The 121,896-nt window shown below is 41.1% G+C and overlaps 1 protein-coding gene across 1 annotated transcript; it reads right to left on the minus strand.

The window, feature by feature from the left end:
* Positions 1-71,569: 71,569 nt before the first annotated feature.
* On the minus strand, positions 71,570-121,478 carry EPSTI1 (epithelial stromal interaction 1; the record flags this gene model as incomplete). Its single annotated transcript, XM_084225564.1, has 12 exons — positions 71,570-72,170; positions 73,645-73,681; positions 78,714-78,811; positions 80,755-80,828; positions 83,570-83,653; positions 86,863-86,956; positions 98,008-98,081; positions 103,653-103,736; positions 104,367-104,440; positions 108,293-108,376; positions 110,326-110,384; positions 121,285-121,478. The coding sequence occupies 10 exons, from the start codon at positions 121,476-121,478 to the stop codon at positions 78,724-78,726; spliced, it is 909 nt and encodes a 302-aa protein (XP_084081690.1). The 3' UTR covers positions 71,570-72,170; positions 73,645-73,681; positions 78,714-78,723.
* Positions 121,479-121,896: the final 418 nt, after the last annotated feature.

A 121,896-nucleotide genomic window follows, 5' to 3' on the forward strand; every position in this document is an offset into this window, starting at 1 on the left:
TGGTCAGTGAAGGGATTCTAATTCCTTTTCAGTTTTTCAAGATGCTTTGAAATCAAAGGGTAAATTTGTATTTGTGCATTTTTACTCTGAGCAAAACATGTTTTTTTCAAATCCCAATAATCTGAGGACCTAATCCAATAATCCCATCATAGTAGAGGGCTATTGAAGGAAAGCATGCTCTTCCCTTCTGTTTAGAGCAAAATAGAGAGCAATAATAAATGCAAAAGGCCAAAGCAAAAGTAAGTATTCAGTAAGTTACCTCTTGGCCTAAGACTCTGCACTGAACTTCTAATATGTTCCAAAAAGAAGTTAGGCTATAGCAGTGTTTGGATCAATACCTTTCCCATAAAGCAAGTAAAACACTTTTGACCCAGCAATGAAATAACTTTGTACATTTAAATTTGTTCATCCTTAGAGAGCAAATTATTTCATTGTATCTGGCTGTACGTTTCTGTCATCTCTCCTCCAGACTTTACAGCTAGGGTAGGCTACCATTTCAGTTGGGTTATGTCATGGGACAAGATGCCTTTCCAAACATTTTCCTCAGCTGATAGTTTAGATTTTCAGTTTATTCACCTGAGATAACAACGCATTCTTGTGTTAGCAGAGCTGTCACACTTAATTTGATAATTTAGAATTTCTTATTTGGTTTAGTGGATGAGGTGGTTCTGCAAGGCAATGTAATGCAATGAGTTTATCTGCCTGAAAGGTGTCCCCCAGAATCTCAGAGAGATCTATCTTTGTATATTACCAGGTCAGCCTTGACTCTGGAAGCACATTCAGGTCACAGTGCATTCAATCCACTCCAGGGCTGGGCAGGTAAACAGGGAGCAGGAAGGCAGCTCCCAATCCAGCGTTCACAGAGGCATGCCAGAGGAATTAATCACAGGGATAACTGTGCTTATTGCCTCCCAGCCATGAAACACCACCACAAGGACCCCTTGTGAGACCGTAAATGCTGCGTCTTCCGTCAGCAATGAGGGTGACACCGCCCAAAACAGAATGTCTGCCTCCTGCTCTCTGTGCAGGACACTGAAGGGATGCTTTGTTGTGCTGCTCTTGTTTTCTAGGGGTCTGTCTTCAACCTCAGCTCTGATTTGTGAGGGAGCTGAGCGTTCACAGCTGCCAGTGAATATCAGGGGCTGCACTTGGAAGGTAGGAAAGTGCCAGGCCACAGGATGTTACAAATGAGAAATCTCCAGGTTAATGGATTTCTTTTTCTTGCTTAATTCCCTCTCTACCCCCTTTCTTGGTCTAGAGCTGTGGGAACACTAAATGTTCTAGAGGAATTGACTGCAACACAGTGAAAGCTACCCCTAATCTAAGAGGATTTATGATTTGGAAAAAAAAAAAGGACACATTAATTTTCAATCTTGTTTAGATTCCAAAAAAAAAAAAAAAAGTTTTAAGAAAAAAATTATTTTGGAAAACATGGGAATGGGCCTGTGGAAGTATTTTCATTTTACTTCCCAGAAACCTTTTTGTTTGTATCTACTCCTAACTTTCCTTCTGTAATCTATTTTTAGACGAACTGATGTCTCTCTTTGTCTTCCCCAATTTTTCTCTTCCAAGTAGTATTCCAGGTTCTTTTCCTTCAGGCTGGACCCAGATTAGTGCTGGCATTTTCCCCCTCCAATACCTGGGCATCAAAGGTAGGAAGGATGCAAGGGAATGCCTCCCCCTAATTTCACTCCAGTTTCTGGCTATGGCTGAAATGATAGGAAAAGTCTCTCTGAGCCCTGGACTGGGGCACAGCAGGGCACATAAAGCACTGGCAAGCCTCTATTAAGCCTGCACACATGGTAGTTTATCAAACCCTCATAACCTAGCCCCATGTAGACATGATTTTTTGTTTTCTTAACAGCACTGGGCAAGTCCTTGAGCAAGATGAAGCCTTGCTGTCAAATCTGAACACCTATAGTCTAGTGACACAAAAGGGGTCTTGGAGAGCCACACAGAGAAATTAGTGTTTGCCTTACCCCACTCTCAGAAACTGGTGATATTTTTCCAAATAAATAATGTATGTGTATCTATAGCCAGGTAGCCAGATAAAACAAACAAAAAATGTTGGCCCAAAGCAGACACATAGAAAGGAAGATTTCAGTCTAAATGAAAAAAAATGGCAAAGGGCAATTAAATCCTATGGCAGGTTGGGCTGAACTATATCTACTCTGTGCTTCTGTTGTTTTTATTCAATTTAACTGTCTAGACTATCCTTTCCTTCTGTACTGAGCAGCTCTTTAAAGGAATACTGAAGTCTTCTGAACATGTAGTACAAAAATGGAACATTAAAGAAAAGGGCATTTTCAGGTGACTGTTTAAATAGGGTGTCTCTCTGGATTGTCCTGTTACCTTTATTGCAACTACTTCCTTTCTCTGTTTCCTCACTATGAAATAGATTGAAAGGGTGCTGATGGGTCACATGATCCCTGCCCAATCAATTAGCAGCTTTAAAGATGACTCATTATTTTTTTCTGTAACATAAAACAAAATTACACAGTGAAAGGCCTAACACAGCCTTTTAGAAAAACTCCAGAGATCCATTTTTTCCATTTGTGGTTTCCCTTTTTTATCTTTCTCCAAAGCCCCAAGCACAGATCTTGATGAGATGATGCAGTGTGTGGATGCAGCAGGCTTTTCCTCACATTACTCCTCACCTCATCTGCATGTAGGATTCTAGGCCATGATCTGATTCCTACTCCTTGTCCTGAAACAGCTGGGCTGACCAACACACCTCACCTTTTGAACAGACAGTGAAAACAAATCTATGTCAGTGACAGGACTTTTGTAAGGAGCAATCATTCTTTGCATGAATCTGCAGAATCCCAAGTGTTTGTTTCCATTATGTATTTTGGGATATATTAATTCATGTCAAATCTGCATCTGACTTATGCTTTCAGATGCAAAGAATCTGCAGAAAAGCTGCACTGAAATAAGCTCTTCCCATTTCATGTTATGTTGATAACATCCCATTTGAATTCAAAAGACTTGAAAAGAGGCTTTCTTGATTGTCACTTTGTGTTAGTTTAACTTCAAGTCTTGTAACATATGTTACATGATATTTTCAGCCCTGGAACCATGCTGCAAAGTAATGTGAAAGAAAAGCCTCCAAAAAGCCCCAAAGCAAAACAAAGAAAAGAAACCAAAAATCTCCTCTCTCAATAAACCAAAGAATGGACTATAATAAAAAGGAGCAAGTTGGCTCTTTCCAGTGGGACCAGCTGCCTTCTAGATCACTAAACACAGGAAAAAGTATTCCTTTCCCACACCTCCTCCCAGACCTCTATAATTCTTGTTCACTAGCTTACCTTTTTTTTGTAGACGCATTAAAATCCATTGAATACAATGGGTGGAATAGAGAAAGCTTTGTAAGTAGTGGTAGGCTTCAGACATATTTTCCCTTGTGAAGAAGGGAAAAAGTAGCCTTGAGAGCAGAAGAGCTTATAGAGCTTACTTTGTACAGGATAAGGGAGCACTCTGCTTGCTGAAGGTGTCTGGCCTGAAATCCACACAGAATCACAGAATGATAGAATGGCCTGGGTTAGAGAGGACCTTAAAGATCATCTCGTTTCCACCCTCCTGCCATGGGTGGGGAACATCTCCCACTAGACCAGGTTGCTCAGAGCTTTGTCCAACCTGGCCTTGAACCCTTCCAGGGATGGGGCATCCACAACTTCTCTGGGCAGCATGAGTGGAGGAAAATGCTGTCTGAGCCTTCCCTCATCCTTTCTCTTTCCCCATACATTTTTTGCAGGGCCCAGTGTGTTGCCCTGCCTGAATGGCCCATTATAGTCCCACATGCTTTGAGTGTCTGCTTCAATCTAATGAAGAAAGTTTCTCCCTGAGCTGCACCATCAATCACATCCTCCTGGAAATTATATATACTTTATATTCTGCATGAGAAGCAGGAATTAATAACTCCTTGGTTCATTTATTAAAATATTTATTCTCAAATTCTTTCTACGATCTCTTTTTCTTAGCTATGGCAGTGAGTGATGAAAATATCTGTCCTGCACTGAGGACTTTTGCAAATAATACAGAAGTCTACATTATAATAAAGTATTGTTTCCTGTGGTGAAGGCTCCTGAAGCTCAAAGCAGCACACACCTTTTCAGCTGCCATTAGTGTGCATACAGAGCTGACTAATTATACACTAACAAGAATATTTTTTCCTGAGACTGTAAGCACACAGTCTGAACCTGAGTATTTCTGCTATCTGATGCTGCTTTCCCTCATCTGGAGTGTGAGCTGCTGATTACAGACACATAGGTCTGAATAATGAGAACATCTTTTCTCTCAAAAGTTGATCTTGGTGATCACCTTCCTTTGCTCCATAGATGAACAAAGTCTTCCATTCAATATGGGGAGACTTTACACAGAGGAAGAAAAACTGCTGTGTCCTCAAGGTGATTTGTATTACTTGCTAAACATGCAAGTGATGAGCTTGGAGGAAAATAGGCATCAAAGAGAAAACACAAGTAGTGATTCAGGCTGAGATGGGGGTGTTGGATGGCAGGTATACTCTGTGCTGTTTGGAGTGAAAATGGAAAACATCTTGTCTCTGCAAAAACCTCAGGCTCATTAAGCTGCTCAGGAGAGATCAAAAAGCTGCCTTTGTTCACAGCAAGGGCCTCGTGGCTTTATGAAAGGGGTCAGTTTGGTGTTTTCCAAGGCACGGATCTGTAAGGACAAAGTATTTGACTCCTGCCTCATGCAAAAGCCTTGTGCCTTGCTGGTGATACTCAGGGCTCAGCTGTTCCCATGACTTCTTCACAGTCTATCCACCAGGCTGAAATGCACTTTGCCCAGCACTGCAGTGTCTCAGCCAGAGCAGGATGACTGATTAACCTCCACAACTCTCTTCCTGTTGGTCTGAGCAGTGGATTTTTTATATTATCCAATCACCTAAAGGGGTGAAAGAGGCTGTCCTTTTCCTCAGAGTGTCTGACTTTGTTTCTTTACCTGGCTCTTTAGCCTTAGCTCAGCAGGATTACTTGATAATGATAGATTTAATGGACACTTTAAAGAGGAATCCCTGGAAAATATCTTGTGGGCAGTATTTGTGCCAGTAAATTGTTTCCCTTTTGAACATAAGCTCTTAAGAACGGAGATGATGATGCTATTTCCCTACGTTCAGGTTGTTAGATGTCTGTTGGTATCTAAGCTGTCTGCCCTCTACTCTCTTCATGGCCTTTGCAGCAAAATGGGAATTTCTGGGTGTGATTCACTTTACCCTAGCATAGCTGTCTGTGGTTAGAGAAATTGCTCCCTAAACATGCTGATTGTTTTCCAGAGTTTAGAGAAGCAGGGTAGGATGAGTCTCCCTGGATGACTGCACAGGCAGATATCTAGGGTTGAGTGAAACCCACGCAGGCTGTCCTTTTATTTGTACTGAATTTGGCACATCAGAGCTGTGTTTTGCCAGCTGGACTCCAAGACACTGCCATCCTGGAGCTCATCAACTCTGAAAATGATGCTGGGAGAAGCAGACACAGGGAAAAGGAGGTCTTCTACAACTCTGGATTTGTGAGATATGCTTTTGACCGAGTGACCAATCTCTCACTTGTAATAGCTCTTAGTGTTGCTAACATTGTAGATACTGCTAAAGCTGGCTCAGCTGCTGGGGTGCTGAGGAGATCACCCTCTGATGGCTAATGCTGTCCATGACCTGCAGGGACTGGCACTCACTGACAGTGACCATAGATGGTTCTTTATTAGCAGGTGAAGATGGGCTTGGGACACCAAGCTCCCAGAATGGTTCGTAAAGCTGATTAGTTAAAGAAGGTTTGGCAAGAGTGGGAGATGCCTCTATGATAACTTAGTGTAACAATGGCCTAGAGAGGTGGCTCAAAAGATACCCACCCTTCTCACCCTTTTACCCTCGGGCAGCTCATCTGCTTCCTTGCAGTAAAAGAAAAGAGATGCGAGGTCCTGATGGTTCAGTTCCCAGGTGCATGAGGTCAGGCCTCTCTTGTGGGCAGCTATCAGCAGTTATTGCTTCTCCTTTCACTGTTTCCTTTTCCACTTTGAAGAGATGTTTCTCTGTGATAACACAGGGCCTGTCCAGAGAAAATGAGTACCATCTTTCAGTAAGTATTTTATTTCTGGGGTTTTAAACATCTATTGAAATTGTCTAACGGTGTTTCCTTTTAGGTTTTTTACTTTTTTAAAAGGTGTCCCTTCATAATCAGAACATATCATTTCAGAAAGTGAAGGGCTGTTCCCCAGGAAGACCTGCCAGCAGGACTTTCAACACCTTCAAGAAATAATGAATTCAATCCAATATGTGTTCATGGCATAGGGTGTTTTATTACCCCTTTGTGTATTTGGAGACTGTGTATTAATCATCACCTAGAAGCAAGAAGAAAATTGTTAGAGTCTCTTGAGGTGAAGGCTGTGTGGAAAGTAGTTGAGGGCTTTGTGGTATATTGTAGTGGTTTGGAAGCTGAATTAACGTGCATTCTTTTTTTTTTTTTTTCTTTTTTTTTTTCCCTGCAGCACAACCAGCCCTGGTTATAGAAATGGATTTCTTGCTGTAGAAAAAGAATTTATATATTTCCTACCAGATCAAAGTGAAGAGAGCTGTAATTTTTCATCCTTTTGGCATGGTGATACAGGATTAAGTGCATTTCATCTATGTAATTTGTGGATTCTGGTGGGCTTTTTATTCAAATTCTAAGGCATTTATCTTAACACTGATATGCACTTTTAATAGTGGAAGGCACAGCTCTGACCTGGCAAATTTTTTTCCCCCCTGTGGTCCAAGGATGATCTTTAATCTCATCCATGTACCTGCAAGAAGATATCTAGCCTGCATGTGAGACAGTGTGGAAATTCTGACACCTACCTACTCACATGAAGAGCTATGCTTTTGCCTCCTGGGTTGCCAAAGGGAGAAAACAAAAAGCAAAAAAACGGCAAAAGAAAAAAAGCCAACTAAACTTGGTATGTTATTTCAGAACATGAAATGTAATACAAAAATGGCAGGTCAAATAAAATGTTCTTCTAGCCCTGCATACTGATTCCAATGCTGATTAGAACTGGAGATTTAGAGAGGACTGTTAGAAAAGAAGAGCAATAATAGTGCTTTCCTGTGATACTTTCTCATTGTTTTAAGTTTTCTGGGCCAGACCAAGTTTTATTAACCATCAATAGATTTCTCTAATCTCTTCAGTCTTCCTTGAAACCTATATACAGTTTCTGTCAACAACACCCCGTGTCAAGGAATTCTGTTTGTGAAGAACTACTTTCTTTTGTTTATTTTGAGTTTTCTTCCAGTTATTTGATGCCTCCTGGTTCTACTTTAAATCTTGGCATAAGTGTGAAGGTACAGGCCTGACATGGTTAGTTTTGCCTGAAAGGAGGATTCAGAATGCCAATCCAAGGGCATTTTCACCAATCACATTCCAGGAGAATTGAAATTTTCGTTTATTCCCAGAATATGTTTTGGTGTGCCGCTTTGGCCCGTTCCATCACGGAGCAAACCCAGTGCAAGCCTAATTACTCACATTTACCCCTTTTGCTGGCATGTTGTGGTAGCCACTCACACCAATCAGCCCTAAACTCTTGTTTGCTTAGCTCAGAAAGCTGTGTTAACATGACATCAATCTAATGCCATTGACTGCCTGAGGGAAAAGAACCCACAAGTCAAGCCAAACACGCTGCTTGATGGACTGATGGCAATAAAACCCTGGCGTGGGGCTACCACAAAGCTGGGATGGTTTGGCGAGGCGCTCTCGGCTGCATTGTCTCACATTTCCCTCCAGTTGTCTGAGAGCAGACAACTTAATGAACACCCAGCCAAAAGTGCCTTCTGCAGAGAGTGGCCCTTCCCTCGCCGTGCTTCCACGCTGGGTTTTGCCACACAAGAACAGCCCAGACATTTCCTCACAGGGTGATCATCGTGGCAAGAGAGCATGGGAAACCAGAACAGCAAATTAGGTCACAGCTTCTTCAGAACCTCTCTCTTTCATCAGCCCTAATGCTCTTTTTCATAACTTAAGTTGTAAACTGGAAGAGAAAGAAAATGTGTCCTCCTGGCAGCCTGGATAGCACTTAGGATAATGAAGCTTCCTTTCTTCTTGTGGCCTATAGACATCACCATAATTTAAATTATTGGTAAAGTAATTCTAGTTCATGGTCACAAGCATACAGACAGATTCATTCATGCAAGTTAGGAATGCAGTAATTAGTTTTTGTAAAGGAGTTAATGACCAGCATTCCTAAACACATAAAGCTCAGGGAGGATATTTGATTTATTGTCTGAAAACAGAAGGCCTTTGGTCATTAAAAGGATGCGAGAAAGTCATCAAATCGAGTCTTGGCTGCCTGTGGGTCGCCTTTCCAAAAGTATTTGGATGGCTAAAGGTGCTGGCAAAAAAAATTCCACCTCAAGGTTTTTTCTCTGTTTTTGACACTCAGAGGTACGGTACAATTGGAGCTGTCATGCTCTGGAAGGAGGCAGACTGGCTGAAAGGCTGCAGGGCTGGAAGCTGAGCTGTGGTTTCTCCTTCCAGCCACTGATGCTGTCCTGCAGTGTTAGAATAGCCATAAGCTAATCACACCCCATCCTGCACCTCATTGCTGCCCATTTGTAAACAAGGTGCAGTTTTGTGCACCTGCAGAGAGGCCTTTAGGATCAGTGAATGATAAAAAGAGACCATTTTCATCCCAGGGAAGACTCAGGTTCATTGCCCAAGTCTTGCTATTTCTGCTGACCTTGCCCAAGATATGCTAAATTGTGAGTTACTGCTAACTGTGATAAGGCTTCTCTGGTGTGAACAAATATTCATTAGGAGCTTAACTGAAGCAATTGCTTCAGTTTAAACATCTTAACAGTGATCCACTGAATGCAGATTAGGCTACAGATCCTATAGTATGGCTCATACTGATACTGGAGATATGCACATTATGAACCCCCTAATCTGTAGTTCTTCTCCCCTATCTGTGGAAAGTCTTTTTAATTTGAAAAATAACGATCATAGCACCTGGGTTTTCTTAGGATGGGTCCATTCCTCAGGATCACTTAGGAGCTCTTGCAAAGAAATTCCTTCTGTGGCAGAAAACTTGTGTTGCAGGTATGCCAAGTGAACGAGCATATATGGTGTGGGAATTAGGGGTTGCCATCGTGGAGGTGTTCAGATGTCTGACAGACCAGGGAAGTTTTACTCTTTTACCTTTACTATCCATTCCTTAAGGACAGCCTTTGTGCTCACAGCTGATCATTTCAACATCACCCCTGTGTTTAGCAGCCACACTGTGAGCCAGCTGTGGGCACTCTGTGCTGCAGGGGTTGCTGCCTCACAGTTGGCACTGATGGTTGTGGTCTTCAGTGGTCCCTGTTTGCCAAGGTTTGGTGATCAGGACCAAAAGCTCATTTATGAGAGAAGCCAGAACCGGGCTTGTCATCTTTCTTTTCTCTGTTTATTTTTTTTTTATTTGCTTATGCCTGATGGTTTTATGCTGTTTCCTGCCTTCAGTAAGGAAGAACTCACCTCCTTCCAGTATCACTTGCTGTTCTCTTTGCTTTGCAAGTCATCCTTCTCACGTGGTATTCAGCTTGTCCTGGCTATTTGCAGTCCCATGTGCTTATCTTACTCTCTGTCTGGCAATTTTTGTTAGCTCAATGCCATCTACTTGCAACTTCACCCATCTCTGATAGTCATGTTGCTCACATACTTATGCAAAACGCTTATAGATGACATCTTGCTGTGCCTTGAGTGTTGCAAAATACTTATATTCTGTTTTGAGTTACAACATTCTTGCACATATTTAAAATGAAGGCAGGCATATTAATTATATTCTGACTAACACAACTGTGATTTCTAAGTGTTGCAGACCTATGTTTCGCTGCACCTGCATATTTGCAATGTCATCCATCCTTCTGACCTTTCTGTGGAATAGCATGGTTGTAGCCTTTAATCTCTAGCTGTAGGAAGCTGGTAGCCACACTGTGTTGTGCCTTTGTAAACAGATATTTTGTTGGCTTCTCCATGGCTATTTCTGCCAAGATATTGAATCTTAATAGCCTGCTGGGGAAGAAAAGAAACTATATTCAATTACTAATAAGGCTCTTCACAACTCTACCTCAAGGATACAGAATGCTTTTTACTCTCCTGAGAAAGCAATTGTGCCAAAAATAAGGTCAAGGAGTGGGCCTCATCTCTGTCAGTATGATATGGTATCATTTGTAGAAATAATGCTTGGATTAACTGGTAAGTTTGCTGCTTTGCCTTTGAACTCATCCTGTCACTTTGATTTGGGAAGCTGCATTCCTTGGTGAACAGAAAGAATGAGAATGAGATTTTCCAGAGCTTTGTCCCCAGGTCTACCACCATCCCTCCTTGTAACCCTGAACAAACCCCTGTGGATCTTTTTAAAATACTGGAATAGCAGCCAGACAGGAAAAAAAATGTTTTGTAGAAAACATAATTTTATTTTGTTATGGTTAGTGGTCCTTGAGATAATTGCAGGGAAAGTACTTGATCCCGAGTGAACACAGCTATGCCAGTGCTCAGGAGAAGGAGTCTCTGGAGTGGCCATTTCTCTGGTGTCCTCTTCTCCTGTGCAGGTCTCCCTGGCAGGACCACAACCCGGGGGATTTTGGGGTGTGAAAAGGTGTGCTGCCCATGCCAGGTGTTTGTTCTCCTAACAGCAGGTGAGCCTGGTCTTCCTGCAGCCCTTGAACCACTCTTACTCTTGGCTTGCTCATACCCTCAATTTATTCCTGAAAGGGGAAATGTGACATCTGCCCCACAGAAAATGCTGAGGCTAAAAAGGCAGCTCCTCTTGATATTGGTGTAATCATTCTCTGAGGTCAGGCTGGATGATGGGATGGCTGAAATGGGATTCACCAGTTGCTAGTGTCCTCATCCCTCCTAACTGATGAGGTGTTTTGTCATCATCTGGAGGAGTCAAGCAAGGATTCCTCACCCAAGATTTTCCATTTATCTTCTTGGAAAGTGAGGTGAAGCACCTTGGAATAGGAGCTGGCAAGTAACTGATGGAGTCAAAAGCAATAAGGCTACTTTGACCTAAAGAAAGCAAAATGACAATGTTACCTCATGGGTCCTATGGAGAACTTGGACAAACCTAATGTGGTAGCAAGGGTATTTTTCCAATTTAACAAAGTGTCATCCTATGCATTTCACCAAGTGGTGCACTGCCTGCTGAGCCTGTGAAACACTCACGAGCTGTCCCTGTGATTTGGGCCTCATCTGATGACTCTACTGCAGTTTAGTGAACTAGCCATTTAACTACATAAATATTAAAAATATTCAATTAACTTTGTTTGGATCTGTCTGGCACTAAGAAAGGAAAAATTCTAGGGTTTGAAATATATGACTTGGCATGATTATGTGGTGAAATGAATAATGATTTAATGAGTGATTTGTAATTATTTAATAATTAAAGAGCTCTTATGAATATTCTTGAACACCCTGTGGGAAAAAATAAATTGTATGCTGATTTCATCAAGCATTCAAATCTAATCAGAATTTATTTTTATAGCATCATTTTAAACACAGTCTACAAGAACATTGCTACAATAATGCAGACGGAACAGAAAAGTGTCACGCTGTAACAGCTCTGCTTTTTTAAGTATAAGCTCCTGGTTTTTCCACACAAAGAATTTTTCTGCACTAATGAATTGCAGCTGGACTCTATTCCAAGACCTGCAGCAGCCAGTCAGGTTTCATCAGCGGTTCAGTGACAGGTTGAGGGTGCATCAGTTTTGGTTTGGAAACACAGATGAATGGTAGCCACTTGCTGCAAGGGAGATTGGTCCCATTCCTCCCTGCCTGGAAACCAAGATGAAGAGAGACCAAAAAGGAAAACAAGAAGATGCAAAAAGGGAACTCTTTCACTCCTGACATGAAATCATTCAGTCTCAGCTTAGTCTCTGGAAATCCAATTTCCTTTAATTTCTCTTTCCATGGTATGTGTATTGCAGCTTTGGGCAAATTTTAATAAGATTATGTTTTCTCTCTCTAATCCTGGAAATAGTTTCCCCACAGGTATAGCAGAGGTTCAAGAACAAGGTAAATTATATGAACCATAAATCATCCCAGATTTTTCTTAACTCGAATATTAAGGATCAGAATATTAAACAAATTTTTATGTGAAACAGTTTTATGTTAACCAGTCATCCAACAGATCTGAAGGGAATAACAGAGGCCTTTGGATGAAGATTGTCAGAGATTCATCACTGCATTTTTGAAAGAATGACTCCTACAAGCCAAGAAATCAATCCAGAATCTTACAACAATTTGCTATTAATTTCTGAAAGCACTTTGGTACACTCATATATGATGGGATGGAAGAAGGACCAGATGGGGGCTCTCTTCCACATGGATGTCAATACAGTTATTACTTGTGAGGATATAATTGTCCTATAGCGTTGCATGAATAATTCATTTTTAATTCCATATTAGATTAATTTCATCTCATCCTCTCTTTGTGAATTGTCCGCCAATAAGATGTAATTTTCTTCAATATATTTATTATTCAGAATAGAATTCATGAGTCATTCATTTCAGGTAGGTGACATTCAAAATTTGAGACTTTCAGGATGGACCTACAGGTCATTTTTGTGCCCTGTTACACAGGTAAAATATACAGAACCAAGGTTCTACTTCCAGCATGTATTTACAAATCTGGAATTCACTTGCTTTTACTATTATGCAAGGCTAATTCTGAATTCACCATCTCAGCAATACCTCTAGCAGGTTCATTGGCTGGAATATTTGAAAGTAGGAAGAAGCTCTGAACAAATTAATTAAAAGAATCTTAAAGAAAATATCCATACAGCTTTTTATAACACTAAGTGACCTGTCATTTTGCTGGAGATTAAATACTGATTAAATTACCCATCATTCAGCTTCTCATTTGAATTTTTTCCTCAACTTTTTTTCCTTATATAAATCAAATGTTGTTGATCAGAACTTACCACTTCAGCTATTTTTCCCCTAAAACTCCTACCTTCTCCCATTTTCAACTCACAAAAGCACAGAAAGATTAAAACCCACAGTTTTTTGATAACTCCTTAATTTTGCTGAGACTGAAAAGAATTTCCATGTTTACAGAGGGAAACTGTTCACTTGGAAAAAAACCTCTATTTTTTATACTAGATTTTTTTTTTATCAGTTGAATCATAGAGTTCTTTCAGCTGATGTTTGCATTTTTAGTCATGAAACGCTTGCCTTTTGGAAAGTTGCCCCATCCAGACCTGAGTTTCCTTCTGTTGCTCAGAAAAAAGAGCAAAATCCTGAACAATGGGATCCTACCAGCTATTGGGTGATTGTAAATTGGGCCTGTAGTAATTAATTTTCTGCACAGCCAGAAGAGAATGGGAGGAATATCCAGAGTGTCATATACCCACTGTAATAAAGACATTGAGGGGACATAGGAGGAAACTGCTGTCATTTAAGGGCCCTACCCAACAGCAAAGCCTAGGTCTCATCACCTTGTTGGCAGGTAAATTTGGGCCAAGTGAAGGTTACAGTGAAAAGAAATATAAAAAGACAGGTGAGCAGAAATTGATAGATCAGAAGAACTTGTCTGGAAAGTGCTTCTTTCTAATGTCCCCATGGAATAGAATGGAATAGAATAGAGAATGGAATAGAGAGGGGACAATTCTCCCCTCTGACTCTCTCCAAACAAACTCAGGAGTCCTCAGGAATCTGTTTTTGTATTTAGTACACTTTCATCCATGCCTTGAAGCAAGAGCATGCATCATGTTGATGTTTAGGCTCAGAGGAGAACCCTTCACCATCCTGAGGTATCCTATTGTAGACGTGGCTCGAGAGAGCTACAGCACCTCAAGGCAAACATTCATGGAAGCATTTGTGTTTGGCTTCTGAAAGGTAGAGCAAGTAGTTTTGGTACAGGGTTTCAAGTTACAGAGCTTGTATGATATAGTCTGAGCAGAGAGCAAGGTGAAGTCAGAGTGTCTTTAGCAATTGTGTCCTGTGAGGATGAAACCGGCTTCACTGTTCCCGAGAGGATTGATAAATCACAGAAAAGGCTGTAGGCAGGTGGCTGGTGGACATCATGCTGTGTGTCATGGGGGAAGTAAAGAGAGAAACCCCTCAACTATAACCCATTCTTTCTGTGTCCCGTTACAGTAAAGGATCCCCAGGAAGATCCTTGACTTCCCTTCACTGATGCATTATATGTGCCCTATTTTACTGCATGGGGAAGTCAGACCCCATGCTCAAAACCCTTGACATAATGAGGTTGACTGAATGATAGGAGAGAAGAATAAAAGTTTCAGAAGTTAGAAGTTCCAGACAGGCATTGGTTTGTTAATACCTGAGTGTGTCCTACTGCTGCATAGAGTGCAACTAACCTCACCAGCAGTATTGAGCTCAATATCAAGATTTTTGGTCAATACTGATACACAAAACGAGAAGTAGAAAAGAAGGGAAAAAAGAGACAGATACAAGAAAAACAACTGAGTGAAGTAGAGAATAAATGATGAAAAAATTTTTTTGAAGTTTTGAAGGAGCCTGTGCTTCAGCCTATATTCATGTTATTCTCTTTTGGGTGAGCAGCAGTGGCCTTTGTAACTAGTCAAGTCTTTCTGACACATATTTTGTCATTCTGTTTTGTGGAAGGGTCCTGATGAGTTGGGTTAGAAATTACACTGTGTGCAGGACTAAGTCTGTCAAAGATTAAGAACCAAGCACTGCAATTTTTGACTGTGGAGTTCTCAACACCAGAAAAAAATGTAGAATAAACACAAAAGCAAAGTCTCACTCATCTTACCAGAAAATAGAATATTGTCTCCCTATTATCTCTTATGATTAAAGTGAGTTCAGCATTTCACAGGGATATACAGTAAAGTAAAAGTACAAAATGAAGGGCAAATGCTAGATATTCAGGATCTCACTTTTTTCCCTGTCTTATAGAAAAAAGTTAAATTGTGCAAAGCATCAGCATATGAAGAACACTCATTTAAGAGTCAGATGCCATTTAGGTCATAAGCAGAATTAGTTTGCTGCTGTCATTACAGGCTCCAGTGGGTGCAGTTCTGCTTCAGCAATCCATCTCAGTGTGTGGTGCAGTGCACCACAATTGGTGGATTCTGCTGTGAATCTGCCTTCCAGAGAACACCAGCAGTTTTGGCAGGCCAGCCCTGAGAGGTGGGCAGTCCTTTGTGCATTCCCAAGACTCGGTGTCAAGTGGTTTGTCAGGTCTGGAGTGCAGTACATCAGTCTGTCTCTGCAGAGAAAGGCTTCTCTCTGCAATAGTATTGAGGATTTCGGGCTGGTGTGCAGTGTTGCTTTAGGGAAGGAGAACAAAACTGTTCTGTCAGACCTGAATTAAGATGGATTTTTGTTGAAAGTTCTTGGAATTGATTTCTTTCAAGTTTCCTTATTGGTAAGAGACATCACAGTTGGGTTCAACTTACAAAATATCATTGATTTATCTCCCCAAACCACAGATGATTCAGCTTGTAATTTCCTCTACAATTATAGAGCAGGTCTCCTTAGAAACTGCTTGTATCCATTCAAAGTTTTGTCTTGTGGAAACCACATTTCCCCTCTCTTTGGCCAGATATGCTTGACACAAGACCAGAAAAAAAAAAAAGGGGAGGAAAGTACAATAAACATTTTCCTGCTCCCATTCCTTCTTTTCTGCTTCCTAAAAGGAGATTTGCAACATTGCAACTTCATTTGTCTCTGAGTGCCTTGGGATCTCAGTGGCCATGGGTGGGCTTGCTCATGGCTCTGCCAGCGTGTTGCAAAGCCTTCTTCTCTAGGAGAGGCCAGGGTGCAGCCCAGAGGTGATGGTTTCTCCACCCTGATGCAGCATAGTGCCACCAAAGGCTAGTCAAACGAAGCTGATTCCACAATTGGCTCTGCCTTGGATGGCTGTCCTGTGTTTCTTCTCATACACAGCTTCAACAAGGCACAGAGGTCTCCACCTTCTCCTTGCATCCCCTGTGACCCTCAGTGTGTTCATGCAGGGAGTCCCTGCCATGAGAATTGCTTGGCTTCTGGGTTTGACAGGGAGGCTCAGATAAACCACAGGATCTCATTTAGACAGATAAGTCATAGGACCCGATGACAGTTTGAAGAGCTTTGCAAGAGGGAATCTTGTGCTGGGACAAGGTGACACACAGAGTGTTTCTGAAGTCTGCTCTACCCTCAGTATTTTTCTGAAAAGGTCAAGATAACATTAAATTGCTTTTACATTTGGAAAAAACTCCTCAGGTCTTCTGCCTTAGTAACTGAAAAATGGGTTTGTGCTGGCAGTGGAGACAAAACCAGACTCAGTTTGCCCACATCTGTTCCTCACTGTGCCATGAGAGTCCCACAGACTGATCTGAATTCAATCATGATGGTAGCTGTAGATTGACACTGCATTAAGAATGTTAAAATCAAATGGAAAACTTTAATCCATACCAGTAAAGAGAGAAGGTGTAAGGAAGAAACACAAATAAAAGTGGTGCCTCTCTAAGACAGAAACTTGCAGCAATGTGTACATGTTTTCTTACATATACATTTGTGGATGTGTCTTGATACATATATGCCCTCCCACACACATGTAGGTAACAGCTATGTGGAGGTATCAAAATATGCAAAGAATGTTAAAACCCACCATATTACTAGTAAACTGAGAGGGATCTAAGAAAGGATATGGTAAAAAGGAGATAGATGCCAGTTTTGTGGATGTGTGCTCTTCTTCCCTTTTATCTCTTCATCCTTTTTTTGTGTAGGGAAAAAAAATCTTGCTCCTTGAGGTGTTTATATTATGCCAGCTTTTACCAGCATGGTTCTTTTCCCCTGAAAATAAACTCACTTCCAATACTATACTTGAAATCTGTTGTACAAAGATTTTTTCCTCAAATGCGTGGGATCTGGTCTTCCCAACACCTTTTCTTGCATTGCTTCAAGTCTCTTTGTGTATCAGGCCCTTAAGCTGAACAATTCATGGTGAAACCATAGGGGTCTGGAGGCCAAATGCTTGTCTCAGAATGGGAGGCAGTGTGGGACACAGCCCAGTATTTCAGTCAGCACTGTAAAATCTCTTGGTGCAGCTAGGCAGATGTGCAGATGGGGATTTAATTTCTCTAATTTCGTGTGTGTACTGTGGTATGGAGAGGTGCCTGCTTATCACTGTGTCAGCTGGAGGGCAACACCTAGCAAAGATTTTGCATAAACTGTGCCTTTGGGAGAGGATTTTCACATAATGCCAATATTGAGGTCTGCTGGTAAAACAATACTTTGGGACAGAGCTGAGAAGCTTTTCAAGCTCTATTAAATTTACATAGGCTCTACCCATTTTTAATCCTGTTCAAACATCCTTGTGTACAGCAAATAACTTCCACGATCCCTTAAACAGCAGTCATGTACAGTGCACATTTGCACTGATGTACTTATTTAAAAGCCAAATATTTAGTAAAGGGGCTGAAATTGCCTCCATCCTTCCTCTACACAAATACAGACTACAAATACGCCACTAGGCCCAGAGAAATCTTTGCCTTAAAATTACGCTTGACTCCTAATTGTAGATGGGATATGTTTTGGGGACAGCATACTTTTTACAGACACCACAGATGGGAATCCAGATCTTCCCTAAGTGCAGTGTGGGTGATTTTCAAGAGCTTGCTCAGCAATCATAGAGATCTGTCCAGCAGTTTTGAGGGCAGTCCATTCTGGGGCATGTGCACAAGCATGGTAGATGCCTCTTACAGAGAGCACAGGAGATGAGATCTAAAATCACACCAGTAAACTTCTAGATAAGCTACCTGATTTACTGTCTGTAAACGACACTTGGCTTCAAAAAGCTGCTTTGTTTTCCAAGTAATACAATGCAAGTTGTGTTCTGTCTTCTGCGATGAACATCACTGGATGAGGATTATTGTGCTAATTCTGGAGAACAAGGGAAAATAAGTGACCAGTGTTTCCTACCCACTCTTCAGTCTCACCACAACATTTTTGTAATAGACGTCATTTCTGAGTGCTAGCCATTTGCTAAACAGCAGCCTCCCCACCGCAGCTACTGTGCTGATATATTTCATCACCTCTTTTTGTGTTTTTTTTTCCCTTAGAATAATTATGAATTAAGTATGATTATCCTAAATGCATCCAATATCTGGTACTATTCACTGCCCTCTTCTGACAAGTAATTTTTGGCTTGTGGGCTCTTCGTCAACATCCATTCCAAATATTCATGAAGAGGCATAAGCCATGCTACATGTGTCTTTCTTCTGACTCAGTGCAATTAATTTTCAGCAGTAGAGTTTCAGATTGTGAATTAAAATTTGGGTTCTATTATTATCTTACAGCACTTTTTGGAAAGCTACAGTTTCACTTACTAACTTGGAACTATGTTTTTGCTAAAGTGGTACAGAAAGTTACAGGGCTTCAGAGATCCCTTTGAAAAAAAAAAAGATTTTTAGATTTCCAAGATTTTCAACAGACTTCACAACCCACAACCCCCTGATGAAAGTCAGTGGGACACTGTAATTCCATTTCATTAGGATTTAAATTAAATGTTCCGCCTCTGCCTTATTAGCACAGTTGAAAGTGGCTTGTTTGAATCACAGAACAATTTCAGAGGATTTTCCCGGATCTGTTATTTCTACCTACATGAAGATAACTGTTTGCTGCCTGGTTTGCATAGCATGGACATGTTGTCTGCCTGATGTTAGGATGCATGATGCTACTCATGTGCACTCCAGCTCTCAGTAGCCCTACATATCCATGCAGAGACAGACTTTGAAGGCTGGGCAGGGGTTTCATAGGGAGAATCAGAGCAGGCGGATGCATTGCAAAACAGCAAAGATGTGGTCATCTGAAAGAAACAGCAGGGCCGTGGCTGAGGCTATGCAAAACACTTACATCAGTTTCCAGAGCTCTCTGTCACACTTTCTGTCTCCTTTTCCTCTAGCCCCGAGTTGCTGAGATATTTGTCAACAGAATGGAAATGATACTGTTCCCAAGGAGAAATTGAATTTAATATTAATGTTATCTCCTGTGGAAAAGCGAGAGTGAGTCAGAGCTGAGTAGAGTTTGTTTTATATATGAAGTCTTTCATTCTGCAGAGTAACTCAGGGCACAGAGCTGTGAATTTAATGCTACCAGCTTGGGAAGCTGGTAGGCAAACACAGCAGGCTTTGTGCATTAAGCAGCAATGTGCATTGCTGTAGTCATTAGAAACAGTTTCACTAACAAAGAAATAGGGGTAAAATGTTCATCAAAGTCTTTCTCAGTGGGCAGTATTTGATAAGTTCTACAAGAAGCTTTAAATACACACTGGGCTGAAAATGTTTAGTATCACCTTGCTTTAAATGGGCTCTGCTTTGTCTCTGTCCAGCCGTCCTTATATTTTACATTTTATTTATCTTCCTCCTCAAAGTGAAACTCTCATCAGCAGTGATTCCTGCGTTCACGCTGCCCTTATTTCCAAACAAAGTAATATAGCACAATTTAAAATGCAAGGATTCAGTAATACAAAGATCAAAAAGAGAAGCTTTGTCGGTCCTAAAAGTAAACTCCACCTTTCCTTTAGGTGCCTTTTCTGTTATATCTGATCGGCTGTGTCCTATGTTCTGTCATGTCCTGATAACATGCCTTAGTAGATGTTGTTATAAGTAGCTGGTGCCTCTCTGCACTTTAATTTCCTGTGGAGAAGGAGATTAGCTGCTGAAGGAACCTGCACAGCTCTGACCCTGCTGTATGGATGTCCTGGCAAATGGAAGGCCAAGGTTCCTTCTGTTCTGCTCTGAGATGCTGCGTTCCCTGTTTGTGGCCAGGCATGGAAGGCATAAGAGAAAGGAGGAGAGAAAGGATAGCAGAGCTGGAGAAAAATGTGGTGTTTTGTTGATGCTTGCAGGATCCAAGGCAGATGGTCAGTCACAGATGGATGCCTTGGGCTGGCAGGTCAGCCACAACAGCTATTGCTCTGGTTTCTGGCTCCCTTCCCCAGTTAACTGTGTGGCCTGCTCAGCTCTCTCTCTCCTTTCTACAGATTTTTCCCAGTCTGGACAGCTAGCTGTGGATGGCTCCTGATATCTCAGCCTTTTGGCTGCAGCACAGTCTCGAGATGGCTGAAAAGCTGAGTGCAAGGTGGAGAGAAAAGGCAGACAATGAAAGAGGAGCTTTGCGGGAAGGGGACACAGAGGATTCATGGTTCTGGGTCCTTGCCCGTGCAATGGATGTGTCTGGGAAAGGAGCCAGTGGGGATCTCATGGAGACATTGTGTTTCCTCGTGTCCAATGAGGCTGTGCTCCTGCAGCATAGCAGATGCAGGTTGTCCTGTGTCCTTTCTCCAAGTCCTTCTTCCCTTCCTCATCCACTTGTCTTTTTCTTTTTTTTTTTTTTTTTTTTTTTTTTTTTTTTTTTTTTTTTGAGGAGGCAAAAATGGACACAGGCTCATCCTTGCGTTATTTTATCTCAGTACTTCTGGTGCATCTTTTTATAAACTCATTTCTGACTCCAAGAGAACTCTACACATTCTTTGGTCATTTCCAGCTGGAGGATTTTAATGGTGTAGTCCAGTATCCTTCTCTTCCTTTTTGCATGTTTACCATTTATGCTCAGTGTTCAAGACTAACAGGGTATTTATAAATCTGGTGTGCACTTCCCAAGCTTCTATTCCTGACTAGTGTAAGGCAGCAAAGACCCAATCATTACTGCGCTTGCCAGTGGGGACTCAACAACTGAATTTAAGGAATCCTCAGCTTTACTAACATGAATAAAAATTTGCAAAAATACTTTACTGCTTCCTTTCTTCCCCATCCTTGGGCTCTTAGTCCCCAGAAAGTGAAGAGCTGCACTGGCATGTCACAACATGCTGAGTCCTTGAGCTGCTGTTTTTCAGGCGGTTGCCATCTGCCACTCAAAAGCACCAACATTTTTGGAGGTAACAAAGGGGGTCTCTAGCAAGTGTTGCATCATAAAAGCATGCTCTTAGTGGTCTTAAATGCTTAAAATGTTCCAATGTATGTCTCAGTCTATATTTTTCTTCTTTACTTTTATTCCATGCTTCATTAAATAAAATTCCCTGCAAGAGAACAGAGGAATTAAAAAAAAAAAGAACAAACCCTTTCAAAGCCATGTGAAATTACTTCTGAATCAGATGCAAATTCAGTCCTATTGTTCACAAATTGCCATGTGCAGCCTTTCTGTGACAGCTCCTAAGGCAAGGGCAGAAGTGCTATCTCTACAGCACCATGAAGCTTTATGACAGCAAACCTGTGAGGGAAACACAGTGTCACCGATCCAAGCTCAGCTTCCAGGGGCAGAGCTCACTGGGAAGTGCCTGCTGGCGACAACATCAGAGCCAGTCACCTAGAGGAATTGGAGCCTGGAGGACAAAGCTGGGGTTGGAGCGGGTGGTGAGGGGGAGCTTATGGGCTGTGCACACACACACAGACACACAGACACACAGACACAGACACACAGACACAGACACACAGACACAGACACACACACAGACACACACACAGACACACAGACCCTGGGGCTAGGAGGACCTCTGGGAGCCTATGGATATGAGCCCTCTGTGCCCTTCTCAGCAGAGTTACTGCCGACACCCACAGGGACGGACAACGCTTCCTGCGCGTAGGGGAATGCTGCTGCTTTCACTGATCCCAGGAGTAGGGCCACAATGCCAGGGCTCTGACTGCCAACAGAAAGCTCAGCAGCTCCAGCTTTTAACTGTGAACAGTACCTTCAAACTCCATCATTCACTCTTGGCAAAGGCCAGCCAAATTTACAGCCTTCTGCTGCTTTAACCAGAGCTGTTGTGTCTGTGGTTGAGCCAGCTTTGCCGTGTCGCTGGATGCTTCTCCTGAACCAGCTCTTCAGCACTTTTAGGGGTATGAGGCCTTGTGACTGGAACAGCAGCAATGGACCAACCTCATGTGTCTTCATCTCACAGCAGAATTATTTTCACCTCCCCCACCTGTCATCCAGGTCACATTACCTAAAACTAAGGCAGTTTTTTACTTCTGTTTTCTGGACCATGCCAATGAGAGATCCCCTGGGACAGTGTCAGCTAGAAAGGGCATCTCAGTGCAAAGGGTTCAGGTGGGTATGAATCAAATGAATTGTACAGACATGGAGATCCCAAGGAAAGAGAACTGTTAGCTCCTCTCTGGCCATCCCTTTCAGGTGGAGTCTCTATTTCTGGTAGATATAAAATTAAAGCCTTATAAGCCTGTATTGTTTCCTTTTGTCCTATCAACATCCAGGAATTAATGTATATTAAGTCCTTCCAGGTGCACATGATAATCTCCATGTTAGTCATTAAAATGTGTTCTTTCTTAAAAAACACCACCAACAAAAAAGAATCCAGGTTGCTGTTTTGATCTGTATGCTGATAAGAGTGGTAGGAGAGAAGACAGATTTGTGATAGGAATTGTCCAGAAACGGGCTGTTACAAAAGACAGCATAAAACTGTTCCCATCTGTCCATGGCAATGATTTAGACTGTGTTTTTTAAAGACACACCTGATGTAGTGAGGTGTCCAATGCCAGAATGCTTTATCAGGTTCCCAGACTTTAATGAGGGATGAAAAGCATCACTGTGTGGCCCATATCTGAAATATTTAACTGCTAACTTTCTAGGCGTTTCGTTGACAGGCTTTATTTCTTTTCAAAGGAAAATTACTTGAATAAGACCTGTGTTTTTACACAGGTCTTATTCTCCTTGTTGATATTCCAAATCAGCTACACCTGTAGAAGTAGTACTTCAGTTTATTTGCTCCCATTTCAGAGTCTTCCATGAGAGTCAGTATGTCTGCTGAAGCCTGGCAGATACACAGATGAGGAAATAGGCTATTCTGCTCCTCCCTTCTCGGGAGAACTTACATCTCTTTACCAACAATTTAAAAACCAGGTTCCTACCCAAAACAAGCAAGGAACAAATAAGACTCTTCATTTAACTTCTCCAGCCTTAGAAAGGGCATCAGAGACCTCACTCTGTGTATGGGCTTCTTGAAAAACACGTCAGCCTAACTAATGCTCTCGAAAAATACAAAGGAATCCTACTCTTTGGACAGGTTTTAACCCTTCTCTCAGGTCTAGGATGTGCCCTCAATGGACTAATTCCTAGAGAAATTGAGAGAGGAGAGGAGGGGGTACAGATGTTCCTGGCAGAAGTGCAGCACTTAAGCAACACAAAACTGCACTGTTAATGCCTTTCCTTGCTGCTGTTGTCGAACTATGAAAAAAACATGTAAAAGGGTTGCCCTAGATGGCAGTTTTTCTGCAAACTGCACTGGCCTAACTACAGTTAGTCATAAAGGTTCCATCTATGCTGTTTTTCAGAGGAAAATTGAGTTTCCCCAGGGAAGCCTTTGACTTGGAAAGTGTAATCTTAGTTTTGAAGGCAAAATAGGGTATGATAGCCTATTATTCCACTATCTTCCCAACCCACCTGCCCTATTTCTCTCAAAAAATATGTAGGCTTGAGTCAAAGAAGAGACCCATCTGTTTTAAATTGAATAATAAATATTTTCCAAAAGGAATAAAGAAATTCTTATAAGTTTAATTAATTTTGTATTTTCTAAACCCACTTCCTTGCCCTGAACTAAGACAGCTATGAATGTGTGCAGGAGTACATTCAAGCAACGTATTAACAACCTAATAAAAATATTTACTTGCATTGACTTTGATTCAATTAGAGATTTATTCTAATTATCCAGCAGAAATTAACTAGCTTGCCTTATTAGACACTGAGCACAATAAATTCAATCATTCATTCAATCAACTTGAATAACTCACAGGGGGAAATGGTGCGATGAACCAAATACCCTATTCAGCCTGGTAAGGGGTGCAGTCTGCTCTGTGCCCTGCAGGATGAAGCCTTCTGTGTGCTCCCCTTCCTGTGGGTTTGCTCTGCAGCTCCCAGCCCCTGCAGAGATCACAGACATGTGAAGGGATAATGAAGTCTCTGTCTATACAATTATAATGAATTGCTAAAAGTATTAGAGGTGCTGTAAATAAATCATTATATCGGGCTCATTTAGCCTGATTCCTACTCTCAGATGGCTTGTAATAGAGTCCTGTCTCTGAAAGTCAGCCATTCCTTTGCAATTAGATTTATCACTAATCAAAAATGGAAGGTATCCTGCCAGCTTTCAATTGCACTTGGAAATATCCTGTTAAGCTCAAGCCTCAAAGCTGAATTGATTCATTTATTCGAATTTTAAAACCACCCATCTGCAAATATTTAAATGCCCTAACTATTAATTAAAATTTACAATGACCATGCAGTGAGGTACAGCGTGCGCATTAACCCAGACATCACAGCACTAGAACAGCTCCTTTCACCTCCCGTCTCCTGGCAACACACCTTCCAATTTCCTCAAAAGCTCCATTCAGTAAGGAGATAACAGCAATTGCATCTCTGCAAGGTGCAGTTGTCCCTTTTCATAGAGCTTGACGGGATGACCAGTCTTGCAGGGACTGTGCAGACAGACTTGCCACAACTGCTCCTGGGGCAGAGCTCCCTTGTGACAGGAATTTGCACTCCAGGCCACAGGGCACTTGCTCCTGGCTCAAGACCTTCTTAAAAGGCATCTCCCTTGTCTGCCTTGCTGTCTTGTTTGCAGCTCCAGACTGTATGGTTGCACCTGATGCCTGGCTCCCCACTGAGTTGTGCTTGCTGCTGACCTGCTCAGTTTTGTCTCCTTTGAGTCTCAAATCACTTGCATGGGTAGAGAAAAAGGGATTTTCCATCCTGGAAGGTCTCAGGCCACTTCAAATTCAGGACCAAATGCTTATGCAGAGGTGAGTACAATCTCTATTCCCCACTGCCAAGTACACCCACAAAATCCCAGCTTAGTAAATTCATCTTCTGCCAATGTGTACTTGGCCAGGATACCAAACAGCATTCTGCGTGGGTAGATGTAAATAAAATCCCTTTATCATTGCAATTTAGCCATCTCTTGGCAGCCATGGCAATTGAATAACAGCACTCAGATTTTGTCATCAGTGATACAGCATGAAAGTTTATATAACACAGGATACATTTACAACAAGTTCCCTACAAGAAAGGCAAAAGGTAATATTGTATTTACCTATAGCTACAGTAGAATCAGCTACGCAGAAGAGAAAATATCTGGATATGACCAGATTATATTTGGTAGTTTAATCCCTTTCCTATCTCATAAATATATTTAGGTGTCAAAATAGTATTGGAAATTGTTCCTCAATGAAATTCATTTTAATGAGCAGCATTCTGATAATCTGTATACAATGACCAGCATTCCATCACTCTGTACACACAGGCTTCAAAGCTGCTTTGAAAATACTAAAGTGTTCTTCCACCACCATGCCATCCCATGAAATACTGATATTAAATATACTTCATATGTCAGTCTTGGTCCCTCAGGGGATGACTATGGAGAGGGAGAAACATATGCCTACTGACAAGGAATTTGTGAGAGTAAGAAGTATGATGTGAAGCAGAAGTCCACTTTATACAAGGCAGCAACCCAACCCCAGTTTCCATCCAAATATCTTCAGAGGTCTCGTCTTCAGGAAAATACAGTCTTAGCAATTAGCTAGACACTAGTAAGGGAATAATATTTTTTAAAAATTCTCTTTTTTTTTTCTGTTGCCCAAAATATAATTCATTTCACAGAAAGGAATAACTAAATAAAGGAAGTCCAGTTAGTCATAACTATAACTATACAGAATCTGGAACTAATTAATGTAGTAATTAAGTGGCATCATGCTATAGATTTCAGTGAAGTGTTCACAGTATGCTAATGTTTATACTCACCTGTGTGATCCAAGAAAACTTCTGTGAGCAAAACCTTGTTGGACCTGGTGCTGCAGGATGGGAACATGGCTCTGTCCCTTCTGATATACCAGCCACAGACTAGGAAATATCTTGCCTCTGGTGAGAGAAGGTCTTCCCAGCTGAGTAAAACAGGAGTTCCCAAGGTGCTCAGCAACAACTTTTAATTCCTTCCCCAGTCTCTTGGTCTCAAGTGTAAAGTCTCAGTGTAGCTCCCACATCATAAGGATGAGGTGTCAAATAATCACGAGGGAAGATGCTGCTACGTGAAGAAACTAAAAAAATGGCACACCTGAGCCAGAGTACAAAAGTGACAGAAACTCTCAGCTCCCATAACATGGCCAGGACCTCACATAAATCCATGCTGCTGATTTCTGGGATAATTCAGTGAGCATCTCATGATTAAAGTCTCCCCTAAAAGCTGATGGCAAATGCAAATCTATCCGATCCACAAGTTCTTACTCCCTGCTGTGTCATAGTCAGTTACACCTCTCTGACATCACTATAACAGCAATAAGCCAGATCCATCATATTTGTATGAAAACCAATAACATACATTGGAACTAAGGAATTTAACAGAACAATAGGTTTCAGCAAAACAACTGTTTCAGTACAGCAGAAGCAGCAGGAAATAATTCAGTTTTATTTTAGAAAACTCTTTCTTTTTCTATTAAAAAAACATTTTAAAAACTCATAACAGTTTGAGTAAATGTAAACTAAACTCTTTAGTCAGAACTCAGAAAATGAGAAAATGGATGATTAAAGTTATAGAACCTATAAACTTGGCCTCCTTGAAGTTACCAAAGCTAGCAGAGAGTCTGATAATAAAAGGGATAATTTAAAAGACTAAGGAAATGTGGTAGAATAAAAAGCAGGGACAAAAGCTACATTAAAGCAGTTATCACTCAACTTACTGCTATGTAACACATTAACATATCGTAAACTTTACCTGCAGTTTTGTGAACTTAACAAAAGCAAGAGGAGGTAATTCTGAAACATTCAGATCAAATTGATAAATCAGAGACTTGAATATTTGATCTGGGCATTACTTTAAAACCAGACACAGTGCTGTGGGGTCCAGGATGATCCGTGGTTTCAGCAGTGAGTGTTATACAAAAGGCTGGACGCAGACCTTGTGCCACGTGCACAGCCTGTCCTACAGCAGTGGCCTCCTATCACGTCTGGGAAATCACCTCTGCACATCATCCATCTTGACCACAGGCCCGAGGCTGCACACCGCCCCTGGCAGGCTCAGGGCCTGGTGCTGGCCATGTTGTAATGACAGACATGCAGGATAAGTGTGCTGAAAGACATTCAGGTCTTAAAGTTAGGAGTGACCGAGCCCTACTTGCAACCGGCTGTTGGACTCTGGCTACCTCTGTAGCCAATGGAGCAGGCTATAGACTGGGTCTGCCTGTGGCTGACTGTGGGCACAATGGCCAGATTGTGACATCCTTTCTCTCATCCACTGAGTTCTTACCTCTGCTGGTTGCAAAGGGTCTGGCAGCCTTGTCTGCTACCCCTCCAAGTCATTCATTGTTCTCCTGACAATGAAGGATGTCTTAACAGCCCCCACCTCGGTCTGGCTTTGGTACAAAGGCAAGTGGTCTGAATATGGTCCATATCTAGTCTGCCAAAACAGAAAAGGTTCAGATGACCAGCTGCTGTACCTCAAACCAAATAGGGTGGACAATGTCCACAGTGCCTTGCACAGGACCCTATAGAGCAGCCTTGCTTGGGAGAGAGCTGGCTGAGACAAATCATCAGATGAGTAATTTTGATGATCAAAGATACCATGTTTGACCTTGTTCCCTGATAACACAGGCCCATAAAATCTAATCAGTTATGCAACACAGCCCACAGACTGATGTAATATTCCCTGTAGGAAAAAGAGGAGGAAAAGTCAGATCTACCTGAGAAGGTCAAAGTCTGCATTCTAACAGCTTATGGTATTTATTAACATCTATAAAAATACTGAGAGATTCTCACACAGTCAAGATAGTTTCAGTAGCACTTACATTACAAAAGACATCTCTCAAGCTTTACAGAAAACCATGACCTTGCCTTGCAGACTTCTACTTTTTTGTGCTAAAGGACAGACACTTTTTTTCATTTTCCCTGCTCCCTTTTACAGGAGGCTATGTTTGCTATACTGCAAAAGAGCGAATGAAGGCATTCTTATAACTAATTCTGAGCTAAGGGTGAGAACCAGATGACTCAGAGGCTTTGGTTGTTGCAATTTTGTTAAGCTCATCAATGGCAACATCTGTTTCTTGAGTGCGTGAAGCAGGAAATATTTTCTTTCCATTTTTAGTTATCAGAATTATTTAACTGAGGAGGGGTGAGGTGGAGAGTTGGCTCCATGGTGTCACAGCTACAATATTACTGGCACTTCAATTATTTCATCTGAAGATTGTTCATGGTTTTATGCTGGATATCAGTGAAGGCTGGACCACTATGGGTGTATCTGCAGGGAAACAGTGACAGTTCCACCAACACTTTCCATCTGCTGAATCTTCATCCAGCATGGAAGTGGTCTATCTCCTGGTCTGAAGAACAGGAAAATTCTCCTGTAGTATTAACTGTGAATTGACACAGAAGTCACATCCCTTACTCAAACCATATCCACATCTACCTGCTTTGGAGGAGAGGGTACCAGACAGTGAGGATGCAGAGGCTGATGCTATTGGACTTGAAAGCAGCATTGCACAAGCTCTCCTTCAGTGACAGCCATGTAGATCTGTCCCATGTAGATCCTGCCCTGAAGGTCTAATACAGACAGCTCCACCAGTCCTCAGGTAAGAGGCAGACAGAGAACTCCTTTCTTATAAAGAAATAAAATGTTGAAGCAAACAGTTCCAGTGTGACTACTCAAGGAATAGCTCACCTGTGTGAGAAGGAAATCCCTAATTCTGCCCCATACTGTAAACAAACAGGTAAACAGGAGTCCTTCCCAGAAGTATTTGGACCACTCAGCCCATGAGCACTTGGACTCTTTCAGATTTTCTCACTGTATGGATGGCAGTGGTACATCAAGCATCAAGGCAAGGTCCCTTAGTCTGCTCTTGTCTGTTTACATTGAGTGCACTGAAAGGAGCACTAGAAAGTGGTTGAGAGGTAGAAGGGCTTGTCTGGGAGAGCTGAGGATGGAGAGGCATACGTAAATTAAAAAAAAAAAAAAATCATTGACTTTACTAAAATCCAATCACAGAGCCTCCTGTGTCAAGGGAGAGAAGAGATGAGGTGGTATTAGAGGCAAGACCAAGAGATGCAGAGATCTAGCAGGTACACAAAATGATTTGGTTCCTGGTTAGGCAGTCCCAGGGTGCCTTTTGTCACACATACATGGGCCAACCCCCAAATTGTGAGGCAGATTTCTATTCTTTGCTCCTTTGAAATTCATCCAGAATCCACACTCTCACCCCAGTGCCACAAGAATGTCAGAATGTGTTCTAGGTAGGAGATATTGAGAGTAGAGCTGACAGAATGGGCTCTAAACCTTATTTACCCTTCTCTCACCCACGCCAAAGCAGTGCCACACAGTAAGATTAGACACATTCCTCCTGATACTGGCAGTAATGAGAAACAAGAAGTAATGAGGTGATTTATTATCCCCTGTCTCTCCCAAAGACCTCAACACGCTGGCTCTGTCCTGTACTCTCCTGCAGCTGATTTCACAGGGACAGAACTCCAGTCAATCTTTTCTGCAACAAAGTACCCTGCCTGTTGCCCAAGACAAAGAAATGAGGAGGCGAGGCAAGTGGCCAGGTTCTCAGAACTTTCCCTCATAAAAGCAATATATGTGCTTACTGTTCTTCTAGATTAGAAAAATTGGAAAGGGGAAGAGAGAACAGTAAATTGCACAGTGTGTTTTATGGAAGGGAAAGCGCAGCACGACTGCTGCAGTGCAGTTCATTTAGCCCATAAACATGTCATGGCTTGATGGAGAACACCACGGCCACTCAAATGAGTCAAGATTCCCCAAGAGGACTTTCCACTGAGTTCAGCATGATTTACCAAATTTGATGGAGAATGAAGAGCTGTGGATTGGCTTCAGTGGCTAACTATCCCCTGGCTTCAGACATTCCATCTCTTAACTGCTATAAGTCTTCTGCGCTCCCAGGTGCCCCGAAGTCTTTGGAGTAAGAGTCCAGCTGTGCCAAACATTGTACAAATAGAAATGAACAAACAGACCTTGTCCTGAAGACATCATGAGTCTATCTTCAGATTTTTACTGTGCTTTAAAAAATGTGCCTGAACAGAACCTAAGGAAGGGATGAGATACTTAATGTAGAATTTAGAACTTGTTCAGGACAGATTAGATTCTTAGGCTTTCATGCTAGCATGCTTTCTTCACCCTTGATCCTCTTGATTTCTTTGAGGCACCTGGTGAAATAAAGGTGCACTAGATCCAAACCATGCTGCTGAAAGGCAGGCACCAGTGTCCCTGGTGACATTGCTGGTACTGCTGAGCATGCGAGCAACAGCAGCACATCCAGGCTGGTCTGGCTCAGTAAGCACCCCTCTAAAAGAGTGTTGTCGGTGCAGCCATGGTACAGTGCCAAGTTTAACCAGTGTTTATTCTGTCTCACACTGTGTGGGGCAACAAAAGCAGGGTGAGTAATTCAGGCTGCCTCCAGCACACAGCTGCCAGGGTCCAACCTCTTGTACCACTGGGGAAAAAAAGTCACTCTAAGTCAGGCTGCTGTATGTCATTAATCAGCCTGATCCAGTGGCTACTTGAAGGCATGAAAAATGTCTACTGGGTTCACTGGGTTAGCCTTTGTAAACCCTGCAGGGTCTGATGGTACTGAAAGTGGCCCACAGTTCCTTGCTGAACTGAGGCAGCACTAGTGTCACACCAGCTCATAATCACAAACAGTGCTGATAGGCCCAGTGGCCTTCTTCATTAGAAATAAAAGTTCCATAATGTGAATCTGGGAATCCAAGCAGTTTTTCATGTACTGATTAAGTTACAATGAAAAGAAGCAGAGGTAACAAGCTTGAAATTCAAAATAACTCACAGAAAAAACCCAACAGTCCTCTCAGTACAGAAGACTATTCTGGGAGATATCCTAAAAATGAAGCTGGTATTCTGTTTGCCTCATGTACAATGTTTGTCTCATGCTGGTTTGCAGCAAGAAGAAGCAGTATTTAAGTGAAAGCTACCTTAGGATACTTCCATTAGTACCACAGGAAATGATTTTTTAGTCTCTTAGGACTACATTCCTTCCTTTGAAACTCTCTCAGGTTCAGGTTGGATGAGGGTCTGAGCAAACTGGTCTAGTTGAGGATGTCCCTGCTTGTTGCAGAGGGGTCCCTTCCAACGCACACAATTCTATGGCTCTATGACGTGCAGTCTGACACCTGACACTGTTTCTTGCTCTGCAGCAAGGATATGAAGGAGACACTGCATATTCCCTGGTTATGGCTTCCTAAACCCAGCCATACAGTTCATCTGTGTTTGGGGTCTACTTTGGCAGGCTGGCTGTGGGACACACCTGAAATGTGTCTCAGGGGCTTGGGAGGACAATTCTGAGCCACCACTGAGCAGGCTTGGTCAGAGTGACCAGTCCAGCACAGCGTCAGCAGATGTCCTGGCTCAGTCCCAGCAGAGCTGTGGCTACGTTAGGCTGGTGCTGTGCCCAGAGTAATTAGATCTGCCTCTAGAAGAATAAGGAGCTTGAGCTGACTGACAGGGGAATGTAATTATATTAGCTCTTCTGGAACTAGTTCAGGGACCACAGCATTAGGCAGAATTGTGTAGCCTAGATATTTCAGAAGTTACTCATTTTGAATTATCTTTGGTAAGAACTCACAAGGGAGAGATTTAGTGCTGAACTTGTAGGTTCCATCCATCTCTCCCTCCTGCTTTTGTTAGCAATGCCTCCTGTGGTGTTTTCCCTTCTAGCCTCAAAGCCTATAGTGCAGCCACATGAGCCTTACAACCCCTCCAAGCTCCAGTCTCTGTCTGGAGGCATGACTCTTTCAGAGGGCATCTGACACATCTTCCCATTCAACCTTGGAAAAGAGCTTACTCCAGCCATTTTCAAGATTGCAGAATGGGGAGGTACACCATTAAAGAAATTAAAATGAATGGTGTCAAGCACAAAGGAATCAGGTTAGGTAAATGATATTGGAAGGTCATTATTAATTTTTGCTGCCTTTTCAGAGTTCCTTCTTTTTTCCAAAGCAGCTTAGATATGTTACTGTGATAGGCACAGCATAAATGTTCAGTCAGACAGCCAGACACTGTACTTTCACCTTATTACGTGTGACTGAGACTGCAAACAGCTCAGATCAATCTCAGAGATATTAAATTAGAGCTGAATCTCACTCCATCTCCCATACAAAATAAGCTGAGCTAAATCTGAGGTAATGCCCATATCAAGAGACATTATAAACCACATTCTATTGGGTGAAGATTTATTTTTAGTTTTTCCACAGAATATTTCTGGTTGTATGAACAATGGGAATGAAGAGAAATTCTCAGCATTAGAAATGCATTGAATCTGTACATGCATTATGTAGCAGCCAGGGGTTCTGTCTTTAAGACAGGACCAAATAATGATTCTTGCATAATGTAACTATATGACAACTAAAAAGAAGCCCTGGGTTGAAATGGGAAGCAGAGAATATTACAGAATCACAATAACAAGGTCATTTGAAAATGAGGGCAAGTAAGTAAGCAACTAAAGGAAAGAAAATTAGATATAATGAAAAGAAAGGAAACATTCATTATGGAGTGGGTGCAGAGCAAGGAATAAGTTGGATTCCCAAATGAAATTGGCACATACAGGCAATTTTCTCTCTCTGCAGGGTTGAAAAGGCTTCTCCCATTCTCCATGCTGTTGCTGCAGCTCTTAGGGGCATAAAAGGACCTTGTGTCATAAGTACTGAACTGAGCATCTTTGTCAACGTCATGACAATGAAATTGGTTCGGGCCATCTCAAATGGTTTAGTGATCATGTTCTGGCTACCCCCGCAATGACAAATAGAGCAGAGACAGGTTATAGGCTAATGTGCTGTCCTAGGATCACCCAAATGTCTATTGCTAAAATCTCTTTGGCATATTTTTGTCTTTTTGTTCTACTATTTTCCCGGACATTTTCTGGACCCAGATGGGGTGAGGGATAGCCTGAATGTGTGCATGCCTTTCTGATGAGCAGGGGGGAAAGTTTGCTATGTGGAGATGAATTGTTCTGCCCACTTAGCCTCAGGACCAAAGTGTGTTCCTCAGTCTGTTTTATTTGGTAGAGCAAAAGGAAGCCTTTGAGAGTCATAGAGGTCAAGCAAGGTACTAGAAGACAGGAAAAAAAGACAATTGTTGTTATTCTTCTTAAACAGGGAAACATCAGCTCCTGTAAAAAATTCAGAACTAACTAATCCAGGACTGCACTATGTATAAGGACCTGAAGGGTAACAAGAAGATAAATAATAGCCCACTGGGATTCATCACAACCAGACTGCATCATACCAATTAAGCTTCTGTCTATACCTACATCTTAGAGTTGAAACAGTTAATTCAACATATTTTTATCTGAACACTGTCTCATATAACTTTCTCGTTAAAAAATCTTCATGGCTGTCCATCCTATAGTTGACTATCCATTAGCAGAAAATGCTCGATAACTGCATTCTTGTGGAGCATCTCCTGGTTTGGTTTCACCCCAAAGGAAAGCAGGTCATGCACCTCAAGACTGCTCTGTAATAGAAAATAATACATGTTATGTAGGGATAAAGTTCAACCACTTCAAAAGTATTCTTGTAATAAGTGAAATACTAATGTACCTGTACACTGCTGGTGGCATAAACTGAAATATAGTTTCCATTAAAAAATGAGATCAGGTTTTACATGCAGAGGAACAGCTTCCTAGGCATACTGTTTTGTTCCACTTTTTGTAAGAACTCAGCTGAAGCTGTCTGTTCAGTTCTGGATATCAAAAAGAGAAACTGGAGACAGTCTAGAGGAAAGTGTTATTGAAAGTATGGCCTCTTGGGAAAGATTAAAGGACTTGAGATTGTTCAACTTAAAAACTGACTGAGGACATGACAACAGATTACAGACTTTTTAGAGAGAAGAAAATAATCTGTTCCTTCTTCCCATAATGGATAGCACAAACAAGAATAACAGGAAAATTCTCCTAAATCTATGCATAGGGAAGCACTTGCACAGATTGCCTATGGAGATGTGGCAGTCTCTGTCAAGGAGGGCCAGAAGGAATTAGAAAAGGAGGAGGGATAAATGACCTGGGCAGACTAAGTCAACTTCTAAATATCCTTCCCAATCCAGTTTTTCTATGACTGTGCTCACTCCTCCTGGCTTAGTGGAATGTTATTTTTCCCAGATGTCCTTGTTTCAAGCAGTGAAGGGCAGAATGGTTTTTGTCACAGAACAGCTTAGGATGTTTTCCTGGGTTACAGTCTGAAGCTGTTAGGGTAAAATCATTTCTAGGAATCCATCTTGCACATCTGACTTCTGTGGAGGTCCCACTCCTCTTGCCACTGCTATGGGATGGAAGAGATGCTCTCCTTCCTTTGAGATCATGATTTCAGAAAACTGTGGTTGTGCTCAGCTAGGAGAGATCATGGACGTGCAGATCACATGCGGAAATAGAATTTTAGGTGCCTTGGAAAATGTGTTGCATGTTTATTTGGGCCTTTTAAGGAAGTGTTGAGGAGATTGTGGTGAAGACTGGAATCTGCATATGCTGTTCTCAAGCTGCTGTGCTTCTGTCAAGTGTCTTCAACAGAACATAAGGACAGGAGACAGTGAAAAAAAGTGGAGGTAGCTGTAATCACCAGTTACAATGGCATATCCTCAGGGCAAATAAAACAAGTACCTGCCCCCTGACTGCAGTCTTTATATAGAACAGGATACTATCTGGATTAATCTAGTACTAAACAGCATAATCTTTGTGTACAAACCCAGTGTATATGCATACTCCAAGGGGGAAATGGGGGTTACTGTGGATCTCCATGGTTCCACCTTCCTCTCTAATATGGTACAAGTGGCAATAAAAGGATGCCTTTTCTGAAGCTTGCTGCAGGAGGACATGGGCTTGAGCAGATGCTTAGAAGCTTAGAGCACTTTGCCCCTTGCAGAATGAATGCCACACTTCTCACACATCAGAGGGTAGTTGCTCTTCAGGAAAAACATGACATTTAGCACTGAGTCAAGAGAAACACAATGACCTAAGCAGTGCTGTATTACTGTGTTGATGACTAGATGTGCACTGACATTTCAAAAATGAGCCCTGGCTTTTTTGTGCTCTACAAACTCCAAAGCTGATTCTTTAAAGCCTCCATGCATGGAATTCACATTGACTTGTGTATATGGAGGACTAGCAAGGTCAAGCCCTGAATATTAAATAATCACTTGCAATTCCTGATGTTGCTGCTTAGAGCTGGTGTAATATTATTTTGTTTAGGCAGAAACTATCCAAAACTTTTTCATACTCTGGGTTTTACTGAACTGAGAAGACTAATATTTATAAAGCAATTCTTCCAGAAAGGAAGCTCTCAGTCTTTTTTACTCCTCAAGAAATCCCCCAGATCTGAAACAAACACAACACTGGAAAAATCTACCAACAAAGTAGCCACTGAAACAAATAGTCAGCATCAAAAACAATATGAGGCCATTCCAAAACAATTTCTTTTTAGGCAGTCTAGACAGTGTGGTGGCAATAACATGGAGAATTTAGCTTTCCCAAGCTAGGACATTCCTTTTTGTTTTTAGCAGCCAAAAAGCTCTATAGGCAAGGAGAACATACATCCAAGTTTTATTTTGTCAGTGCTGTTAATTTTTTATACACAGTGAAATAAATTGTGAAGCTGTAGGTGTTAGTGGAGGCTGAATACAATGAACTGGAGAGATGGAGAAACCATGTCTCCTGGCCTCCAGGACTCTGCAGTTCAACTCTGTGATCCATACATTGAAGCCAGACTGAAATCATCTTCTGCTGAAGGCAAGGTTTGGCTTGTCCCTAGAGGATAAACTCCAGCAACTGTAATGGTCTGAACAGTTTATTTGCTCCCCAGGGAAAATATATTGAGAACCTGTAGGTGTGGATCTGTGGCATGACTCATCTATTCACAATGCATGAAGGGCTGGAAATTCCTCCATTCCATGAAAATAGGACACGTTCCCTAAGTATCTGGAAAACAGTGGCTTTCCATCAGGTAAAGTTTTGCTTCTGTAAACCAGAATGAGCAAAAATAGAAATGCAGGGTAAGAATGAGTGCTGATTTCTAGAAAACTGGGAGATTGCAAATATAATTGACTGAGAGATAACACACAGACGCAGTATATCTTTATGTAGTGGTTGATATACCTATTAAACTTTTTTTTTTTAACTAGAGCTTAACACATGAAAATAGTCCATAGGGTAAATTCTTATTAGTTGGAAACTTCATCACTAAAAGAGGAATAGTCAATCAGTAGAAACACTACAGGACCAGACATCATTGCATGAATGGCAGATGGCCTGAGCAGCCTTGCAAACTTTATGAAAGTTGTTTTCCATTTGAATGAAAATGAAGAGAAAATGTAATGAAATGAGGTTGCTCTTTCACAATCCATGGGTTGTATCCAGCTCTTGCTGAAGTTGATGATGGTTTTGTTCCATGTATAGCAGCCACCTGCTGGAAATGGTTAGCTGAATTTCAATTTTAGCTATATGTTAGGGAAGAATCTGGGAAGAATGTGGCTCAAGGCTTTCTTTAGAGCAAGGCATTCAGCCTAACATCCCAGCCCTATGAAAAAGACAGATAATTCATATTTCTGGAGTTTTATTCCCTTCAGGGTGATAATACATCTGCTGCTACATGCTTGTTCAGCACATTGTTACCCTGGTTTGGCTGGTGTCCCTGGGCAGTGCCCTCTGACAGATGGTATTAGTAATATTAATGATGGGAAAGAAAGATCACTATTGGCATTAGCTTCCTGCTCTGTGGCGAGCCTGAAGGTGTGCAAAGGGCTGGAAGGGGATAGAGGGTAGTGGTACTCTCTTTCCTCTGGGTCAGGATTAAGGCTGCTGAGGAGGATAAAACCTGCTATGTGCTGTGCATGGCCCATAAGTCCAGAGAGTTTTAGGTCATGTCCATTACAAGCACCACATTTATTTGTGGTGTAGCAACAGTAGCAGCAGAAGTTGTAATAGAAGCAGCCACAGCTGTAGTAGTAGTTATAATAAGAAATTGTTGAAACAAATTAACTAATTTCTCTTTTTCAAGGGAGTTTTTATCATTTGGGCATAGAAAAAGGAGGTCTGTGGGGAGTATGGGGTCTTCTAGCTCTATCACACTAATTGCCCCTATTACTGTTCTTATTAATCTGTTTGGTTATTTCATTAATCTGCTTGGCTACAGCTAGAGTTAATGTTTAAGGCAGTTTTTCTGTTTTGTAGCTCCCCTGGCTGGGACTCCTCTAATTTCTGGAGCATTACCTCAAAGTAGTTTTTGCAGCAGCTTTGAGAATACCTCCAGTGAGGTATGCATAATATGTTATTTACTGAGAAACTCCTAAAGAAAAAACTTGCCCTTTAAAATAACCTTTACTAGACCTAGGCAAATAGATTTAGAAACATTAGAGCCAGAGCATTTTTATCTACATGAAAAGACTACTTTATTTTTTTTTAACAACCAACAGCTGTGCTTCTTGGATAAGCCTAGGCAGAAGAAAACATGTCCATAGCTGTTACAGCTATTTTAAAAGGCTATTGCCAATACCTAGCTTTGCCGCTTTCTTCTCAGTGTTTTGGAACTTCAAAATAAAATTATTTCTTTTGTAAATATCCTCTGAACTGCAAAACAAGCCCTTCAGGATTTCCTCCCTAATTTTCTGTACAGACAAGGTGAGCCAACATGGGGCTCTCTAAACCAGAAACTTTTTCATTTGTATGAATGAAGAGTGTCCTTATTTGAAACTCAAAGACTTTGGTGATCTGAGTTCTTTTGCTAAACACATTTGCTTTCCTGGAAGGCGGTATGGAATTCACATAGGTTTTGCTGAGGAAGGAGAATGATTGCACTGTAGACATTTAAGCTTTGTATATATTTTGGAAGATCATAGCCATCACATTTAATCATTGATTTTCACTTCATTCCCTGATGTCAGTTCCCAAGAAGATTCTGACAAGGAGGCCAGCAAGAACAAGCCATTATTTTGTTCTCGAGGAAGCCGAACACATTAGAAATACCGGCACCATCATCAGCACTGATTGCACTGACTGGTAGCACTGGGGTGAGATAAATCCATACCACAGCTGATAAGGGACACCATTCACCTTGAGAAAAGTCATTTTAACTCCTCTTCTGCAGGGCTGTCTGCAGCTTTGTCGCCTTGCAGCTGCATGCCATGCCATGGGAATGGTACTGCAAACTGTTCAGTGGAGCTGATGTGGTCCATGCACCCCTACTTTGCTCCAAACCCTGTTGTCTCAAGTTCAGAAATGCTGCCACTCAGGCCCTGCCTTTGCTCCTCAGAAAAGAGGAGCTTCACCCATCCTGTTTCATTGTGACATCTACACAGCTGACCATTTGATCAAACTTCATGGTAAAAACACCTCTGTAAGTGTAACTTGAAGCTATCACAGAAGCATGGTGGATGCAGGGAATGTCCAAGGGACATACACCATGAAAGCTGGTTGTGCTTTAGCAACATGCTACGCTGGAAATGGCGCTGGCTGAACACTTGGTGGTATATTGCGCTTATTTGCGGTTGACTGCCTCATCAATTTTCATTTGGGAACTGAAATGGAATTTGGGGGTGGATATGGCATTAATTAGGAGGGAAACTGGCTGCAATATGCTTGGAGATAAAAAATCTTTTCTGGTGGGAATCTGGTTTTGTATCGTGTCCAAGTTGTTAAAGATGCATTTTACTGCAAAAGATATTTTTATGCAGCACTGTTAGCTCTCACTGGAGAACAAGTGAATTAAACATGAAGATGATTGGATTAATGAGAAAAAAAAATTTTGAAAAAAGACTTTCTGGCTACAATAGATTCTTAAGAATTAAGCTTTTATTGGTAATGCTAATTACCCCATGGATAGCTCCCACATCTAGGTAAGTAGTTAGGCAATTCTCATCATCATGGCACTTTACATTATTTGTTTGGCCACTCTGAAAGGAGCATGAGATCATTATAAAACATTCACAAAGCCATGGATAGCTACAACATCTGTCCTACAGCTTGTAAGTGCTATTGAAGCACATCTCACACACCAGCACTATATAATGATGTGCAGTTTTTAAAAGTTAGGCAAGAGTTTGATGGTAAATTCTCATTAAGTCTTTGTGGCATTGATCAACCTCAGACACCAAAACAGAGCTTCTTCAAGCCTTTTAGGTGCTTCTTTTCCTTCCCAATTGCAGAGCACAGCTTCCTGCAACTGAACTGGCCCTGCATGGGGTTTGTTGCTCAACTGGGCTCTGAGTGTAAATCAGGGCAACACAACTATAGCAGCAAGGCCAGATGAGAGAGGTAAAAAATTTGAAGGATGCTTGCTGATTATAGTCTGACGTAAATCAATGGAAAACATCACAGGAAAGGAATCAGGGGAAGCAGGGTGGAATGCTGTTTGGGAGAGGAAAAGACAGGTTAAAGGATGTGCTAGGAGACTGAAACTCATCAGAGGGCTTGTAAAACACAGGAAAGAGTAGATATTAGGGAAGAAAAGCAGGAAGGGGCTGAATGGTATAAAAAGTCTGAGTAGAAAGTGTAGTGAGAAACTCTACCAAACAACAGGAAAGTTGAAAGCTGCCAGAAATCCAGGAATTTTAATTCAAGGAGTGAAAGAGTAGAGACAGGCTGACTGTCAACATGAAAACTGCAGTCTGATCTCCCAAAGAAGGGAAATGAAGGGGGAGTGGGAATTCAGGAAGAAAGAAGTCAAACTCACCAGAAGATAGAAAAGGGACTAGTAATTGGATTTCCAAAGACAAGGAAGATAAAAAGTGAGTAGAGATAGACTTGAGAGGAGAATGCAGTAAGAGTGGGAGCCTGGCATCTTTGCAGCAGCTTTGAGAATCAGAAAACAGATGCCTTGGGCCAGGGCTCAGCAAGACCCCAAAACACAAGAGGCAAGGAAGGAGGAGTCAAAAAAGTCTTTGTGGGAAACCTGGCAAAAATCAGGTAGGGGGATTAATGGTGGTCCTAACATCAGTGTGGTACCAGAAAACTGTGAGAAAGAGACTGCAGCCCAGCAGAGGAGCTAATTTGGGACATACCATCATGATGTGAATCCAGCTGCTTTGTAGGGAGTGTTGTGGAAAGAACAGCTTCATATTTCCTTTGCCAAACTGTGTACTCCTAAGACCATCCAGGGCCTGAAAAACTGTGACTGTGACTTGTGCCTGGTGATTTGGGGAGAAAGAGGTGTCTTGAGTAAGAGTTTTTATATTAAAACTATATAAATCTTTTATATTAAAACTGTAGTTTTTGCATGACAAAAAAGAATTTGAGAAGAAGAGAGCAAGTCATCAAAAAGGACAACAATTCCCTGTACTGGTGGAAGATGTTGGGCTTTTCTGGAAGCTCAGAATCACAACTCTCTCAGAAGAGCCTCACAAAGGGGAGCTATTTCTTACCCTGATGTGTTCAGCTGGACGGCTTGCTTTTAGCCACAGCATTAAAATTAGAAGTTAGAAAACTCAAGGACAAGCTTTTGTTTTTATCTAAGCTATAAATTATTAAAAACTTTAAGGACACACTTTAGGAAGGATCCATGGTTGGAAAGCTAGTGGAAAATATTTAGCACATCTGCAAAGAAGCTCTGCTTATTTACATGGAAGACCTCTTCTGCACCAGTCCACAAAATGCTCAAAGATGCAGTGCCACCTTTTGGACAAACTGATGTCATGTTAGGTCAGGCATGGACTTGAAAGAAGGAGAGAGAAACAGCAGGTGACATTCAGACCCTGGCCAGAATTGGCTCTCCGAGAAATGATCAGTAGCAAATGGAGAAGATAATTGCAAGCAGTACTCAGAAATGGCTGTCTGTTTTTTGTTTTTAAGAAAGGATTTGTTTCCCAATTTATTTGAAAAGGATTTTAAGGTCAATGGAGTGCGCAACTGTTAAAAAAAAAAGGAAAATAAAAGACAAGAAAAAATAACAGAAAAAAAAAAGCAAAAAAAAAAAAAAAGCAAGAAAAAAAGCATATTGTGGTTATAGAGAACTGGAGTATGGGTGTATGGGTGTTAACTCTGGGCCTGCTCAGTTGCTATGTCAGAGAAGCAGCACCAAATTCTCCAGGGCCTGCCAATCTACAGTGTGTGATCTCCACAATTTAGAGAAGAGCATTCAAACAAATATGTGTGCCATCATCTAGATCCAAGGGGACTGCTGCCATAGTCTTGGAGATTTAAGGGCTGACAGCACAGAATCTGTATGTAGTTCTTGCCTAGCAAAGGAATACTTTAAATGATATATCACTCATCTTCAGTGAACTGTAAAGTCTCTGTATTACCTGCACGGGCCAAAGCATCAACAAATAAGAAAGAAGCTAACCATACAGAAAGGTGAACTGATTATTCTGGAAATCACATATCCACCCAGTGGTGCTGTCCTGCTGTGCTTTAGGAACATCCTTTAGGTAATCTCTGTAGGTTAACTATTTCCTTGAAAACACTAGAAGGATATTGTGCAAATAAAGTGGAAGTATCATGAAAAAAACCCCAAACCCTAGGCTCTGCATCTTTCTGCAGTGTAAATCTTTTGGATCCTTGTACCCAGGCCAAATCCAACAAGAGTTCTTAAATAATTTCCTTCATTTCCTCTCCCTTTACTCTAACAGCAGCAGTGGGCATTGCAGCCCTTGCTTGGTAGCACACAATATCCATGTGTAGAACAGTCATTAGGGTATCCTAGTGCTTTCCTGGAAATGCTGTAATAAGGACTTGCAATCTCAAGGAGGTGAATACTCTGCTGTAGACTTCTCTTACTGTCATGTCTAATAGCTACCAAGGGGATGGCAGGCTAAAATTGCCACAGCATCTTTAAGATTGCTCCGTTTTGTCACTGCTGCCACCTTCTTCAGCCTCCACCTTATCTCCTAGGGACCAGACACAGAGTTCAGGGATCTGGGGGCCCTTCTCATTTTGTGTGAAATTACTGGCAGGTATCTTGGTGGTCCTGGAACACATCACATATTTAGTCTGACTCTCTCCTTTGTGCCAGCACATGAATTGTTATTAGAATCCTCTGTCTACCTCCTTTTCTTCTCATCAACTTGGCTGATTGCAGTGGCAGATAGTTTTCTCCAGAGGGTGAGTTACAGAGTGTGTATGCATGGCTTTCTAGTAGGTAAGAGGTGCTTTCAAAAGTGACACAAAGTCCCTCTTCCCAGTAGCACATCTGGGCTAAGACAGCTTTCCTCTCTCCAGTGTTTCACTTGTCTTTGACAATATGTATTATAAAGCATCCTGGCTCTATGTGCCAGCCTGTTCCAGTAATGCTGTGGATTGAGTATGATTTAATCTACAACTAAAACAAAAATATAATGAAAAAAAATGCATTTCAGCTGACAGACATTCTTTTAGTTCAATCCCAAGTGAGATATTTTGGTTTAGTTTTGTGCATTTCCCTCATACTTTAAAAAATAAAATGTAGCTAAAGTTAGTGTTGAAATACTATTAGAAGAATGCTACTTATATATAGCATAATACATGCTTCCAAATTTTGAAATATTTTGATTGTTCCAGTATGAGAAAATAATATATTAGAATTTCATTACACACACACACACAAAATCTATTTGTTTTCATCTGTAAATATTTGTGTATTTTGCCAAAAGAATTCAAGTATTGTCAGTCCAAATCATGTTTTTCCTTAGTGAATAAATGATGCAAATGATAAAATATGTCTCATTCTAATCACACCTTCTATTTCAGGTTTGCATTATAAATAAAATTGTGTTTGCTTTCAATTTACAATGCATCTAATACATGAAAGAAAACATAAAAGAAATAAGGGCAGACCTCTCACAGAAAAAATAGAAGTTTATATTATACTCAAATTTAGTTCAAATGCTTCTACTTCACCTTTTGTTTGGTGGGGGTACGTGCCAGCCAATGGCAAATGTCTGTTTATGTTTTTTATGCTCTGTACTTGCCTGTTCTTGTGCCATTACTGCACTGTGCTGTTTTGCACTTCTGTTGGCTTTTTGAAAATCTGTGCTGTGTCGAGTGTCTGACAATAAGACAAGACAGTTAAACCAAAAGAAAAGTGATAGTGTGTAATTCTGCACACACCCAGCAGCTGCTGTGTCCATGATTCTGAGAGCTGCAAAGAGGTGACTGGGGAATGCAAAGCTGAGGGCCTGACTCCCACTGTCCTGTTACACCAGCAGGCACCATAAAATTCAGATGCAGAAGAACAGAATGTCAATTCATTGTCTATCTTGTCATGGTAAACTTAAACCTGTTAATGGAACCAAAGCTTACTTAACACTTTCCCCAGATAATCAAGTTTGGTAGAATCCAAAATGCTTTAAAAGGAGGATGTGAGCTTTTAAAGAGGTGGATGAGCAATCTACTCAGCTTTGGGGAAAAAAAATGCCCAAATCTCATTCATAAAGCAGTCTCTGATAAATAAGATGCAGGAAATTAGGAGTTATCCCTATTAAAAATACAGAGTTAAGTAGCTGCCATGCATAAGAATAAGGTGATGGGTTAAACCTGAGGTCATGCTGCAATTATTTTTCCTGAGGTACTATGCATCTCCAAATCATCATCCAATATTCATGCCAATATGCTGCAATTAGAGACATGACTAAGTAGCAATACACAGGCAGTATTAAGGGAGGAAAAAACTGCAGACACTTCTGCAGAAAACTTCCCTTCACAATTGCAACAAGCAGGTCCTCTCGTGAGAGCATCAATTTCAATTAGGATACGAAGTTAAATTTTCAAGTACACAGGCAGATGTTGCTTTCTCTTGGGAGGACTGATATTGCTTATGCAAAACAAACCTTCTCCAGGATTAACATTAGCTGAAATGGGCAGCTTTTGAGGTAATAGATTGTCCTATGTATTAGAAGCTGAACCAGTATAATTGCTTTAAAAATATCACTCTGTAGTTACTCTATTACCTATGTCCTCTACAGCTACACATGGAAATGTGTTTGTGTGAAATACTGTGCTTTTCCACGGTTATTGGTGAGCCACAAATCAACCTATTAGGTCTGTCATCTCACATGAATACCATTAGAAATCAAATGATGCACCCACACCTGGCGTGAGTGACATGAAGGGACAGTGCATGCTAAGTCTGTAGAATGCAGGTGACCCACCCCCACTTCCCATGGAGATTTTCAGTATTTCAGTGTGAGTGGCCTTGTAGAAAAGAGTTCTAAGAAGCACTTAATCTTGGTGTAAAAGGGCGAAATTTCACACAATTTGCACCCAATTACTTTACAACTGAGCCAAAGTTATTTTCCGAATTCAAGTCTGGTAGGAAATTTTCTGTGTTTACTGATCTGATTTTGGGAGAGAGAGAGTTTATTGCTCCAGTAACACAACAGATTTTGCAGATTCTGCCTGCTGTGTCCTGAAGATAATAACACTGAAACATTACTGGAAGGTTGTGGTAAAACTCCTGGGACCAAACTCCTCAAATCTTTGAGCCTTGCCCGTAGCAGTTAATTTTGTCACTTGGATCTGCTGGGATGCCTCGCTTGAGCAGGAACCAGAGGTCAGTGGGCACCAGGAAGTCGTGCCTAGGAATGGAGTGCTGCCACTTTTGCTTGCACAGTTCCTAAAATATGGTTGTGTGTGTGGAAATACTCTGCATGCAGGAGGGTTGAGGGCAGTCAGCAGAGAGCAATTGGTGCAGCTGGACCAGTTACAGCTGGCCTTGGAGAGAGGCAGGAGGCAGATGTTCTGCTGATGGGGTGCCTAGTGCAACCAGTGTGTGTCCCTCCCTATTCCCAATTGTCAGCATGGGAACATCCGTATTAATAGCCTGCTGCCAGCTGTTCCTAAGAAAATCCATGAGAGTTGCCTTACATCTTCATACCTGCTCTGGATGTGCTACTGTGGCACTGAAGTGAGAGAGTGAACAAAATGTATGCAAATGTGCTTTCTGTAAGTACAGATTAGCTTATATCTTATTCATCTGCAGGAAGTTGAACACAAGATGGAGGAAGGATGTCCTCATCCAGATCTTCTCTGTCTGATATTGCAGTCTTTATAGAGATTTTTTTCAGGTGAACAAATGCTCAAAAATACTCATTCATGTGGTATCAGGCAGCATTTATGATGCAAAAGAGATTGTATTTTGACAATACCAATATTTTCCATAATTGGTAAGACTGCAAAAGTATGTACTTGACTGAACTCTTGAGTGGCAAGTATTTTACTTGTAGTAAACAAGATCATCAGAGAGGCATTCACAGGATGAGACCAAATCAGTGAGTGAGCAGCAGATGGGGCTTGAGATTCAAAAATGAAGAGCACGGGCGACTTCATCTCCTAAATCTATTATTGATTAAACCATGAACAGTCAAGACTCTCATTTCACTCACGTTTAGTGCAGCAGCTCTTGGCTGCCAAGCTTAGGGAGCGAGCAACCTAGCAGGAATTAGAAAGAGCTGGATAACAAAGAATATGCAGACAAAGTCCAACCATACCATTGTTATTAATACTAACTCATGCACTGCTGAGGCCATTTTTACAGATCCTAAAATCAGAGAATAAAAAAATTCTATGGCAGCACTGGTAGCAGCACACATACACAAGTGTCACAAACTCCTTGTAAGTGAGTAACTGATCTCTTGAGTACTGGTATCTGCAACATCTCCTTTTACTCCTTCTTACTGCAACTCTTTCTCATCTCTGTAGTGGCTGATGCACATCTACATAGGTACAGGCAGCTCTGCCTTATCAGAAAGTGATGCTTTGATCTTGTTTCTCTCCCTCAGCACCTAGTCCAAAGTAACAGACTTTCTTTCTTATCATGTTGGCTTCTTTTTTTTTTTTTTTTGACACAGTTGGTTTTATGTGGGACTCGAAGGTTTGTCTCCAATCTGTTTTATTTTTTTTTTTGTATTTTACAGGATTCTTTTTTTTTCCTAGCTTCTCTTTTAACAAAATCTAGACACTTTCCTTGGGATCTTAACCCAGGGACAGTAATGACTCCTTGGGTCTATAAGGTAAAGTACCTAAGCTGTTAAAAGAGTTATCACTCAGTCTTTCTTACTTCCTATTCTACCATGCAAACACAGAAATTCGACCCAACAAAGCAACTGAATATCCAAAGACAGTGCATAGGATTGAATTCTTATTGTTCTGTATTCCTTCTTCCTGAATGATAAGGTTCCTGCTGACTATGAGGAGGGATTTCCCTAAGGGCAGTCAGTAGCACCAATAGGCTTTTGAATTGTGAAATGCTACCTCCCACTCATCCTGAAAATTTCCTGTTTTCTTACTTGTAAATTGTGGACTGAATCTGAGCTCCTCAGGGACAGCACTTCTGCTCCTTTACCTAACAGTGAGTGTAGAGCAGGTCTTGGGAAAGGTGCTGAACTGTGGCAACCTCTGTCCCCTTGCTCAAAAAAAACCCCCAAAAGCTCAGATCCATCTTTTTTACTCTCCCCATCAAGCATTTATCCCCTTGAATAAGATTCTCCTCAGCCTTCTCTTCTCCAGAGGATTAACAGTCTGAGCTCTCTCAGGCTCTCCTTATCTCAAGATGCTCCAGCTGCTTAACCATCCTCACAGCCTCTTCATGGAGTCTCTCCAGCATGTCCATGTCTCTCTTCTGCTGAGGAGCCCAGCTCTGGATGCAGTGCTCCAGATGTGGCCTCACCAGGGCTGTGCAGGGGAGCAGAGGTCACCTCCCTTGGCCTTCTGGCATTGCTTTTGCTCATGCAAGGAGGTTGTTGGCTTTCTTTGCTGTGGGGCACATGGCAGCTAGCTCAGAGTTGTCTTACCATCCACCAAGACCCCAAAGTCCTTCTCTGCAGAGCTGCTTTCCAGTCAGCTGGTCACCAGTGTGTACTGATGGCTGGGATTATTCCTTTTGTTCTATTGCCTTGACATTTTCCCTTGTTGAACTCCATGAGGTTCCTGTCAGCCCATTTCTCCAGCCTGTCAAGGTCCCTCTGGATGGGAGCATGAACCTCTGCTGTGTCAGCCACTTCTCCGAGTTTTGAAGCATCTGTGAACTTGCTGAGGGTGCACCTTGCTGAGGGTGCACTCTCTCCCATCATCTGGTCCCTAATGAAGATGTTGAGCAGCACCTGGCTCTGCACCAATCCCTTGGACACTCCGCTAGTGTCCGGCCTCCAGCAGGAGTGCAGGCTCCTGGCCACAGCCCTCTGGGTCTGTCTGCACCATCCATTTGACTGCAATACTTTGTCAGCTATGTCTATTTTAAGCCCAGGTGGGCTTAAAATGCAGTTTCCAGAGGGAAGGTCCTATCTGGAGCTGGAGAGCCACTGGCTGTGCACATCACATGGGGAAGTTGATGCAGTCAGCCACTGGAGTGCTTTTGATTCCGTGATAAATAAGACAGCCAAGGCCCTTTTCAGCTTCCAACAGCACTTAATCCAAACAGAGCATGACCTGATCTACCTGCAAAGCATTGTCATCATATTCTGCACTCTGTTTTGCCTCAAGGGATGGTTACATCTAGCTCCCTGCTAGACACACTCTGCCATGTCGATTCTGCTCCACTTCTTAAGAGGTCAGGTCTTTAGGCAAGCACTAATAATTGCCAGTGGTGTCCAGAGATTTATAGGTTTGTTCTATATCCTGTAGGCTTCAATCCTTTGCATTTGTTCAAAAACCCCTGGGATGGCTAGATGAGCTGGTTTGTTTTTTGCCTTGGGCTCTTTTTTCTCTCCCATCTAAATTTATTAACATGATTTTCAATTACTTTTAGAACCCTGATAGTAATTTATTTTTAATTATCTACACTATGTAGCTGTAACTTGCTAAATAATCAGGTCAGTTTAAGGTCTCTCTCTGAAAACGAATATTACAGTCTTGGAAAGGCTCTCAATCTAGTTCTATTATTGCTATTAATTCTAATTAAAATAATACTTAGTACTTATCTAGCAGTTTTATGTCTGGAGTATTTTGTAAACATTTACTGATTCATTTTCATATAATTATTGCAAGATAGGCAGGAAATAACAGTAAAAAATCTGTAGCACAGAGCAAAAAGAAGAAAATCACTTATCTACGATTAAAGGAGTTCAGGAGTGTGTATTACCCAAAGAGTAATTTTCCTGGAATTCTGTATAGCTCCCTGCACATGCATGAGGACCACTGTACAGCAGCAGAAACCATGCATCCTTGGCAGCACATAAGCAAATGCAAATTCTCAGCAGGGAATAGAGAGCAGAGAAGTTCACATCATCAGGTTCAGTTTGAAAAGAAGAAATTTAACCAACCTAACATCAGGATTCAGAGAGACAATAGGTCTCTCCATCTTGATTCAGAGCCATAAAAAGAATTGGATTCCTCAGCATATGGTTAAACACCAAGGGAAAAGGACTAAACAGACAAGATTGGATTGAAAGGAAGAGAATAGATCTGAAATTCAAATTAGGGAAGCAATGCTAAGTCCTTGGCCCTGTTACCAGATTTGACATTGACAGAGATTAGTCTTGGCACCATCAGTAATGAGAGAGTTGGGGTGCTTTTTAAGCTAAATTTGCTGCCAATATCTAAAAGATTTGCCATCCATGGATGAGCACATTGTGTCAGAAGGCCAAGAGCTATTAATACAGTCACCACAGAATGAGTGGGGAAGACCAAAGGAGCAGCTTGTGTAAGATTAAAGGCAGCTCCAAGTCAACACCATTTCTGCAGTGTTACTGTTCTGTGGATCAGCTACAGCTGAAGTCTGGAACTCCACTGCAAAACATCAGTGATGCAAAACCACTGATAGGCACATTTGCCAAAAGACTCCCAGGAGGCACATGCAAATTATTTCCTTAGGAAAAAAAAATAAAAAAGAAATTGATGGCTTTGCTCCTTGGGAAAGAATGATGCCAATATGACAGTTCCAGGCATGAGATGGATACACAGTCTGATCACCAGCCACCAGAAATGATGACGAAGAAGCCATTGCCAAGTCCATCTAAGAGCTCTGTCAACAGTGGGCCAAGGCTTCCCAGGACTTTTACCATAAATGGGAAAAAGTTCCTCAAAGTGTATGTTGCTTGCAAATGCCTCCATGCAGTGAAAGGAAGCATGAAGCAGCATGAAGGCAGAGAAACCATTCTTGTCCAGGACCGGCCAGTTTTGAAAGGTGCAATGACAGGAGACATTGCCAGGTAAGGGATAGGCAATGTCTCCTGTCATTACACCTACGTGCAAGAAAGGAGGTTGTTCAGTACAGCTATTCCTGCTGTCATGAAACAGACTGGTACTGAAACAAGACAGAAGTATATGGCACAAATTATGCTTGTGAGTGGGCAAGGAATAGTGCAAGGGGTATGCAAACAGCAGAAAGGAATGTCAGAAGCACAGTGAGTGCAGTCGCAACATATTGTCACCACTCACACACCAAATGAGAAAACCTTCTTCACTTTCACAGACTATTGGGATCATATTTAGACAGGACCTATGATAAGAAAGGAGCATTTTCAGCTAGAAAACAGTAAAAACAACCTGATGGCTAAAGACCTGAAGAGTCCAGTTCAGTGCCTTCTACGCTGGTGGGCACTTGCAGCGAGACCCTGGCTGGAACACAGCATAGGTTCCTACCCTGTGTCATCAGAAAACCTAGAAACCTCAGGAAATACCAGCTCAGCACATTATTTTTCCATTTTCCTTTCTTAAGGAGCTTCATAGTTGTGAATTTCCTATCCCTAGTTGTGGATGCCCCAACACACTAAGGGTTAAAGGCAAGGTTGAACGGAGCATTGAGCAGCCTGGTCTATTGAAAGATGTCCCTGCATGTGTCAGGGTTTTGGATCTAGATGACCTTTAAGGTCTCTTCCAACCTGAACCATTCTATGATTTTATGATATCTGCTTCACCCTGAATGAGTAGTTCAGCGGTCTGGCATTTGCAGGAAAGAAACTCGATTCATTTCACAGGCAGAATGTTGTTATGTCAGAGGAGCAAAGTCACTGGAACCTTTAATAAGAATGTGTGGCAGTCAACGCAAGGTAAGCAATATAGGAGCTTAGCCTACATGAATTTCTGTGTTAGTGCCAATGGAAACAGAAATCTGCTGGAGCACAATGTATACTATTCAAAGCACTGAGTCATCTTTCACTCAAGATATCTCCACGTGGCCATCTCCATCCTGTCCCCAGTGCTCTGCTCTGTCACATTTCTTTCAATTTTGTAGTTAGGTGAAGGGCTGCACTGGTCTGCAATAGGCCCTGCTAAGGTCTTCTGTCCTAAGTCTTCATGGTTAGTGGTACCCCGTGACCCAGGGGCAGCATTTCCTCCATTCATTCTACATGGACACAGCCAGCACCCTTCCCACTTCTCATGGGTACCGGGTCAGAACTGGTTGCACAGACTCCTGCTCTCCTTCCAGTTCAGTAAGTTCACTGCCAGCCTCATAAAGGACATTGCTTGATAGTTTACTGAGTAACCAAAGATTTAAGGTAAATACTTTGATCCCATAGGAACACTTCAGCCACTGCCCACTCCATGTGCTCCACACAAAGCAGTCTGTGCATGGGTGTCTTCACAGCCAAGTGCAGGTCGGGGCTCCTCAGCCTCCATGAAGGCACATGGCCCGGGCTGGGGGCACTGGAGCGATGCCTGTCCTTCAGTTTGACTGTTCAGGTTAACTTGTAGCACTCAGAAAATGATCTCCAAATATCTGCTTTTAAGGGGTGATGGGTGGAGCTTTTCAGGGTCATACCTGACAGACTGGGCCCTGTTATAAATGATTGACTCCACAGCCAAATTAAAAAAAAAAAATTGACAAAGATTTATTAATTACAAATTGAAAAAAATTCCGCCACAGCCAAGACAGCGTCAACTCTGGAAATTGGCGCTGGGTGAACCTGGATCCAACTGACAGAGTGCCAGCGTTTCCCCGGAGGTTCACCCCGATTGCTTCGTACTGCCTGCTTATATACTCTATATTCTCCCCAAGGCCTGGATAACACAGGATGTCCCTTGTGTTTGTTCATATGTAGAGTTTGAACATAGGGATGCAAAGATTCACTCCGGTGCTTCTACAGTCCTTCCTGGATGTTCTTTTCACATGGATGACTGAGTCCATACAAATGTAAAAGGCGTGCCTCGATGTCTGTATGGCTGTCTTTCACATGTACTCGGGTGTTACCGGTGTTTTGGGACAACTGATGTAATCAGCTCCTGGTGTCGCCTTCGTGAATAGACGAAGGAGACGACGTTCATGGACCTAGAAGACTCCATTCTTCAGCTAAAGACTTCATATTATCTTTAGCATGTTCCAGGAACTGATTGAATAGAAATGGGACTATGCTCTGGCTGGAGTGGTCAAGGGCATGTGGTGGATTAATGTAATATTTTATACATAGACATATTTACTTACAGCATGAATTAACCATACATATATAACAGCCCCATGCTGCAGGCTTTCTGATCAAGGGGATTGTGCTGGAGAGGGTCACAGGCCACGGTGTGCCTGCTGAAATCAGCAGCACACTGCCCCTAGGACATGTGAAGGAGAAACTACAGCATGACAAATCTCCACCATTATCTAGTCAGTGGAAAACACAGTGCCCTTGCTGAGAAAAATTTAAGAAAGAAACCAGCAGTGGCCATCTTTTGGGGTTAAGTGTTGGACTTGATGATCATGGAGGTAATTTCCAACCGTAATGATTCTGTGAGAAGACAACTGATGCCAAAAAGGGTAGTGACAGCCATGAGGAATGTGGCAGTGGATGATCAGTGCTGAGGCAGGGACACCCCTGAGGGACTGCAGCCGTGAGCAGCCCATGCCAGGAGGAGAGCATCTAGAGGGACTGTGCCTGTAGGTGGCAATGGGGTAGGGAAGAGGGGAGAGAGATGTTTCTGTATGGTTTAAAAAAACTACCTTTTATCTTCTTTTAATTAATACCCAGAGAAGTTAGTGGATTTTTTTGTTGATTGGCAAGAAATGGTATGATTCCCCAAAGTAAGGCTTTTGTGCCCATGGTAAATGGCCTTACTGCATCTGGGTTGTCAGGGATTGTCAGTGGTACCCAAAGAAAAACAGAGATGATAATAGTAAGGATAATGACAACACTAAATCAGATTCTGGATTCAGAATAACCAAGACAGAATGAAGGACACATGGTAGGATAAACCCTACCCACTTTCCATAAATTTCAGTAAACCTTATATTTATTTATTTATTTTTCTCGTATAATTTCAAGTATATATAGATATATTTATGTATGTATACTTGAACACATGGGTGTCTTTTCAAGCATTTATATATATATATAGTGATTTCTATTATACATTAGCATAGTTTATTACATATTAGCATTTTTATGTACAAATTTGAAATCATGCACATAAAAATAATCTGATCCATATGTACTATACATATATACTAGATACAATATAAAAAATCATAAACAATCAAAAGATTAAGCCATATACTTTATAGGTTAATATACTCAGCCATCCAGTCATACAGTCAGTCTGTATCACTGACAGACTGACTTTCTAAATTAAAATTCAGATTATTTTGACTTTAAGTCTATATTAACAAAAAGTGTAGAGACTCCTGAAATTTGATGGAGGATTATTGTTGGTTTATTTTTTTTTAAAAATCAAAGCTTTTATTAAATGTGTTTTTTCTATATACATGCATGCATTCTCCTGGGGAAAAAAAAAAAAAGAAGGTCCTTTAAAATTGTTTTTATGAACATCAGGGGTAGAAAATGTCTTTGCCTGTTTCTATCAGCAGGTTTTGCTCTTCAGCAGTCACCATTTCTGCTGATTTCTTGGCTTGGGAACCATGAGAGAGCTCCTGTCCAGAACCTGTTGATGAGAAGTGATGGAATCCTGGGGACTACAGGAGCCTGTGGGCTGGCCCCATGCAGGAGACCAGCAATGGACCAGCCACAAAATGAACCCATGATGTGAGAAAAATTTATACTTAAGAAAAACTGATTGAAGTGTCTGCTTAAATACATATGAGGACGTTTTGCCTTGCTATATAGTGTGATGCCATTTTTCCTTTATAGTATTTCTGTTCACTTTTCACAACCTAACGTAACGTAATTCCTTAATCATGTCAGCTTGACACCACATCCAAATTTATGGCTAGGTGTACCTTCATTGAAGTCAACCCCCTGCTGGCATGCCAGTGGCCATGAAAAGAAAGTGTTCTCTTTCAGTGTAGAAAAAAAGCAAAGGTGTCTGCAAAAGAATAAACGATCTACTTATCAAACTGCATTTTAAATCTCTACTTTTAATGAGGTGTTTTAAGTGACTTATTTTACTTTTACTCTCTCTTGCTAATTGGCTATTCAGGTACCAAAAAAAAAAAAAGGAAAATTAGGTAAAAGAAAGAAAGGAGAAGTGCTGATCAGAGAATAGATTTGATTTCTCACAGCACGATCACGCTGTGGTTAGTTATCCACCTGCCCAAAGGCATGCAAAAACTATTCAAACCTGCCCTGGCCGAAGGGAGCCTTTCAGACCTGTTCATAAGCAGAGAGAGTACATCCACACTGCTGCCCACTTGGTGCTGGGTGAAATGTTATGATAGTCACACAGACTTAAAAGGAATGGCTGAAGAGGTAAAGAAGAGAGCTCTGCAGTAAAAAGAGAGTCACATTCAGGCTGTTTACAGCTACATTGGTTGAGGATTTGGGTTTCCTTTTAACGCCGTTTTTTACTGAAATGTTACAGTGAAAAAAGCTGTGAAGAGCTAGGGCAGCTCTATGTGACATCTCATTTTACTTCTGGATACCAAGAGAGATGAATGTATGTGGGCCCCCAGCATTTTCATTTCTAGTGCCATTCCTCCAAAATTGAAATATCGTGTACAACAACTTATTCTTTATGGCCTAATTTCCTTCTTCACAAGCAGCCAATCAGAAACATAAATGGACAAAACCAATTCCACAATAAAACTGTATGTGTCTTATATCACAACCATATTATTCTGAATTTTTGCTGGTTTTGCCTAAGGATCAATGGATAACTGAAACACAGCAGGAAATATTTTGTTTGCTTCTTAAGGAAAAACAAAACCACACAATTGATAATAAAAATCAGTATGTGCTGTTCTGTGAATGCATTCTAGCATGGCAATTAAGTATTGAGTAAATAATAAACATCTCAAAGCAAACCTTTTACAGCCCAAATAACAGAATGAGTTACAAAATGCTCTTTTATAATAGGAAAAAGTGTTCCATTATCACTGGAAGCAACATGAAATAACAATGTTGCAATTCAATTCCTGGTGCTTTCTCAGCAGTCCAGTGGAATATTGGGTATTGTTTGGAAGGAAGGAATTTCTTCCTTTGAGAGTATGGAAACCTGCATTTTCAAGACTCCTCAAATTCTGATGCTGTACGAACCCAGGAAAAGAGAGAAAATATTCTCTGCATCCATCAAAGGTGGTGGTGTTTGTCCTCTTTTTAATCAAGGGGCCTTGAGAGCTATTTTACTTCATAAAGGCGTCCAGCAAACTAATACTTTCTGTAATCAGAGTACAAAAGACACTGATTGTCCAGCTGGCAGAGTAGCTGCCCTTTAATTAGTCCAACCTGCCAGGCGCACGGTGCTCTGTGCCGCTGTTTGCTGCCCTGGGAAGCATTGCTCGTGCTGGTCAGTGCTGCTAATGACATCTGCTGAGCCAGGTTTCGTCTCTCAAGGACTCTTCTTTGTGCAAATACACCAACCCTTCAGGCTGCCTTGGGACAAGAGCTCTCTTTCAGCACAGACTGAGCCTCCAAGCCAGAGATCCCAGCTCATGGGAACAAAATCCTTTGGGTTGCTGGAGCTTGTACCTCCCTATGAATGCTTTCCTTGGGAAGATGCAAGATGCCTGCAGCACTTAGGTTTGCAGTTTGGCTATAGCATGTTATGAGTGGACAGGGTCACAGACAACACAGGTTGTCTCCTGGGGACTTTGTTTTCTGTTTTATAGAGTACTTTGCTTGGGTGGACAATTTTCACAGCATGTTAGTCAAGAGTTTTGTTTGACCCGGAATGGCTTCCCTGGGTTGTGCCATGTACCACTAATCAAGAAGACAGACACAGAGACATAATGTGGAAATTAATTGATGACTGTGAGGAGAGAAGAATGTGGCTAATTATTGCTAAGCCACCTGCCACGACAGCCAAATTGGAACATCCCCACTGTTCACCGCTGACTTTAGCTGATTGCTAGGTGTGAAGGCTTTCTGCCAGCAATGCAAATGCCCGGCACAAAAGGGTGCCTTTTCCATAGCATATCCCATGACTTGAGCTTTTGTAGATAGACTGGCCTCAAACTATCAGCCTTGGTGCTGCTAGCAGGGTAGGAGGTGTACAGGTTACCCCATTTGCCTGTCTTTTAGGAAGGAGCTTTGAAGGCTGTTTGAAACTGAGCTGGAGACATGACTTTGACCTGCAGTGCCAGTGCTGACCTTCTTATATATACATACCTGCAGTATGCTGTGTTGCAGAAAACTGTTTTTGAATAGTGTTTACCTCTATAGGTTGTGAGATGCTTGACAAAGACTGCCACAATTATCGCCTTTTCCAGATGGGAAGACTGAGGCAGGGACACAGTAGCAGCTACTTTTGTTCATCAAGAAGGCAGTAGTAGAGGCTGAAAACAGACCCAGGTCATTTGCAAAATCCCTCCTGCATTCACTTTCCCCTGATATCTGTGCATGCTTTCTTCTTCATTTCTTCTGGAAAGTCATTTGATCTAAGAGAAAAGAAATGACAGATCTCACCTGAATAATTTTCAAAGCTAGTTATGTTGTTTACACTAACTCTAGATCTATGAAGCTCAGTGATCAGTGTGGCTACCCCAGGTATATTGCACTTCAGCTTTGGGCTGGTTTGTCCTAGGACGTAAGTGGTTTTCTTGCCTGTAGCAACTGTATTTGTAATGCTTTGATATATCACATTTTCTAGGGTCCTCATGGTCTTCAAACAAATTGCCCCTTCCTTCTCTGCTTGCTGAAAAATGAAGCCTTTAGTCCTCCTCCCAGGATCAACATGTGTCTGGGATTCCCTGAACGCACTGAATAAATCACACTGATTTCTCCAGTGTTTTTGAGCACCTGTCTTTCTAATGTGATTGCTATTCTGATGCATGGAAAAATCTGCCAGCTCAACATTAGCCTCACGGTTGTTGCTTTTTTCCTTTTAAATCAGACTGGCTACATGTCAATCTGGAGAGCCTGCTGTTTCCCTGCCACTGTGAAATATTTAATTTGCTATCTTCCTTCTCCTTTCTCCATTTCCAAATGGACACACAGACAAATAGGCAGGAAGACCTTCACTTGCTAAAGTGGAAATATGTAGGACTGTGTGGGAAAAGAGTGCAATATTTCATATTTGCAATACCTTACATTTTGTATTTCCTGCTTAAAATCCCTTTGAAGTTCATTTTAATTGGATTGGACGTGGAAATTAATTATCAGCAGTTAGAGACAGCTTTACCTCCTCTGAGCCTTGCTCAGATGTTAATGAATTAAGGACAGTTTGTATCTAATTTGGATTAGGTGACTAAACAACTCAAGAAAAAGCGTTTCTATATATAGCGTCTCATTTTGTCACTGCTGGGGAATGGCTGAGGTTTAAGGACTTGTGCTGTGAGAATGCTCACTTTTGCAGCATGGAGTCCTTAGGGTTTGCTCTGAGTGGGTTTTCTTGCTATTGTGCTGGAAACAGTTGATCTCTGTCTCTCCCTCAACACCCAGGCAGCTGCACCGAGTCACTGAGAGGAACAGCCAAAAAGCACAGACAGCGTGTACCAGGGTAGATGGGCACATTAACACGGCAAATGCATTCAGCCATAATCAAGGGTTCACTGCTGGTAGGTTAAACAACCCACCTCCTTGCTGAAGGATTTTATTTGACAGCAAGGTTATAGCAAAACACAGAAATCCAATATCCCTTCTATAAAATACAGATGGAGAAAAAATTATGTGGACTAAAATTATGACTTCATATCACATTTAGTCTGTCCTTTGCTCGGATTGGTAGGCTGTGTTTCAAAGCTTTATAATTGATATTGCTCATAACACTGGGGGAAAAGAGAAGGAGGGCAGGCTATAAACTAAGAGATTGGAGCTGGAAGACAAGCATATTGTAAAGCGACAATGGGGAACAAGGAGGTTCAGGGATCACTAGAGGGCAGTCATCTCTCCAGCAAGGATAATTGAGAAAGGGAGACGTGAGCTTGTGGGCGCACAAAAGCAGCATGGAGGAAAGCAGCTGTAATGCCATAAAATTCTAGAAACTGTGTCAAATTTGCTTTGCTGTGCACCAGGAATCCCAGGGCAGGCAATGCTCTCTCTCAAAAGTGGTCTCATTGTGTCAATAGATTTACTGACATGAGGAGAGCAGGTGGGATTGATCTGTACACACACAAAGCAAGAGAGAGAAATGAATTCAATTTAAAAGAAAAAAGCTTAGAAAGAAAATTACATTGCCAAATCTTTTAGTCTTGTATTGGCATTTGAAAATGTGGGAGTTCAAACCTGAGACCAAATTAATTTTTAGATACAGATTGCACACATTAACGTTACTTAGTTGTACTGTACCAGCACAGGATTGCCATATCTTTTAACAAGACTGAAAACAGTAAAATATCTGACTGTCTTCAGAGCTTAATAATGTTGTTTATTATTCCTATTGCACTGTTCATGGTGCATATGCCTGTGCTAACTTCAGCAGAAAAGGAGTGGTATCCCCAGTCCTCAAGCCAATACTCAGGAATACATTAAAATAACCTGAATTTTGGATCCCTTCAGCATCTCCATTCCATCGTTATGTCAAAGGAAGGCAGAGATTTGGAAGCTGAGCAGCATAGATCAAACAATAGCTACGGTTTAGTTCACTTGCCCTTTTCCAATTCATAAGCCACTCCTTTCCACATTAGGACTCATTGGGAAACATGGCAAACATGGCTCAGTTGTCCATACAATTTACTGGAATAATCGTTAATTTTAAGGGACCCAGGATTGATTATGTGAGTTCCTATATACCAGCAAAGACAATAGAATTACATTGAATAGCATGCTCTCACATCAGTATTGCACATTTGTTGTTGAACTACGGGCTACATTTTTAAATTTGTGGTGTCATAATGTCAAGTAGATGGTCACAATGAGAACAGGAAATTGTTAACATTAGTCCTGTAATCTTTTTCTCACTGTTAAGTCAAACTTGTCTTATTTGTAGGAATCGAAATGCATATTTTTAGAAAGACATTTGCTTGGTGATTTGGAATGATGGAGAAATAACTGTTTTGTTTGGTAATTTGCTTCTTCATCATTACTGAAATAGGTGTCACTCTGAAACAATGATTTAGAGATGCAACACCTAAAACCTTGGAGGAAGAGTACACAGAGAAATCACTTCCCTGAGAGCATGTGTCCCCTTCTTCTTATCTTAGAAACAGAGTAAAACTTCTTCACTTGCAAAATTTGGTGCCTCTTTCTCATTTTTCCAGATGGATATCCCTTTCTTGGTCCTGAAGTTAACCTCCAGTGTGCTTTTGTGCCATATACTTAACATTCAGTCCTTGGTTCCTTTCTACACTTAACTCGATGGCTCTTCTATTCTTCTTGCAATATAGCTCATTGAATTTGAGTAAGTCTAAAAGCTTCTCAACAAACACAGAGATGGAACACCTTCAGCCTGTCCTGCTGAAATGCATTTTCCAGGCTTCATATTGATCATGGTTTTCTCTAAACTCTGACTTTTTTTTCATCTCTTTTTTCAAAAACAGAGACAACAAGATTAGACCAGATAGCCATGACATTTCTTCCCAACGCTAGAGAAAGGGGAAGCTTCCTACACATAGATGTAAGAAATGTATCAGTGTTCCCACAAGCAGACAGCCCCACAGGAGTTGGGAATTACTACTGAGAGATAAAGATTAGTTGTTTATCTAATCAGATACCCAAGGTTTTCTCCAAGTCATTGCTTTGCAGGACAATGGTCTAGTCCATTTGGTCCACGTTCTTTATTTTTAGAGGCATGACTTTACATTTGGCCTCAATAAACAATTTGAGAACTTTCAGCACACACACACAAAATGCTGATTCAATAAACTCAGAGGGACATGATGGGGATGCACATATTGCACACGATGAAACTGACACCTGAGACTTGTCTGACATCTTGTCTGTATTCCCAGGCAAGCTGCCTTAAGAGCTCTCATACTCTCATAAGGAGTCCTCTGTGCATTGTAGACAGACAAGCCTTGCTTTTATAGTCTCATAGATACAGGGAACTCATACATCATTATAAGAAGAAAAAATTGTTCCCAGTGTTTCTGAAAGAAAATACTTCAGAAAGGCAAAAAGGAAGGAAATTCTTTGGCTCATTTGGTTCATTTGGGCTCTGCATGAATGTTTCTCTCAAAGTCTTGAGATATTCAGTGGAATTGAAATTTTTTGTGTGACTTCATCAGGATTTCAATCCAGATCAACAGCACACATTTGAAACAAATTTCCTTGATGTGCCAGTCACCCCACTTGGACTCCTATTTCACAAAGCTAAGGTATAGGAAGGACTCTTGTGGTGTTCCAGTCAGTAATGGACCTTCAATCTTCAGTTAGTCCATAGTAAAACCACTGAAAATAAGGATAGCATGGGTCTGGGTACATCAGCAACAACAGTTTTGCTCTACAAATCTGATCCTATTGAACAAATGGCTCTACAATATGGCATAGCTGGTGCACTCCAGCCAACCTAACAAAAGCACATGTTTAAATGCACACCATTTCTCAAGCAACATCTTTGCTAGCCTTCATGATAATTACTTACTATACAAACTTTTTCCCATCAATTCTGTTACCAGCCCCAGGCAGGATTCTTAGTTTTCACTAAGGCAGGTTCCCTGCAGTCTGATCTGACCTTTACAGATATCAATTTAGAGTCACCAGCTTGGGCTCTCTAAGAACAAAGCAGAGGACCTGATAGAACTTGAAGAATCTGGACTCCTAGATGTTGCTCACTGATTTCTGATGCAGTTTCATTATGCTCCATTGATTCACAACCCACAGAGGAGTACAAAGGTCTCATTATTTTCAAGGGATCCAAATCATTATCTAGCAGTAGACATCTAAAGCTGAACAATTTCCAGGAGGCTCCTTCTGTAGCCAATGGAGGGAGATGGGCCTCCAAAAATAATTTTAAATGAGACATTAAAAACTCATCTTAGGATAGGAGTCGTCCCCCAACAGAGATACTTTTTTACTACACAAAAAAGACTCAAAGATAACTATGTTGGATTTATTAATTTTGGTTTTGGATGTAGATGAATCCCATCTGTGAACTGCTTAAAAAGAGATGGAAAATGAAGATTTTTAAGAAGTAGAAAATTGAAATTTACATTTTCTACTGAAGCCATTATAAGTCTCAGCATAACAATATAAAAATGCCCACAATTATGAAAATTTCCTCAAGGGACAGGACAGGGACAAAATTTGCTGTTTCATGGAAGAATTTAACTGCTGAGATAAAAGTATTGTCCATGGTCAGAATAATAAACAATTATCAGCTAAGAGCTCCACTCTCCAGGCTTTTTGTAGAAAAAATTTGTTGAGCTCTGCTGCTCACTATCATTGTCTTAAGCTAAGTTGGTGGAGCCATGTAATATCAGTGAATTCTTTTACCTTTTTCCCTTTCATGGTGAGGATAAGGCATTTATCATTAGTTTTCGTGGTGGTATATCACCTGTTTCACACCTTACAGTTCTTACTTTTGCCTGCACTGCTGCCTTACATAGCAATAGAGAAGTACCTCTATCCCCTTCCTTTTATTAATTTATTTCCATTATGCAGTAAAGAAATGAGGATAATTCACGTCAGCAGACTGGGATTTGGGGATGTCATCACAATTCATTAAAACTGTGAAGTCCTGTCACTTGCTCCCCATTATTCTGCAATGCAGTTGGTATATGAATTGACACACTACTGAAGTTAGATGAGAACATTTAAGTTTTCTCCATAGAGAAACACCTCTCTGCTTTATTGTCCCAGCTCAGTGATATGCTTTCCATACTGTACTTAGGTATCAGTCTTTTGCAACCAGTATAAATTCTAGGTCTCTCTCTTCCACATATTTCCTTCTTCCTTGATTCTTTGACTTTTGTCCTCCTGTAAGTCATATAGAAATCAGTAGAGTTTGTACAGCTGCCTATGGCACTTTAAAACCATACCACTGCACTTAGCAAACAACTGTGCTTTTGCTGGTTGGTGCTGTGGATCACTAAAACAAGATGGATAAAGGCCTTGTGAAAGAAAGTATATAGGCTTTTTGACCAAGCTCTTTTTAATGCAATTGTTTTTACAAGACTTCTTCCAAAGATGGGCCTCAGAATGAAGTTTTATCTCCCGGGCATGTGGAAGAAAGGCTTGTAATAGCTCTGAGCTGTGCATCACACCTAAATCCTGCTCATATATCTTGCTATTAAAGGCTTGACTGACACTTAATTTCCATCTCTATCTAGCTGTTCCCCTTGGCTCCTTTCTCTTTCCTTTATTTCTTATGACTTTCAGTCCTTTGTTTCCTTTCAGGACTTCCTTCCTAAATTCAATGTATTTCTTCCTGACCTACTTCTCATGATATTATCAGGTTAGAAGCCCATTTCTTTCTTACAAGCATTTTATTTAGACCATAGAACATAAAAATCTTCTCATTTCATTGTTTCATATGTTTTTACATTCTGATTGCTGTAATTAAGAAAATGAGTTTTTATGTTTGGTTATGAGTTTTTAAAAAATATTTTTCATATCCTATCTGATATCATTCCAAGCTGGCATTTTATTTCAAGAAGACCATGGTTTTGAGACAGGTTTCTTTGGCTATGCATCCAGTGACTCTCCTTCGCAGTTTTAAGACAGAATTGCTCCTTGTGCCAGCTTAGGTGAAGCATTTTGTATTCTGCATTCTGCTGCATTCTTGCAATTCTTGCGGAGTCCTACAACAAAGACAATTGTTCCTTTTCTTTTGCTGGTGATCAAACTAGGAGGTAATAGTAAAGGCTAATCCATGCCCAAAGACCGAGTAAGCATTTTGTTGTTGTTGTTGTTGAGGGTGATTTTTGTTGGGTTTTTTGAAAGAGCAGGGAGGAACATATGGTGCTCCCTGACTTGCTCAGTCCCTAGACATATGGATGCCTTCCAGCCACCCCAATGGCAGAGTGGGCTGGGAACAGCCTTGGTGCCAATGCCATAGGCACACTTGAACCACAGACTCCCCTCTGCTATGGGGGGAGCCCTGTGGGGCACCCAGGTCAGCGCTTCCAACAAAGAGCTGTCTTGAGGTGCCCCCACAAGATTGCAGAGAAGTATCCAAAAGATTAAATGTGTGGCATATTTGTTGCTGTCATCTTTTGTAGATTTTTTCCTTAGGCTGAAAGGTTTTGGCAAGCTATGTTCACAGTGTTAAACTCTGACTCTGAGTAACCAATAATGAACTATTTGCTGTCACCAAAGATTAATTTATAAGTGTAATAATAGTTATATGCTTACTATTAAATATTTCTGAATGGAATGTGCACATATGGAACAAAGTCAATTTTGTGACATCTTTTAACTCTGGTCCAGTTTCATTAACTTTTATTTTCCTCACCTGTTTCCACTGTCATTACTGTCAGCCTTGGGGCAGGCATTTTTGAAACATTCATTTTAATTACAGCACAATAAGAATGAAGCCCCTCGTGATATTTATCAGCAGAATTCTCAAGAAATTTTTAATATATTGAAAATAAATCGTGTTTATAGCACACTGCTTTCCCAAATGTAGAAGACTTTAACTGTTCATATATCATCCATTTACCACCTTTTTAACATTTAAACAGAGCCTGGAATTTATAGCCTTTGATGACTCACCAGTCCCTGCTGCTCAGATGTAATCCTCCTTCAATAAGGAGTGGAAGTCCTGAGTGAACACAACTTATGCTGCAGTGCTGACTGGGGTGGCAGAGCTCAGCAAAGTGGGTTAATAAATTTCAGCATGATCTATTCCTAGCAACCGACATGGTCTCTCCAGAACCAGCTGTGTCTGATCAATACATACACAAGGCCAGATAATAGAGAAAGTGGCACTGCTGGATACTGAGTGAAAAAGCTCATTGCAAAAGTTTATGGTAAACTTTTAGTGGTCCCTTAAGGCTTGAGAAATGCAACCTTTATTTAATGAATGATTAACCATTTGCTGGGAGCTTGGGGAAATGGAACAAATTATTTGTAGAACCTGCATGAGTAGGCTTTGGCACAGAGGACCATCTCTGGCAGGCTAACTGTACCTTATTAAAGTAGGAAAACACTTCATAGATCCATTAGCAAGGAAGTGTTCACGGAAAAGACCAACTCCTCACTATTGGGAGCTATTAGCACATAACCCTACCAGCCTTTTCCTCTGACATGTAGAAGGGTTGAACATAATAGCCAAATCCTTGGCCTCACAGCTCTGCAGTTGATGTTTTTTGCAATTAAACACAAGGGCTGATTCTGCCATTGTTTGTGGGCTTTAGCTGTCACTGAGATCAGGCCATGCCTTGGCATATCACTGACCTCGTGGGCATCTCCAGTATCTCCTTTACTCTTCTGCATGATCCCACTGCTTTGGCACCCACAGTGTGTCACAGTTGATGTGTTTAGGAGGTGTGAGCAGGTGTGGTAGCAATATGCTGTAAGCTGCTGAAAGGATTCCCACTTTTAAGTCTGTTGCCAGCCCAGTCTGGCATGGGGGGTGTCTGCAATGCCCCCCAGCATACCTGGAGGCAATTGTGTGACTCCTTGCATGCATGAAACTCAGCTGCTCAGAGTTACTGGCACTAAGATATGTAACTGGTGCAGCTTAAGGGACCCAATTTCAACAAGGTTATACTGATTTATCCCTCTTTATGACCTGACCATACATATTTATTTAAAATGCTGCCAGATTCAAGGTATCTTATATGTCTGTGTGGCCTATATTGCCTTTAGGATGAAATAGTGACACAAACCTCAGTACTGGTACATGGTATTTATGTGAGGTGTTGTCTCCCTCAAATGGATGTCTGGCAAGTGAAGCAAGGTGGCTCAGAGATGAAAAAGATTTTAGCAACCATAAAATCCTAACCCATCATCTTCTCAAGGTCTCACCCTGCCTAGGGGTCTTCAAGATGGGATGTGAATGAAAGCCTACCAATGGCAGAGGTGCCTCTGCAGGCTGTAGGAAGGCGAGAAAGGGAAAGATGCCAGTTAGCCATAGTCAGAACTTCTTCCTCACAATCCCTCCAGGGGGACTCAGTGGTGCCAAATGTAGGATCACAGAATTTGTTTAATGTGTATGTGTACATACACACACATGTGTATATATGAACATGGGCCACTGCATTCTCTTTTCCATTCCCCTGCCCACAGCCTTGTCTGTTTAGGCACAACCTTGTTGGGTCCAGGGCTCTCAGCAAACAGCCATGACCATGCTGTGTGCTCACACAATAGATTTCTGATCTCAGATGGCCCTTAAACTGCCACAAGTATCAATGTAGGATTTCAGCTAATAGATATCAATTAGTGCCAAGGCCTCATTTTTTAACCCTGAACCCTTTACTTGCCTGAAAGACCAATTTGTGATAACAGACAGATTGAAGTGTGGAGTGCTGTAACCTCCTGGAAAACCCTTGTGTTTATTTGTAAAAGCAATTTTTTAGAAAGGCTCCAGGACTACACACATGGTTGCAACTATGGGAATATGCTGCAAGTATGTAACTTCTCTTAGCTATTCTAGTTAGGATGCATCTAATCAAAAAAATTAGGAACATAGTCTGTGGAGATCATTTGTATTCTCTCCATAGAAAGCAAAGACAGACAGACATTCTCAGAGCCTGATTCATCTTAGGTGTCAAAGATCCCCTAACAGATGGCTACCCAGATCTGCTCTCCAGACAGTTCAGAAAACTGAATCCTTTCCTCAGTAAAAAGACTCCTTGGAAGAGAAAATTAACTACTCTTTCAGGAGCAACTTGTGTTCTCTACTCCTACAAACCTGTACGAGGTCTACTTGTATCACCTCCATATCTGTGTTCCACATTCCTTTGCCCTTTATTCGGTCTCACACCATTAGAAGACTGCTGTAAAGATTACTGCTCCCTGTGTTAGAATTGAAATAAAACCAGTAAGAGAGACATCCTCTATGAATCATAGATTTTGAAAAATGCTACCACAGTGGCATTTGTTTTCAGTACTTGTTTGTTAGCCCACAGACGCACTCTCAGATCTTAAAAGTTGTTCTTTCTGCAGGTCCATTTTGTGATAACCTGCAGGATACCCAAGTGCTGGCCATCCTACTTGAAGTCAAAAGGAGCTGAAACTTGTAAGAGAGTAATCACATTGAATCTGTATATTAAATTATTTTATCTTTATGGCGGTGATTTCTTATTATCAGTTTAACCTATTCCGGTTAAAATATTTTTTATCGCCTTCTGCTGGAGACAATTATCAGTGTGCAAAGAGCAAGCAATGCATTTTCTCAGATTAAACAGAGAAAGCAGGATGAAGAACTGCTTCAAACACTTTTTTTTTTTTTTTTTGAAGCAGAGCCAAGAGAGACATTGATTTAAAGAGTTAAGTAATTGGCACTTTGAGTTTTGATCTCACATACAGGAAAAAAAAGTTCAAGAGAACAGAATATTAATCAGAATTGATCCAGAGTGAAAAGGTATAGCAGAACTTCTGAAAAGCCATGTAAAATAAAGGTTAATCCAAAAAATTAGCATGCCAAACTAAACCATTTCCTGCCTCTGGAAGAAATGGAAAGAAAAAAAAAGGAGTTTGGTTGGGGTATTTTTTTATTGCTTTTGTTTTGTAGTCTGGGGTTTGGGGGGTTTTTTTCTGATTTTTTTTTCTGTTTATTTGTTTTCCATTTTATTCAGATTAAAAAGAAGTTGGGTACACTGGATGAAATTTACCTGAGAAACTTCCTTGTGTAGTACAGGTTTGGCCTTTGCAAAGTTTGCACTTACATTAACCTCCAGTAAAAGGTCCAGATTAGTTCATTTTAACAAGGGTCTTTGTTTTATTCAAATGTGGTTGGATCAGGTATGTGAATAATGACAAGCAGACCAATTTCTAGGATTGAAGGCTCTGGTCTCTGCTGTGCTAGCAATTGCTGACCTTCAAGATGTGCTTAAACAGCACAACATCTGTTTACCAAGCTCCATGAAGATGGAGGAAGCATTTCATTCGTGTAGATCAAAAAACCAAATGCAAATCAAGCATGCCAACAAGTATTCTGCACCTTAAAAAAAAAAAAAAAAAAAAGGGAAGGGAAGGGAGAGAGGGTCAATAGCACTGGAGTCTCTCCACAAAAGCAGAGCAAGAAATAGTATAGGATAGTTTACATTAAGGAGGAAATTTTAGACTCTTAAAGTGAGAAACAGGTTTTTTTCCTAGGTTTTTTATTGATCATATTCAATTGAACCAAGCAGCTAAGAAATTGGCTATTGGCTGTAAAGATTCAACCTGGCTGCTCTGCTCTTGGCTGCTGAGCTGTGGTATTACTCACACCTTTGAAGTTAGTTGGATAAGACCTTTGTTATCAGAGCTATGCCAAGACTGCATTTGTTACTTTCTTCTTCTCATAATTTTATTTTTGCCTTTGTAAACCAAGACTTAACTTTTTCCTTGGGGGAGTAAACATGGAAGGTGGCTACTGAAAGCTTATTTTCTGTGAGGATGAAATTTTACAATAATGAAATACCCTGCTTCTCCAGTGGCCACCGGTCGTGTACCACGGCCGTGAAAACACCCCACTGCAGGCAGAGATCAAAGGAACACCAACCAGCACAGAAACTCTGCCACCCCCACAGATTAGCTCCACAGCCATCACTGTGCCAGGGAAGAGGCAAAAATGCAAAATCCTCACTTCTGATAGTAATACACACACATATTTATTTCTGGGAAACAGACAGATGACTATTTCAGATGGGAATAGGGAAATATATATTTTTTATTCCTTTAGTAAATGAGTGAGTTACTAAATATCAACAAAGAGAACTTGGACCACTGGCTGTAGGTGTATCAACTGATGAGATAGCAAAAACACTGTTTTCAAAGCAGGATACTGAATAAATCCTCTGAGATATTTTGACTGTCCAAAAGATTGAACAGAGAAGACAGGAAATAAATTTTTCAATGTTTCCGAAGGATAATGTGCTGAAGAACTAACTTTAGGTCTGTCAATTTAATGCTTACCCAGGGCAAAATCTTCGGAAAGCAAAAGAGGATGTGCTCAATAAGGAATTAAGGGTGAACAGCATAATTAATACCAGACAACATGGCTTAATGAAAGATTAAAGTTTGAATAGGTAGGAGTTGCATTTATGGTGGGATTTCCAGTCTGACAAAGTGTGCATTTGTTAAAAGAGCAGAGTTATACAAGGCCATATGACTTTCTCATATAGAAATAAAGAACTACTCCAACTTCAAAGTCTAGATAAGAAAATTGAGAATTTGCTAGAGAGACTTTAAAAGAAAACACTAAATGGGAATCATCTCTCAAAAATAACATTTCTGTTAGGGTTTCTTACCCAAATGTAGTTCAAGGGAGTTCATGGATTGGGAGGGAAGGAAAGAGAAATTGGTGGTAAAGACTGTGGTTGGCGCTAACTGAATGAGAGATAAAGATAGCTCCTAGAGAGAGGTCCAGGCAGCAGGAAAAGCTGGCTTGCCTTCTTTTAATTAAGGAGCTAAGTGCAAAGATCAAACAGCTAGGAATAGGGAATGGGGGCTCAAAGTGAAATAAAAAAAATGAATTGATGTTGGCAAGAAATAAACCCACTCTTTTTAATGAGAGCAGATCAGAGAGAGTTCAGATGAAATCCCTAGAATGGTTTGAAATTTGGAAAGTCTTTAATGAGAGACTGAAGAACCTCAGGTGAATTTTCTAATTTCAAGCTTCCATTTCTACCCAGTGACAGTCACATTGAAAGCTCTCACCTCTACCAACAGTGTCAGCATCAGCTGAGTGCCTGCCCATGGCTGCTACAGCATCCAGTCCTGCTCAGAGCAGGGTCACTGATGGCAGGTTGCTCAGGACAGTCCAGGGATGTGAACTCTGCAGCTTCTCTGGGCAAGCTGTGACACTGCCTGATAAAGTATTAAAAAAAAAAAAAAAAGGCTTGTGTGTTTAAATGTTTCTGTATTTTAACTTGTGCCCATTGCCCTGTTGTTGGGTACCTGAATGAATGCCCTTCACTCCCCCTCTTCCCAATATTTAGTCACATGAGACCCCTCTGAGCCTTGTATTCTGCAGGCTGAGCAGTCACAGCTCTCTTGGTCTGCTCTCATATCAAAGACGCTCCTGTCCCCTTAACAGCATCTTGGCCCTTTGCTGGACTCACTCCAGTGTGTCCAGGTCTTTCTCATCCTGGGGAGCCAAGCACAGGACCCAGCATTCCTGATGTGTCTCACTGTGCTGACCAGAAGGGAATTATCACATCCCTTGACCCACTGGCACTGCTCTTCCTAATGCAGCCCCATGCCAAGATGGAAAAGGATGGGATAAATAAGGGACATAGACAGGAGTCAAGAAAACATATTGGTCTGTCAGAAAGGAAAGAGAAATGATTGCAAATGAATAAATGTTACATTGAAGCAGCAAACAGCAATAGTATTGCTATTTTTAATACAGCAATTTAATAGCATTTTTAATTCCAGAGGATATAGGAGAAAAAGAGTTTGTTGAAGCAGTGAAGGGTACTAAGGAAGAACCCATGGATTACAAGAAAAGGGGAATGACTGGAGGCAGTGAGGAGTAATACTTAGAGCGGGAGCAGAAGGGATTTCTGCCAGACAGTTTGGATTCCAGGAGCAAAAGTCAAGAAAACAAATATCTGGAGGTGTGAAGGAGTCAATGTGAGTGAGCCACTAGAATCTTAGAACCGTGGAATGGTTTGGGTTGGAAGGGACCCTAAAGATCATCAGTTGCAAACATTTGCCATGGGCAGGGACACTTTCCATCAGACCAGGTTGCTCAGAGCTCCAAGGACTGTGATGGGGAGAAGAGTCATGGCATGGGCCACAGCAGGAACATCCAGCTCCTGGAACAGATAAAGCCACGTTGCCTTCTCATTTCACATGAATTCCTATTCTTTTGCATGAAGCAGAAGAATCAACATAGTCTGGGTGCTGAGAACTGCTCTAAAGAACCCAGCAGTTAAAATGTTCTCCAAGACAGGAGAAAGGGATTTGAATTTCTTGATGCAGAGGCATGAACTGAACATGGATGAATACCATAAAATGTAAGCTATGGATTAACTCCCTTTCTAGTAGTTTATAATATTCTGCCCTAGTGTCTGAGTAGTGGGGCACATACCAAAAAGAAGATACAGTTACATCAAATCCCATTGCATCAAAGGATTTCTTCAAATATGGAATATTTTTAAAATAAAAGCTGAACAAAACCTGTAAATTGAATGAAGCAGTCCAAATTCTGCACATTAAGAAAAAGAAGAGTCTCAGGAGCAGAAAACTCTAATTTAACAAGTAAATGCTTAAGAAAATTCATTAACAGTTTCATAAAACTTGGTAAGTTTATACTAGGAGTCAGGAAGATATTTTTAAAAGTAGGAATAGGTAAACCATTGGAACAACTTTTGGGTACATAACAGAGAACCAGTCTTGTAAGTCCTAAATAGATACCACATTTCTTCATAGAAAGGTAGTTTCTGATTTAGGCAGACCATAAAATCTAAACATAGGACTCTAGCTGTCAAGTTATATTGGAATTCAGAATAGCTGATCATAATGGTTCAGTCAGTTTGTTAAAATGAATTTGACTCAGCAATGAAAAAGCAAGGGAGTTTCCTCTTGCAACTTCCAGATGCACGCAACTCCCTGCTGGAAGGTTTTATTCTAAAATAAACAAGGAGATCATCAGTGCAAATTATATTGTAACAACAACAATTTAAAAACAAAACAAAACAAAATAAAATAAAAACCCCAAACTCTCCATTTACTGTTATGTAGTAATAAAATCTGGTTTTATGCAACAGCACAAAGATAATTAGTTTGGTTTGTGCAAGTTGTAACTAGAGAAACTATTTGAGTTTGAAAACCTTTATCAAATGTTTACTCTAACAAGTAGACAGAAAAGATGCCCAGCTATCAATTCCTAACCCTTGACAAACCTGAATCTGTTTTCCCAGTCTACCACCAGTTTATTTCATTATAGTGCCCTTAAAGATATGCCATAACATCCCTTTGCTCTCAAACTTACACTTTGGGCAGGGTACGTGCGTATGGAGGGGGTGATTCTGAGATACTGGAAGCTTTCCAACAGGGTAAGAACTGCTTTTTCCAGACATCCTGCTAACATCAATTTGTGGATGGATGTAACTTCTTATCATCTCCATTGCAGGGCATGGCTGTCAAAGACACTTCCTGGGCCACTGTTAACATAGATTTGTTTGTTCTGTTCAGAAAGATAGGGGAGGAAAAATTCTGATATTTCTCCATTAAAAGGGCTGGAATAGTTAATGTCTGAAATAGTTTGTAGATAGCATTTCAAAAAAGAGATTGAAATGCTGGATAAGGGGAAGCACTTTGAAGACAGCGAAAAGAAAGCAGAAAAGCTTAATGGAAGAGGTTATTCAAGGTGACCTGCCATCACTGTTCCTGAATGTGAAAGCAGCAGGTTAATAAAAAGTTCTTTTTCATTGGATACAGAAACATAGCAACACAGACTGAATTTCAGCTTGTTGGGGACAATGGTGACTTCCCCTCCCCCTCAGCCTTCGGTTTCACTGCTTCAAAGACCATCTGCAATTATGAGTCCCATCAGAGTACAATACCAGGGTCTGACTACAGCAAAGACATTTCCTTTGAAATATACGTATATGCATGTTTATATTGCTCACTCTGCAGATGTTTAGCCCCAGCCCTAATATCTACCAAAGAAGGCCAGGTGAGGGATTTCCTGGGGGGAGGGGTAAATTTAATTTCCAAAGAAGAAGTCCAATGACACAGTTAAATACCACTTGCTGTACAATACCACTGTGTAGGTATGGAAACGTTTTCCCAAGGAATCTTCCCAGGCATTTTTACCTAAAAAAAGGCTAAACCAGAAAATATTGCCAAACCTCCAGCATTCCCTATGAACATCAGCTAGCTAGCAGTGTGAGAGATTTGAGTAATTGTTTGAGCCAAAGACAGCTACAGAGTGTCCCACAAGGGACAGCAAACATCGCAACATCCGTGGTTCAAAAAAGCCTTCAGGTGACTCATTATGAAATTTCTATATTGCAAGGGTGATGGAAGAATATCATGGTATGCCTGCATGCTGAACAAAATTGCTCTGGAGACTTTTAACTCGGCCTAAGACATACTTGCAAATGCCACAGATACTTTTTCTTCTCTGTGTGGTTTATGTAATATGCACCGTGAACCCTTCTTTTACAATAGAAGTACCTTGGTCACATACGGTGACTTTTAGAAAGCATGAAAAGGTTGTCATCTGTCTCAGAGACAGGGAGACACAAATTAAATTCCACTGGACTAGAGGGACAAAGAAAAGCAGGAAACTAAAGCTAATGTTGGAGTAGTGCTCCTCACTCCTGTAACAGAAGTTACCATGGTAAAACAGACAAAGAGAAAAGACACTACATCGTATCACAAAAGATATGAAGAGATCAGATACATTTCAGTTTTATTTCAAGCTTTATTTCTTACTTTCATGTTATGTATTTTTCTAAGAACTTATTTAAAAGATACTGTCTACAATGCACATTTTTCTTCTTGAGTGTCTGCTATTGAGTACAAGAGTAAAATAATTTCCACAAAAACTTCCACAAAAACAAACAGAAAACAAAGAAACAAACAAAAACCCCAGCAACATTTCTCCTTCTCTTCCCAAAAATACTCTCTCTACTGGCTTTTTTAGATTGTCTCTGAAATGGTTTTTTTTCTGGGTAAAGTTCAGCAAGTAAACACAGATATTACTGCAGTTTCTGCAGTCACTTATGTCTTCTTTTCCAGAGATCATGAAGACTGGGATAATTGCATTCTCCACGAGGCAAAACAATTTATGAAAAAAAAATTACACATATCCTTATTAAAAATTAAATAGGACTTTCATAATCAGCTGTTTCAAATATGTATGCATGAATAATGACAGCTGTAAACCAGTCTCTGCAGATTGCTCATGAAGAGGGTGTGCAGCTGAAGTCAGGGTAAGAAAAGAATCACAATAAAGATCAGTTTCTTGGAGCTTTTATGAGGTCGTTTGGCCTAGGCCAGATAAAAGTGAATATTTCTGCAATACGCTGTAACAAGAGGGAGAAAACAGAATTAAAATTTATCTTTTACAACAAAAACAAAATTCAAAGTCAAATTCTCAGGGATTAAGTAAATTGGAAAATAAAGTCTTCCCTTTCTTCCAACAGGTTTTAGCTTTTAATTATGTAAAGCCTTCGTGAAGGGATTTCTATCTTTTTGTAAATTTAATTCACAAAATGTCCTAATTATCTGCAGCCATATTAATAACTCTTTGAGCAATATATTCATGTAGCAGGCTGAAATGTGTTTTCAGAACAACAGAAAAACAAGGCTTACGAATACACCCATCCATATTTCTAGTTCAGCTCATATGTAAATGCATTATTGGTATTGTATAATACCAATAACAAAGGATCCAATGTGTTGGAGTCTTTCAGCTGTCCACAGCTTATAAACCTAGTAGAACTGTGAACTGCAAAAAATAGCCATTTCTGCCCCTCCAGGGAATTGCCTTTATCTACACATAGTCATCTCTTTAGTGAATTTGAGTAAATTTTTAATAAAGATTTTACTTCTCATAAAACTGAAAAGACAACTCATGGGAAGCGAACAATATTATTTAGATACTGTCTTCAGAATACAGCCCTGCTGTAAAAAATATTAACATAAGTGTTGGAATAGCAAATTATGAAGAAAGTCTCATGTATCTAGATTTGTGGGAGAAGGGTTGGCAGCAAGGGGCTTTTAAAAGTTCGATTATTTTAAACTCCTTTTCATAAAATGTCAGATCTCAAAAAAAAAAAAAAAAAGAGTTATGTCAAATGCATCTCCTAAGGAACAAATAATCTTTGTCAGCTCCTGAACTTGCTTCAAAAGTTTTCAACCCCAGAAATAAAGGCTCTGCAGACATACTTGTACCAGAATTGAGAATTGGAGTAGGGAACCCCTTTCAGAAAGGAACACAGATGCAGTGAGCCTTAAGAAAAGGACATTTTAAAACAGAGAACCTGATTTCTCTGATTCTGCAGTGGTGTTTTACTGACAGCCTCTACTGATATGCATAGTCTCCCTTTTTGTTCATGAAAAATACTTGGAAGAACACAGCCCACGACAGTATCCCTTCCACTTAAGAACACTGAAAGTTTACAAAGTCACCTCCTGCACTCCCAGCCACATTCCTCAGCTGTTCAGCTTTATCTAGGCACAGTCTATGATGCAGAGAATGTGGCTGTAGTGAAGTTTTAACCTAAATATCAAGGCACTCCCAGAAGATGCCTTCAATGCCATCATCAGCTCTTCTTACCTGCAACACATGTTCCGTGATTCTTTACGAAAATCATGTTTCAGATTAGGTATTTGCCATTGCATGGCCCCCAAACAGAGTTGGAATGCATTCATTTTAAGATCCCTTCTCCTACTGTTTCAAAATTAAACTACATAAGTTGTCATGATGAAATGTCAAATTCAAAACTAAATTAATACTGACATTGGTCCTGAAAAGAACAAATCCATTATTCTTACCTTGCTCCTCCTTTATTCCAAGCAGTTTGACTCCTGCCTAAAAATAAAAAATGCATTAGTACAGTACAATGTACAATGTGCAATACAATCATATATTCATGCAAGGAGTTATGGTTATCTAGTTGTGTGGCACTTTCTTGATTACTTGAAGTCGTTTTGAAACTCCACTTAAAATAACAAGCAAACTCTTCTTCAAGATTCCAGTCCTAGCAAGAAACATCTTTGATTTGAACTCCAAATAAATAGCAGGATGCATTGACTCAAGAGATAAACATCTTGCTTCTTCTGAGAAAAAAAAAATAACCTAGAAGTATTTCAAACATCTTCAGATTCTTCAATCCTTAACCTCACACAATTTGAAAGAGTGAGAAGTTTTTCTCTTCCTGCCCAGACTGCCACTATTCTCATTTAGGATGAGATTCTCCAAGCAAAGAATGATTGAGCTCAAGATCAAGGCAGGGGAAACACATCTGCATATGATGTTTGACAGCCTTGCCAGAGCTAAGTCACTAAACTGAGCTACAGCCTGCCTGGACCTACTCATCTGAGGCCCCTTTATTGATGCTGATACTTCTGCTAAGTAGTTTCTATGTTTTCTGTTAGGAAAGACAAGCATGTTACTTTCAGTAAAAAGACAAAACCCAACAAACAAGAAAACAACCAGTTTTAGGAAACAAATTAGTAACCATTTCAACTCAGATTGCACATAGATTAACCAAGTTAAAGCTGAGTTAGCAAATCACATTATTCATTTAAACAAATGTAACCACTGTGGGTTTCATTCTGGAACCTTCTTGACAAATATTTTCTCAATATTCCCATGTTAAGTAAAAGCCTTTTCTTTGTTCTGGGAAAGCAGCATGTGCAACTTGATCCTTCTGAAAGTATGTTAAAGATGGATTGTTTACAAAAACCTGCGACATGCATGCTGGCCTTGTGACTTCAGGGGCCTTTGAGCTGTGGCTCTTTTTGCTGTGCAACAGTAAACTTCACGACTTGTTCCTTCTTCAACTGGTCACAAACAGCATAAATCAAGTGCTGGTTGAGACTCCAAAGAAACTTTCCCATGGGTCATGCTGCAAGAACTAAACAAAGGGCAAACCCACAAACCATGTTTATTCAAAACAGTTTTATCCGTAAATCATATTTCCTCAAAACAAATTTATCCAGCATCTTATTGAGTTCCTGTTCTGCACATGGGAAAGGAAGAGAATGGGGTTTCCTGTCCCACTACACCTGTGTATTCAGGGCATAGTTGCCTTGCACAGCAAATATCTAGAATTATGCATCCACTGAAAGAGCAGAGTCAGCACTCGAGGGAGCATTTCTCATTCTTATGCATCACGCTGGATATAATGGAGACATGAGACAGGAAGATGTAATATGTCACCTTGCCTTCTAGATTCTGGGTTTGCTATGGCTCAGAGAGTTTCAGCAAGACAATGAGTATTTCATTAAAGGAGACCTATAAATTTCATATGTTCACAATGTGACCTCCCCCCACTTACAGAATAAACAAAAGGGTACTTGACAGTGCCCCATTTTCTTGCAAAAAATTAACAAGGTCTCTGTTCCAGGCTTGCCATGCATTAGCTTTTGGTCTCTGCAAATCCTTACGTACTTGGATATGGGCAAATCTCATGAGGCGTTGAACAACAAAATGTGCAACTGTTTTAAAGTTATTCTTTTGTAACAACAAAAGTGTTTCACTGATCATTTGTGCCAAAACAGTGAACAAATACTGTCTCAGTTCTAAGTCCCAGATGAATCATGATTAAATTAGGAAGGAATTCTTTACTGTGTGGGTGGTGAAGCACTGGAGCAGGTTGCCAGAGAAGCTGCAGATGCCCCATCCCTGCAAGTGCTGAAGCCAAGTTGGCCGGAGCTCTGAGCAACCTGATCTCGTGGAAGGTGTCCCTGCCCATGGCAGATGGGTTAGAACTAGATGGTCTTTAAGGTCCCTTCCAACCCAAACCATTCTGTGATTCCATTATATTATTTCATTGATTAAACTTGGATATTGAAAGGAAAATGGTAATTTTCTTATCATCCTATCTTGAAAGGTTTATCCTTATGCCAAAGGCAGTGCAGAGGGCATTAAAACTTTCTTGATAGCATACAGCAAGACTCGGGGCTTTCTCAAGGGTGCAGTAGCTCACAGATGGAAGTGGAACTTCATTATGTTGTTTTCCCATTAAAAAAGGAAACTGCAAAGCCACCCAGAGAGTGCCCTGGCATTAATAATCAAAAAAGCAGGAAAAATTACAGTAATGAAGATCCTTCTTGATATAACAGCTTATAAATATTCCTAATAAAACAGAAAATGTCTGGAGGGGATTTGAATTAATGAAAACTCATTTCCTATTGCTTAAGGGACAATTGGACAATGTAACTTCTCTCCTGCCCTCTTCCCAGACATACACAATATATTCAGCCTCCACCCCTTTTCTCCATGTAATTTGTGATATCCATGTCCCTTTCTGAATCCCCTAGCCCCCAGGAAATCAGGGCAGAGCTGCAGCTGCCCTGGAGCTGTGCCCACACTGATCTGCCAGAGGGCTGCAGTCAAACAATGCAGAGAATGCACCACCCCTCAGAGTGGGCACCGTTTCAGGCTGTCTCCTATGCTAGTCACTGCTTTTCACAAAACACACAGAAATTTAATTATCTCTGAGACTTATAATCCCTTTCAAATTTGGCTAAGATTGGCCAGCAGCTGGGAAACCTTATTACATGCAGACAGCGTGATCGTACAAACTTCATTTCTTCAGGAAACCAAGCTAATAGAACTAACAGTGAAAAATAGAGTAGATACATCAACAATAGAGCACAACATTCAGTTTCTGTTAAGTGTAAAGCTGTTGTGACTGTAAAGAGTTCAAAAAGAAAAAAAAATACAAGAGGGAAGGAGAACAAATATTTCCTCTTTGGTGCCACTGCACAGATGGAATAGGCTCAAAATTACCTTCAGGTCTTTACTTTGGGAACTTTTTAACCTTCTTTTAATCTCAGTACATAGTCTGACCTGTTTCAGTTAGCTTCCTTGTAATGTAAAATGCCAGTCTGCAGACTACAAGACTTGTAAGCCCTGCCTGGAGTTCAGCTCTTTTTTTTTTTAGATCCCAAAAGAAAGGAGAAGAATCTTGGTATAATCAAAGACACTAAGATTGCTGCCTCCAGCCTATCTTTTGAGAGATTATTTTTCTTTCTTGTACTGGTTACCAATACCCATTTTTTAATTCCTATCCATTATAACATATTCTTTCATATTTTAATCTTTTCCTTCTCTGTTTAGTCTTCAAATCTCATGTTATAACATAAAGCAAAAATAGATGTAGCATTACCCAACAGAAGGCAGGCTCTTTGGGAGTCATTAAGTAAATAACAGAGTAGGATATTTATCACTTCCATGCATGGGGTTTTATTGCATTTGTGTGGATGCATTCTTTGGATTTATATATTTAAAAAACCCTCACATAGTCATCTGTTGTTAAAACTGTGCCTGGTCTGAGCACATGCATTTGGTGGTACCAAAACTCATCCTGCGAAAGAGTGAGCATCTGGCTAAAGGCAAACCCCTGCCACCTCTGCAGACAATGGCAAGGTTTCCAGGGTGAAGGCAGGTGCTCTGATGGAGATGCTCAAGTTAGATGTTGGGGATCTTGGCTGTGTCACACATGTTCCTTGGAGTCTATCAGGAAACAGTACACAAATGGGGATAAAAGACACAAAGTGCCCTTGCTGCCTTTGTTAACCAGGCACCCTCCATCAGACTTTACCATTTGCACTTCCACCCTGTATCAGGTGGCTGTGCCCCACCTGCAGTCTCTGATTCTGCTATCTGCAGACATGCTGTCCTTCAGGAGGTGGCTCAGGCCTGCCATACACTGTGCTCTCTTACTCACACTCTTTAACTAGCCTGCACATGGCTTCCATCAGCTTCTGGACTGCCTGATGTGCTTCATGTTTCAGATCATAGAGCTGCCAATGTCTGCTCACAGACCTGATGGGAGCTTGAGCTGGCATGTCCTGCCTCCTCTCACCAAGACCAAGAACCACCCTGGGTTCCTGAGCCCAGGGCTTGCCCAAAGCTCGTAGTGGTGAGAACACCCTTTTCCCACTTCCAGTACACAGAAAATTCCAGTAGCAAGAATATCTGCTTTTTAACCATTCCTGGACTTTGGAGATGCTTGAACCAAACTCTTCCTGGTATTCAGTGGCTGACATATACATCCTCACCAACTAATCCAATTCAAGCTTTTATATTTTATCAACTAAACACCTTTCTCTACACTACCACACACACTAAATTCTCTTAGACTCTCATCATTTTGCTTCTCAGTCTTCCTAACTCTTCCATTCCTGTACTAGGGCCCTTCATCAACAGAATTTCAGCTTAATGGAAAATTACACCATGGGGAATACATATAATTCCTTTTTTTTTACAGTGAAAGTGCAATTCTAAACAACAGTCACATTAATGTCTCATTAGGACAGTTGAAAAAATGAATTGATGCTTAATAGATTACACCCAAGATATCTTTTCTTCAAAGAATCCTTACAAACACTGATTTAAAATGAAATGTAGTTGAGCCTTCTTTGTCATAATTTTATGCCAGTAAAAAATGAACAGCTGTACCTGGAAAGATATAGGTAGATAGACAGCTACAGACATAGAGATGGGATTTTTTCCCTCCAACTTCAATACCATATTAAAATATTTATAGCATATCCAAGCATCTTTAATTTAAAGACTTTAAAAAATCCCTAATGATTTCACTGTCCTTGTTCTCAGCTTAAGGAAGTACCTTGGGTATGGCTCCTTGCAGTGAGCACCTCACACACAAGGCCACTGAGTTCTGCTGCAAGAGCAGCTCTTCCTCCCTCCTCCCATTTGAACAGCTAATATTTTAGACAGAATTTCTTCTTGAAAGGTATTAAGGACAGCCAGCCAGGGCTGTAAGTTCTGTCAGGCAGGCTAAGCACACACAGACACACAATAGTGTCTGGAGAAAAATTCAACATTTAAACAATCTTGTTGGTTTTTCATTCTGTACCAAAAAACTTACCAAGGTGCCATTATTGAGGTAGCCCAGTATATCCAGGGTTGTAGATGTTATTAGGCTGTGTTTTGTTCTGGAGTCGGTCCAGGAAAGCATTATTTACCCTTAAAGTACAATAAAAAATGAATAATGATGGAAGGCAGCTGAGAAGTTCACAAACTACTGAAATTTAACATTCTGTGAGCGGCTTTCCCTTCCCATCTGTTCAGTGCCCATCTTCCTGTATTTTTCAAGCCTGTGCTGCATAACCATGCATGGGCATGAGATCAGGTGGACTTAATTTTCAATTCACCAGATGCATCCTTATCCTGGGATCAGCCTGTTAGGATGAAGAGGTACACCTTGGTTGCTGTTCATAATGCACCAAAATTCTCCATAGAAACATGACCTGTGTACCACCACCCACCTTTTTAGGGAGGTTACATATTTTGAAAAGTCACCTTAGGTAATCTTTCAGCTTTCAGTGCACAAGGAAAGTTTCTAGAAGAACCGATTTCCTAATAAAAAATGGAAGAACACACTTAAGCCTGTTACTAAGAGAGAAAATTTATGCAGCTGACGACTTTCTCTTCCATCCAGCTGTGAAATTCTAGCATTTTCTTGCACTGCTCTATCAATCTGGAAAGCATGGACAAATACACAGTTTTCCTCAATCTGTTTTAAATACTTTCACATTGGGATTGCTCAGCATGGAGAAGAGAAGCCTGTGGGGTGACCCTACAGCAGCCTTTCAGTATCTAAAGTGGGCTACAAGAGAGATGGAGAATGATTTTTACAAGGGCATGTGACAAAGAGCAAGGGAGAATGGCTTTAGACTGAAAGGGGGTAGATTTAGATTGGATACTAGGAAGAAATTCTTCACTATGAGGGTGCTGAGGCACTGGCACAAGTTGCCCAGAGAAGCTGTGGATGCCCCATCCCTGGAAGTGTTCCAGGCCAGGCTGGATGGGGCTTTGAGCAACCTGGTCTAGCGGAAGGTGTCCCTGCCCATGGCAGGGAGGTTGGAGCTCGATGACCTTTAAGGTCCCTTCCAACACAAATCATTCCATGATTCTCTGGAAAACTGTGTCTTTTTCTCCTGGATTACTGCTTAGGACTGACACACATGCTTAGACATGACTGTTGTTTTAATGTTTTACAATGGTGTTGGTAAGAATGAGATAAAAAGGAAAATACTGGGTTATTTCTGTCTATGCATATGAGACGGACTGAATCAAAAATCCTTCATTAACTTCTATGGGTAATTATTTCAATGTCTTTGCTAGAGAAAAAAAAAGAAATGAAAGCAGTCTGAAGAATGGTTGCCTACAGAAGTAGGCAATTTTTTTAATATTTACATAATGATTTTTTTAAAAAGAAACAAATGTTGTTTTTACTTTTGAGCCTGAGCATTGTTTCTTTTTACCAGCAGAACACAAAGCCGAGAATAAAGCTGTGCTTCAGCATAATGAAAGCCAGTTAAGTGACAGAAGTGGGAGATGAGAAGTGTGGAGCACAGAGAGGTCACAGCAGTGGGGCACAGCCTGGGGCACAAAGAAATGCAGCTTCAGAAAGCCTTGCAGCACTGCAGGCTCCATCTGAATCAATACCAAGCCCCAGGTTTAGCCCTGCCTGCTAACCTCAGAGACAGTCAACCACAAGATGCAGCATGGACAAAGTAGACCATTCTAAAAGAAATAAAAATATAGATATAAAAATAAAAATATATAGATATCTAGGTTCATATAAAGATACACAGATAGAGTGTGTCCCAGCTGACGCTACTGTATTAGCAGTCATCCATAAAACTATTAAAAATTTCCTACCCTATGCTGTGTCCTATGCTGATAGGATAAATAAAGTGAGTAAGGCACTCTGGGTCATACTGCATGCAGTGAGAAGTGTAATCATGGATATTACTGGCTCATTTGAAAGCAAAGCTAAACCAGAGCTGAGGTCAGGGATCCTCATTGCAATAGTCTTCTAAAGCATAAGTGCCTACAGTTTTGAGACCCCTTCCAGGTGGAAATTCAATTTGAGTGCATTCTGCATTTATTTTGCATCTTACCTCCTCTGTTCATTTTTAAGTGCTCTTGTCCTGGTTTCCTCTTCCTGCCTTTGTTTAAATTCCAATAATTCAGCCTGGGAATGATAAAAGTGAAAAACAAACAAGTAAACAGATAAACTAACTTACTTTTAATTACATACTTATGCTGGAAACCCTATTAATTCCACATGATGTTAACCTCAGTTAAAGTCAGAACTTCTCCCAGCCTCATTTTCCTTATGTGACAGCACTGTGTTAAAAACTGAGCTGGTTTTTCTGTTCAGCATGTGGATAATTTTTCACTTGTGCCTTAAACAGTGGGAAGTTACAGGATTCAGACATTTACAGTCCTACATTCACGGGGGTATGCCAGACACCAGTCTGCCTCCCCTTGTCCCAAAACACAGATTTGAAATTTCCCAGTGGGTCAGAGGGAGACGAAACCCAAGGTGAGGAGCAGACACAGCTGTCATGCCCACAGAGTGAGAAGGAGACATCTCCTTCGCCTCCTGCCTCTACAGAGTGCAAGCAGGAGATGAGATCTGGGCTGTGTGATGTGGTCTGTCACCTCCAGCTCCCTGGGGCTCCTCCCTTCAGGCTGAGGAGGGAAAGAGGTACTTGTTGAAAATGGTGAGGTGGGAACAAGTACAAACCCCCAGCATTGCAGCAGACTACCAGCCTTAGGTAGTATTAAGGCGTCAGTGTCAAAGGGAATTCTTTTCAGAGAAGAGCTTGCTCATGCAATTTTAGCCAAAACTGTGAAGAAAACACAGTTGGTATGACTCTGGTCTCTATGGGTGCTTGTTTGTCCAGCTCCTTCTGCCTGCAGCACACCCAAGAAGTTGCAGATCTTTCTGCAAAGGAGATTTGGGCTTGCAGGGCAAGGGGGAAGGCATAGGAACAGACCCATCTTTCATATTTTCCATAGCAACTGCACAGCAGTAGGAATAAAAGTAAAATAAAATGATGTGCTTAGATAAAAGCTTCAATAACTGAATGGAACCACATGACTGGTTTTTTTTTTAAATCAATTTAAGTGGAACATTAAGTAAAAACTATGCAATAAATGTATGGAGAAAATCAATAACTGAGAATGTGCTGTGTATCAATATTTGTCTAGCCCTAAAAGAAGAAACAGGATTAAGAAATAAAAAAGCCAACCTCAATTTTCACTATTTTAAATAACTATTCAAGCTGAAAATTAAAACTCAGTATCTGACTTTCCAATATGCCGGCTCCTCTCTTGGAGTAATGTTCTGAAATATATTGTGTGTATATGATGCAGTGTTCAAAGTGTACTGAAAATTTCTAAATCAAGCAATACATACTAAAACCTGTTCTGAAGAAAAAAAGGGAACTGACAATACCTACACATTTTATAGCTACACTGTGCTAGGAGGTACACACAAGACAGAATTCACAATTACTTTAATAAATATTAGTTTGAAGTAGAAACGAGCCAACATATATCTGAGGGACAATTATTGGAGCCCTTAAAATCCATATTATTTACAGTGGGTTTGTAAGTAGTGCATTACTCTGCACAATAGGTAGCAGCAACTGTAAAGGCAAGGAGACCTTGGAACCACATAGTAAACAAGAGCAGCCTTAGAAGCAGCCAACACCTCCTTAGCAACCCATGGAAATTGCTGAAGAGTCTACAGCTCTACACAAGTCCCTTAAACTAAACCCATGAATTAGGGGCATGCTAATTTACATCTGTAGTTATTTTCTCTTTGGAAGGATCCATGTACAGACTACAACAGGAACCAGCCTTACACCCATCCAGGCTGTCTTTCGAAAATTTTTCCTCTGTATAGGTTCTGGGAATAAGCATATACCTGATGGGATAGCAATGAGGAGACTCCCTTTTGCCCCACCTTTTTTCCCCAGTATTATACTTAGAATACTATGAAATGAGGACACATCCCCAACATATAAAGAAAGGTATCAGTGACTGGGAACGGGTGACTTCTCCAGTTGTAGAAGAAACTCAGCGTATGGAATTTGTTGTGCTAAAATTCTCCCACTGTGGAAGCAGCTTAACATTAATTTGGATGTTAGTAACAGCAGAGGCACAGCAAGTGGCTCAGCACTTGCTCACATATTTTCAAATGATTTGCTAGATTTTCAAGCGTGGCCCTCCCTGTACTTTCACAGTCAAACCTGGAGCCAAGACAAGTAACTTTGCAGAGTGCCATGACCTTTGGTAGATGGACTTTATGTGGATTTGGTACCCAACTCTATACCAGAGGGACTACACCTTTCAGGCAATGCATGATGCATACACAGAATATGGAGTTCAAAGTTGCATTTATGGTATGCCTGCTTTTTAGACAATTCAAAACTCTTCAGTTAGGTGGTCAGCAAGGGCACAGAGAGGCATGCTATATCTAACAGGAAATCTGAGCATTTCCACATCCCCATTTGAAAAAGCAGGGCCCATGGCCCTCAATTCTCTAGAAAGAGACAATTCAGAAAGATCATCCTTAATTTCTCAGTAAGACTACTTCTGCCTGCAAGAGAGTAAACTGGTTTCCTCAGACTATGAAATCAGTTGCCATGGTCAAAAAACCCTCTGCACAATTATTCAAGTGCAGAGGTGAAAAGGAGCTCATTTTCCAGATGCAAACAGCCTTGAACTCAGAAGATAATTGTCCTGTCCCTGTTCAAATTTTACAGCTTGACTCATCTCTCTCACAATATTTGAAAACAGTGACTGAATCACTTTTGCTAAAGAGAAGCTCTGTGCGTAGGCTACAAGTAATCAGTGTATTTAATTGGTTTCACAGCATGCAAAAATGATACAATATGTAAACTGTTAATGTATAATTACCTTCCTCTGTTGTTCTTGCCTCATTTCCTCTAATCTTCTGTTTTCATCCTCTCGAAGAGCTTGCTTATAAGCATGGCTCCTTTTCTATTGTTCAGCAGAAAATAAAAATATATTCGTGTGGTGAGAGCAGGGCCAAACTCACAAACATTCTCAAATTGTTATATGGGTAATTAACAAACACAAATGGTCGAATGATTCCAGTTACTTAAGAAACAGATTAGTCTCAAGACTAGAATTTAAACAAGAAGGGGCCTAGAGCCTCTCAGTCATTCAGTTTGGTTGAATGTGCACCTGTACATCACACCCAGGTAGGCATAGCAAGTGCTCTTCTGTGTCCCAGTGACATAAAGTTATCCTGAGCAGTCAGAAAACACAGTCAGCATATATGATAGCGAGATGGGGTGTTCTGGGAAGAAAGAAAAGTAATGAAAACACTACCAAGTTTAAAAAGCAGAATGGTAGCCTTGTAACAGAGGGAAGACAGGATTTTTTTGTGGAGGTAGGGCAACAGGAGAGCTCAAACCTGACACTATTTGTGAGGCATCAAGAAAATTGAAAATATGAACTACACATCATGAGTAATGTAATAACTGTGCAATAGGTTTTCATTACCACAACTAGCCCTGGTCTTTCACAAGTTGTAAATGTTTGCAAAAAGCCACCCTACAATAAGGATCTTAGAGGATCCTTAGGATATTGTACACTGGAACTTCTATTGTAAGGTCTTTGAGCAGGGACGTAGGGTAGCACACTGAAAAATGAGCCAGAATAATTTAATACAAGAATTGTGCAGGTTTGACTTAAGTGAGGAATTTGTTACAGGTCTACAGACTATTTCCAAAATTTGATATATGCATGCAGAGCGACACCATTAAAACAACAGGCACATAATTTGCTAAAAAGACTGAATAGAGAAAGCAATTATTAAGAGCTCAATTTTGAGCTGGGAGAAGTTGCTACATGTGTCCAGGGAGACTCATTCTGGGTCCGATATTATTCATTAGTCTCTGTAATGGCTTGGAGAATTGTGTGGAGAATATGTTAACCAAGTTGGAAGACAATAAAAATCTACACAGGATTGGTCACACTTTGAAAGACAGGATTAAAATTAATTATGAGCTTGATTAAATAAGCAAGCCCAAAAAGTCATCAATGACAGAGACACTCAAAAGAAGTCAAATTTGTTCATGATGTGAAGTAATATTTGGCAAGGATAGTTGAACTAGGTGTGCTAAATTAATATCACTATCCAAGAAATGATGGGAGGGGAAAAAACTTTGATCTGCATCACATTGTCCCAGACTGTTTGCAGAACAAGCTTTTCAAATTTTAAAAAATCATACACATATATGTTTATATATATATAAACATATAAATTTTAGCATGCATGTTAGGCATGTCCTAACTTATCACACTTCACTATTTCAAATACATTGTTCCTGAATCTTTTAATTACTCCAGACAAAGGTCACATTCAAGGTAACATCCAAATTAGAGTCCTAGTCCTAGTTGCTGGTTTAGCATTTTGGTGCTATGCCAAGTTTATTTAGATAAGAACTCACTGGTTATGTGATCCTTCAGATTCCTAGCTCAGAGGCTGTGTGTAGCCTACAGACTGGACCTCATCCAAGCTGGTTGAGAAGACTTTGCTAACTGCATTGCCGCATTACAAACAAGTGATTATTTGATTCACAAATCTACAGAAATGCAGCCACACAAAAGACAAGTATAATGGCAGCTAGTACTAAAGAGCAGTACAGATAAATGATGTATTTTATCTGCTAGGACACTAGCGGAGTGAAATATGAACTATGGGATCTCATTTGACACAACTCTTTGAGAAACCTGTCAAAACATGGAATGAGAAAACCACATATAGGTAGGCAAAGCAGAGGGCCAAGGCTCAAAGTAGGACATGTACAACTGAAATAGTTCAGTGCTCCTTCAGCAATTCACTCCCTTTAGTATGGATATGAAGACAGCACACCAAAATGCGATGCGGAAAGGCAAGTCAGTCGTGGGGACATGAGCTCACTCGTCTTCACAGTTCAGTGCTCACATGGTAGGAAAGCTGCAGAGCTAGGCCTTCCCTACCAAAGAGCAAACTCCCACTGTTTGAAGTGCGGATGCTTCAAGAGGAAGGTAGAAGTGGTTTCAAGATATCTTTTGTCCCTTTCCATATCCCTTCATCTTGATTGTCCACCCAGGACTACAAAATGCATTCTGAAAGCTACTCTCCTCTGACTGACCTTCTATCCAGCAGTGCTGGGCAGAAATTGGCTTCTAGCTACATATCTACCCACACTTGCTAAAATGTGTTTAGGGTCTTCAGAGATACAAGATATCCTAAAGTATTAAAGGGGAATGGGACCTATTTTCAATATCAGCTTCCCCTTTCATGCAATGAAAACCAGGAAGAGATACTAGAGGCAAGACAGATGTGTCATATATCCTGTTTGCAGCAATTTCTATAAAGGAAGGATTTTTTTTCCCATTTTTAAGGCATCCTAGGAAATATGGAGGCAAATCTTCCCTTCCTGTTACCCAACAGTTGGTGCTCAAGACTGTATAGAGCAGAGGGCTGCCCAGATCAGATACCTCCATATTTTTGCTCGGTTGCTTCTAATGTTAATTTCTGTCTTCTTGGCTCCCTGTTCTCTGTCCTTTCCCAGTTACAAACCCCCCCCTACAGGAGAAATACTTCTCTTTCAGTGTTAATACTCCTCACTGAAACTTTCTACATTAGTAGGAAAGCTTGGATTAGACTTGAAGAGACTAATTGCATGTGGAAAAGCCTCTTAGAGCCAATAAAAATAATGAAATTGAAGCAATACTTTATCTATTTCCCAATTACACTGATACTTACCAGACTACTTCAAACTGGGACAAAGACCCCAAGCAGTGCATGGAATGACTTTTAGGATGCAGTGAGGAACAAGCTTCGCTTTTGACTGGTTTTTTAATGCAGTAAAGCATCTGCTGACATTAATTTACCAAGATTTGATAAAAGCTTACCACCAGTGGATGGGCTCAGGGCATACTTAAGATTCTCATCTAACCTTAGAATATAAATCTGGTTCTCATTTACCAGAAAGAGATCTGTGAGCAGTCCTCTACTATGTCAAATACCCTGCCAGTGTGGAAGAGACAAGGTAGGCAGTCTCATTCACCCAGAAAGGCTCCTTGGTACTCACTCTTGGCAATTAAGCTCAATTAGGATATTCTAACATTCCACTATTGACAGCACCTGGAAAGTTGATAGAAAATACAGCGCATGCTATGGTTTTGCTTACCCATGCTGTAGATTCTGGGCCAGGATTAGCAATCTGACAGGAATCACTCTTTGGCAAACCCACGTCCAATCTGCTCAGCAATTCATTGGTTTTGCTATGAAGAAATTCAATCCAAACAGAATTGTTAGTGCTTCCATAAAAATAAACACAGCTTTTTATTCCACCCTTGGAATCTAGCCTAGACATTTTATCATGTGTCTGCTGAAAAACATCACAGGTAGAAAAAAAAAACGTTATGGAAACAGACAAATGGTACAGAGGATACAGAACGGACACTGTGGATAAGACATTTGCTGGGATGATTTTTTAAGCAAACAATTATGGTCATTTGCATATTTGGGGTGTACAGTGGCTATGCTTTCCTCATTGTAAAGCTCCTGTACAACAGACTCACATATCACTGGACTTCATGAGGATGCCAACTGCTTCACAGAATTGTTGCAAATCCTTCTAGGAGATCTATAAATCTCAGCTAAGTACTTTAAAAGATTATTTTCAGGAATTTTCCTTCACAGTTAATACAATGCAGCCTTACAACAGATTACTTTATCAAGCAGAAAGGCTTTCAAGCATTTTGCAACAGGAAAAAATCCTTGTCTTTAGTTAATGCACAACATTTCCATTTCTTATTCTGGCAAGGGAAATTTTCTTTTTCCAGCTGCATGCCTAACAAACCCAGAATTTCAAAGTAGCATCACTTTGCTCACAGTTTCGACCAAGTACAATTAAACTAGGTCACAAACAAAAACAAAGGATGGGAGTTTGTGTGCTGTGGTGAGGAATCAGTTTCTTAACCTGCACTCACAGGCACGTATATTGAAGTCTTTTCTCACTCAAAGGAACAGAGTTAGAGTAAAGAGGCAATTTTATTTCTGTGTACAGCTTTGGAAAACATGAAAGCACTGAAGTGGAAGCAGAAAAAGTGCTTCAAGAGATATTGAACGCAAAGATTTACTCTTCTCACAGGGCACCCAGCTAGCTCTGTGTAGGGGAAGATGCCACTACAAAGACAAACTTAGAGAAAAAGCATTGGCTGCTGAAGACTGATTTTGATTAACAGCTGAAAAAGACTACCAAGTGTGTTTTATATTTCACTCCGTGATCTAAAACTGTGAGTAAATACTTTATTGGTAAAATGTCCTGCTGGTCAGTGAGGAGTGATATATTGAGAAGTTGGGAAAAGGAACAAGAAACCACAAGTTCTTCTCTACTACTCTACACAATACAAAACCATGTTACCACTTAAGGTACAAAGTACTTGCTCAAATTCTAGCAAGTCAGGCTTTTAGAGCCTCACCATTCCCAGTTCACTCCTGTTTCTCCATTACCTGGGTAGTTAACAGATCTCAGACAATGCACAATAAAGAATGAACCAGATGAAACAGTTTTCCCTGATCTACAAAGTACTTATACATAAAGGTTGAACAAATTAATAGTCTTCTTATACAAGTGTTAAGCACTCCAATTTTTCCACGAAAGATGAGTTATTAAGTGGTAAGATTGCACAGAGTAATTTTGGGAACGTGAAGATTTAAATTGCAGATTTTGTGTTTCTCTACCTATGCTAAAACTGATCAAATAACAATTTATTTCTACACCAGGAAGACTAAGAACTCCTACAGAAAATCTGGAGTATATTTGAGAAGGTTGAAGCTCTGCAAAAAAATATGCGGCAACTTGGTGCTATACCTAGTTGCTCTAATTCCTTATTGATGGCAAGAGAATTAAATGGAGTATGTGGAATTTCTCATTATTTGCATTAAAATGTGGTGGAGGCCATTGAATTTTGTGCACCAGCACACTGATAGGTGAAAAGCTTAGTTTTAGTATCAGAAAAGATGATTACAAGAGTGAAAGCAAATTAGGCTCCTCAACAAGACTGTGTACTGAGTTTGAATGGAGAAACACCCAACTCCACCAAATTAAGCAATACCTTAATGAAGTGTTCCTATCACAAGAAAGGGACTCACATGTCTGAGTTTTCTGATGGAAGACAAGTCAGGTCTTATATATATTGATCTGTTGTGTGTTATCTCTGTGGAAACCTAGCAATGCACCTAGGGTCTGAATGGTATTTTTCATAACACTAAACCTGCGGTCATAACAATGCAGAGCATAGCTTAAACCAGGCTGCACAGAAAGAGAGAATTCAGAGAGATGACTGTTCAATTAATGTTTTGGAAAGGAAAGTAGTATCTCCAGAAGGAAACCAGCATATCAGTACACAGTCAGACAGCTGGAGCAACATCTCATTCACTTGCTGAAACTTCAAGGGCTAATCAAAAATGTTAAAATGTGTTCCTCTAAACTTAGTAACATTAAGGAAAGAAGAGCATGAAATGAAGAAATTTAATCCTGATACCTTCCAAACACTGCTAGGCAAAAGGAGATACAAAATTTAGACTAACCAAGAAGGCGCCTTCCTAATAGGCAGCTAGCCTGAGTTCTGACTAGCCCTAAGCACCAGTCTGAAGAGAACCACTGACACTCTGGTAAAGCTGGAGTAATCTTATGAGGGTATTTAGCCTTGGTAGCCCTGTGTCCCATTACAACACTGGGGAAAAAACCTTTTGCTATGCTAATTAAAACAGCTTCCTCCCATACTGGTGCGCTTAACAGCACCAAGCACTACTCTTAGGTGGTAACTCAGCATCTATAGTGCGGTAACTTCCTGGAATAGTTTTGACCTGTCCCAAACAGCACTTTTGCAAATAACTCCTGGCTTCTGTCCAGGAATGAATATCAACTGCAGCTCCCAACAGGCATTTTAGAGCTACCACACACTTTTGGGAGGTAAAGTTTTCTAGCAATGGAAGTGTGCACTTTTCAGACCTGTCGGCCTCAGAAATTATAGTGATTGACAGCATTAAATTTATCAGTACAGATGCACAGGTGGGCGAGTGAAGCACAATACTGGATTTGGAGTCTGAATAACTCTTAAGAGCTGTCAGGGGAAAATACTAACTCTGCTGCCAGGGTCATTGAGTAATGTGCTAGAAGGGGCTGGTGCATGACAGTGGAAATCAGTCCATGGTGCAGACACTCTCTGTGGATCCTTGGATATACAGCTTTACGTTCCACAGCTACTCTTCAGGCAGAGGCCTTTCTTTAAAACAATACTGCTATGCAAAACCCTTTATTTGAAGCTCAACAAGGACATGTAAAGTGCAGAACCATGAGTATGCTAGGAGTTCCACTGAGAAAGGTGTAATTCAGGCAGCCTGCACTCATCACAAGCTACTTCTGAGCCCACATGCATTTCTTACTGTTTGGGACTAATTGCCTCCCCCATCCCCACCAGGGTGAGAGGAGGGGATGGTTATAAAAGCTAGAGTGGGCCAAGGTTCCTCTGGCCTGTGTAGGAGTTCACATGATCACCAGCCCTGACAGCTCAGAAGCAGACAGCTCCACAGTTGACTGAAGAATGCAACTGCAAAAGATCTGAAGACCCACAATGATCTCATTGCAAGATCCAAGGTCGAAATTCCTCTGCAGAATAAGGTCTTCATTTTTGTGCGTCAATTGCTTTTAACTACTGTCACATCTACAAGGATAACAAAAGTCTTGAAAAGGATGCATCCTTAGGGACATGAATGAGGATATGGACTCAGGACCTGGTGTTTTCCTCCATCCAGGAGTCACACAGCACCACTTGCTAAGCTTTTCATTTGAGACTGTATTCCTCTCAGAACAAGGACAGAGAGAAAATAATTTTTCTGCCTACAAATAAAGTTCTCAGCTTTAAGTGTGTTTTACAGACTAACATTAAAAATGCATTAATTAAAATGGTTCTTGTAATCTTCATTAGTTCTCCCCAATGGAACCAGTGGCAGTTAATTCTTTTGCTTTAATTGATGGATATTGAAATGCCAGTATACCAAAAAATATACTGGCTTTTATGCCAGTACATTTGGGGGAAAAAAAAAGGCAGGACAATACTTTTGCATGTATCATAAATCTCTATTTCTCTTGACAATTTGTAAAATATAATGGCCAATTCTTACTACTACTGAAAACAAGACAGCTTATGAACTTCTTGTTTTCTTAAGCTGCAGGATCTCCACCACTAAAATTCTGCTCTAATAAACATCGACAAGCATGCTAAGAGCATTTAAAAATAGTAATAAAAAAAATCAAAATAAAGCACTCCAAAGCAGGTAAATCATCATAGTCATTGCAAAGAGCAGACAACTTGAGTGGCCACTAAGACCACAGAAGAAGCATTTAGTGCTGAATGACTTGGACTCATCAGCTTCCAAATTAATTGCCTGTAAGTAATGCTGAAGTGACTTTTCACCATTTTCTTTCAACTCATCTAGAACACTAAGAAGTATACTGCATATATAGTGTTAGTTTCACACATCTATGCAGAATATTTTTTAAAAATAGCAGGACTCACCCTCTCAGAAAAGAAAAATAATCCAACAACAAAAACTCAACCCCAAATTTAATTCAAGACATCTTTCTGCAGTACCAGCAATTATATCCACAACTTCTTCTCACTCCAACATACTTAATTGGCTAAGCATAACAACTTCCTCAACTTTTGCAGAAATTAAGATCAGTTGCATAACCCTGCAAAGGCTTACCCAGAAGAAATGCTGCCCTTCATTTCAGTAAGGTCCACGGTGGGTGTGTTTTCACTGATGCCCTTGCTCCTTCCTCAGTGAGAGCTCTGCCTTGTGCATTGCCATGTGCATCTTGGTCAGGCATTTGCTGTGACCCACAAGGTAGGCTGGCTGTACTGGGGCCACTGGCCTAACAAAACCAAATGTTAAAATAGGAGAAGCTCTCCAACACTTTCTTGGTTGGAAGATGGAGAAAGAGACCTGCATCTCCAAAGGGAGGTGTAGTTGGGACTTTTGCTACTGAAAATATTTTGGTAAAGTGGAAATGAAGCTGGGGGGCCAATAATAATGTTTGTGAAAATAATCCCACCAAAGACACATGGCTTTTGCTAGTACACAGTTACACATGCTTCCTCTCACATCCTCTCCTCTTTGCAGAGATGTACCACAGCCAGTTAACTCAGTTTAAATAAATTCAGAAGGTTACAAGCAACTGCCCTGTTTCCCACAGCCGGACCATGATAAGAGGCAACGTAGTAAAAACATTTCTGTCTGTCAGCAACAAACATGCCTTCAATTCCACAGGGATCATGATTCTCCTGCACCTCAATTCTTATCCTGAGCTGCTGGACAGAGTCCACTTTTTGGGTAAGAATTATAAACAAACATCAGCCATGTCCAAAATTGCCAGCGTGAATTAATGCTCATTTCTGGAGTGTGTGCAGGTGGGGGACTCACCTTTTGTCGGAGGCTATATGGTAAAAAAATTGCATGAAATTGTTAACACATCAAATTCATGTATGATGTTGATGGCTCTTCTGCAATGCCCTTTACTATGAAGAAAGGCTGTTCTCCAGATATTTAGTCCACCTGTTTTCCAACAGAAATCCTCCCAGTAGCCACATACCAAGCTTAATGGAGTATTTGCAGACTTCACTGGCAGTAATGCTAGGTCATAGTACAGACGACTTGGACAAACCTAATGATAGTTATCAAACACCGCTATCTTTGGCTAGGAGGATTTCTTGTCTGCGAGCTCTTAAGCTTCTGTTCCTGAGTTTGAGGATAAAAACAAAAAATGTGGCACTAGTTCATCTTAGGTATGAGGCTTCAAGAAAGTATAAAAACAGGTTGTTTAAAGAAAAATAAAAAGCAACTTTCTCAGCAGAATTATTTTCATCATTTTCTACCCACACTCAAAACTAATCTATCCTCTCAACCCACCTGCTTTTTTTGTTTCCCTGACTGGATGAAATAACACAGCTCGGCTATTCGTCCCTCCCACCAAGTCATCCACTATTCCTGGATGTTATTTTAGATGTAAGCTTCATTTATTATCTGAAGTAATAAGCATAAATCCAGTTTTAAGGAAAATGCAGTTTTGTATAAGTCTATTGCATTCCATTCTGCGTGCTCCATCTGCATGTGCAATCTGCTTCTATATTTTCAGCCAGCTTGCATGGGCAGATTAATGCGCACAATTAGAAAGCAACCTCACAGGCGTTCAATAAACTGCTTTCATTATTACACTCAGGAGAGCCCCTTTGGATGTCTATAAAAGCCTAGTTTTCTGCCTGTTAGCTAAATAATTGACAACGCTTAAAATAATCAGGAGCAAATGAACAAAACGAAGACAATTGTGGCAAAAAGAAGCAAACAAAGGATTCTCAAGGCTGCAAATGCTTTTTGTGCGAGACCTCTTTCATTCTCTTTAGAAACCTGTATTAAAAGTCTGGTCAGGTTTACACTTGCACTTCTGTGGGGAAAATTTGTTGCCAGCCTGCTGTTTGAACCACACATCATAGGGGACTGAAAACTGGCAAGGACACTAGCATTTATCCTGTAAAAATTGATAAATAAATAAAAATTCTGTTTTGATTCAGGTTTTATTCTCCTGCATTTTATGACTTTTGAGAAAGCTGCTTTGGCAGGCAAGTGTATATCAGCTTGGTTTGGTGAACCTCCTGCATTGTGTTTGGAATATGCACTCAGAGACACTCTGGCAAATTCTGTTTCCAGCTCCAAATTCTGAGCAGAATATATCAAGGGCACACATGTACCCAAGTGCAGCTGTGCCAGGAATTTTTACAGGAATACAACCTTCACAAAAACAGAGGCATGAATATGTAGCAAAGGGAAAGATGAAGTGACAGAACAGTCATCATGTACTATTAGAAAGTAACCCTATTTTTTAGACTACTTTTTCCATTACATAAATAGGTAGATGGCTATTAGAAAAAACAGTGTATCCCATCCAACACTACAATTTCTGGGAAGTCGAATACAAATATAATAAAAGCATCTAACTAGAAATCTGGTACAAAACAACCCTACAGCTCAGACACAGATCCACACAGGCTGCACAGCAAGCCTCTGAAACAGCCAGTCATTACATATCCATCCTCATAACTGCTTAAATGACAAATGCAGTGTACTAACTAAGGAGGGAATGTCCTGAAAAGTTCTGTTCCTTGTGTCCTTTTGACAAGATGCGCACTCAGTTTTTCCCTTGCATGGATTAGCAATTGCAAAGTACGGACTACACGAGCCTCCATCACCTTCTAATGCACTCTGACAGAAACACAATCAGGCCAACAATGCAAAACACATCCAGGTTACCCTGACTCAGAAGGAAGGAGTCCATTTCATGCGTAAGTAGTTTCTGGTAAAAAGTCAACACATACTCCCCATTTTCTAAATCTGGTATCTGCAGGGACAGAACCACCGCAACACTGTCACCAACACATCTCTCATGTGCTTCTCTTCAGTTAGCACAACCTACAGTAATCATGCTATGCAGCAACTTCTCCACCCCAAAGTCTGCTCCTGTGTGCTCCTAAGACTTTTAATACACAGCTATTTCAGGAGACACCTTGTGAGTTTTTCTGTTTTAGTCACTGAACAAAGCCTGAGTCCACTGGGGTCTAAGGAGGGGCTGATCCCAAAATTGTGAGGCTTGCAGACTTTTTCATGGCAGTCTGCATGCCTGTCTAGACTACATTCTCACAAGACACAAACACGTATTCAAGCAACTGTGGTAACAGATACAGCTGACTTTCAAGGACCTGTTGCACACAAAGAAGCTATCAAGCCTTTCAAGAGATGGGAAATAACTATATTCTGTAGACAGCACGCAAGGTTACAGACAATCTTTCTTTTTAGCACTCACTTCATGTTAGACCTTTTGAAAGGGGATTTCAGTGGGAAGTTCTTGTTTTTAATAGTGACAGGAATTTAATCAGAAAAATGAAATTCTGTGCAGCATCATACTTTATTGTCAGAGCATGTTAATGACATGAGACTCTTAAGTGCCTTTTCTTATCAAATAGAAGCGGCACTTCATGCAGGAGAGGTACTGATTGGGCTCTACCCCTTGGAGGCTGATACAGCTGGAGGTGGTGATCAATTTTAAAAGGTTTCCCAGTTAATGAGACTGCTGGTAGGCATTGATCTCCTCAGGAAAATGGTGATGGTGCAGCTACAGATCTTACAGAGGACAGACTAACAAGGGAGCTTATCTTTTAAAATGGCTCTATAGGCCAGGACTTTGCAGAGGTCACTGCTTTATATGCAACACATGACCTTCCTTCCCTCCATTCCCAGCAAGCAGAGGAGATCAAAATGCCCTAGCAGAGACAGTGAGGAAAGGGGCACAACCTCATATTTGTTCTCTTTGCCTCTAGATGAAGGGCCTTAGAGGAGGCAAGTAATGAGTCACTCATTTTTGCATGGCAGGCAAAAGCACATCTCCAAATACCAAGCACTTCTATGTGAACATGCCACTAATAACCAGCAGTACTTCAATGGAGTTACTTCACAAAATCTGAAATGTCACACAGCTTTTCATTACTCTTGGATGCTGTGCTCCTTAATGCCAACATCCCTTAGCAATGCATCCTCAACAGCCTCCAGTGGTGCACCCTCCCCTTCCTGTGCCCACCAGGGAATTCCTCCAGGCCAGGGAAGGCACTAGTGTCACTGTGTCTGCAGAGGAATGCATTCTGTGCAGCTGGCTCAGGGTCCAGCTGCTGGCTGAGCCCTGGGGGGCTGGAGCCTGAGTCCCAGGCAAAGGGCCATGAGCTGCCAACCCATTGCTGACAAAGGGCCTGGGGACTTGTCACTTGGCCAGGGGAATGGACAGAGGGAAAAACGACAGGAACCAACAACCCGAGGCTTCCCTGCGCTTACCTTGCGAGGGGACAAAAGCCCAGGGATTGCTTTGTTTAGGGTGCCTCCTTGGAAGTACCAGCTCAGCCTGCTCTTTTACTATTTAGTTATTGCCCCACAATTAAATTATTTTAAGTATTTTGGTGTCTGAGAGTCTGCAGTGGGAAATCTGGGGTTGAACTGGTAGGGAAACCTGGTTTGAACATGGTGTGGGGTTGTGAGCGTGGGGGATGTGGCTGCAAAGGGCCTCAGAACCAGTTCAGGTGGAGTGACTGACAGAGTGGCTCCTGGATGGTCTGACAGGAAAGTTTTCTTAAGACTGCAGCATGTGAGGGCTTTGCTTTACCAAAATTGCATTCACTGGAGGGCTTTGCTTTACCAAAATTGCATTCATTTTCAGCTCCCTTCCTCCAGGTGAAGGATCCACAGGACCCTCCTGGTGTATGTTCAATACATAGTACACACAAATAATGTTCTAATAGTTAAACTCAAGCAATGGAGCTTGAGACACTGTAGTGATGAGTCCATCCTCGCTTTCAGTGGCATCAGAGATGACACCAGCTGAATGCTCACAAGGCTTTCCTTAATCAGTGGGCAGAATAGCTGCCAGGAAGTGCCCAGGCAGCCAGAGCTCCTGCACCACCTGGGGATTGCCTGGCTGCCCACACAGAACCATTTGTGTCGGAAAAGACCTCTAGGATCATCAGGTCCAGCCATTAACACAGCACTGCCAAGTCCAGCACTCAACCATTTCCCTAAGCAACCAATCCCTAAGTTCAAGTTTTTAAATACCACCAGGGATAGTGACTCAACCATTTCCCTGGGCTGCCTGTTCCAATAATTGGTCACCCTTTTGTGAAGGAATTTTTCACTAGTGGCCACTTCCCGTTTTCCTATATTTCAGAGGGTTTGGGCTTGCTTTTGCAAAACCAAATTTACTTTTAATGGAAAAGAGCACTCAACAGCAGAATTCATTTTACCCTAAGCAAAAAAAAAAGGTACAGCAGGGAAGGGGAAGGAGGGGAAGAGATATGTGTCATTCATAAGTGCATATGCCTTAAGATAAAAAATCAGATTAAATGGGAAGACAAGAACCTTGACAATCCCCTGAGGAAAAGCAAGACCCATAACTGAGGAGCTTGCACTGCAAAGATCTGATGTGTCTGCAGTTGATTTAGGCTCAAAGAGAATCAAAGTGTCCAGTCTGTCAGAAACAGGCAGAGATCTAAAGTTGTGCAGTCTTCAGAATTCCTGAGGAATCAAGGTGTGTGTGTAGGCATCCAGAACAGAATAAACAGCAAGCCAAACAGCAATGTCTAGAGACAAATACTGGCAACATATTAAGGGAAAGAGCTATGCCTAAAGCCAAAAGGGAAGAAACAAAAGGGAAAATACAAGAAAAGCTGGAGTCAGTGACAAAGCACTAAAATGTCTGTACCTCAGAGAACAGTCTGGGCAAATGATGAAGGAACTGGAGCCACTAGCATGGGACAGAAGTGACTTCTTTAAAGGTCACAGAGGAGGAAAAAGCAATCAATCAGGCTAAGAATACAGGTGAGTAATTTCAGAAGCCAAAGATAAAAAAGGTAAAGGTGAGTAAACAGCATGGTGTGTTAATTATGTGATAAAATCAGTTTGGATCAGTTAAAAACAAATAAATGGGGTGGAGTGAATGGGCAAGGCAGGAACTTCACAGCCAGTGGAACTAATTATATCAGGACTTAGGCTGTATCTAAATCTGATATTAAGGAGGTATTCTTGGGAAATAGGTCTTTACAACATATCTCCACATTTAAGTAGGACAATGCTAAATAGAAGAAGTCCTCATTATTTACATGTGAGTTAGACTTCTTTACTAATCAACAAAATAAATGGGTGGAGATGTAATTTGGATTCTGTTTTGATAATTAGTCTTGGATTGAATGATTACATATTGATTCAGTTAGAGAACAAAAGCACAAAGTCATTTTATAATTCACAACTGTAATTTCAAAGTGTATGCTTTAGGAAGGTAAGAGATGTCTACAGGACAAAACTTCTTACAGAATAAGGTGGGGAGGAGGCTTGAATATTTCACAGAATCATAAAATCATTGAGGTTGCTGGATGTCATCTTGTCCTACCCTCTGCTCAAGTGGGGCCACCTTGAGACAGCTCCTCAGAACTTTTGAATATGTTCAAGGATGGAGAATCCACAACCTGCCTGGATAACCTGTGCTCATGTTCAGCCACCCTCAGAGTAAAAAAAGGGTTCAGTAGGAACCTCCTGTGGTCCAGAAGCCAAAGCCCCAAACCAGGGAAAAAATGCAAACAAATAAGATAATAATACATAATAATTAAAACCCAAACAAGCAAAACAAAAGGACAAGTAGATAAGGAATTTTAGGTAATAGGTTTCAAATTTTACTTACTACTTTTGATCTTCAAGAAGCATCTCTCTCCTTTGCATTTCTTCTTGTCTTTTTTTAACTTCAAGTCTCTCTGCCTAGAGCATTAAAACCAGGAAAAAATACTCGAGGTTTCAAAAAACCAAAACCAAACATCAATTATTTCAATTCCAATATATCAATATTTTTGTTTTTAAAAGATCTACTGCAGCTGGGTACAGAAGTTACCCAATCTCAAATTTAAAGGTATTCACTCATGAACATCTCCTAGTCAAGAGACCTGTTTAAATTAGAAGATGCTCCTAGTACCCATCTACCCAAAAGGCCTTGTGAGCCTTCACAGCCAGCACGTCACAGCCCTGCTGGGGGACATCTTGGGGTGCAGCTGATGCAACCTTGGTCCTTGCAAGAAGGCAGAAGACCTAAACCGCTGCACCAAAGCAGATGATAGTCCTGCGGCACTGACAGCGCAGCCGTGTGAACACGTGCAGCTCACAGAGCTGTCCTGCAGGAGCCTTAGGTACTGGCCAGCTGGATACATGCTGAGATGAATGAAAGTTGGAGACATTTGTACTTGACCAGCATTCTTCTGCCTGAGATACCATATCTGGTGCAAGAGCCAACAAAGCCTTGACACGTAAAACTCCTGTGTAAATCTGGGTACCGCACAAATGATTAAGTCCTTTAATATAAAATTGCACATAATTTCCAATGGAAGTATCATCTAAGCTGTCCAAATCCCAAATTCAAGCAGAATAATACAGTAAAATAATGTAAAAACTAGAGAACTTGCTGCAACAGCAGCAACATGCAATTCAAACTAAATTCCAATGAAAAGGAGGCCAGCCAAATTTTTGTTTTGGCTTACAGGATGCAGTTAGGTACAGTGGGAAGAGCAGTTAAAAGGCAGTTCAGTGTATGAAAAGCACAAATTAGAAGTTCCAGCCTGAGATTTCAGCCTGCTGCATTTTGAACTCCCACACTGCCGTTGGTGGGGGGATGCTTCAGTAAGAGCTCCCAAGAAATGATCACAACAACTCTCATGTGAAGCAAAATACAGTCTCGGATGTCACTCTGCTCATTGCCCACCCTCAAAAGGAAAAAAGGTAATTGCTCAGTAACCCAGCAACCAGACATTGCTCTGAACAAAGTGCCCTGGAAATTTCAGACAATACCTTGCAGGGATGGGAAGGGGGGTGTAGGTGAAGATGGCCCCTGTGGCCAGAGGCCAAAATCAGGGAGAGAACAGTGCCTGAGCAGAGGTGCTGTGCAAGGACAGGGAGAACAAGGAAGGGGAAACATCTAAGTGGGTAAGGGGTGTTAAGAACAGGGGGCTGAAATCCCCAGTTCCATAATCTTCTTTCTGTCCTGCAATGAAAAACATTTTGGAAAAATTACAATTCTGCTGGCAGTTACTCATTACTTTGCCTTTGGCAATTTCAGGATGCATATTTTTTAATTGGATAAAGAATGACTGTCTGAAAGAGATTTGCAAAACAAGCGCAAATTCCTCTTTTGCACGCACAGGATTAAGAAAAAAATCCTTTCAGATGCCTGCAGATAGGAAAAGAGCCACTATGTTGTGTGATGATAAAAACTGCTGGAAGGCAAAAGACTTAGAAGCTGTTATTTGGAAAAAGGCAGTGAGAAATAAACAAAAGGAGGAAGGGGAATCTCTGAATAAGATGTTCTGTTCACTCATTTGACATGCAGAGACAGTGATAGAATGTCTGACATACTGATGCAACTGAAAAATTTAACCAAACTATAGTAAGGAACATCACTACACAGTATGGATGATTGTAGAGTGTTCAGGGGATATATTGTTTGCTCCTAACCTAGACACAGATGATGTGTTAGGCAAAAAAAGTCCCACTCATTTGTGCATCTTCACAGTTTACAGGAAAAGAAAGGGGCAGAAAGAAATCTTATGGCTTGTGTTATTGTCAAAGGTGATGCTGACACCCTTGAGACACCAGCCATAGCTCCCAGGCTTTCCCCCAACACTGCCCAATACCACAAGCTGATGCCTTCACCTCTCAGAGAGCATTGCATGTGGGATCCACCCTCATATTGCAAGGCTCCTGAAAGTTCACAAAGAGAAATTGAAAAAGTTCCAAAAAAATCCAAATCTCACAGGACTTGTTGTGGTCTAGCTCCTAGCTAGTGACATCTAGAGAACAGTGATATTAACTTTGATAAATACAAACCTTCACTACCAACCCTGTTTCCCACTAGATGAAAAAATAAAGGAATATCCTACAGCTATTCTATCACCAGAATGGTATCTGAAGAAAACTCCAGCATCTTGAAATTACTCACTCGTGGCTGGTGTGACTATTTTTTACTCTGGAAGTTTACCCTAGGACACCTGCTTAAGGATGCATACAAGTGACAGGCGACAGGACGGGCACATTCTCCAACTAATGATAATCTATCAATGGACATTAGACATTGCCAAAGCACTCCACATTTGGCACCGTGTTCAAAAAGCCAAGAGTGGAACAGCTGTGATATTGAAGGTAAACATGTTGGAAAATGTTAGCAGAAGGTCTGTAAAGTGCCCAGTTCTAACAAGTTCCTGAAAAAAGGCCGCTCATGCTGATTAACACAGTCAAATTAAAGAGCACATGATCCAATAAAGAATAAAATAAAATTACAGCTTATCCTAAATAAGACAGTTTCTGAAGATGGCAGGACTGTTTACTACATAATGTAAGAGAAAAAAAAGTTGCCTTCAATATAATTACACTGAGCCTCATCATTTCAAATTGTTTGAATCTTCTAGTAAACAGTCAAGACCTAAACTATAAAAGGAAATGCTAAAGGCAGGGTAACAGCCACAGAAATTCAGTCACAGGAAACAGAAATATCCATTGCACTGAAGTCATCCAATTTTACATGCAACGCAAATGAGAAAAGTTTAAAAAACAAGAAGCCAAGTATCACCTTCTTGCTTATTTTTGGGGAACTTTGACAGTCCTTTCACCCAATAGACACAAAGGAAATTATGATCTAGTCTGGTTAAACACTGTGATGTGAAGGGCTGCACAAAAAATACCAACTCCAGACATCTACTACTAATAAGCAAATAATAAAAAAACTACCTCTCATGTACTTAAACACTTTCAGTGGGTTAGACAATTAGACACACATCTCAGCAGCTTGGAAAAATACAGAAAAGGGGAATTCCCTGCTCATGTTACCAAGTCTTTTCTGAGTTATTTCACTGAGCACTCATCATTAGCTTCAAATACCCAAACTCAGGCAGCCCTCGGTTACCCCATGAACAAACCCCCAGTCCCAAGCTGCCTGTCTTGAAGTGCACAGGAGACCTGAGTATTTGTTCACACAAGGTGGCCCTGTGGAGCACAGAATGGAGACTCTTTCTCTCTCTGGAAGCTAGAGAGACAAGGTAGGTGCCAAGCTGGTCTTCCAGCAGCTAATAACCCCATGGTTAATTAAAGAATGACAGAGACAGGCAGGTGGACTCGTACAGACAGCAAGGCAAACCTTCGTATTTGGGTACTGCTTTGGCAGACTCGCAGTTCTCGCCTGTTCACAACGACAGTGGGAAAGGGGATGCCGCTTTTCTCAGCAAAGGCAGCATTAAAACACTAACATAAACAGATCCTAAGTTCACAAGCAGCACTGGCTTACAGTACATCATCCTTACAATCAAGAAAGAACTGAGCTGAGTACCAGCACCCGTTCTAGTCAGCACACATTAGTCTGTAGGGCTTCACCATTCATGTCTGTTGGCAAAGAAGCTTTCCAGCTGTGAAAGTTCCAGGGCTCCTGCTGATAAAGCTGGCTAGCTATTATCTCCTCTCAGACTGTCACACAATTTGGTTTTTATTGAATGAATAATAACCTTGAGCAAAAGAAGGCCTGGCCAGCAAGAAAAGACGGCCTGTGAACTTGCAGAAAGACATGCTCTCAGCCAATGCCCTACAGGTGCAGTTGAATACAAATCTATCACTTCAAATAAAAAGCTCCTTTTCTTTAGTAAACAGAGCCCAACACTGGTTGTACAGCACCAGTAGGATCTGTGTCATTCTCAGGTCTTGGGAGCCTTTCATCTGTAGACAGGGTGAGATAGCCAAAATGGCATTTTCCAGTGGGTTTTCAGCATGCTCTTCTTAAACACAAGGTTGAATATTTGTTACCTAATCATCTTCCAAGAAGAAATCCCCATCAGCTCAATCACTATTGTGGAAGACAATCTGAATAAACTAATTCAAACGAAGAGTTCCCTTTCATGCACCTCTGTTTTGTGTGATTGCTATGTTTATTTAGTCAAATTAGTCTGTTTGGCAAGGATGCTTGCTGCAATGTTGCATCCTTCTTCAGCAAAAATGGATACTTACAGTTTTACTATCTACAACATCTATAAAGATTTTATAATCTGTGGGAGTGAAGGTAAGGAAATTAAAGAGCATGAAAACAAACCTGATACATCAATATATTTTCCAGGTGTAACCAGAAATTACAGCAATCTTGTAACATTTTTCTTGTCCAATGCCCATGGGCAAACAACATATATTAAATAATTAATCCACTCTCTTCCACTGCTATCATCACTGTGTCTGGAGCTGTACAGGTGACAGTATTTATTGTCCCTGTAAGCTATTGTGTATAGGCTTATGCCCAAAGTATAATGCTAACCACTGAGAGATCAGGAACAGACTAACCCTCACCTAGAAGCAAATACAGTTATTTTTGTTTATGCATGCCCTTGCACACCAACCAGTATCGATGACTTTTTAATTAACTCTCAACATTCAGTTTCTGCACTGAAAATCATTTTTACTGTTGTGGAGACAAAACTTGCAAACCTGAAATCTCCCTTTCTCTCCTTGTTAATGAGCACATCAGTATCATGCTCCCCCTCCTTTCGTTTTTCATTTAAATTCCACGCTGCGTTCTCAAGCAAGTACTGCTTGGTTGCCACCAAGGAGACACAAATGAACTTTTACAAAGGGTTGTGCAGCACAAAGGAGATGCTTTATGAGAATAACTAGAGAAAGCAAAAAAATTAAAAATAATAAAAGAAAATCTGCAAGCGAGCTATCATTGGTGTCAATATATGAAGAATATTAGAAGGAAGAGTGATCTGACCTATTAGCAAGACACTTGTGTGTGCTGGCCATAGAAGGGCTGGAGGGGCAGCTGAATTTCAGGGTGCTCTCATCACAGTGCAGGTGGACTACCTGACCTTTCCATGATTTGGATATCTTTTCCATTCCGAGAGGATGGATTTTCTAGAATTCTTCCCATGTGCACAGGCAATTATGGATTTCTATAAAGTCTTTGTGCCAACTGCTACAATCCAATCTTAGAGAGGGAGCTCATGCCAAAGTGAACCATATAACCTGCACAAAATTTACTCCTGACCTCCGTGTCCTCCCTTTCTGCTAACTCTGCCAGAGAGATGCAACTGAAAGGCTGGAATTTCTGTCGAGCCAAAGGAACACTCAAGCCCCCTAAAACCCTGGGCAGGCATCCTTCAGTCAGCTACAAAGAAAAGGAAGACTACATTTCCTAATTTCTAGATACCATCCAGGGCTACCACTTAATTTAATTAGCCAGCTTCATGTAGTTCAGCAAAATCAAGCATCAAGACATGAACTGTTATATGGCCTCAAGTCTGCAGTAACCAGATTTACCTTTTCTCTCTGAATTGCTTTCTTTTTCAGGATTTCAGCTTCTTCAGCTGCCTTTTTTGCTTTTACATACTCTTCTCTCTTGTGCTGTGTGACATAAACATAGGAAGTTATTTTACATATTTATGTATACAAGGAACATATAAGGTAACTTGACTGCTATAGTGCGCATCTTTCAAATCTAAAATGTGTTAGGGGAAAGTTTCTGGATTTTTTTTTCACTTAAAATAAGACACTGAATAATGCAGGCTGTGCAACAGCTACTGCAATATTGGCTTTAAGAAGATTGAAAAATCTAGGACTGATAAATGGGCATGCATACAAGGACTCACACAGCTGATTGATAACTTGCAAGTATTTATACCTCTTGTAACAGGAACATTTCCACATAAGCATGGGACAGGGTGGTACATTGATCAATTAGTCCAAGCACAAGCAGCATGCTGGAAAATACAGCAAGGTATTTAAGTGGCTTTACAACTGTTCTGGTTGTTATTTGAGATATCATCTGTGATAGAGATTGCTACATATTTATGGAAAGATTTCTCATTTCCTTTGGTGCAGAACATTAGTTTCTGATTTTCTGCTGCTTCCTTCAGGTTTCATGACTTTCTCCTGTCAAGCAGCTGTGAGTTCATTTTATAGTCATACAAAACACTACAGGAAAAGCTTTCTTTTGAGTTCTAAAAATAAACAAACACATTTATTCTTACTGACCTTTTTCTGGTATTTAGATTGCATGAGAATCATTTGTTGGTTTTGTCGTACTTGAGCCTCTGATTCGTTTCCACCTTAAAAAAAACCCCAAAAATATAAATGGCACTTTGTATGAGCATTTTAACTGCAAATGCCAGTCATTTCAGAACATAGCAGTATAACAGATTGGATGTATGCATACACAGGAAATTTTTCATAATTACAGTCGCTGTCTGACTTTAAAGAGAACAGAGAGGATCTTTTTGATCATTCTTTTCATCCATCAAAAGCACTTGCCTATTATTTACAGAGCACCCACTGTATCATCCACTCTACCAACAAATATGTCCCTACAATATATGATCAGTTTACTGAGGAACTATTCCATTTTCAGAAAATCAGTCATGCTTTGCCGGTGAGTTTTCATTTTCACATCCAGCTATCCCCACCTTTGCTCAGTTTGTCACACACATCCAGTCAGAAATTCTACTCCTAAAAAGTTTATCTTTTATCAAATTTAGGATTTTGGACTCTGCCAGCTCCAATGGAATGCTATCATTTTAATATTTTCTAAGTAATGTCTTGGGGCTCAAGGAAGAATCCCCTTTCTGAAATGGAAGTAAAAGCACTTCCCACAGACCTCACATTCATATCCAGGTAGTAGAAATTGTCCTTTTCCAAAGCCATGGATTCCCTTTTGTGAACATCTAAAGCTCTGGCCATAATGTTCAGCCTTCAGTAAAAAGAAACAAAACCCCCACAAACAAAAAAACCAACCACACAAAGAAAGTGATACTAGGTCTCAAGGGATTGGGGGAGTGACTTTGATTCTATTACTCTGCTTTATTTTCCAAAGTATTTTCTTGCTTTAGGAAAGGAAATAATTTATTCCCTTCAGTTGTTGCAAAAAATAATGACAGCCCTCACTCCATTCTGAGGATGGGGGCTGTATTTCCCCAGTTTATTGTTTTCATGAGAAATTCCCCTCTATGTGCCTCTGAATTCTACAGAAGAGCTGGGCCAATCTGTGCTGCCTTAGGTGCCAGGTGATATCCTGGGCTGTATCAAAAGCAGCACGGACAGCCAGTTGAGGGAATGTGATTCTGCCCCTCTGCTCTGGTGAGACCCCACCTGCAGTGCTGCATCCAGCTCTGGGGTCCCCAGTATACGAAGGACATGGACCTGCTGGATTGAGTCCATGGGAAGGCCTCAAAAATGATCAGAGGGCTGGAGCACCTCTCCTGCGAAGAAAGACTGAGAGAGCCAGGATTGTTCCCCCAGGAGAGGAGAAGGCTCCAGGGAGACCTAGCAGCCTTTCAGTACCTGAAGGGGCCTAGAGGACAGCTGGAGAGGGAATTTTTGCAGGAGCATATAGTGGTAGGAGGACAAGGAGGAATGGCTTTAAACTGAAAGAGGAGAGATTTTGATTGAATATAATAAAGACACGTTTCACTGTGAGGTGCTGAGGCACTGGCACAGATTGCCCAGAGAAGCTGGGGATGCCCCATCTCTGGAAGTGTTCAAGGCCAGGCTGAATTGTGCCTTGAGCAACCTGGTCTACTGGAAGGTGTCCCTGCCCACAGCAGGGCAGTTAAAACTAAAAGATATTTAAGTTGCCTTCAGACCCCAACCATTCTATGAATTGTAAGACCTTTCAGAAATGTAAGAAATACTTGGAGGAATCACTCTTGTCTAAAGGTAGCTCTCTCCATTTCCTAATGGAAGGCAACCAATCTTTAGGAGCTTTTGTGGCATTCGGTGAATGGAAGATCAATACCCTAAGCGTGGCAACATTTCTGTGGACACAAATAAATCCCTAAGATAAGTTCTCCAGAGAGAATGGCCATACAGTATACAAGCAATAAGCTTAGAGTAGCAATAAGCATATAGCTGGCATTGTAGAGTGTCCTTTCCCCAGCTCTAGAAAATAAAAATTCTGCTAAACAGATTTTGAAACCTCTTAGATGCCTAATCTTTCTCTTTTTTTAGCTTTTTAATAGCAAAATTTCTTTTGTGCACTGTAGTTTTTGGCCCTTACTGATGGACATAGTCTTGGAACAAACATTTTCCTGATCATTATCAGAAATTGCCTATATCCTTTCAGCCAGGTTTAATTCATTCAAGTTGCTGCCTTGGCTGTAATGTGCTTCACTGAATGCTTCACTGAAGTCAGAGGGTGTTGGGATCATATATAATAATACCAGAAAGAGACTGTTGCATTTATCAGGCATGATTTGTTGCTCTACCTGTTGCTTATGGAGGAGAGTAAAACTTGCATCCTTCATTGCTCTCATCTCTCCATGATGCCTGAAAGTTTGCCAGTCAAATATTACAGAGTTGAAATCCAAAATAGTTATTTCCCTGTGGAAACCACAAGTGTTAAAAAACTTTAAGAAACTACAACTTTATTTAGCGATTTTATTTAGTAATTTGGACTAGATGTGTAGTGCCTTAAAATCACTCTGAGAAAATAACACATGATACTTTTTTCTCCTAATGAGTACCTACAGGGGTGAAATTAGAGATGCCATTTCAGCTCCAAATTTGTTTCTGTGGGAATGATATGTTCTAATAATCTTTGCACCTCAGTTCTTTTCAGAAGCACTGAACACACTACCTGTGTCTCAGCCTCCAGGAGTCTAAGTGGCAGTAGAGAGTGACTAATGACATCATATTTTCTTACTTTGTATTTTTTTTTCCTCTTAAGTTTCTTCTTTGCCCAGAAGGATTTTAAATGCAGTGGGGCCAGAGGTTAAGACTCCTGACACTCAGTCCCTGCAGCTTTAAGGACACCCTCAGTCACACAGCCAGCCCGCACACACCAAATATGCCAAATTTCTTTTTCCAGATTTCACTTTCTTCAGCAAAAAGCTCTATGGTCTTCTTGTGACATAAGTATGTGTTCTTGAACTACCCCCAGGCAAGAAGCAGATGTTACATGTGAACTCACAAAGACTGTGTCTGGCCACACAAGTGCACATGATTTGAATACGGGGCATTGCCACCACTGCAAACAACTGGGACTCAGCTGCAGGGCAGAGCATGTGGGACCAGGATCACCTTGAACTAAAAATCAGCTCTGGGTTGGAGGCAGTTCAAATTCCCCTTTCTCCCACCTGCTGTCTATTATACACTGTATACCGCCACAAACTTATCTTGTGTAGCCTGGCAGAGAAAGAACTTAATTTGCAGGTCAGAGCAGACCACATCCTGCACTGCGCACCCCAAATTCTCCTACAAGAGCCAAGGTAAGGAAGGGCAGCTCTTCTTTTCTAAAACTTTTTTAAATTAAGTCTGAAATATCACTAAATTCAGTACTCTACAGTGGTTACAATTCAAGATATTTCCTACACTTTCCCTCACCCATCTAGAAAACATCTTGCTTATCTTAGCAAACACATCAGTTATGTTCAGGGTGTCTTAAGTTCTTGCAGCTTTTTACCCTGTTTTTCACTTACTTGTCTGTTATCTTTAAAAAATTGGTAATACAGGGCTTCACACACATTTAGCCTGCAAATGCTGAAGCTTTTGCCTTTTCAAGAGCCAGGAAAGCACACACAGACACTGAGGAGTTATCTTGTGGGTAACTGGAGGGTCTCCAACATGCTGTCCATCTGCACACTAATGACAAGTGTGTGCCCCCTCAGAGACATCAACCACAGACAGTGTAAACAGCAGGAGGGTTAATCCACCTGTTTTCCCCAAATGTTAGTACAGATTTTCTACCCTGCCCTTGACAGATTTCTTGGGTGACAATCTGTGCTGTTTTGTTTCAGAAACATCTTCCTTGCCATGATCATCAAGAAGCACAGAGAACATACAATAGACTCATACCAGCCCTTATTGAAACTGAATCTTTCTAATACATAGCGAGAAAAAGTTAAAAATGTCTCATGTCTTGGAAAATTGAATTTTGCAATTCTCAACTGCTGATTTACAGGCCTTACCCAGTCTCTGTGGCACCAATGTGATTGGCCCTGGCCTGTGTTCTTTCTTCCATCGCTCCAGGTCATCGAGCTCTTTCTTAGCAACTGGGCAGGTATAAAAAGAAATAAATATATGGAAGTTAGAGGAATACTAACAAGCAGCCATTACTGCTAAATGCATGTAATCCTGAAGACCATCCAGGTTCCAGCTTGGTTCTAAAGAGATGCAGACACCCCCACAGGAGGCTATGCAATCACTGCAATAATTAGCTAATAGGGCAAACATTTTCCCTAACTTGAGACTGTAATGGTGAACAACCCTAGGACTCAACCCCAAAAGTAAAGCCAAAACCAGCTAGGAGACTGCTAATAGACTGCTTTTTAACCCCTGGGAACCGATAGGTGAGTGCCACAGTATTTACTCCTGCAGGTAAAGCAGAAGTTGTTACAATGAAGATGTTATTACTGCATAGAGGGAAATCCTTGTGGTGTAATGCTCCCCAGCAGGGAAATGAAAAGTAATTTTCCCTCCCAACCACATGCTCCCTAAATAAAAACAGGAGGAATGCATGAATCAGCTTCAAATTAAGACGCTTCAACATAGGCACCCACATGTGAGATGGGCAGCAAGCTCCCAGCGTAGTCAGTGCAAGTCAACACAGCCGGGGCGCAGCCATATGCTCCAGGATGGCTGGCTTAATTTCTCTCTTTGTTGACTGACAGAGGGAAAAACACAATAATTCCTTTGAACAGCAAGGCCAACAAAGCCTATGGAAAGAGGAGCTGTGTTTTACACTAGCACTTCAGTTGTTCTAGGAGCTTATTTCACCCTTACTAACTGTGCATCCTAATGGCTGGCTATGGCTATTGGAGGCTAACAGCAGAGGATAAAGCCAGTATTTGGGTAAATCTCTAAAGAGACCCAAAAGACAGAGGACAGCTTTTTATTTCACCTTTAAAAAAAGCATTTAGGTAGAGACTGCATCCAGTGAGGTCCTATTTCTACCAGCATCCAAGACAGAAATACTTGACATGCTTCAGACCTTTAACACTGGCACCACAAAGTGAAAACAGATTTTTATTAGAGCAGAAGCACCTTTGCTGTTAACATCATAGTCAGGTCTAAGATGATATGCTGCTATTTTTCCTTCAAAAAGATTACAGTTTGGTTCATGATAAGTCCATTTTCTTTCTGGCAGCCAAAGGAAACCCAACCCATACCAGCCTGCTGGTAAAGCATTTCAGCCAAATTCACAATGTTTGAGAAAAAGGATTTGATTGCACTGTTTCCTCGAGGACTCAAGACATGACTCACACTCCTTCAGCTTTCAGGTCTTGCATAAATCAATGCCCAGGTGCGTAGGACTGCTGTGTTCAGTCAGTCACCTCTGTATACAGAATTTATTTCACATCTGACTGGCTGTAACTTTGCCAATAAAAGATTTCAACATATGCCTGATCTTTCTGGTAGAGATTCAGGGTGCTCCTGCTTAGCTACTTTCACCAGCAAGACTCAAAGCTAAGCAAAAGTGAACATAGATCCACAAATACCTTCCACTAAAAATTACTTTTACCAGCTTCAGTAGAAGAACCACCTACACTCACATGCATGTTCAAGAACCAACAGTGTCTGCAGCTGCTTTTGTTTCCACATGGGAATATTTCCAAAGTATTTCTTATTTATTTTTTTTTCTTCCTCCTCCTAACCTTGAGACTGTTCAAGGTTCCCTAATATGAATTCAATCCTGTAAAAGTTAGATAGAGCTAATTCCAGCATAGTCTTGCAGAAGCCATCTTGAAAACTCCTGCACTGAAATTACCAAAACCCATCCAAACAAGATTTATTCTGCATGAAGTGAAGCCAGATAATGAGTCACTCTTAAGAAAAGCTACATGATCATGGAGAATGCTCATAGCATTGGCATTACTGTCATATCTGTACATATAAAAGCATTGTAAAATAAGGATAAAAATTGCAAGAGCAATAAAATGCTAAAATCCCAAAGTTATTCAAGTAGAAATAGTGTATTATAATATTAGACAACTCAACTTACTTTGCTGCAACTGTTTTCTTCTGGTTTCATTTGGAGTTACCAAGACATATGGGCCAACACTAGAATGAAAGAATACACTCTTATTTTTCCTGTTCACACAAAGTCAGAACTAGAAAGTGTTCCTTCATCACCAAAGTCAGTTTTCTGCTGTTGTAGCAAACAACTTCATAGGAAAACTAGTATTTATTCTGATTCAGCTCTTTAGGAATTTTTGGTAAATACTCTAGGAGTACTTGCTATGTTTGTAATTGGCAGCAGATACCAAGCATAATATTATCAGGAATTCTTAGCATAGCCTTTGCTGTTCTTATTCAAGTCTTACTCTAGACTGCTGACCTCAAATCTCATGCATTTCAAATCAAATTACTTCCTTGAATCACAATGTTCCATGTGGAAGACCCCTGTCTACTGGGAAGAGCAGTGGTGTTGGCAGTCCCACCCGTTACCTTGTGGGCAGGCACCAAGTGCCTTGTGGACTTAAGCAGTCTGCCCAAAAGCTGTCCAAGGAGTGTGCAAAGTCACACTCTTTGTGATGGACCCAGATGACTTACTCTCAGCCTGAGCCTCAGTTTCCTTGTCAGCCTTTCATTTTCAGCACCAGGGATTCCTCGAGCATATTCATCTTGCTGTCACGCCTAAGGTGCGACTCACTGAATCAGGACAAGGGGCCTGTTTTGCCAGACTTAATTCAAAATGCAGTTGCTGTCTCAAGGAGCTATCAATCTAATGTGACAGCAAAGAGGCAAGCCAGGGTTCAGAGTGTATTAAGAGACTCGAGGTGATCAAAAGAGTGATGAAAACTTGTCAGTTCCACTTGGAGAAGACAAAGGGTTTTATCTCCATGGTGTATTATGTGAGTAGGAGTTTACACGGCTCCCACTTATCAGAGGCTGTGCTATGGGGGTGCAGCTTTACCAGAAATGCACTTAGCAGCATTTGGCCCCACACATCAGAGTCCTGGCAGGGTTTTATATGCACGTGTGGGCACAAATATTTCATCTGGCTTCATTGCAGGGAAAGCACAAGGAGAAGAACAGCTAGCAAAGAATAATTAGAGGTGAAGGCTGAGCCTCTTCAGAAAGGGCCACAGGGAGTGGCTAGAGGACAAACTAGTAAGCAGAGAGAGAAGTTGGCAGCTGAAAAGTAATAAAACAATAAGGCCCAAGACTAAGGCTTAAAAGGAGAATGAAAATCATGCAAAGAGATCAAAGTGCCCAAAGCTGCCTGCTGCTGTATCACAGTAATTCAGGATTTGGTAAGAGAGTATTTATATCCAATTACCTCTTTCTCTTTGAAGACTTATTCCAGGAGGATGTGGATTAATTTATGAGATTAAACTAGTAAAGATAGAGCCGTGAGCTCTAATGGTGCCATTTAACATGATCTTTTCCCTTTCTGCTGGCCTACTCTGGTGCCCCCGAGATGGTGAGACCGTTCTGCACGTCCCCACCGAATCCCAGAGACCCCGAGGCTGGAATGCAGAGTGCAGCAACGCCCCAGTGGCATTCACCACACAACTGCAAACATTGCTTAAAAGAAGCTTTGACAACACATCTTGCTTATGGCATAACACTCCCAATCAATGATGTTGTTTCAGATTTTTCTCTATTTGATTGAGTGGCAGCATTTCCAATTTATCCCAAAGTGCTTTAAACAAGCTGCTACACAATGTATCTGCTTCAAGACTTTTTTACAGCTTTTGTTTTTGTTTCAGATATTAACATCATATTTCTCTCAAGATCATACACAAAAATTATTAAGTACCTTTTTAACTCCCCTCCCTTCCCTTTGGCAGTGATAAAAGTGGCTGAAATTGTGGGCTGCAATGTTACATATCCTCCTCTCCCAAAAATTGATCGGTGCATCTAAGATATCACACTGCTTCACAGCACTAGAGGGCAGAAGAGTTTTTATACCATGTTCTTTGATGACTTCAAACAGCACTTGTCTGGTTGATTTGTTTTAAGTTATAATCAATTTTTTTCAAAAAGACCTTGGCTTGTCTGAACATGTATGAGAAATCACGGTATCAAATCTAGCCCTTTTGCCATGAATCATTTTTTTAATCTGCTTCTGCTTTCTGACTGGAAGGCTCACACCCCAGGAAGCCAGGTGGGGCCAGCTCTTCTGGTACCTGACCCTGGCCGCATCTTCAGCACCTCAGAAGGACTGCACGTGAAATACAGCAAAGATCAATCAGTTTACCAAAGAGGTACACGTGACAGTACATTTACCATCTCTTTTCCAGAGGGCAGATTAAGAGTTGTTGTGTTCAAAACAGTGTTTATTTTAAAGCAAAATTAATTTCCATTTCATTGAAATAAAAGCAAAGAAAGTGAGGATGCCGAGTCTTCAGTGGGGGAGGGAAGGAAAGAACAGGACACCAACTTTTCTTTGACTTTTATCTAATGCTTTGTTTTACTTAGTATTATTAAAAATAATAAGAAAAAATAAAAAGGCAGGAGGATCATTATTGAGTCTATCTAACTTTATAGTATTCCCCTTGGTCTCTGGAAAGATATGCCAGAGTGTGGGTTTGGGTAATGGGATCAGGAATGGCCTTAAGCTGAAGGAGGGTAGGTTTAGGTCAGATACTAGGAAGAAATTCTTTACTGGCAGGGTGGTGAGGCACTGGCACAAGTTCCCCAGAGATGCTGTGGATTGCCTGTCCTTGAGGTGCTTAAGACAGGCTGGATGGGGCTCTGAATAGCCTGATCTAGTGGAAGGATTCCTGCCCATGGCAGGGGGGTTGGAACTAGATGACCTTTAAGGTCTCTTAAAGAATCATTCCATGATTCTCTGATCAGGGAGAAGGAGGAGTAAGTACATGGTAAATTTCTTGTGTGAGGGGTGAAAGTCAGGGTCCAAACTAGTTCCTTGACTTTTAACCCTACAGGAGTGGAAGCCAAATGAGCTGTTGCCTGAGAAACTCCACCTGCCCTACCAGTCCTAAAATCTGCAGCTAATATTCCTTATTTTCTTGAGATTTTCTTTTTGAAGGAGAGAAAGTTAATGCAAAAACCCACTACCAGCTTCCACCTTGTGTTTTTATCCAGTTTGCAGGATATTTTATGTCATTTCTTTGTTCAGGCAAAACCTCTGATCCAGTTAAGCCTATAAAGCCTGCTACAGACTGTCAATTTAATATTCCTGTCAGTTTCTAGGTTGCCACAGTAGCCATAAGTCTGGAGCAAATTATCCTACTTACCTGGGGAGCAATTAAGGAAATGTGAAGATTTTCAGCTATCAGTGGTGTGCAGAATTCTGTGCTTTATACCAATATATGAAGTGCTTCAAAATCCACAGACAGAAAAGATTATAAAGAACTTAACTTTAGAGTTTCCCTAATAATGATTCTAATTGTTATAAGACTTAAGCCTATCTTTGAGGTAGGGCTGTGTTATAAATACAAATACAGAAGTCACTGGAAGGGGGAGAAAGAACATCTTACTCCAGTTATAGCTCTTCAAAACAGAAAAATCATCTTCTGCCTTTATGGATCATATTAATCTTGATGAGTGCTTTTTGTTTTATTTTCTCTGCAGAAAATGGGAATGCATTGACTCATTACACAGACTGAACAGATATTAATGAGCATAAGAAAGTTATAACCCAATAAGAGAATGTATCTATATTGAAATAAAATAAAAGGGACCTCCTATGATTTTTCAAGCAGATACACATAGTATACCACAGTGGTGGGATTATAAATGCCTATGTAACAATATATCATTGTGGTTTAACCCCAGTCAGTAAGTAGGCACCACATGGCTGCTCGCTCATTCAGCCCCCCATGGGAGGGGATGGAGAATTAGAAGGGTTAAAGTGAGAAAATTCATGGGTTGAGATAAAGACAGTTTAACAGGTAAAGCAAAAGCTGCACACACAAGCAAAGCAGGAATGGATTCACCACTTCCCATGGTCAGGCAGGTGTTCACCATCCCCAGGAAAGCAGGGCTCCACCACATGTAATGGTGACTTGGGAAGGCAAACACCGTCAGTTTGTACATCTCTCCTTCTCCTCCTCCTCCTTCCCCCAGCTATGCTGAGCATGATGCCATATGTTATGGGATACACCTCTGCCAGCTGGGGTCAGCTGTCCCACAGCTCTCACAACTCCCTGTGCACCCCCAGCCCTCTCCCTGGTAGGGTGGGAGGCAGAAAAGGCCCTGACTCAGTGTCAGCCCTGCTCACCTGTAACAAAAACATCTCTGTGATATCAACACGCTTTCGGCCACAAACCCAAACCATAGCCCCACAGCAGCTACTGTGAAGAAAATAAGCCCTATTCCAGCCAAAACCAGCACATACAGAGAGAGATAGAAAACATTTCAGTCAGGAGAAACATGCAATAATGTCATAGATAATCTGCAACGATAGTTTACACTTTGAGTGATCAGTAACATTAGGAGCATCATGTCTGAAAACTTAAATTTTGAATCATATGTGTAAGTCTACTCTCCTAACTAGCTCAAGGACACCTCTTCAGTGCTTTAAAGGCATTGATGATAGCAATTTTTGTTCTACTTTCTTGCAGGTTCATATAACATAGTTCATTTCTAAAATTGAAAAAACCCATGAGGACTGCTGCTCACTGGTAATAGCTTTTGCAGAGCTGGGCTCTTCAGTTTTTCCTCAGGTCCACTCCAGCCATATACCACAGGAGAAATATTCAAATGAAGTGTGAAATAGCTTAAAGAGTTACAAAAGGAATGGGTGCTACAAACTATTTCCAGTTCCACTGTGTTTTATACCGTGGGTGCACTGGTACATGAATGTCACAGAGCTGAAAGCCAAATATCTTGCTCAGCTGGGTGAGTACTCTGCATAACAGAGAGAAACTCAGGAGAATGGAGTAGGAGAGCAACAAAATGACTAAAGCTTGGAAGGAGGCATGGGCAGATTCAGTCAGAGGAGGGACCCAGGGTGAGATACTGCATTAGATAGTATGTTAAGACTGACTTTAAAAGATGTCAAACTGCCCAAGCCAACTCTTGAATTTCCTTCAAAGATACACTAAGCTGAACTTTGCATTCATTTATCAGGAATTGTTTTAAGAGCTGTCAAGTCCACACCACCACAAAGTATTGTTTTCACCAAAGCTCCCATGCCTGATGGAGCAGCCACATGCTGCTGAGCAGCACAGAAGCTGCCAAATTAAAGGGCTACAAGATGCCAAATCCCAGCAAGCAGATAACTGTCCTGTAGGTATCCCTATTTCGCAATGCACACACAGCCAGATGCTAATGATAATTGACAGCCACAATTCTAGACCTCAGCTGAGCAATATGCTCTGTGTCCCAGCAGTGCCATAAGCAGATCTCTAGGAGAGTGTACAAACCTTACATGCAGGCCTGGGGCTCTGGCTTTCCATCTTTATCAGTGGCATCATCTTACCAGTTTGCAGCTCAGGGACAAAAGTGATTTACTGGGGCTTAGCATTACACACTGTCTGATTTATCCTCACTGCACATGTGCCTTTAACACAAGAGGCAGAAAATGAATTACATTAGCAGGAAATGTTTATCACCAAAAGCCTGCCTCCACAGATTTTGCCCTGTGTTTGCCACAGGCCAAGAATGCACTTAATTAACACCGTTCTAAAGATGTCTGGAAGATTATTAAACCAGGGTAACTTACTTCTCTATCTGGTCCCCTTCATTAAGAACAAACAATATTTTTTGGCCTTGTGAGGATTAAAGCAAAGAGTTAAATCCTGAAGAAGTGAACTTGCAAAGGGGAAGAGTGAGAAGGGAGAGGGCAGCAGAGAGCAGCCAAGGAGAAAGTAAGAGTCAGAAATCTGCAGGAAAGAGACAGACCTGAGGTTTGGCTTTTACCCACATGCTTGTAGAGGAATTCCTGCAGTTAAAATTTGGTCAAAAGACTAAAACTGAAATTTGGAACTGAATTTCCAACAGTTTTGATGAGGTTCAGACTCAGCAGCTTGTTGTGGTCTTAGCACACCAGAAAGAAGGGCAGATGCTTCAGCCGTACTCTGTTTTGGACAAATTCAACCAACTTCTGAAGATCCAAGGAAATTGCCACCCTGACAGATCAAACCAGGGAGCCAAGGGGTAGCTGTCAGCCCCAACGTGGCTCACAGCACAGCTTTCTCTCCTCTGAAAACACTACCACGCCATTAGTCAGCCTGTGCTTGTGGGCAGATAACACCAAAGGGGCAGAGCTCACTGTGGCAGGGCTGTAGATCAGCACCAGACCCGGCAAAGTCTAGAAAGTCAGACATGGCCATGCTCATGCCGTCCCCACGTGCCAGAGCAGCTCAGTTCCCTCAGCGCAGCACAGCATCAGGGATGCAGGGAGAGGGATGTAGGCATGTAGGGAGCATGCCAGAGCCAGCTGGAGCACCTGGTAATCACGAGCCCTGAGGAGCATGGACATCATACGTGGGCAGGCCAGGCGCTGGGCTTGGCAGCACCGAGTGCAGAGCCGAGCTCTGCCCTGCAGAGCCGTGCATGTGTCGCATGTCAGGCTTGCCAGCGTGCCTGAGGAGCTCAGCAGGTCAGATGCTGTACCACATGAACACTGAGATTTGAGCTAGTGGCATGTTCATCTCTGCTTCCCTGCCTCTTTTCTTTTCAACCATGTATTTCCTCCTCTGCTCTCTCTGCATCAGAGAATTTGTGCTTTCATTGCCCCTGCCCAAACGCAGCATCCTCCTCCCACACATTCCTTGTTCATGACCTCACCACAGCTCCTCATCAAGCTATGCACCAAGAGAACATGTCAAGGCTTGTGCAAAACAAGCTCTTCCAAAAAACCCTTCTAATACAGAATTTGGAAGGACTTCCTTCCCTCCCCCAAGCATCATATGACACAGTAACCCCCCCCCCCCATCCAGACTGAAAGTATATTGTTATTGTTATTGTTATTGTCTTGTATAGACCCTGCCACCAATCCTGTGGCTGGAGAAAAGGCTGGCTACGGTGAAGCCGGGCATCTCTGAAGCGCTCCACTGGGCTGTAAACATCAGTACATCAGCCTGAAAGACAGAGAGCTGGGAGACTTCTGGGCAGCAAGTGGAGAGCTAAAGTCTGAACAGATTTTCCATAATTCAAATTACCTGTCTTGCACTCCCACCAGTGGTTGGGCAGTGGGCAAAAGAAGTATTTTGCTAAAATCCACCTACAGTTTTGTAGAGTGTCCTAGGTTACAACATAAAGATGTATTGCATTCCCATCCTCAAGAGCTGCTGAAACCAGGAGGGACATTGCTTTTCCTTATCTCCTGTAAATGGGCCCATCAATGCCTTTCCAGGTGACTCAGAGACAACTCCCTCCAGGAGCCATTTCTGTTTAATGGACCCACCACATGACTCACAGAATTATATCAGCCCTTTGTGAGATACTCTGCCTGGGGGGAGGAGCTAAGCATCCCCACCTGGATATAATCTGGGATTTGGGACAGAACAAGCAGTCCTCCCACTGGATTCCCAGAGGAATGGCTGCCTTTTCCACTGGATCTTTAGAGGAAGACTATACCGTTCTACAGGATCACTGCTCCAACAGAACTACACCTGCCACTCCAGGAGGACTGCAGCCACCAATCCAGCTGGCCTGCTACCAACAGCCTGACCAACAGGGTGTCAGGTTGTATTCTGACTCTGTCAGTGATTTTTCTTTTGTATTATTGCATGTATTTTGGTTTGGTTTTTTTTTTTCTTTTCCTAATAAATTGTATTTTTGACTTGCAGTCTCTTACTGATTTTGCTTTCAAACCAGAACACAAGCTAAGTTTGCTTTTTATTTTAAAAAAACTTTATTTCATGAAAGAAAAAAAAAAATCAGAACTGCTAAGTATAGTCTGTCAGCAAGATGAGGGGTCTAATAAAACCATAGATATTTTGGTTTGGTTTTTGTTTGTTTTTTTAATTCCAGATTAAGATTGGAAAAGGAAGGAAAGAAAGCTCTGATAGATTTGGCTCCTGCAAAGAATACAATTTCTTGAGTCAAGCATTCCAGCTCTCCTTTCAGACAAAATGATGACGGACTGTTACCAGCTGTGCAGCAATGTATCTTCAGGCTTTATTATTTTGAATTTCAGTTTTTAATGGATTTTACCAGAACCAATATTATTCTTGGCAGCTTTAAAGGCGCTAAAGGCAGACTGCTGAATGGGGGCAGCAGTTTCTTTTTCAGGCACTAGCTATAGTTCACCCTCTAATTTCCCTACTTTCCTCCACCTTTCTTCTGTACAGACTTTTGTTTCTGAATAGGTATGAACAGGGGCAATTTGGGAATTTGCTTTCTACAAGTTAATTTCATGGCACTTAGCAGACAAAGTGAAGCCACTTAAATGCAAGCTTATTATTATAAGCAGTTTCAAGCTCTTGTCATCCTGGTGACTTTTTTTCTCCATGGCCTGAAACCACATTCTATGTATAACTGGATGGGGATGTGCAACGTGTGGCTTCAATTTTGCATTTGAACAAGTACTTTTCTTAATTAGGACCATTTTATTGTCACTTCTCGCCCTTGACATATCATATAAGGACTTTCCCAAAGCAAAACTATCTAAACTCTAATACCAGCTGCTTACCTTGTATTTTTAATAGTCCAGTTTGAATATCCAGTACTGAACAGGGCTGCAACATGCTACATCCCACACATATTTCATATGTCCAATCTAAACAAAAGGTCACCTGATCTGACCCTAAGATGTTCCTGAGATGTTTTTCCACTCTCAGTTTTTCTCACAGCCTGAGACAGAGAGTTTGCATTGAAACAATTCACACAGAGCCCTCAAAAGAGACTCCATCTCCTGCTTTGCTGGCAGCAAAACCATACCCCTGTCTGTTTCCAAAAAATAGCAAGCAGAAGCTGGAATAGAGACACTACTTGGCACAGAGGCATCCTGTTTGGGCCCCGCATGTTCCCTCTGCTATGCATATTCCAGAAACCCTTTAGTAATGCTAGTCTGTGCTTTTTTTTCTCCTACTGTCACCCTGTAACTGCAGCTCTCCAACTGCTCTTGTTATCCCAGAACCTGAACCAGAGGGTGTCCCAGTATTTTAGTTTTAAAGGTCATATTAAAAGGGGTTGGTGGCTAAAAAGCTGAGTCAGCTTTATCACTGCTAAAATGATATTTTAATCTGAAATATTTCTTGAAATGTAGCTTGAGAAAATGAACAAAGTAATAATTAATGAAACTCTTTTTTTTTTTTTTTTTTTTTAAGAATAAAGATCCCCACTGTTCTGTTTCAGTATTTCAGATGCTACCTTCTCCTTTAATCTGTGTTAGTTAAGGAAATTGCAATTTAAGTGTCTTTATCCCATTCAAACTGCCAGGTAGCATCCCCCTTCTACAGGGAAGGATGAAAACCCCACCGTCATTCACTTCATTTTTTATTAGAGTATTAGTTTCCCACTCATATTACATGGTTTCTATTCCAACCTGCCTTTCCCTCATCCCTCTTCTTATTAACTGAATACTAATGCAGACTTTAATTTGTAGATCTGAGATTTAGGAACTAATTCTTTGTTAGTACTTTATGAAGACACCGAGAGAATATTTTCACACAGCAGAAAATAGCGCTCAGTCTTTGCAGTGGATGCACAACAGCTTTATGTCTGCAAGAATCATGTGAGATGAAAGAGGGAACAGGGATTTCTGTGATTATTTGTGCTCTGGCCTTAAATTCTGCAGGGAGCTCTGGCAAACCAATTGATTAATTATTCACCTAACCTTTACCAGGGGGTTTGTATGCCAGACAAACTGGGTAAACACGGTCATGCCAATGGGAAAACTCTCACTAGCCCTGCTTGTCCCCTCCTCCCCCTGAAAAAAAACCCCAAACAGCAACAAAATGCACAAACCACAGCAACATAAACAAACTGGGGCCGTCCTTGCTCTACTGTGGATACGTGGCACTGTGAGAGCAGGCAAGACAGAGAATTTTTTATATTTGGAAGTGGCAGAAAAAATACGGACAGCAACTGAGGAATTGTTGTTTGCTCTCCTGAAAGTCAATAATTAAAGTGCTGATGGATTTTAAAGGGACTCAGCTCTTAATAGTCCCTGTATCATTACTACCCCATAGGGAAGCATTTGTGGGTTTCAATGGAAAGCTGCCGATCTCTGCTCACCATCAGCTGCCTGCCACCTCCTCTAGAGGTGGCTCCACCTTCTTTGCCCAGAAAGAAGGGAAAGGAAACTGAAACAGTTTGCAGTTTTGCCAGCTGCCCTTTGAAAGACGGAACAAAAAGAAGCAAGCTAAGCAAAATCAGCACAAAACAATGACAATAATCTTCGCATTATATGCACTAAGAACTCAGAAAAAGCACAAATGGTGAAAAGGAATAAACACTTAGCTATGGTCATCTAAGTATATTTATGTTAAACACACGTGCATAAAACAGAGTATTCTGTATTATATCTGCAAGACAGAGCCTATACAAGTTATCTCAGGATTGTCACTGGAAAGCAAGAGAGGGACTAAGCATAGATTCCAGTAGAGCACCAAATGCTGAAGCTTTGGTTTTAGTTTTGTGAGCATGAAGTTCCTGGAAGCTGTTCTGCATCCTTGACTGCATTCAGAGCAGTGTTGGAATGCAGCCTATATCCATCTCTTAAGCCAAAGTAAGTATTTTTAGACTTTCCAGGATGAAATATTAGGAGACACAGAAAACAGGGAGCTAGACCCAGAACTGAAATTTCACTTTGAAGAAAGATGGCAGACACCAGGTATGCCAGTATCCCAGGTACAGAACTGGCCGCTGCCATGGCACAGGGTGTAAGCCATGCTGTCAAGAAGCCTGCCAGAACAACTCGGCTCCCATGTAGGAAGCTCCAAGGATATAACAGCATGCTGCTTGTGTGCTCAGCCACATTCAGGCTCTCTGTAAAGTATTTTCACCCTTAAAGGTATATACCTTTAAAGTAAGTTGGAGAACAGGCTCCTAGTGCAGGTAAATCATCTTAGTCAGGCTCCTTGTTACTTACTACTGCTTTTGCTGTTTTTGATGCCCTGATGCTTGGCCTCTTTGCTTCTCTTCAGATGCTGTCAGCTTCTGGGTGTTTTCACCCTTCTCAGTCTCATTGCTGCCATGAGGGTTACCCTGAGAGGAAGATGGAGTATTGAAAGCAGTGGCTGTTCTGTATCTGCTGCCTTCCTTCCATCCTCCAACCCCAGACATGGTTTTGCAAGTACCTTGCCTTGACAGAAACCAGTACTGCTGCTACAGCTTGGGGAGCACTCAAAACTTTGGAGTTGCCAGAAATCAGTTTCAATTCCTGGTAAACTCCTCCTCTTCCTGAACTTTGGGCTGGCAGGCATGCCAATACATGTTCTAGTTTCTGAGGCATCCGCCAGCTGAAGCTCAAGTTTCATCGTCTCAATCACAGCACCCATGCAGACAGAGGTCACAGGGTGACAGCAAAGCTGATCTGCACTAATAAACCAGGTGGCAACAGTTTGTGCAGAAGTATGGGGAGGTCTGACGTTTTTCTGATATATTTCTGACTTTTTTTTAACCCAGCGCTTCCTTATAACAGAGGGAATAACTCTTGGGTGTGTTGTTACCTACCCCTGAAGGTGAAAGTAATGCAGGTTCT

Source organism: Fringilla coelebs (genome assembly GCF_963513975.1).
Source record: "Fringilla coelebs genome assembly, chromosome: 2".
Classification (NCBI taxonomy): domain Eukaryota; kingdom Metazoa; phylum Chordata; class Aves; order Passeriformes; family Fringillidae; genus Fringilla; species Fringilla coelebs.